Raw genomic sequence first — 122,313 nt, 5'->3', positions numbered from 1 at the left:
GAGCTTCTAATCCAGACTGGGGTGACTTCCCAAAAGAGTGAGACATTGTAGTGAGACAAAAAGACACAGGAGCTGGACAGGTAAAGCGGGAAGGCCCTGGGGACTTCGGTAGCAGGAAGAGAGGGCAAGAAGGTTTTAAGTTCAAAAAAGTTCTAAGTTCATTAGAAGTGGCTGTGAGTATCCCGCTAGGTTTTCCTGCCCATTCCTACTGTGATGATCTGTCTCTCCAGCAGCCCCCCTGACCCCAGCCTGGAAGGTTCCCAAGGGCAGGGGACTAGTATAGCTTTGTTTTCTGTGGTTTGGGCTTCCTGCTGTGCCCCAGTGCTTAGATCACTGTGGACATTCAAAAATAAATATTGATGCGTAACCAAATCAGCGCATCTTGTGCGACCCAAACCCTCACACACCTGCCCACAGAACTCTCACCAGCACCCTGCCACACAGAGCGGGAAATTCTACCATTAAACATCACTCCTGGGAATTAAGAAATTCTCTTATGGGGAGCTAAGAAAACAGTAATACTCTCAAGTTACAAATGCTTGGGGCTTTACAGTTTATCAAGAGCTTTCCTTCATATCCTGTGAGTTATAGTTAAGGCAAGGGAAGCTTAGAGAGGGGAAGTAACTCAGAGTCATACCTCCAGGATTTGAACCCAGGTCTCTGGACTCCGGGTAGAGGCCTGCGGTGTTTCTTTCTGCAGAGTGAATGTGTGTGCATCTGACCAGCACCAGGCTCTGGGAGGCGGGCCGGATAGGCAGGGAGAGAAAGGGAGAGACAGAGGCTCGGTAGCTGGCACTCACTAAGCTGCCCAGCCAGCCTCGTGCTGAGCTATCTATCCTGCTTCACACCCTCCTAGCAATCTCCCAGGGTAGCCCCCGACCAGGAACAGCACGGTCACAACCACCAGAGGGAGGCAGGAGGACAGGAGAGTACATGCAATGAGCTCAACCAGGGAGAGCTGGGAGCCGAGGGCCTGCCAGGCCGCGCCTTCAGTCTTCTGTGGTCCAGCCCCTCCAGGGGAGGAGAAAGGGGCCGGGCCACCCGTGAGAGGCCTAGGCCTGCAGCTAGAGGCCAGGCCAGGCCGACTGTGCAGACACAGGACAGAGGTGAGTCAGGTGAACCGGGCCATGGGGCCCGGGAGGGACTGGGAGGCTCCTGAGGACTGCACCCTCCCCGCAACTTCTACTGACTCTGAGAGCTGCTTTCTACCATTCGACCCCTATTTCCTAGACGCTACCTGTGAGCCGGGCCCTGTGCTAAGTGTGAGAGCCACAGCACGAATGTGACAAAGATCCTGGCCCTCTTGGAGTTTACCTTTAAGTAGGTAGAGACAGCAATAAACAAAAACATAGCAAAGGAGCAAATTATGTTACGATAAGTGAAAAGAGAAAAGGTAGAGCAGAGTGAGGGAGACTGGGAATGCTGGGGGAAGGGGCTCGGGATTTTAAACAGGGTGGTCAGGTGGGCCTCACTGAGAAGGTGGCACTGATGAAGGACTTGCAGAGGTAGTGAGGGAGCCATGGGCACATCGGGGAAGGAGTGTTCCAGGCAGAGCACACAGCCCTGGCCTCTAGAGGCTGGAGGGTGAGGGGCGAGGCCTGGGTGTTGGAGTACAGCAAGGACGCAGCGGCAGTTAGAGCGCAGGAGGAAGACACAGGGAGAGAGGAGACAGGCTAGAAGGCCCTGCAGGGATCCAGGGGGCAGCTGACGGGGGCGCTCCTTGAATGTGCCAGGCCCTTTGTCAGCATCCCACAGCCCTGTTGCCCACTTAGGGGTGTCGGTTTGTAAGCCTGTGGATGAATTCCATGTGCTATTGTACGTGTGGCTGCGTGACCTTACAAAGTCTCCTCTCTTCCCGAGGCTCCTGTCCTCTCTATAAAATACTTGTAACGACAGCAGTGTATCTGCAGGGTTGTGGTAGAGAAGAACAGGAATCAAAATAGTGGCCACCTGCAGGCTCTTGGGACCCCACAAAAGCAGAGCTGGCCTCCCCAGGCACTCACTGCCTTGGGACAGGGACATTCGAGTGAATGAGGAATTGCTCCTATTGTCCACTCTAATAGCACCCAGTGGGGGCACCGAAGGGCTGCTCGGTTCTCCCAGGGGGCACTGCCATCGGGAAGGTTTCTTAGAGGAGGTGGCCCTGGAGGCTGGGGCTCACTAGGAACACCAGGGGAAACAGCGGGGGCAAAGGGCAGGAGGAGAGGGAGAGGAGGCCTGGGTAGGCGGAGTGGGTGGATACGGGGCAAGGGGCGAGAGGTGGTGAGATGGCAGAGGGCATGGACTCCATACAACAAACAGCCGGCCCCAAGGACCAGACTCCCAGCAGGGTACGAGGTAAACAACGTGACTGCAGTTTAGGAGCTCACCCTGGCAGCCAGAAGAGCAGAGGAGAGGCACTGAGGCCAGGTGAGCGACGAAGGTGGCCGAGGTGGTAGCCAAGGGAATGGATGGAACAAAAGCATCTGAGAGACTCGAGAAGTAGAAAGGACTATACCTGCTGGTCGCCGGGCTGTGGGGAAACAGGGGCTCTGAGAGGCTGAGGGTTTGCTGTGAAGGACACAGGGCCCACCGTGGCTGTGGAGGACACACAGGGGTCCCGGAGGAACATGGCACAGGCAAGGGCAAGCTTCCTCCCCTCAGCTCCGCAGTACCCCTCAAGGCTCACGGAAATGGGCCAAACGAGCCTGGGACTTAGCCCCCTAGGTGCGGCTGTAGCATGGACAGAGCATGTGTTCTGTGGTCGGACCCGGTCCAACTCCTGGCCAGCAGTAGCTGTGCAGCTAGAGGCCATGCACTTAACCTCTCTAACATGAATTTCTTCGTACGTGACCTTCATTGGCTTTATGTGAGAATTTCCCCCAGGCAATCAGACCCTGTCCAAATCTTGGCTAGAACGCACTGAACTACTGTTTACTGAGCAGTTACTGCATACAGTCCTGGACAGTGCCTGGTACACAGCCAAGGGCCACAGGGGAGAGTGCGGGGGTGGAGTGGCACACGAGCATTTAAGGGAGGTTGCTTTCCTCCAAAGCAGGCCTCAGCTGACACTCAGCCCTGGGCAGTTCCCCCTGCACACAGGTTCGTAGCACAGCCCAAGGCTCAGAGCACCCAGGCCACAAGTCTCTCTTCTCAGACACCAGGCAGACCCGGGCTAGGATGGGCAGTCCAGTGCACCGAGTGTCAATGGGGGACACCTGGAGCAGGCAAGTGCACCCTGACATAGAAAGCGAGAGGCACATGCAGTCCTTCTGCGTGGAAGAGCTCACCAACATCCTTGATGGAGGGGCCCAGAACACTGCACTCCGGAGGAAAGTCGGTAAGAGAAGGCTGGGGAATGGAGCATCTGCTTCGTGCCCATATGCTTTTCTTGGAAGAAGAGTCCCTCAATAGCAGTCCCACCTTCAAATAACAAACTCTGCTCTCAAAATTCCACTATTAGAGATTCATTCCTTTGGACTATGAAGGCATCTTTAACATGTCAATATTTCCTGAGCCCCTCTGAGGGATAGAAGAGTCCTAGGCAGCAGAAGACCTGGATAGAGTCCTTATTCTTCCACTGCATAGCTTTGTAACCTTGGGCATGTCACTTTGCCACCTCTGGACCTCATTCATTGCATCTGTAAAATGACAGCAATGTCTGACTTCCTTTCCACATCCATGAGGCAAGTGGATGGGAAGATTTGAAGGTACCAGGAACCTCACCCAGGACTCTAAGCCCTCTCTCTGTTCTCTGTCCCTGACAGAAAGCATCATTCACAGTGACCCAGAGCTTAGCCTGAAGGATAATTATTTCATGACCCAGAATGAACGTTACGAAGCCGCCATTAAGAAGAAATTCCACATCCAGATGTTAGCACAGCGCCTGGGCTGGTCTGAAGACAGTCGTGAATTATATTACGCTAACAGGTGCTCACACCCAGGGCAACCCCACCAGAGAGGAATTCACCTGGGACCCCCCAGAAAACCCAGCCCATGAGCTATTTTCCCCAACAAAGGTACTGCCTGTTGGGAAAGAAGGATATCAGGTGTCCCTTCCCTCCTGCACCCTGCCAGCCTGAGGGTACTGGGGCCCTTGTCTCCAATGGGCTGTTCAACCACTGCGTCTCTCCCCTGCAGAAGCCTTTCTGGAGATCTGGGCTTAGCGTTACAATTCGTCTTCCAGAAAGCGCTCAGGAGCCTGGGCTCAGAGGAGCAGATTGCCAAGTGGGACCCACTCTGCAACAAGTTACAGATCCTTGCGACATACGCCCAGACAGAACTGGGGCACGGTGAGCCAGGGCTGCTGGGTGCTGTGTACAGGTGTGCACTGCACAGTTCCAGAGGGCCCATTCACATCTCACTAGTCATAGATTTATATATTTAATATGAAGATGTTACAGCAGGTGGCAGTTAAAGGTCTTGAGGAGGGGGTGATTTTTTCTAATTTACACGAACATACTGTATGATCTAGTGGTGAGGCAAGGTGTTCCTTCTGGAAATGTCAGCCACCATTCCCTATCATGGGCTGGCCATGTGTCCCCCAAAGAGCCCACCGGTGAAAGGAGAGAAATGCCTGTTGAGTACAGCTGGGAGCTACCCGACTCCATACTGCACTGATGCCTGGGGGCTCCAGGCCAACCTAGACACTGCGCCCCCGGTGAGATTCCAACCATGGCCCAATGTCTAACTCCCCTCCTTGATGCCCAGGGACATATCTTCAGGGCCTGGAGACTGAAGCCACCTACGATGCAGCCACCCAGGAGTTTGTGGTGCACAGCCCCACGCTGACTGCCATCAAATGGTGGCCTGGGGACCGTGAGTATAGTATCTCTTCATCCCCCCACCCCCCGCCATCTGCCCCCAAGGAGAACAAAGCTGGACCGCAGAACAGCACTGACTTTGATGTGCAACAGACCTCAGGTTGATTCCCTGTTCTAGGCTGGTGACCCTGGGCAAGTGAATACGTCTCCCTGAGCCCCAGGTTCTTACGTAGTAAAACAGGTGGGATATGAAGAATTTCATCAGTGAGTGGCTGAGAGGCCGCCAAGGGAACTTTGAAATAGCTGAGGAAACTGACCCAAACTTTGGGGGCTGACGGTCAAGGTCTCTCTCACATGCACACTTCCCCCACGCCCTCCACACACAGCACTCGCCACAGCCCCTGTTCCTCTCATCTCCCAAGTTAATGATTAAGCTTGCCACCAGCCAGCACACAGGGTACAGTCAATGCAAAAAACGTCCCTCCCTTCCCCTGCTCCAGACACTCAGAAGGGCTCAGGCCCATCCCCAGCGCCAATCAAGCCACCGGTGCCACACCACCCCCTGTGGCCACCAGGTGCAGGCCGCACCCACCATGCTTCCCAGTCTCAGTGATTTGCCAAGCCCCAAGGAGCAGGGTTCCACCAGGGCCCTCTTCCTCTGATTTGAGAATACATCTCTGAGGATACATCTGTGGCACTTGGCGACACATTAGGTGAACACTTATATGGGAAAAAAAAAAATACAAGTGTGAGGAGTCCAACTAAAGCAGAAAGAGAGAGAGGGAGAGGTGAGAGACAAGCAGAGAGGGAGAAAGACTGAGAGAAGGAGAGAGAAGTGGACAGACAGGCCAGAGAAATAAGAGAGCGATGCTCGGGGCGGGGAGGTGGGGCGTGGTGATCAATGACCACTGACAAAACTGCAGAAAAAAAGAAACCAGCCTTTGAAATCAGGCAGGGTTCAAACCCGGGCTCTGCCCCGTTCAGGCCAGTGACCTTGAGCACATCACTCCGTTCTCTGAGCCTCAGTTGCCTTTTCTGGAAAATGGGACTTCAGCTTACCTGCCCTGCAAAGACCGCAAAGCACCAGCACAGGGGTGGTACCACCTGGATTTTGGTAAATGCTAGCTATCTGTATTCATATTACTACGCTGATGGCAGAGAGAGTCATTAAGAAGTTTTTGAGGACAGAAAAAAAGCAAGCTTGTTCATTTCACAGTGCCCTTTGCAAGTCGCTGCTAGATTTGTTTGGCTCTTTGGGGGTGGTTCCCCCTCTTTGTGAACAGGGACTTTTTGAGGTCTCAAAGGTGCCCATCTGCTAGGGTGGGCAGCAATGCACACATCTCCCTATGACTTGGGACCCATGTTCTGACCACAGATCCTGACATACGTACCCCAGCAGCTATGATATAAAAATCCTGTCTCCTTGATTCCAAAGGAAATGACTCAAGAGCACACACTTCAGTCAGAAGACTGCAGTAAGGCCAAGTTTTAAAAGATGCATAGCTTTTCCAGATTGCTCCATTTGGGGTGATTTCATTAAAATCCATTGCCTCTGTCAAGCTTTGCCTTTGGAAGAAAGAGCGGCCAGAGGGCATAGAGGGCTTTCGTCCCCTCAAGATCTCCATCAGCCTCCTTGAGCCTTCCCTAGCCCATGGGGATCCTGCCTGTGTATCGTAGGGTGGTTCCTATACAAACCTGACGTTTAGACAGAACCCCCTGTATCTCCAGCCACCAACCCAATGCATTCCAGAGCCAGACACTCACATTAAAGCTCTCTGGATGGTTCCAGTCATTTCCAAGGACGAGTAAAGGCCTTATGAATCAAGGGGTATCCTGACCAAGCACCCCTTGGCTGCCCTGGATGCTACCACCTCCACTGCCTGGCCCCAACAAGCCAGTCCAGTCCTCAAGCTTCTGAGCAGGCTGTTCCCTCTGCCTTGCATACCCTGTCCTGTGCGGCTCCCCTAGAAAACACCCTTTGTCCTCCTCGTGCATCCTCCCCTGACCCACACCCTCCAAGGTAGTTCAAACAAAGCCCCATTCCAGCCTCACAGAGTGTCCTGCCCTTCCCATACCACCACACTGGTCCTCACAGACTAGGCCCACACCCAGGGCCCTGATGGGGAAGGTTAGCCTGCCTGCTCTGTTCATCAGGGATCACGCTGGGCTTCTCACCTCTCTACCCTCAGTGGGACGGTCGGCCACCCATGCCCTGGTCCAGGCCCAGCTGATCTGCTCAGGAGCCCAGCAGGGCATGCATGCCTTTATTGTGCCCATCCGGAGTCTCGAGGACCACAGCCCACTGCCAGGTAAGCTCATGCTGCTTCCTCCAGGACCCCTGCCAGGAGACCCCACCAGGCCTCCCTGTCCTGGGGGCCCCAGAGGTCCATGGGAGAAACTGGGGCATGTCTCCCTTGGGCAGGGAGGGGTCCAGTTGTACAGGCCTGGCGCTAACTGGCTTGATGACTATGAGCAAGGTTCAGCACCTGACCTCAGCTTGGTCACCTGCAAACAGGTATGATAACCCCAATGTCACAGGCTGCTGACAGGCTCAGATGAGCTGGAATGTGGGTGTTGGTACCTAACACACAAGCACTCAACTGATGGACGTTCCTACCTCTGCCTCCTCCTAGGAATCACCGTCGGAGACATTGGGCCCAAGATGGACTTTGACCACTCGGATAATGGCTTCCTGCAACTGGACCATGTGCGCATCCCCAGGGAGAACATGCTGAGCCGCTTCGCACAGGTGGGGTCCCGGGGAGGCTGCAAGCCTGCACTGCCTGGAGAGGGGACAGAGGCACCCTGTAGACTGCTGCTGCCTCCGGGCCCTTCTCTATAGAGCTGAGTTTGGGGCACCCCTCCCAGAGAGGCTCTGGTGTCCCACAGACCTGAGTAAAAGCCCAGCTTAGGAGCTTTGTGATTTGGGGCCAGTCACTTGGCCTCTCTGAACCTCAGAGTTCTCATGGGTAAATGCTCACCTCATGGGGTGGCAGCGCAATCATGGGGTAGGGTGGCAAGGCAATCTGAGGAAAAGAGGAACGGCCTGAGGATGATGTGCATATCTACCTACAGCGCAGCCTGGACACAGCCAAGTGCTGGAGGAAGTTCTGGAGGTCTCCATTTTGCCAGGCATTTCCACGGGAGTGTGGGGAGCTGTGGATTGTGGGGAGGTCTGGGGTGTCACAGGAGAGGAGCAGTGAACCAAGGCACTTGGGCAGTGGCTATTTAGCAACAAGCACAGGAGCGTTTCAGTTTTAAGAATCAGCGTGGCCACACCAGCACATTCTGGCTGGCGGCTGGCTGTGTCTATCCCGGGTGAGCAGTTTGAGGACCGTGGTGCTTTCAGGGCATGGAGGACCACAGTTCTGGGTGTGGGGAAGGCTGGGGAGCCCTGGCTCAGACCCACTGCCTGTCCTTGGTCTACCAGGTCTTGCCAGATGGTACCTACATCAAGCTCGGAACAGCAAAGAGCAACTACCTCAGCATGGTGGTGGTGCGGGTGGACATGCTGTCAAACGAGGTCATACCACTGCTGCAGAAGGCCTGTGTCATTGCCATCCGCTACTCGGTCATACGCCACCAATCCCGGCTCCGGCCCAGGCAAGCGGCGCCCAGATGAGCCACCGCAGCCCGGGCTACCTCGATCCCACAGTGCCTACCCCCTGACACCAACCCTCCGCCAGAGTGGGGTGCTGGGAGCACATGTTACCCCCCCCTTGCCCACACATTCGCCTGGACCTGGCCCATCTGGTCTGTGGGGTCTCTATCTGGCTCTCTCTAATCCAGGCTGACCAGCTGGCCCAACCTATGTCTGTCAGTGTCTGGCCCCATCAGGCTCTGTGTGATCTTGTGTCTCTGGCCCTGTACCACCAGATCTGACTCAGTCTGTCCAACAAACTCGGACTGTTTCAATCCAGTTGGGTATGGCTGTGACTGGCTGAGTGTATCTGGATCGGCTGGGCACCAAGCTGTGGGTGAATGTGGCTCCCGAGATTGTTCTGTCAGGTGTGAGTGACTGTGTCTGGAAAAACCCGGCTGTCACGTCAGACTATGTGGCTGCAGTTGATTCTGTCTGGTTGTGACTGCCAACATCTGACCATGGTACGTCCACGTCTGCACCCATTTTGTTGTATGTGGTTCTGTCTGGCTAATAGGTCTACTCCATGGCACCAAAGGGCTCACTGTACCCTCTGCTTTGATGTGAGTATGTGTACGCACGCATGTGCGCGCGCACACACACACACACACAAGGTTATCAGATTCAGCAAATAAAAATACAGGACTGCCAGTTACATTTCAATTTTAGGTAAACAAATAATTTTTTAGGGTAAATATGTCCCAAATGGGCACATACCCAGGATGCAGCAAACTGGAGCCTGGGCATATGGGGCCGCAGCATGAGCACCGGGAGAGAGGGCGGGGCTGGACACAGCATAGCTGACCGAACTCATGGAGCAGAGACAAGCTTTAACCTGGCAGTTCTCGCCCCAACTATAGTAAGCGCCCCTTGGCAAGTCCTTTGCCCTCTCTGGGCCTATCTTCTCACTTGTAAAGGAAAGAGTGAGGTTACCAGGACTGGAACTTGAGGATGTCTGGCTCAAGAGGCCGGTGGTGTTCCACACCATGGGCTCAAGGATCCAGAGTTCTCTAACGCAAAACGGGCTGAGGGTCAAACACCAGGCAGACCCGGTGCCACCCTCAGCTCCGCCACTTCCGGGAGCTTAGATTAGCCACCCCACCTCTTTGTCCCTCAGCTTCCTCGTCAACTAAATGGGCGTGACAAAAACGCTCTTCCAGGGTGGTGTTAGGGCTGAAACGCAGTGAAGCATGCCAGGCCCTCAGCCCAGGGTCCTTTACTGGCAAACCCAAATCACCCTCAGCCAGCCTGGCTTCAGAATCCCGGGCTGAGGGAGTCTTCTCTGGGGGACAGGGGAGCTGGGAAGGAGGTATTGCCAATGATATCCTGTCGGAGCCCAGTCTTCTGGGTTGCATAAGACTGGGATGGTTATAATAGTACATGTCCAGGTGAGGGGCTGCTGGCCCAGAGAAGAGACACCAGGTTTCTCCCCATCAGCCACGGGAGGCGTCTCACATTCACATCAATCCACTAATAGTTACCGAAGGCCCCTAATGCTGAACAGAGTCTCTAGCCCTGAGAACACAGCAACGGACAAGGCGGGTGCAATCCCTACCTCGGAATTCCATCCAACCCAAGTTCACATCCTCAGAGTTATCAATTAGGTTCCACATATTTCCCAGCACACAGCACATGCACCTGGACAGTGAAAGGTCAAGGTTCAAATAATCAAGGCTTCAGGGCCACAACCCCTCACCCAAAATCCTTGAGGCCAGATCTGTTGGAATTCAGAACTTTCCAGATTTTTAGCAGGTTAATACGGTGCGTATACTGTAAACCTCCACAAGGGGCAGCACCCATAAGCGGACATGTTAATATTTCTACAGTGAAATGTGTGGATATTCATGTTAGATGGAATTTTAAGATTATTACTAGCGTCACGTCAGTCTACGTCAAATTTTGCGGTGAGCTATAAAAAACTGTCCATTTTTAAGGCTTTTATGGCATTGGGGATATGGGAAGATGGATGTGGCAGGTAGCAAATCTTCTGCTTTTCTTCCCCTCAGTGACCCAGAGGCAAAAGTCCTGGACTACCAGACGCAGCAGCAGAAACTCTTTCCTCCGCTGGCCAAGGCCTATGCATTCCACTTCGTGGCAAAGAGCCTCTTGGAATTCTTCCATCGCTCCTACAGTTCCATTCTGGACAGAGACTTCAGACTCCTGCCTGAGGTTATACCTGCTTTCTCTGGGGGGCAGGAGCTGGGACCATGGCTGAAATGGTCCTCCCACTGGGAAGCAGCCCCAATCCTGCCCCCATGGGCTCTTTCCACTTTCTCCCTCTGCAGACTTCCAACATCCCAGGTGAACTGTACCCTGACGTATAAATCCACCTACATCTGGCCCCCAGGAAGCTCCAAACATGTTAGAGGAAATGATCACAGATAGTGTATAGGACACAGGTGCACAATCCCTGGTGTGTTCTTTTGTTTTTATAAATTTATTTATTTATTTATTTTTGGCTGTGTTGGGTCTTCGTTGCTGCGCGCAGGCTTTCTCTAGTTGCGGCGAGCGGGGGCTACTCTTCCTTGCGGTGTGCGGGATTCTCATTGCAGTGGCTTCTCTATTTTTTTTTTTTGAATTTTATTTTATTTTTTTTTAATACAGCAGGTTCTTATTAGTTATCTATTTGATACATATTAGTGTATACATGTCAATCCCAATCTCCCAATTCATCACACCACCCCCAACCCCGCTTTCCCCCCTTGGCATTTGTTCTCTACATCTGTGTCTCTATTTCTGCCTTGTAAATGGGTGCATCTGTACCATTTTTCTAGATTCCACGTATATGCGTTCATATACGATATTTGTTTTTCTCTTTCTGACTTACTTCACTCCATATGACAGTCTCTAGGTCCATTCACATCCCTACAAATGACCCAATTTCGTTCCTTTTTATGGCTGAGTAATATTCCATTGTATATATGTACCACATCTTCTTTACCCATTCGTCTGACAATGGGCATTTATGTTGGTTCCATGTCCTGGCTATTGTAAATAGTGCTGCAATGAACATTAGAATGCATTTGTCTTTTTGAACTGTGGTTTTCTCTGGGTATGCCCAGTAGTGGGATTGCTGGGTCATATGGTAATTCTATTTTTAGTTTTTTAAGGAACCTCCATACTATTCTCCATAGTGGCTGTATCAATTTACATTCCTACCAACAGTGCAGGAGGGTTCCCTTTTCTCCACACCCTCTCCAGCATTTGTTGTTTGTAGATTTTCTGATGATGCCCATTCTAACTGGTGTGAGGTGATGCCTCATTGTAGTTTTGATTTGCATTTCTCTAATAATTAGTGATGTTGAGCAGTTTTTCATGTGCCTCTTGGCCATCTGCATGTCTTCTTTGGTGAAATGACTATTTAGGTCTTCTGCTCATTTTTTGATTGGGTTGTTTGCTTTTTTAATATTGAGCTGCATGAGCTGTTTATATATTTTGGAGATTAATCCTTTGTTGATTCATGTGCAAATATTTTCTCCCATTCTGAGGGTTGTCTTTTCATCTTGTTTATAGTTTCCTTTGCTGTGCAAAAGCTTTGAAGTTTCATTAGGTCCCATTTGTTTATTTTTGTTTATATTTCCATTACTCTAGGAGGTGGGTCAAAAAAGATCTTGCTGTGATTTAGGTCAAGAGTGTTCTGCCTATGTTTTCCTCTAAGAGTTTTATAATGTCTGGCCTTACATTTAGGTCTTTAATCCATTTTGAGTTTATTTTTGTATATGGTGTTAAGGAGTGCTCTAATTTCATTCTTTTACATGTAGCTGTCCAGTTTTCCCAGCACCACTTATTGAAGACACTGTCTTTTCTCCATTGTATATCCTTGCCTCCTTTTTCATAGATTAGCTGACCACAGGGGTGTGGTTTTATCACTGGCCTTTCTATCCTGTTCCATTGATCTATATTTCTGTTTTTGTGCCAGTACTGTATTGTCTTGATTACTGTAGCTCTGTTGTATAGTATGAAGTCAGGGAGTCTGATTCCTCCAGCTCCGTTTTTTTCCCTCAAGATTGCTTTGGCTATTCGGGGTCTTTTGTGTCTTCATACAAATTTGAAGATTTTTTGTTCTAGTTCTGTAAAAAATGCCACTGATAATTTGATAGGGATTGCACTGAATCTGTAGATTGCTTTGGGTAGTACAGTCATTTTCACAATATTGATTCTTCCAAACCAAGAACATGGTATATCTCTCCATCTGTTTGTATCATCTTTGATTTCTTTCCTCAGTGTCTTATACTTTTCTGAGTACAGGTCTTTTACCTCCTTAAGTAGGTTTATTCCTAGGTATTTTATTCTTTCTGTTACAATGGTGAATGGGATTGTTTCCTTAATTTCTCTTGCTGATCCTTCATTGTTTAGTGTATAGGAATGCAAAAGATTTCTGTGCATTAATTTTGTATCCTGCAACTTTACCAAATTCATTGATTAGGTCTAGTAGTTTTCTGGTGGCATCTTTAGGATTCTCTATGTATAGTGTCATGTCATATGCAAACAGTGATCCAGTTTTACTTCTTCTTTTCCAATTTGGATTCCGTTTATTTCTTCTTCTCTGACTGCTGTGGCTAGGACTTCCAAAACCATGTTGAATAATAGTGGTGAGAGTGGACATTCTTGTCTTGTTCCTGATCTTAAAGGAAATGCTTTCAGTTTTTCACCACTGAGAATGATTCCTGCTGTGGGTTTGTCATATATGGTCTTTATTATGTGGAGGTAGGTTCCCTCTCTGCCCACTTTCTGGAGAGTTTTTATCATAAATTGGTGCTGAATTTTGTCAAAAGCTTCTTCTGCATCTATTGAGATGATCATACAGTTGTTATTCTTCAATTTGTTAATATGGTGTATCACATTGATTGATTTGCGTATATTGAAGAATCCTTGCATCCCTGGGATAAATCCCACTTGATCACGATGTATGATCTTTTTAATGTGTTGTTGGATTCTGTTTGCTAGTATTTTGTTGAGGATTTTTGCATCTATATTCATCAGTGATATTGGTCTCTAATTTTCTTTTTTTGTAGAATCTTTGTCTGGTTTTGGTATCAGGGTGATGGGGGACTCATAGAATGAGTTTGGGAGTGTTCCTTCCTCTGCAATTTTTTGGAAGAGTTTGAGAAAGATGGGTGTTAGCTCTTCTCTAAATGTTTGATAGAATTCACCTATGAAGCCATCTGGTCCTGGACTTTTGCTTGTTGGAAGATTTTTAATCACAGTTTCAATTGCATTACTTGTGATTGGTCTGTTATTTTCTATTTCTTCCTGGTTCAGTCTTAGAAGGTTATACCTTCTAGGAATTTGTCCATTTCTTCCAGGTTGTCCAAAATAGAGTTGCTTGTAGTAGTCTCTTTTGATGTGCTGCGGTGTCTGTTGTAAGTTCTCCTTCTTCATTTCTAATTTTACTGATTTGAGTCCTCTCCCTCTTTTTCTTGATGAGTCTGGCTAAAGGTTTATCAATTTTATCTTCTCAAAGAACCAGCTTTTAGTTTTATTGGTCTTTGCTATTGTTTTCCTTGTTTCTATTTCATTTATTTCTGCTCTTATCTTTATGTTTCTTTCCTTCTACTAATTTTGGGTTTTCTTTGTTCTTCTTTCTCCAGTTCCTTTAGGTGTAAGGTTAGATTGTTTATTTGAGATTTTTCTGGTTTATTGAGGTAGGATTGTATTGCTATAAACTTCCCTCTTAGAACTGCTTTTGCTGCATCCCATAGGTTTTGGATCATCGTGCTTTTGTTGTCATTTGTCTCTAGGTATTTTTTGATTTCCTCTGATTTCTTCAGTGATCTCTTGGTTATTTAGTAATGTATTGTTTAGCTTCCACGTGTTTGTGTTTTTTACGGGGTTTTTTCCCTGTAATTTATTTCTAATCTCGTAGTGCTGTGGTCAGAAAAGATGCTTGATATGATTTCAATTTTCTTAAACTTACCAAGGCTTGATGTGTGGCCCAAGATGTGATCTATCCTGGAGAATGTTCCGTGTACACTTGAGAAGAAAGTGTAATCTGTTGTTTTTGGATGAAATGTCCTGTAAATATCAATTAAATTTATCTGGTGTATTGTGTCATTTAAAGCTTGTGTTTCCTTATGAATTTTCTGTTTGGATGATCTGTCCATTGGTGTAAGTGAGGTGTTAAAGTCCCCCACTATGATTGTGTTACTGTCGATTTCCTCTTTTATAGCTGTTAGCAGTTGCCTTATGTATTGAGGTGCTCCTATGTTGGGTGCATATATATTTATAATTGTTATATCTCCCTCTTGGATTGATCCCTTGATCATTATGTAGTGTCCTTCCTTGTCTCTTGTAACATTCTTTATTTTAAAGTCTATTTTATCTGAAATGAGTATTGCTACTCCAGCTTTCTTTTGATTTCCATTTGCATGGAATACCTTTTTCCATTCTCTCACTTTCAGTCTGTATGTGTCCCTAGGTCTGAAGTCGGTCTCTTGTAGACAGCATATATATGTATACGAGTCTTGTTTTTGTATCTATTCAGCAAGCTTATGCCTTTTGTTTGGAACATTTAATCCATTTACATTTAAGGTAATTATCGATACGTATGTTCCTATTACCATTTTCTTAATTGTTTTGGGCTTGTTTTTGTAGGTCCTTTTCTTCTTTTGTGTTTTCCACTTAGAGACGTTCCTTTAGCATTTGTTGTAGAGCTGGTTTGGTGGTGCTGAATTCTCTTAGCTTTTGCTTGTCTGTAAAGCTTTTCTCTATCAAATCTGAATGAGATCCTTGCCTGGTAGAGTAGCCTTGGTTGTACATTTTTCCCTTTCATCACTTTAAGTATATCGTGTCACTCCCTTCTGGCTTGTAGAGTTTCTGCTGAGAAATCAGCTTTTAACCTTACGGGAGTTCCCTTGTATGTTGTCATTTTTCCCTTGTTGCTTTTAATAATTTTTCTTTGTCTTTAATTTTTGTAAATTTGATTACTGTCTGTCTTGGCGTGTTTCTCCTTGGGTTTATCCTGCCTGGGACTCTGCACTTCCTGGACTTGGGTGGCTATTTCCTTTCCCATGTTTGGGAAGTTTTCGACTATAATCTCTTCAAATATTTTCTCTGGTCCTTTCTCTCTCTCTTCTCCTTCTGGGACCCCTAAAATACGAATGTGGTGTGTTTAATGTTGTCCCAGAGGTCTCTTAGGCTGTCTTCATTTCTTTTCATTCTTTCTTCTTTTTTCTGTTCTGCGGCAGTGAATTCTACCATTCTGTCTTCCAGGTCACTTATCTGTTCTTCTGCCTCAGTTATTCTGCTATTGATTCCTTCTAGTGTAGTTTTCATTTCAGTTATTGAATTGTTCATCTGTGTTTGTTTGTTCTTTAATTATTCTAGGTCTTTGTTAAACATTTCTTGCATCTTCTCAATCTCTGCCTCCATTCTTTTTCTGAGGTCCTGGATCATCTTCACTATCATTATTCTGAATTCTTTTTCTGGAAGGTTGCCTGTCTCCACTTCATTTAGTTGTTTTTCTAGGGTTTTATCTTGTTCCTTCATCTGGTACATAGTCCTCTATCTTTCTCTGAATGTGGTTTTCGTTCCACAGGCTGCAGGACTGTAGTTCTTCTTGCTTCTGCTGTCTGCCCTCTGGTGGATGAGGCTATCTAAGAGGCTTATGCAAGCTTCTTGATGGGAGGGACTGGTGGTGGTAGAGCTGGGTGTTGCTCTGGTGGGCAGAGCTCAGTAAAACTTTAATCTGCTTGTCTGCTGATGGGTGGGGCTGAGTTCACTCCCTGTTGGGTGCTTGGCCTGAGATGATCCAGCACTGGAGGCTACAGGCTCTTTGGTGGGGCTAATGGCGGACTCCGGGAGGGTTCATGCCAAAGAGTACTTCCCAGATCTTCTGCTTCCGGTGTCCTTGTCCCCGCAGTGAGCCAAGCCACCCCCCCGCCTCTGCAGGAGACCCTCCAACACTAGCAGGTAGGTCTGGTTCAGTCTCCTATGGGGTCATTGCTCCTTCCCCTGGGTCCTGATGTGCACACTACTTTGTGTGTGCCCTCCAAGAGTGGAGGCTCTGTTTCCCCCAGTCCTGTTGAAGTCCTGCAAATCAAATCCCACTAGCCTTCAAAGTCTGATTCTCTGGGAATTCCTCCTCCCAGGTCCTTTGCCAGACCCCCAGGTTGGGAAGCCTGACGTGGGGCTCAGAACCTTCACTCCAGTGGGTGGACTTCCGTGGTATAAGTATTCTCCAGCTTGTGACTCACCCACCCAGCGGTTATGGGATTTGATTTTATTGTGATTGCGCCCCTTCTATCGTCTCATTGCAGCTTCTCCTTTGTCTTTGGATGTGGGGTATCTTGAACTTTTTTGGTGAATTCCAGTGTCTTCCTGTCGATGACTGTTCAGCAATTAGTTGTGATTCCAGTGCTCCCGCAAGAAGAAGTGAGCTCATGTCCTCCTATTTCACCACCTTGAACCAATCTCTCTTCTCTTGTTGCGGAGCAGGGGCTCTAGGCACGGGTTTCAGTAGTTGTGGTAAGCAGGCTCAGTAGTTGTGGCTCGCGGGCTCTAGAGCACAGGCTCAGTAGCTGTGGCACACAGGTTTAGCTGCTCTGCGGCATGTGGGATCTTCCCAGACCAGGGATCGAACCCGTGTCCCCTGCACTGGCAGGCAGATTCTTAACCACTGCGCCACCAGGGAAGTCCCCCCTGGTGTGTCTCTGAAACCTGGAAAGCTCTGAAAACCAAAAGTCATTTAGAACTCATTTGGTGGCACAGTTTGACCTGAATTAAGCTGATTTATCCCACTGAGTGTGAATACATTTTGCAGCTGAAAATATTAATACATTGGATCACTAGGGTCTCCCTGGACTCCTCTAGGGGTATTATATATAATCTACCTTAAATGCGCTGCTTTACCTTTCTAAAATTCAAAACATATCTGATTCCAAAACGCATCTGGACCCAAGATTCTCAGATAAAGGACAGTGGACTTACATACAGATTTGGTCTGTCCAGGCTCTCTGCTTTGTAAGCATTGCTTCAGCAATCCTTCCAACTGTACCGCAGGCACCATTTGTATACCCATTTTACAGATGAGGAAAGTGAAGCACAGAGAGGTTAAGGGACATGACCCTTCCTCCCAAGGACTTGAAAGTGTGAAAGATGGGTAAGGGCTTTCAAGAACCAAAAACTCAAACCAGGTTGGCTGCCTGGCAGCCCCTCCTACAACCCAGAGCAGTGGGCTGATGGTGGAACTGCATCCTCACAGACAAGCCCTCCAAAACCTCTCCCTGCCAGCAAAATCCACAGCTCCTGGATAATGGTGAGACCAATCCTAGAAGCACTCTCTTCCCAAGATCCTGGAGACACTGGTCTAGACAGTTTTCCTTCGTTCTTATTGCCCCTACAGCGACACTGCCTCTTTTTATGACCTTGGGTGAGTCACGTAACCCGAGTCTCAGTCTTCTCATTCATAAAGCTGTGAGCTGAGGAAACAGTTCTTATCTCACAGAGCTGTTCTCAGCATAGAGTGGGCGCTCCATGAGTGGTAAGCATGGCTGTAACTGAACGGTCCCTTAGGCCACCTGACCCCCTTCCTGTTTTTGCAGCTTCACGCACTGAGTGCAGGTATGAAGGCCTTGGTGTCGGACTTCTGCGTCCAGGGGGCTGAGCTGTGCCGCAGGGCCTGTGGTGGACATGGCTACTCGAAGCTGAGCGGCCTGCCCTCCCTGGTCACCAGAGTGACAGCCTCCTGCACCTACGAGGGTGAGAACACGGTGCTCTACCTGCAGACAGCCAGGTAAGGCCCACGTCTCTGTCCAACCCTCAGGGACCCCACCAAGCTTCTGCCTGGGTTGAAGCACCATCTGATGCCCACAGAGGGAGCAGACTTTGGGGACCACCATCTGCAGACTGTCCAACTCCCACATTATGTCTCCAATCCATCCACTTCTCCCCAGACTCATGCAGCTCCCAGCCAGGCTGCCACACCCTCCACCGGGACAACATCAATCTCCTCACTGGTCGGCTGCTTCCACCCTGCCCCACTTCCGCCCTTCCTCCACAGGCAGCCAGGGGGATTTTTTTTAAGCCTAAAGAAGATCACATCTTTCCCTTGCTTGAAATTCTTCAATGGCTTCCCACCGCTCACAGGAAAATGCCACAGTCCACACTGTGGCCTGCAAGGACCTTAAGACATGGTCCCTGCCTCCCCTCCATCCTCTCACAACCTTCTCCTCTGCTCACTTTGCCAGCCACACGTTTCTTCTTCGGGGCCTGCACACTCACTTCCCTCCCCCTAATCCTCTCCACCGCCAGGCTCCTCCTCATCTTCAGGTCTCAGCTAAAATGACACTTCCTTCAGATGCCCCCCCCCCCCACTGCGTCTCTTTTTGTGTGACGGGCCTTGAGGGCAGGGAGTCTGCCAGCCTTGTTCACTGTAGCATCTCCAGGTTCAGCACAGGGTCTGCACCAGGAGGCTCCAACCTGAAAGGCAGGGAGGAATGGCTGATTCCCCCTCCCCGCAACAGGCGGTTTCTTTCTCTCTCTCTTATGTCTGTGGGTCTTGTGGCTGACCAGGCCTTTCACGTAGGCCTGGTAGACAGGCCAAATACTTCTCCAGGCAGGGAGAAAGGACCTGCTGGCAAATTGGCTATGTAACATTTCTTTAAAAAATTTTAAACATACAACATTTGTTTTTTCTTTTCAAATTACAAAAGGAATACAAAATCATGTATTAGATACTCTATGCCCCGCACTGTGCCAAGTGCTCTGCAAATATTATCTCATTCAGTTTTCCCAAACCCCCTCTCAGGTGACCCCATCCTCATCTAGAGATGGAGGCACTGAGGCTGAGGGAAGTGAAGCGTGGAGCTGCAGAGGAATCCAGGGTTGTCTGACCCAGAGCCGCTAACCATTGGATTAGCACAAGGAAGAAGCTATGAGTCACCTGTAGTTCTCCTATACATGCTTGCAATCTTGCATCTATCCTTTTATGAGCTAAGAAAATTTAATTTCCACCATCACTGTACAATTCATCATAAATCCCCGAATCATAAGATCTTAACCAAGAGAAAAGATTGTTTGTTCAGGTATCAAAAGAATTTATGTTCATGGTCTGAGAATGTCTGCGGTCTACAGCTCCAGCTCCATTTCACTGTGAAAGAAGCTACAGCCTCGGGATGCATTTCGGCTTTTGAGTGAAGAGTAGCTATCAGCAGGGACCTGGGAAAGAAAGTGGGTGGCCCTGGTTCTCCCACGGGGAGCATAAGAGTGCATGACGCTGGGAGAGGGGTGCTGGGCTGTCCCTCAGGGCTCCCCACCCTCTCACCTGCTGGTACCCCTGCCCCCTAGGTTTCTGGTGAAGAGCTACCTGCAGGCTCAGGAGTCATCACAGAGGTCTCTCCCTCAGTCTGTTGCATACCTGACTGCACCTGACCTGGCCAAGTGCCCAGCCCAAAATGTAGCCGACTTCCTCCACCCAGAGCTTTACACCACGGCCTGGGCACACGTGGCAGCCAGGTAAGCCAAGCTCAGAAATCAACCATCCCACCTGGGGGCAGGCTCCTTCCCACTAAGGCCTTTGGGACTGGCTGGGTGGACATTCTAGGATACTCTTCCAAAAACCACCCCCTTCCCCAACCTCCTCAAGTCCTCTCAGCTCCTGCCACCAGGGGCAGAAAGGAGAATTCACCTGTCAGCCATGGACCACTATCACTTCCCCATCCTGGTCAAGATAGTAGGAAGACATCACCTCTCTAGCCAGTGCAAGGAATTTTTAAAATCTTTAGGGTCTCACTGTGGTTTGCATTACAAAGAATGTACCCATATGTAAATACTACATATGTATTGGTACGTAAATACTAATAAATAAAGCAATACAGTCATCCATCTGTATCTGCAGGGGATTGGTTCCAGGACCCCTGCGGATACCAAACTCCCAGGATGCACAAGTCCCTTCTATAAAATGGGATATTTGCAGATTTGCAATATTATGTGTAGGTATTTGCATATGCACATCCTCCCATTTACTTTAAATCATCTCTAGATTACTTATAATACCCAATAAAATGTAAATATTATGTAAATAGGTGTAAATACAATGCAAATGATATGTAAATAGTTGCCAGCGTGCAGCAAATTCTATTTTTGCTTTTTGGAACTTTCTAGAATGTTTTTTTCCAAATATTTGATTCTTGGTTGAATCTGAAGATGTGGAAACTGTGGATACAGAGGGACAACTGTGCTCACATATTCGAAATATCCCACAATCTAAAAATAATTTTCAAAAATGTGACTATAACAAGGGATAGTATATGTTTATTTCCAGGGTCTAGTAGGCTCCAGGTAACACAGACAAGACCAAGGACTCCTCCATTCTGTCATCCAGCAAATATCGTCGGACACTTACTGTATGTCAGGAATGTCCAAACATGCCAGGGGGCTGGGAATAAAGACACCATCATGGAAAAGGTGGAGAGATTTAGCTACCTAGAAAGGAAAACTTCTGAGCCCCTCCCCAACTAAAACACCATAAAATCCTGGAAAAAATAGTTTCATTATATAATATGAGGTCTTATATCCCAACCTGTGGTCTCAGGGATGGTTAATAGTCATTTCAAGATCACAAGCAACTTGGGACATTCATTTATGTTTTACCACAAATATTTAGTACCTATAATCTGCCAGGCACTGTTCCAGTCACTAGGGATCTATCAGTAAACCAGTCCGACAAAAAGCCCAGGCCTCGGGCTTCCCTGGTAGCACAGTGGTTAAGAATCTGCCTGCCAATGCAGGGGATATGGGTTCGAGCCCTGGTCCGAAAGATCCCACATGCCACAGAGCAACTAAGCCCGTGCGCCACAACTACTGAGCCTGCACTCTAGAGCCCACAAGCCATAACTACTGAGCCTGCATGTTGCAACTACTGAAGCCCGTGAGCCTAGAGCCTGTGCTCCACAAGAGAAGGCCCCGCAATGAGAAGCCCACACACCGCAACGAAGAGTAGCCCCTGCTCGCCGCAACTAGAGAAAGCCCACACGCAGCAACGAAGACCCAATGTAGGGGAAAAAAAAAAAAAAGCCCAGGTCTCACAGAACTAACATTTCAGTTGGAGCAGTGGGGCAGGCAAAATAAGGCTGCTCAGGGTAATTAAAATGCCATCAAAGTTGGTCTTCTATATCCCCAGATGCAGAACCTGTGAATAAGGAGGGTGACCATACTACACTTTTATACCAGGACTTGAGTATCTCGACTTTGGTATCTGTGGTGGTCCTGGAACCAATCCCCCCAGAGATACCAAGGGACGGCTGTATATTGCTTTTTGCTTAGAACTCAATGTGACATGTGCTTATCTATCCCATGACAAAGCAAAATAAGTATTGCTTAATAAACAGTTTGTTTTGCATACAAATTCCAAGGGTCATGAGTGGATGGGCAGGGAATAGAAAATAAAAGAATAAAGGTTAACTAAATGGCAAATTACCAATTTCGTGGTTTGGAGAACAAGGATTGGTTTTCTTTTCTCCTCTTTTTTTTTTAAGGTCCCTTTGGTAGAACTTAGAGCAGACTGGGTGACTGACAGGCTTCACCAGCCTTCAGAGGAAAACCACTCTCCTTGCTCAGCCATAGGAAGTCAGTCAGTTGAATGGCCTGAAAACACTGGTATCAGGATGGAGTCTGCATTAGAAAGAAGGGGTGGTGCCTGGCCCAGGGCCCTGAGGCTTTACAGCCAGGAGGTTAAGAACAGCTCCACTCCTTATTAGCTACGTGACCCTGGACCAGTTAATTAGCCTCTCTAGCACTCAGTGTTCCCCACTGCAAATTGGGAATGCCTACTCTTAAAAGGGTTAAAGAGATAATGTATATCAAGTATTTAGGTTTGTAACACAAACAAATGGTCAATAAATTGGTATTATTTCTACTTCTGTGGGACCCCAGGCAGCCTGGGACCAAATGCCACCCATCTCTTCCCCACTTGTTCAAAAACAGAACCTTTTTTCTTTGGCCTTTAGGCTCATAAAGGACTCAGTGCATCATTTACAGACTCTCATGCAATCTGGGGCTGACAGGCACGAGGCATGGAACCAGACCACTGTCATACATCTCCAGGCCGCCAAGGTGAGCTGCCCATCAGCTAAAGCTGAAAGAGATCTGTTTTGTTTCCCCAGCAGGTTGTCCTGCTGAGAAAATCAGAACTCTGCCATTATTCCCCAGCCCTGCTCAGTGGCTGCCTTCATTTGACTTTCGAGGCTTTAGTCCAGGGTATTTTAATTAAAGGACTTAACTCCAAAGCAATCTTACTGGCAGCTCTTAGGGAAAAAGTGTAATGAGGCAGTGTTATTGGATTTGCTTCAGGTTGTTCAATATTTCCTCCCAGATAGAAAAGCAGGTCAAGTCTCTCCTCAGCCCCACAGGCAATCCTTAGATGTCTGATTCCATTTCCACTACGTTTTGTGTTTGCGCATAATTCACAGTCAGTCAGCAAATATTTAAGCACCCACTCAACATCAGCCATCAGGCTGGGTACTGGGGGCTCAACAGTGTCCACAGACGGCTGCGATCAGGAAAGCACTGTCACGGGGAAATACAGGCTGCCACAAGATCCCAGAACAGGTGCAAGTCTACCCACCTTGAGGAGTCAGAAAGGCTTCTCAGAAGCGGCGTATAGGCCAGGACTGCAAGGATGAGCTGAAATTAACCAGGCAAGGGGTGGAGGCTGTGGCTTTGGACAGGAAGGTGTCCCAGCAAAGGGATGAGGAGGTGTAGAAGGAGGAGGCAAGAAAAGGCATGGTGCTTGGGAGGAGATGTACATCCTTCCAAGGAGAACCTAAAGGAAGAAGACAAACCAGGACAGGAAGGAGGATAGGGGAGGAGGAAAGATAGGCAAGGCCTGGCACCTTCTGCTCCACTGTGAGAAGTCTGGCTTCTGTTTCTCATTGCAGTGGGAAGCCTCTGCAGGGTCTGTATCAGAGGAGCGAAGCGATCAGTTTCATTCTAGAAGGATCATACAGGCTTCAGGGGGTGGAATGGACTGGAGGCTAAAGGCCAGGACGGAGCAGGCAGCAGCAGTCTGGGCAAGCGCTGAGGGTGATCCAGACCATGAATCTGCCAGAGGGCACGGAGAGAAGCGGGTAGATGCAGAGATATTAAGGGTGTAGGAGAAAGGGACGGGCTTCAGAGAGCAATGCAGTGGGAAGGAGGTAGGAATGACTGCTGAGCTCTAGCTAAGGCAGCTGGGACTCTGGCCCTACCTACAGGTGGAAAACCAAGGTGTTCCCTTCAATCCTCAGGCAGCAGGCCCCAAAAATAGCAGGCTAGAACAGCGGAGCCCAGAAGCGTTTTGCAGCCTCCCTCATGGGGCGGGCGGGGCAGGGCTGGTCAGGCAGGCTGGGCATGAGCGCCACCTGGTGACCTGCCACCTCCATCACATCGGCCGGCGCCGGTATTGACTCTGCCACCCTCCATTCCGCTCCGGCCGTCACAGAGGCACCCCCTTGCTGTGTCAAATGTCCGGTCAACATAGAAGAGGGTAAGCAAATGCTGTGCTCTCACCAGACACCTAAAAAGGAGCCACACCTGCCCATTATTCGCCTGCTTTCCAAACCCATGGCCGGCCATGCACCAGACACTGCTTGCCAGGGTTACCTCATATTAAATGACCCTGAGAGGGAAAGTAAGCATAGCCTCAGTTTTAAGGATGAGCGGCTTCCTGGGAAGGCGGTGCCCAAGCCGAGTCTCTAAAGTCATAATGCGCAGGGAAATCTGCGCTTTCTGGTCTTTGGGCTCTGGGAGGACATCTACTCTACAGAAACCTCAAGTACCCAACTGGGTCTCATCTGGAAACCACAAATGTGTAGGTAGAGTGACGGCAACACGAGGGGGGTTGGGGAACAGTGGCAGAGGGGTGGAGGAGGAGGATCGGACCCTGGCCTAAGTTCTGGTCCCAGCCCATTATAATCTCGCCTCAGTCTCTGGTGGCTTTGGCAACACAGCACAGCGGTTAACAGTACAAACTTAACCGAGAGGCAGACTACCCTGGTTTGGATCTCACTGCTACCACTCACCAGCCAGTGCTTGGGCAGGCAAGGAACTTAATCTCTCGATGCCTCAGAGGCCTCATCTGCAAAATGGAGCTACTGATAGTACCTAACTTGTAGGATTATTGTGAAGATTAAATGAGTTAATACCTGTACAACTTGAAGAGCCACCTAGGCTATAAACGCTACACATCCCACCCCCACCCCTAAATTAGGCAGGAAGCAAGACTGAAACAGACACACACACACACACTAATAAATAAAGTTCATTGTGTTCAGAGCATGGTGCCAAGGTTTGGCTCAGCCTTTCCCCAAAGGAAGAGGCCACCTTCCTCTCTCTGGTCCTCCTCCTGCTTTGTGAGGCAGAGGCCCTTGGGCAGCTCTTCATCACTCCACTCTTAAACCCAGGTCCCTGAGAATTTAAGGATGTGGCTCTCAGATTAGAAAAGGGAAACAGGGCCTAAGTGAAAAAAGTGAGGCTCTCCAGCTGTGCCAAACTGGGTCCAGTTTGAACACCAAGGGCTGTCTGACCCAGCAGGGGCAGCAGAGCACATCTTCTCCTTTTCCATATTCAAATGCTGCAAACCCAGCATGGCTGTGAGCACCCCAGGTCCAGGTGGCAAAGTGGTATTGTTAGCACCCACGTGAGGCCTCCCTGGGAAAGGCAGATCCACTCCAAGTGAGAAACCTCATCATGTCACTGGCCTGTTGAAGACTCTGGTGGCCCCCTGACCCCCACAGAATAAAATCCCAACCACGTCATTCACAGCCCTTCATCGACCTGGGTCCCAATTGCCCATCCACCCTGACTTTCACAGTTCCCTGTCATCACCTCACCTTACCCTTAAATTGCTGCAGCCTCCTGAAAGTATAGCCCTGTGCCCGTGCAGTTCTCCCCTGCCTAAGAATGACTATTACCCTCATTCCTTGTCCCTCGGGTAAATTCCTTTGATCCCTCGAGACACTCTAAGCCTTGCTACTTCAAGTCACTACCAGCAGTATGGGCATTACTGGGGAGCTATTCCAAAATCTGCATTTTGACAAAATCCCCAGGTAATCTGTACACACATAAAAATTTGAGAAGACCTAATATATATGCTCTCCTTTTCTCTCTCCTCCCATAGAACTCGTATATCCTACCAGATAAAAATAATGTGCATTTGTCTTAGGGAGAAGGGTTTAATAACCAGTAAGGCAGGAGTACCCACCAATCAGAAAGGACTTCAGACCTAAGGGAAAAGCGTCCTGCTGGGTCGGGCGGCGTTAAACCTTTAGTTGCTGGGCTGTGTGGAGGAGGAGCATCCCTGGGAAGAAGCCTGGCAGAGGGGGTTCTTGCCAGTTGAAGGCAGTGGTCACTTACCAACCAGCATCAAAGTATTACTTTAACCACCGACAAAGCCGGACTGTTGTATATGGGCTAAACAGCTTACCTCAAGGAGTTTACAGTCTAGCTAGGATAAATTTTATGTACATCTTGAACCTCTGTTCTCTCACTTCAAGGCACACACATACACACACACACACACACACACACACACACACACACAACCACTGCCTTGAACACAGCAGACAATAAGTAGCTGTTTTCTTGAGAAAAGCAGTGCTGTCCTCCACTGTCCCCAGGTCAGCCTCCAATACTGCTGTATTCTCTCTCTCTGCTTTCAAACCTACTTGACTGGCCCAAGGAAAATGAGGAAACTAAGGACCAAGTTCCAGAGCCCACCAGCCGCCAGCACACGCACACACACACACGTGCACACACACGCGTGCACACACCCCTGTCAAAAAGGCTCAGACGCGGTGAGCTAGTAGAAAGGCAGCGCTTGTCAGCCTGCTGGGAAACACATGGCCACAGCAAGCTTATTCCAGTAGTTTTGCCAAGCTTCCAGGATGACTTGTCGAGGCAGAAATCAGAGGCTAACGCATCTCTGTGTCTTTGTAGGCACACCTCTACTATGTCACTGTGAAGATTTTTACAGAAGCTCTGGAGAAACTGGAAAATCAACCAGCAATTCAGCAGGTGCTCAAACGCCTCTGTGATCTCTATGCTTTACATGGCATCATGACTAACACGGGCGACTTTCTCCATGATGGCTTCCTATCCGGCGCCCAAACAGATGTGGCGAGAAAAGCCTACCTGGACCTTCTCCTCCTCATCCGGTGAGTGGCTGCCCTTCGCCCTAAGCCCTTTGTTCACTTCAAACTCCAAAACCTTCAACTCTAAAACCTTGTTAAATGGGGGTCTGGCAAAAGCAGCACTAGCCCTGGACAGGTTTACATCCTAGCATCATTACACCAACGTAAAGCATTATGAATTAATGAAAGGAAAAAATGGGGGAAAAATCACAACTAAAAATGTTTAAGAATAAATTATCTAGCTACCTCAATCGAACTCTTCAACATTGTCCAGAAATGACAGAATCTACAGAATATGAATAAAAGCATACTACATATTAATAATATTAATGAGCCTTGGTCTTAGCTAATACTTAAGGAACACTTATGCGTGGCAGGCACTATGCCAAAAGCTTTTATATACATCATCTCATTTAACCCTGACAGGGTTCTGAAGTGGATACTATTACGCTCTCCATTTTACAGGGGAGGAAATTCAGGCTTAGGGCCCAAGGTCACACAGTGAGCCAGAGGAGGGTCTGGGTACAATCGAGGACCTGTCTGCCTCCAGAGCATGTGCTCTTAAACTGTATGTTAAAGTGAAGGTTGGGCTATTGTTTATTTCAAACGTATCCTTATCTTTGTTGAATATGCTTAGTTGACTAAGCTCACTTTAATACTCCCTCAGCTTCAAGACGACATTTTTAAAATCTAGTAATTCACATGCTGATTTGTAACACAATAATATAGTTTTTATATGCAGCATAAGGCGGTGCAGTTTAGGGTCATGACATACTAATGCAATACTTTCATCCTGTCACTTACATAGAATCTAAATGATCACTTTAAAAACATATAAAAACCAAAGCCCCAACATGACCAGGGCACTGGAAGAAACAGAAATTAATACTAATTAGTAACCATTGTCCATAAGATGGAAAATGAGCTAACTTGATAACGCCACCTTTTCTGAAAAAACAGGATGCCTGTTGTGTATGTTGGGGGCTGGATGTGGTATGACACATGTGTATATGACTTTTCCCCTAGAACCTCCAATAGTTCACATTATCAACAAGACTAAGAACAAAAAGAAAGGGGAATTCACTGGCGGTCCAGTGGTTAAGACTCTGCGCTTCCACTGCAGGGGGCATGGGTTCGATCCCTGGTCAGGGAAATGAGATCCCGCATCCCACGCGGCCCAGCCAATAAACAAAGATTTGAATTTTTTTTTATAAAATAAGATATTCATGAAGGAGGTTTTAAAAAAAAACTAGACCAGGTTCTTTTTCTTTCTAACAATATGCAACATGTTACATATGACTCCAAATAAGCACCTAACAGATATTTGGTGGTCAGTAAATGTCTGTTCAATTAAATCTTCAAAAATTATCAAAAACTACCTTTGATATAATTATTCCCTGGGTATTAAACTTTCCCTAATATAGAGAATCCAGTGGTGGAAACCATTAATAGCATGATTGAGTACTGCACAGTTCAAGCCCAAGCGTATCTAACTTTCTGAAACGCTTGGCATTTAAAAGCACATGAAGACAATAATGTTCTAGCCCTGATTGCCAGTGATAATGAAACACAAACGATCACCTTAATACCTATAAGCATGATTTTTTTAATCTCCAACAGCACGCTAAGTGCTTCCCTTGGCCCCAGAGGCTTACAATTCAAGACAAGAAAGACAGCACTGACACAAATAGACAACGTATGCATGCATCAAACCCACAAACTGATTTACTCACATTATGGTTCCTAAGTAACCTTCCGACTACTGCAGGGTAATTAGGTATGTAACAGACTCCATGCTTTTAACAGTTCTGTGTTCCATGCCTCGATTATTCAGTATCGCCCTCAGATTTCTGAGATGACAAATGAAGGATGGCACACTATTCTAAGTGACACTAAGAACCAGCTCTCTGTGTTATGGTAATTAACTGACCAAAACAGTTTTTAGTTGTTTAAATGGTCATAAAATCTCAGGTGGGAGACTTCCAGGCAAAGATGGCAGACTGAACATATGCATTTATTTTTGTTCCCTCCTGAAACCCTACTAAAACGTCAGTAAATTAATTTAAAAAGGCATAAACCCATAAAAATTTAAATTTTAAAAGGCATTAACCCACAAAAGAAAGAGAACAGCAGAGGAAACATGAAATTTGGAGAGTAGATGGAAAAACAGTGACTTAGCAGACCTGAATAAACTGAATCATAAACCAGCAGTAGGAAAAGCCAAGAAGCAAACAAGTGCCACCAAAGAACCTCAAGAACTACAGCACCAGGGACCTCTGGCAATGGGGGTGAAGGTAAACGTGACAGGATGGGTTGGAAGTCTATTTCAGAAGGAGTTGAATCCCCAGTTCCCCTTCTGTCTGAGTAGTTTTAAGGCTTTCCCTGACCGCACCCTGGCAGGAGGGTAAACAGAGGGTCTACAGACTAGGGGACGTCAGGCATAGCTGAGGATGAAGAACATCAGGCTACCCTACAGAAAACAGGGCCTTGAATAAATGTTTATAGGCCAATGCTGACAGTCCTCTCCCCCAGCCCTCTTTTCCCACTGGTTCCCAGCAAATTGGCAGCCAGGCTCGTGTCCTGCAGGAAAATGATAACATGATCCTCCTCTAGAGAATCTGACCAGCCCAAAGGAGAGAGAAGTAAAGACACTGACACCAAGGTCCCCCAATGGTATACCCAGTTCACCCCACAGGGAACCCCACACTGACAAGCACACCCAGACTTCTAATCAGCTAGTTAATGCCCCACTCTTAGCTATGATCAGACACTCAGGGATCACCAGACACCTGAGGAAAGCCCTTGACATAAAAGACAGAGACCAAGCAAGAACAAGGCAACTCGAGGGTCACAAATGAAACTTCACAGAGAAGAGAACTTTTTTGAAAGATCAGTAATATCCTCAAAGAGTTAAGAGGAGCTATGGCAACCACAAAACAAGAATGCCATTTCCTAAAAAGTAATATTCAGAGAACCAAAAAAAAAAAAGGGCTCTATGAAATTAATGATAGTGAAAATGAAAAGCTCAATTGAAGGACTGGAAGACAAAGCTGCAGAAATCTCGCAGAAAGAAAGCAAAAAGGCAAGAGACAAAAATAGGAGAGAAGCTAAAAATAGTAAGAGGACTGATCCTAACTGTCCATCATCTAAAGAACAGGTCTAGAAAGAGAAGACAAAGAAAGGAGAAGGGAGCAAATCATTAACAAAATAATTCAAGAAAATACTCCTCAAATGAAGGATATGAGTTTCAGATTGAAAAGGCGACAGACTGGAGGAGAGGAAACAAAACACACATACACAAAATAAGTCAAACATATAGTGTGCAAAGTGGTAATAAACGCTACGAAGAAAAAGATAGCAGGGAAGGGGAATGAGGAATGCTGGGGGTGGGGGTGGAGGGCTGTAGTTTCAAATAGGTTAGAGAAGGCCTCTCGGGGAGAGTGATGTCTGAGGAAAGATCTGGAGGTGGGGAGGTGAGAGGAGCCATGTGGTTGGCTGGCAGAAGTGCATTCCAGGCAAAGGAGAAGTACAAATGCTGGAAGCCAGAGAGTGCCTGGCATGTCCATCCAGCAAACAGAGAAGAGGCCGCAGCAGCTGGAGTGGCATGACTGAGGTGGAGAATGAGAACAGAGGTCAGAGAACTAGGGGTGTACTGGGAACGACAATGGGGTGGGTGTAGGTCACTGCAAAGACGTAAGACTTTGACTTTCACTTTGTGTGAGAACAAGGAAGGTTCTGAGCGTAGGACAGACACAATCTGAGGAGATCTGAGGTGTGTTTCTAAAGGGTCACTCCAGCTGCCATATTAAGAACTGACTCGGGAGGGGGACAAGAGTGAAAAGCAGGGAGTCCAGTCAGGAGGCTGCTGCAATAATCCAGGGGAGAGATGCTGCTGCATTGGACCAGGGTGATAGCACTGGAGGTGGTGGGAAGTGGTAGAAGTCTGGATATATTTTGAAGGTAGAACAAGATTTGCTGACAGATTAGATATGGAATGTAAGAGACAGAGAGGAGTTCAGGTTTTGGGCCAGGACAGAGTCGCCATTTACTATAAACGGGGAAGACTACAGGAGAGCCAGGTTTGGGCAGGATGGATAGAAGGTTTAGAAGGTCAGGAGTTTGGTTTGGAATACATCAAGTTTGAAGAGCCTGCTAGAAATCAAGTAAGATGTTAGTAGGCAGGAGAGACGGGAGAGAGAAATTTCGAAGTCACTGGCATATGGTTGGTATTTAAAGCCATGAGAAGGATGGTATCACAAGGGGTGAGTGTATGAAGAGAAGAGGCCCAAGTACAGAGTCTTGGGACCCTCCAAAGATGATGATGAGGTGACCTCGACAAGAGCTGCTTCAGTGGAATGGTGGGAGTGAAGACCTGAACAGATCTAGTTGAGAAGAGGGGGAGAAGAACTAGAAAGAGCAAGCATCAACAAGCAGAAGTCTTTCAAGTTTTGTCACAAAGCGGAGCCAAGATATGGGTCAGACGATGGAGAGGGAAATAGAGTCAAATGATTGTTTTTATTTTATTTCATTTTTTTGCAGTACACGGGCCTCTCACCATTACGGCCTCTCCCACTGCGGAGCACAGGCTCCAGACGCGCAGGCTCAGTGGCCATGGCTCACGGGCCCAGCCGCTCCGCAGCATGTGGGATCCTCCCAAACCGGGGCACGAACCCGTGTCCCCTGCATCGGCAGGCGGACTCTCAACCACTGCGCCACCAGGGAAGCCCCAAATGATTGTTTTTAGGTGGGAGAAATGACAGCTTGTTTGTAAACTGATGAAAATGATCTGGGAGAGAGGGGAATTTTGACGTTATAGGGGAAAGGCAGGAGGACTTCTGGAACATTGCTCTCTACTAGGCAGGAGGGGAAGGCATCTAGTGGACGAGGAGGGACTGGTCTGAGCTGGGAACCTGGACAGTTTACCTGTACTATGAGAGAAAACCCCATATGTTTAAATGCATGGGTGGGAACTTGTGGAACTCTTCTTACCACTTCTATTTTACCAGTGAAATAGGACTCAAAGTCATCTAGGTTGAGAGAGATGGGGGGGTGAGTAGTGTAGATCTGAAGATCAAAGAGAAGGTGGGAGATAATCATCTAAGAGAATGAAGGAGTAAATGAATTAGAATGTGATATGACTGCCGGGTAGCAATAAGGGCCCACCTGAGTCCTTATTAAAACAGTCAGTATTGGTTTTTCCAGCCATATATTGTTACAAAGGTATGGGGCAAAGTCGGTGGAAAACTGGAAATAACGAGGAATGGGGTTTTGCTAAACAAGTATGACAAAGCAAGAAAAATTGATGAATATTGTTTGGAGGGAGTGAATATAATAGACCATGGAATTTCAGACAGATGAGGGAAGTGACACCATGTAGATGAGGGACTTTAAATAGGCAGTAGGTGAATCATGAACAGCCCTGTAGGAAAATCATTTCATAATAATGATTAAAGGCCATCCAGAAAGGATTAAATAAGTACAGTATCTCAGTCACCTCAAATACTCTGTGAAACGAGGGTTAAGGAAGAGTGCAAACAATCACATATTTTATTTTATATCCTCTGCTAAAAAAGGAAGGGAAGCATGTGAACAATTATTTTAATATTTCATTCCATAGGTTAAAATAATTTTGTCGCTTGAGAGGGAAAATAAGAATCATAGAAGTCAGAATAGTAGAGGGAGTAAGCTAGAAAGAGAGGTGACAGTGACAAGAACATGGCTGAGACTATAGTGAGATGCTGATGTGGATGACAAGGCCTGGTGCGTGATCTTGGCAGACAGTGACAGAGCGAGGCTGTAGAACACGATCAATGGGGAGAAGATTCAAGAAACTGAGAAATCAAGTTTTAGAGGAACTTCCACATAGACAGTGAAATCACTAAGAATTATGACAGAAGTGCTGGAGAGCGACCCCTAGAACAGGAGAGATGTGGTGGGAACGTGGCTCCGCCGTGAACAGAATACATAAACTCATACTAACATACAGGATACATACAGTCATAACAGGGTAAGCACTGAATATCAGTCTGGCCAAAACTGTAATTATATTGGGAGGCAGGAAGGCCGTGGGGAGGAAGCAGAGGTTGGGGGATGGGGAGGGGGGATGACCGGTACTGCTGAGGAGAGTGGTGCTAAAATAAATCCGTATCTTCTGTAATAGTCAACAGATAATATCTAGCACCAATGAACATGAAGTAGCAATACAAACAAGACATTTAGAGTCATTCGGGTAAATTCCCAAAATATCAGCTAAAAGACTAAAACTGATTGCTTCTGGGGTAGGGGGGAAGAAATGGAGGGGAGAGGCAGGGATATGCTGATTTTCAATAACAAGCCTTGAAGAACTATTTGACTCTTTATGCTGTGCTTATATAACTGATCAAAAATTAAAACTTAAAGAAAAAAAAAGCCGAGTTGTTCGAAAAGTGGATAATGATGCAACTTCTAATTAGGTGTTGCTATTCACCATCCCAGATTAATCAGATTCGTAAAAGCAATCTAAAATACAACTCTTTTGTTTTTTTCTCTCAGAAGGGATGCTGTCTTGTTAACTGATGCTTTTGACTTCACCGATCAGTGTTTAAATTCAGCACTTGGTTGTTATGACGGAAATGTCTATGAACGTCTGTTCCAGTGGGCTCAGAGGTCACCAACCAATACTCAGGTAGTTGAATAGAACACATTATAAATTATGCAAGAGAGCCGAGAGCAAGCAGTGAATATATCTCCATGTTTTCCCATTTTAATTGATTCCCATTAGGTTAGAAATTGCTTGGCATAGCATGTCTATTTAAAATATTTTGAGAATACATAAAAGAAACCAGGAGCAGGGATGTGGCCTGGTAGGAACTCTGAGTCTGAACTGTAATAAGCAAAATGCATTGCTCAGAATTTGGTAAAGGGAATTTGGAGAAAGGCCCAAGCTCTAAATCACGGCTTGACATACACAAGGGCATACACACATAGTGGCAAAGTGGCTTTTAAGTAACAGAAATAAAAAGATAAATCACTGCACTGATTTAACCATCTTAATTTCAGCCTTTTAACTCTTAGTTTCGTGTTGATACAGTAGGTATTCAGGGGTGATAGGAAGCTTGGGGGTGGTGGTCTCTCTCTCAGCCCTCACTGCCTGCTAGAGATGCCTCCTCCCCCTTCTCTACAAGGAAGAAAATCCCAGGGACAAAGAAGCCTGCTGCGCTGCCATCAGTACCCCAGGAAAGCCAAATAAATGACAATCACAAGGGTTATGGCAAAAAGATCCCCAGCTGTCCCAGGAGAGAACACGAGAACTCATTAACAGAAGAAAGGGGAGGACTCATAAAATCCTAACAGTCTACAGCCAGCATTCCAGACTCTCTGCTATGAGCCTCATTGGGAAACATTATGAATATCAACGCCTACATTAACTGGAGTAGAGAAATAAACCCTGTATTTACAATTTGGGGAACCAACATTTACTAGCAGATTTGATACAGATGATCAAAACAAAGACACTCTATAGCTATACAACAGGTTATTTTAAGTTCTATAATGCAGATATGTAATTCAGATGATGAAGTCTAGTTTTTTACCTCTTTCCTCTTCAAATTTCGGAAAAGGTGTCTTAACACCTCATCAAATTGGCACCTCTCAGGCTTTCATTCACACTTAGCATGGTGTTAGACTTGCTCTTAAAATTCTGCATCCTGTCATACCTCATAGCTTAATTTAACATGGTTATCTAAAGTTGCAACACAACGTTACCCCCAAGATGACTGTCAGCCAGACGGCCAATCCCTGTCTCCAGGAAGGCATCATTTTAACTCAACAAGGAAAGATAAAGAACTTACCTAAAGAAGATACAATACATTTACTGCTTAGTACCGTTAAGCTACCTCTAGTGTGCTACTTTTTCTAATGATTAGATCTCTCTACTTTCTAACATTTAAATCCTGGCATAGAACTACAGCAATCCTGTCACTCCAGATTAGCCCCTGTGGTCTAAAGAAACACACATGCCCTTTGGTACTCGAGAGAAAAACCTACCCTGCCTTAACACCTGTCAGGAAACACTGACATATCTAGCTCAAACCTGCTTTACTAGCAACACAAGGAAACATGCCAGTTCTCCTGATTCCTCGTATTCACCAAAGAACACAGGGGCTTCCTTGTCTTTTACTTGTTTCTACTCTTCATCTTGAAAGAATTTAATCTGGACACTATATGAGGGCAGGCTTGTCTAGATGAGGGGCATGACTGACCCACAACATCAGCAGACTTGGTAAGATGGTGATGCATGCCATCCCATTCACTCTTCCCTATCTCCGGCCACGTGACTGTGAACAAGGATGGAGTTTTCATCTTCCCAACTTCAGGGTCTATCACAGAGTAGATACTTTGCATTTACGGAGTAAATGAACATGGTTCTGTGACCTACGCAGCAGAACAAGGACCCTGCTGCATACCCAATACTGCAAACTTTTGCGATCCTAGCTTACATTACCTTGCACAAAAGGTGACAGGTACAGCAACGTGACTCTTTCATGCACAGCGATTTTAAGAATGTGAGATTATAAGTGACCTTGAAGAATGTTTCCAGTTAGTTAAAACGACACTTGGTTGACAACTAATATATGCCTCCCTAATCTTACATTTCTGGCTCCTCTAGGCACCACCAAAATAGCCCTTTTAAAGTGTAGTTTCTAATCTGCTGTAGGTAATTTTGAAACTGCAGTTAGAGACATTTTTCCTCATTTGCACTAGCAGAAAAAGGCACACTACAGGTATTTCAGATAAATTAAAACAAAAGCTACTTTGAAACATGCCTTGTAGACACAAAAGTACACACAGGAATTTATTTCACTGACATTTCTACCAAAAGAAAAGTGCTATGATGTGTTGAATGTCTTAGAATTATAAGAGTCTCTCCTGTCTGGGGCAGGTTAGGTGCTGAGCTTTATCCCCAGACAGGATGATGCACTCCCATGGTTTACTCTCGCTATGGTGTTCTGCCTTTTGGCTTTTTTCCTGATTTGGATGCTATTTCAAGACAGTTTCTCCGAAATGAACTGCAAAAGACTGTTCCTGTTCCCCACGTGAACTCCTATCTAAGTGATTCCCTATAGATGCAAGCAGTGAAAGAACCACTTGGGATAATTTCAAAATAAGAATCCTATTTCCCCCCAATTATTCTATTGCAGAAAATTATTCAAGTAGTTGCCAGATGCGTTAAACACACCTACTGATCCATGCATTCATTCAATCATTCAACAAATAGTTACTGAGCATATGATGTATGCCAGAAACTATTCTAGGTACTGAGGACACAGGAGAACAAAAGAGTCACAGACCCTGTCGTCAAAGAGCTTACAGCTTTAACTGAGACAGGCAAAAAAGTAAACAAGTAAATATTATAAAAGATGAGGGTAGATCTGTGAAGAAAAGAAATCAAGACATCACCTTAGAGAATAATGGGGATACCCAATTCTGACATAGAATATTGCTTACCTGATTTCACCTTCTGGTTCCTTGCTTTGTGGTTAACATGTTCAATTTCAAAGAGCCTCAAAGAGTCAAGCCTTTCATTTGTATTAAATCCCAAAAGCAAATGATAGCTGTGTTTTTTTAATTGGCCACCTGCATCCACAATTTAAAATCTGCATGAGAAAAGGAAGGATGCCCTTTGGAAAAAATGTTTCCCCATATGTTCACACAAAATGAATTTTAAAAATAAATTAAAAAATGAAGAATCGTATGTAATGTTACTTTTTTGAAACTAAAAACTTAATTTGAAAGTAAAAGTCATTAATCCTGGCAGAAATAGTCTGTCTTAACAATGCACTTTTTTCTACAAACAGGGGAACCCTGCCTATGAGAAATATATAAGACCACTATTACAAGGCTGGAGATCCAGGCTATGAAATAATCAACAGCATTCAAGAGGCACCACCACGTGGTAATGGTACTATGGCATATGCATCATTAAAATCTACAACTACATATGTATGTATTTTTTAAAAAGAATCATTATCTTCCAGAGACACAGACTGAAGCAGATGAAATATCTGTGATTTATTTCAAAATAATCCATGGGAAGAAAAAGGGGGAGTGAATCATTGTTGAAGCTATTCAATGGGTACGTGGGTGTTTACATTATTCTACTTCCGAATATATTTGAAATTTCCCACAATAAAAAAACAGTAGCACTATCCATTTGCAGCTTCTATTTTGTTAAATGCCAGGATTTGCTTTAGATCTAGCAAAAGCCAATAGACTCATTAGTTATCACTTGTGTCCTTACAGCACACATTTATTTATCCCAGGGCTTAAAAGAACACACACACACACACACACACACACACGCACACAAACAATCCTCTTCTAAAAGTGCCTATACTTGGTATAATCTAAATAAAATGTAGATCACCACACACCAATCAGAATGGCTGTCATTAAAAAGGTAATAAATAACAAGTACTGGCAAGGATATGGAGAAAAGGAAACACTTGTGCACTGCTGCAGGGAAAGTAAGTTGTTGCCGCCTCTATGGAAAACAGTATGGAGGTTCCTCAAAAAATTAAAAATAGAACTATGATACAATCCAGCAATTCCACTTCTGGGTACTTACCCAAAGAAAACAAAAACACTAATTTGAAAAGATACATGTACCCCTACGTTCACTGCAGCACTATTTACAACAGCCAAGATCCGGAAGCAACCTAAGTGTCCAACAATACATGCATGGCTAAAGAAACTGTGGTGTACATAAACAAAGGAATATTACTCAGCCATAAAAAAAAATGAGATTGTGCCATTTGCAACAACATGAATGGACATAAGACGGTACTGGCTAAGTGAAATAAATCAAACACAGAAAGACAAACACCATATGATTTCACCTACATGTGGAATCTAAAAAACAAAACAAATGAGCAAACAAAACAGAACAGAAACAGACTCATAGATACAGTGGTGGTTGGCGGAGGTGGGGATGGGATGTAGGTGAAAGGGATTAAAAGGTACAAACTTTCAGTTATAAAATAAGCAAGCCACGGGATGTAATGTACAGCATAGGGAGTATAGTCAATAATAGTGTGATAACTTTGTATGGTGACAGATGGTTACCAGACTTATAGTGATCAATTCGTAATGTATATAAATGTCGAATCACTATGTTGTACACCTGAAACCAATATAATATTGTACGTCAACTATACTTCAATTAAAAAAATGAAAAGGAAAAAAATAGAGCCTTAGGAATACAACTAACATAAATGTTTAAAAAATCAACTCTTCCAAAGTAAAAATGATTTAAAGTTTCATAAAAGACATAATTGTCTCAAACTACCCAAATATAACCAACCTACATTTTTCACATCATTTTCAACTGCCCAAGTATATAAAACACCCAAAATTGAATACCATCAAACAAATTAAATTGCAAAAAATCTCAGCGGGCTACTTTTCCTAATTTACTCATATAAATAATCATTTAATTGTTAATAATTTATAAATCTGAGAAAATTTACCAAAAGCAAACTTATCTCCAGTAATCTGGACAAGGAAGAGACCTCATAGATATTTTACTCTTAAAACCTTGGAACAACTATTCATTCCCATTTCCATACCTGTTTTCAACCCAAATAATTCCATCTTTCATTCACCTCAGCTAACTCAACAACACATAGCTGGCTGGGCTGTTCCTTTTCTTGTCTCTTTTTTAGGTAACCACTAATCAGTTTGAAGGAGGAGACCATTTTCTAAAAAGATAACCTCATATTTAGTACATTTACTGAAACCACAGCAACCTACCAATAACATTAAGGGATTTTAGTTTGAAGATGGTAAAAGTGGGGTAGTTACAGGTTTCTGGATATTGGCCATTTGTCAAATCTTAAGTTTTCAGAGAGACGTGGGCAGAAATGGATGTAAGTAAATGTTCTCATCCTTCTTTGAAAGAGAATTTCAGAATCTTCTCAGAGGAGAAAAGGAGTGAGCTTCCCCGGGTCACACAGCCTCAGGACTCTACTCCTCCCTTAGACAACAGGGAAGAAATTTCTGAACTTTCTTTTAAAAGGTGTTCTAGCAAACTAGGAAGTTTCACTGTAGTTAACATAATCCTTCCAGTGAGTAACTTCCAAGAAATAGAATCAAATGAACTTATGCAAAATCAAATGAAATTATGCAAAATAAGACTACAGTAAAATTTTTAAAAGTACATGATATTTCCAACTGTTCTAGATCCTTCATTCACTGCAGTTTTCTTCTCCTCAGAAATTTAACCTTAATAACAAAATACATTTGTGGGTCACCATAATATATGAGAATAAAATGGCTAAAGAGTTGGTTTGTCCCTGTGCTCGATACAAAGCTAGAATAAGGGTCATAGAGCAATGACAACTGGTGGCTTACTGAAGAAAAATCTATAATCTTCAAAATAAGTCCTAGTTGAAAAAAATTTGTCAAACTGTACGTTCACTGTCCAGATATACACTCTTTTAGACAAAACTAATACTTCCATCAATTCCCTGCTTCAACAGCATAGAATTCTATAAACCACATCCTAAAGTTCCACTGAGACCTCCTGAATCAAATACGAATGTGCTATAGGCAGCATTTACTGGGACATAAAACAATGCATATTTTAGACAAAGAATACGATTTTCCCCCTTAACTGACAATAATCAATAAATACAAACCTAATTTTCATATTTCATTTATTTATTTATTTATTTATTCTGGTAGACAGTACACTTGGGAATTATACTGCACCAGGCATAAGAAGTAAGATTTCTACCACAGGGACATTTTGTATTCAGAAGCCAATATAAATATTTCTAGTCAGACATTTCCATGGCTACAGATATTTGGTTGCTTGATTTATATGCATAGAAAGAAACAGTTGTCATAACTGTAAAAAGCAGTACTTAACAAGTACTTTTAAATGATTGGAACAGTTTTCCTTTAATATTATAATACTGCTTATTGGTCTGAAAACTAGGTCACCCTACATGATGTTTTGATTTTTCCCAAAGGCATCATGAGTACTCTGTTTATTCTTTCATTCCTGCATTTTTAGCCTTCTAGTTGAGTTAGGGACTACTTAATCAGAAATCATTTTAGCACTGTAATAAAAAAAAGCTCTGTTAAGGGTAGATTATATACCATAACGATTTTCAGACTTCTTTTTATAAAAAAGGTATCTGGAGGCTCTGAACAGGCACATGCATACTCAGGGTGAAGGGAACAAAACATAGAGGAGTCTGCTGAAGCACAAAACTTCCTTCCTTCTGGTCCCCAGTGCCTTCAAATAAATACAAATATTAAAAAAAAAAAAATCTCACACTGTGATTTAAAAAAAAAAAAAAAATCAGCCTCTTCGATCTCCTGGAGAGTCCACTTCCAGGAACTTCTCCCAGTGCTGGAGGTCAGTCATCTGTCTTCCGGGCCAGCCTGCAGAAAGTCCAGTTGTGCTCCACTGTGTTCTCGTTGGCCCGCTCACTCATGTGATGCACTCGGGTGTTTCGGATTGTGAAACCTTGTTTTGTAATGTATTCCATCAGGTGGACTCGGAGAGAAACTTCCTGGTGATAATCACAGGGTCCAAAAGTAAAGGAAACCTGGCAATCTCTGGTGTCCATCATATGCTTATTCCACTTTGTAAAATAGTTTGATATACCTTCTAGTAAGGAATGGACCTTGGTGGTGATGGTTAATTGGGTTATGATGACAGCTACTGGATTGGAGTACTTAGAAAGCTTCCGAGTACTAGATAACTCCACAACTTCTTCAAAAGTATCCATAGGATACAAAGGCTTGGGGTCATTGAGACACTGAATCAAGGGCTCAATCTGATAAAAATCTGCTTCTTTCCGAAGCAGATCAAATTCCTTAAAATCCAGGGGTAAGGTCAACTCTGAAGTTCTCAAGAAGTTGAGGACATATCGGAAAAGAGGTCCATCTCGATCAATGAAGTAATTGCCTTGAGGGTCTCGAGCTGTGGGGAAGTCCCCCCCAAACATAGCTCCAAGCATGGAATCCGGGTAACGCGTCAGTGTGGTGAGAGACGTTGTGTACAAGTGTCCACCTACATTTAACGTGACTGGGTCAGTCATCTGAAAGTTTTTAAAAAATGATCAGTCATCTGAAATGTTTTTAAATCCTAACTTTGACAGATTAAGAAAATTAGTGGTAACAAGCAAAGCAAAAGATTCAGGCTACAACACATCTAGCAATCCACTGATGCAAAATATAGCTTTATTTTCAGTGAGAAACCCACCCGGATGAAGGGATCTAACATTTGCTTTCAATAGAGAAAAGGGATACGTCCAATTCTTCAAAGGCTTACACTAAAAAAGGAGGACATGGCTTCCAAAGCCACTTTATTTCAGGCCCAGTATCTAGAGAGAAGTTTTCAGGTCAGAGTATATTATGGGAGGAGAGAGGCCAAATATACTCATTTAAGTTTTTTTCAGAGTAAAAAAAAAAAAAAAAACTTTCATTTTTCTTAACTCAATTTAACATAAAATAGAATAAAAATGATTTGATAACACAAAACATCTACTTTCAATATTTCTTTTGTCTTTTCCCCCTCAAAAGGAGGGGGGAAATCATGAAATTTATTTTAAAAATAAAAATTTGTGTAGACCTAATCTTCCTAACTTTTTCATGGAAATACCAGTATCAAATACTAAGTTAAAATACACAGTTTGGTCAACACAATCTCATATACCCAAAGGCTAATAGCGGCTTTCAAATTTCATAATCTGATAGTATATTCACTTTTGTAACATTAATGTTGCAATCTGGCCTTTAATTTTGAAAAGCAAGCTTCTCTAAATAATACATACCTTTGGTTTTTAAAATCATATTTAAGAAATAAAATAAGACAGATAAAGACAGGTACTATACAAATAAAATATTTCTTACCAAAGGAAAAGGAAAATAGGAAGACACATGCACATGCGAGAAAAAGTGCTAGTGGGAGAAGTGGCACCTTCTCAACCGATAACCTTCCCAACCACAAGAAAATGTCCTCTCTACCCATTACCTACTAGACATTTAACAGTCACTACTCTATGATGGAAGAGTTTTAAGGGCAACATACTTTAAAGACCAAAAACAAAAATGATTATCAAAAGTTACATAGAGAGTCCATGTTGAGCTTGCTTACCTAAAAACACCAAACAAAGTTAAAACACCAAAAAATACATCTAAACTAATGGAGGTGGGGGCGGTTTGCACCACTGATAATTTTCATTCTTATGAGATGTATTATACCTAAAAATACATAAGAGGCGGGGAAAGACACACAAAAATAATTTGCCAGCCTTCAAAATGCATCTGCAAAAGCCTCTCACCATATAGCCCCAGTCTCCATTATCCATCTGCTCCAGTGCTGCGTCTCGGGGAGCCCAGGTTCCAGGGAAACTTGGGGAAGAGAAAAAGACATGTGACAGTGCATGAAACTATGAAAACAGAAGAGAAAAGTTTTCTCACCCAACAGAGCAGGCCAAACACCAGAAAACTACTCATCTTTGCTCAACTAAAACCTGCTACAAGGCAAAGATCTGGGGAGGAAAGGATTCCTCTAAGGCCTTCTATGGGTCCCCAAGAGACTGGCAAATCTTTACAGAGAAAGAGTTATCCTATACTTAGAGAAGGTAGAGAGCCTAGTGAGTAAACCAGTCATTCAAACTCTACCTACCTTCTCCGAAAATTCAATTTTTAGAATTCCTACAGGAGAACACTATGATTACCTCTACAACCTTATCCTGGTACAAACCTGTGATGATCCTTATCAAAAAGGTTAAGAGAAAGAGAGAAAGGGAAAACTTTTTCATCAGCATTTCAGCTATATAAACTAAACACCATAGCAAAAGCATTAAAAACTATAAACCTCCAAGACACCGGTTTCTCTTTCCAGGAGAAGTATGTCAGAATGGTAGCTCTTTTGTAAAATAGAAAAACGAATTATACTTTTAATAATGATACATTTCATTTTGTACAATAATCAAAACAAACAGAAAACAGTTAAATGCCAAACCATTAAAGCACAATTGGGGGCAAAAAGAACCTTACACATCTGAGAGTCAGTCCCCTGGCACTTATGGAGAGCCAGCCTGAAGACACTGATAAACACCCAGATACTAAAGATGCCAGTTTGAATTTATTTTTATCTACAATTCAAAAGCACTTAAACAGTTTCCCAGTTACTGAACTGCTTTAGTCAGTTCTCCCTCACACACATCATTCCCCAAATCACCCGGCAAAGCAAACTCCAGAGCAAATTTCAAAAGCTTTGGCAAAAGACAGTAAGAAACATGGAGTTATCGGTATTTATCCAGGAAAAGCGCTGTTTTGGTTGTGTTTTTTTTTTTTCTTAACGTGGTCTTTGCACAGATTCACTTTTCCCACTTTTAGAGGAATCTGGCACACTAATTCCCAGAACAGGCCCTAGCTACAGAAGATCACAAAGGCTCTTTCTCAAAAGGTCACTCAGGCATGTAGAGAACATTTGCATAGCACAGCAGGGGCTGAAATCAGAGCCTGAAGCATCTATTTCTCTACCTTGCAAATTCTTCAAAGCAAACAAGCTAAAATGTGGACCAGACAACGTGGGGTCAGTTTTTATTCTCCACACTCAGCAGTTGGATATAGATAGGTCTCCACATGCTATAGGGTGAGAAATGGAACAAATTCAGGGCTGTTGTGACAACCTTTCATTCCTCTGACTTGCTTCATAAACAGTATTTGAAGTAACAGAACCAAGAAACACGTTTTACCAATTTGTATTACGAGCACCTGATTCAGTTACTGATCCAACAGACAGATCAGTAGATCAGCAACTGAGCGATTTAAAAGGCCAGTCATCCCAAAGTTCTGGTAAGATGCCCATCTTTGGCATTTTCCCATCACCTGAAGTATTCATTACTGACAGCCTCAAAAATAATTCAGTCAACCGACATTTACTGCAGGGTAGAGCGAGGAAAGGTATGGTCCTTGCCCTCGTGGAGCTTTCAATCTATGAAGAAAGGCAACAAGCAGCAACTGAAGGACAGAATAAAATTCAAAAGTACTATGTAAGGGCTTCCCTGGTGGTGCAGTGGTTAAGAATCCACCTGCCAATGCACGGGACACGGGTTCGAGACCTAGTCCGGGAAGATCCCACATGCCTCAGAGCAGCTAAGCCCGTGCGCCACAACTACTGAGCCTGTGCTCTAGAGCCTGTGCTCCGCGACAAGAGAAGCCACCGCAATGAGAAGCCCGCGCACCGCCACGAAGAGTAGCCCCTGCTTGCCTCAACTAGAGAAAGTGCGCGTGCAGCAACGAAGACCCAACACAGCCAAAAATGAAAACAAACAAACAAACAAAAAGTACTATATAATAGATGGACTGGCAGAGACCTGAGCAAAGGAAGACCAAGAACCATTCCAAATGTGAAAATGGAGGACTTCCGGGAAGAGCTTGCTCAGTGGAACTCTGCAGGCATATTAGCACAACCTGAAAAGGGGTTCTTGAATAAAGAAACAATTTAAGTAATGGGCAGGGCCGGGGAGGGGGGGAGTGTCCCCCCCAACATTCCTGATACAGTAGCAGAGCGTGAATAACTATCCCCCTTTTAGAGATGCAAAAGAGAGAACCGGCAGATTAAGAGGCTTGCTCAAGTCCCCACAGCTAGAAAGTAACTGAACAAGAGCTTGCGTTTCCTAGTCCAGATCTTTCCATAAAACCCCTCATTGGATAGAAACTGAAAGAACAGAATACAAGAAATGAGAAATCGAAAGGATTAACTTAAAACACCCCTACAGCCATCTATTAACCCTATCCACCTAGTAGGGATTTATTATTTAACAGTAACTCAAAGTGAGCAATCACAATGGGTTTGTAAAAATTCCCTTGAAGCAAAATAGCAAGAACCTACTCACTAGTGTAATTGAAGGCTGCTATACTCTGTCTTTTCTCTTTTTTTAAACTTATTTATTTTATTTTTGTCTGCATTGGGTCTTCATTGCTGTGCGTGGGCTTTCTCTCTAGTTGCGGCGAATGGGGGCTACTCTTCGTTGTGGTGCGCGGGCTTCTCGTTGCAGTGCCTTCTCCTGTTGCGGAGCACGGGCTCTAGGCACGCGGGCTTCAGTAGCTGTGGCACGCGGGCTCAGTAGTTGTGGCTTGCGGGCTCTTGAGCTCAGGCTCAGTAGTTGTGGTACACGGGCTTAACTGTTCCGCATTATGTGGGATCTTCCCGGACCACAGCTCGAACCCATGTTCCCTGCATTGGCAGGCGGAGTCTTAACCACTGCGCCACCAGGGAAGCCTTGTCCCTCTGTCTTAAGTGAAGTAAAGAACTCCACTCCATGAATATCCAAACGGTAAGAAATGGGAGACCAAAGACAAGTAAAAAAACAGCCATCATCAAAGTTACAGCTGTTATGCAAGGACTGTCCACTATTAATCCTTTTTTTTTCTTTTTTACTGCTAAATCAAAACAAGGAAACTTTTTGAGCAAACACACACACACACACAAAATTAGATGATGCCCCTGAACCTGTTCCACAGCAAAAGCCAAGGTTCTGTTCCAGTACAAAGATGTAATAGAACCTCAAACTTAATAATTCAGGAAAGCAATTATGGGAATCTATATAAGCCCATGTTTCTTAAAAAGTACCCAAAAGCCTCCCTTCATTTGTATGTAAGATACATCAAAATAAAATGAAGTTACTATTAGTCACTTCCAATAACAACTACTAAACTATCCCTCCAAATCAAAACATTCACTAAAGAGCTCTAAGGGGGAAAAATAGTATTGATTAGTTTAAATTTTATCTCTGCACCTTACTTCTAAACATCCTCTGTGAAGATGCTCAGATACATCAAGAAACAAACCAAAAAAAAGGCAAAGAGATTCCTGGTCAACCAAGAGCTGGATAATCGACCTCTGACTGATGACTGTTAGGACCGTCTCAGAGACAATGCAGATGAATGAAAGCAAAAGAATTTCCGGAATAGCTTCAATTTCCAAGTCATCTTCCAGAGCTGCTAACAGTTAGAAAATGATTCATTTGCTTTTCATCTTCTCTCCCTTCTGGCACTCTCCAGTGGAGGGCTTAATGAGAAATTAAAGGACCACAAGACAGGCAGCAGAAGGAAGATCTTGAAATGGGCATCAAATGGGCCTGTTTTACTTGATGAAGACAAAGAAAAATCCAACATTTCAGAAAACTGTCCAGGAATGGAGATTATGAAGGTAACAATGAAAAAAAATTTCCTTTAAAGTGACTTTCCTTTCTAACGATCATTTTAAACAACAGTGAATGCAGCCAAGCACAAACAATTGTAAAGTTCAAAGAAAGACTTCTGACCCTATAAAATCAGTTCACCTGAAAAGAGCTGACCTTTGGCGCAAATAAAATACATGTGGAAACAACTAGCTGACCGTTCCCAACGAATGTAAAGTAGTACTGAAAATTATGACTAATGTACAAATTCTGACAGTGTAATGTTAGCAGATAATTATGTTAAGGAAAACACACACTCAAGAATTTATAAAAGTCTTAAAAGAAATCGCTAAGAATTTTCCATAGTAGCAAATGTGAAAACTACACAATTCAACAAGTTAATGACTTAAAGAGTAGCATAAGAACACCTGAAAGTCATTCTCCTCACCACTGCAGAACTCAATTACAGGATTCATGGTTATGATGAACTAATTTAACACAAATATTCTGGGTTTATCATTTCTGCTACAGACTAAGAATTCTCCGGGCTAAAAGTCCTGCTCCTACATAATAACCTATAACTGCAATACACACCTCCAAACTTGAATAAATAATAAAAATGTATAACTACTGCCTTCCCAAAGTTTCCAGGTAGCTCTTTTAAAACACCTTCCTACTGAAATCTTTGTGTCTGGCATTCAGAAAAGAAGACTCAATAAATTCCATCTATACATACCCTCTGAGTTACCTTTGCGCTGAATTTCTCTGTTCTTGAAATGTGGGAGTTTGAAAGTGAAATACTTTTTATAGTAACTAGTTCAGTGACATCTAAAGGAGTCTTTTGGGTTAACATTCACATACAAGGTGGCATAGGTAGCCAGGCGCACAAGGGGAATGTGATTATGGTGTTAGGTTATCCCAACCATAACCACTGCAGAAATGGATTGTTTTGTCCGAAAACTAATCCTTTTGTGGTCTAGGAGAAGGGCGCTCTACGTTGAAAAGTGACTTTAATACTAAAGAGCTGCCACAGTCACAAAACCATAAAATTCCTCTTACCCTCAGTTTCTGTAAAATAAAACGGAATAACAGCACCTTCCCAAAAGTAATGATACCACTTGGGCACAACACAAAGGCAACAACTGGCCTACAGGGTAAAAGATCCGGACTAGAATTCTGAAGTCACAGGCAGGCCAGCGCAGAAGAAAGAGAACTGGTCACCGGTGAGGATCTGTATCCCAAGTCGACTCCATTACTAATTATGAGACTCTGAGTAAATCACTCTTTATGCCCAGCTGCTTCTTGCAGAAAAGAAAATGAGATCATGAATCAAAAACCATTGGTAGGACTTCCCTGGTGGCGCAGTGGTTAAGAATCCACCTGCCAGTGCAGGGGACACGGGTTCAAGACCTGGTCCGGGAAGATCCCACATGCTGCAGAGAACTAAGCCCGTGCGCCGCAACTACTGAGCCTGTGCTCTAGAGCCCGTGGGCCACAACTACTGAAGCCCGTGCGCCTAGAGCCTGTGCTCCACAACAAGAGAAGCCACCGCAATGAGAAGCCTGCGCACCACAAGGAAGAGCAGCCCCCACTTGCCACAACTAGAGAAAGCCTGCGCACAGCAACGAAGACCAACGCAGCCAAAATAAATAAATTTATTTTTAAAAAAAAACCACTGGTAAACTGACAAGTACCAAACAAATGTGAAAATACTAGTGGCAGTAGCATAAATAAAATTTCTGTGGTAAATTGAGAAACTTGAGAGTGTGAACACAAGTAATTTAGAGCATGGGCATGGAGACAGGGCATACATAAAGAGAAGGCCTCTTAATCTGCTTCCAGTCTCCCCGACACCATCCTCCTTTCCCCCGAGCTCCAGAAGGGAGACCTACGGTAAAGGGAAGCATCTGGCTTCCACAGAGACCACCAGACAGCTGAGCTCTTCATCACAGAAGGAACTTCTCTAAAGCATGACTCAGGATTATCTCCAAGGTAAAACCAAATCCAAATAAATACGTGTATTCCATTTTAAACAGACTCCAAATATCAAAATCCAAGAAACACTGAGGGATTCATAGAACGCTAGAATTCCTTTATGCAGTAATGCTTTAAAATATGATTTATGAAAATTCAAATCCCACAAACCATAGAAATGGCATCTATGGCGGTCCCTGACCATCAATCCTTAATATCTATGGTGTTAAACAAAATGAAGTATTAGTATGGCCTGATAGTTCTCAGCCAAGGGCAAGTTCTCTCAGCCTGCCAACCATGCAGGTAAAAAGATTTTCCTTTTCCTAGCTACACATCTGTTCATTTGAAAACATCTCAATCTTGGGCTCAGTCCTGTGCTAAATGCTGGCCCCTCCCTTCTTTCCTATCTTGGGATCACTCATGTACCTAGGCATTTGTGACAGCAAGAAAATGAACATGCCAAGGGGAAAGAGTAAGGGACACTTAGGCTACCCCAAACATTCTTAGCCAAACCAGGTCACCTCGGGTCTCTTGACCACTCAAACCTCTTCTATCACAAAGCCCTAAAATTGGAATTATCAACTTGTTCTAGAACTGGTATACTTGCAGAAACATGATAACTTCAGCAGAATATCCAAACAGGATCTGTTTCATTTCTCGAGTCCCACTCCCCAGACACAGCCTCCACCACTGACAGCCCGGCAGGTGCTTCAGGGGCTCCCCCTTTCCACGGCCATTTATCACCTCTGACATCCAGCATTAAAAATGCCCTGACACACACAAATCTGAGCATAAAGAACTCAGCTGCAGTCAATCTCTTTGGGGCGGAAAATCTCCTAAGGCTGGGCTCAGAAGCCCTGCCATAGGCTTTAAATTAAGGCAAACGGTGGCCAATAAGCACCACCCCAAACAAATCATTTTCGAGCAAACCTCGAGGTGCTCCCACTCGGGAAGGGCTGCGCTGTTGCCCGCAGGCGGAGTCCCCCGCCCCGATCCGGCCCCGGCGTGGGACGGGAGACTCTCGGGGCCGGGAGGGTGGCACGCACCCGAGCCTGGAACCCGGGTCCGCCGAACCCGCACGTCCCCGCACGTCCCCCCACACCCGGGCGGGGCCCGGAACCTCCGCCCAAGGCCGGCCCCCGGCCGCAGCCAGCCCGCCGCGAGCTCGTGCCAGCCCCGGAGCGCGCCGCCCGGGCTCCCCACGGTCCCTTCAGTGCGGCCCCGCCGCCGCCCGGATTCCCCTCAACCCCGCTCCCCGGGCTGCTCCGCGCGGGTTTCTGCTAGTGCCCGGCCCTCCCGAGCCGGGCCCCCAAGCCGTGGGCCCGCCCCTACTACTCACTGCGCTGCAGCAGCGGTGGTGGCCGGGCCGGGAGACGCCGGCGGCCGGAGAACGAGAACGCGTGGACGAGTGAGCCCGCGCCCGGCGGCGGCGGCAGTGGCGGCGGCGGCGGCGGCGGCAGAAGGGACGACTGAGCCCGCGCCCGGAGTTGCGGCTCCTGCCGCCCGGCGCGGGCGGCGCCTTACCAGCCGAGACGCGGCGCCACGAGCGCAGACGCCCCCTAACGGCGGCGTGGGATGGTGGCCGGAGGGCCGAGCGGCCAGAACAACTCAATCAGGCGTAGCCTGGGCGCCTAGGTCAGACCGACTCCGCAGCAGCCCCGAAGCCCCGCCCCGACGCCCCAATCGAGACCCTGAGGCTCCGCCCAGATTCCCCCGCGCTCCGCCCAGAATCCGCCCGACGTCCCGCCTCCGCCTGTAGGTTGGGATCAGCCCAGACCCCGTCAGTTTTCGCTAAGTTCTCAGGCCTAGGGTCCCCACAGTTGTTTCTCTTGTCATTTCACGAACTCTCATGGGGCCCCGAGAACTCCCATGTTCCAGGCCTGGAGAGTAAAGCGGCCACCAAGAGGGCGGGGCATCCTGAAAGGAGAAAACAGAAAAGACCCAAGGAAACAGCCAGTAGCCAAAATAATGACAAGTTATAATTATAAATGTTGGGAGGTACATGAATCAGTTGGAGAATAAGGGGAGGGGACCTCTGTTTCAGATACAGTGGCTATGGAAGATCTGGACTCTGGGACTGTGGCCAGAGCACCTCCCGGCCTTTCCTTCTGTGGGATAGGTAGTAAGGTCACCTCTCCAGCCTTGTCAGCGGAGTAGTGAAAGGCAGCCAGGTGGAGAGAAGGGCAGAGTGACTTCAGCAGAGGAAACGACTAGTGCAAAGGCTCTGAGGCCTGAAGGAGCCGGCCCTAGATGAAGCTGGCGCCGCTACCGCCACGAAGGAAGCCAAGGCTGCAAAGAGTGGGGAATTACCTAAAGTCTCAGAGCTAATTGGTCTCCAAGCATAGCGTCTTTCCAAATCCCATTCACTTCCTGCTAACCAGATCTCCATCCCTTTCCAGGTGGGACCAGGTATGTGATGTTGGTTTTTGCCATTTCCCCTTCAGCAGGATAACCACTTGCCTTGGAAACTCACCTGCGCTTCATGGCTGCGATTGCGTGAGCTGCCTCTGGGGTTTAACTTTTATCTGCAGGATCATCACAGTCATATCTGCTACTTGGTTTTTCTCTGAAAACTCAACAGGTTAAATAAATGACATATGCTTCACCAACATAACTGAGTGCTACATTATCATATTCAAAAAGACTAGGTGAGGATACAGGGAAATGTGTGTGAAAATAAGCAGTGCACAAAATGGTATACATGGTATAATCCTAATTTTATTTTAAAAAATGTAAATATACACAGGCAAAAATTTTGAAGGAAATACACGAAATCATTGATCCTGGTTCTAGGGAGTAGGATGGGAATATTAGTGACTTAACTACTTCCAAATGTTCTTCTGAATTTTCTATATTTTCTAGAATGCATGGATGCTGAATTTATAATCAGAAAAATACGAGTTTTATATTTTACAGAAGAAAGGTAATGCTGAAATTACCCAACACAGATCTCCAGGATTTGGTGCCACTGAAAATCCAAAATTGCCCCTGGCTTACTGGTGTCCTTGGAGGGGTCATTTCTCCTCTCGGGGCTTCTATTTCCTCAACTAAAAACTGAGAGGAATTAATTTTGTCAGTGGTTTTCTCAGAACAATTCCTACACATCTCAAAGTTTTTAATACTATTGTAAATTATATTTTCAAATTTGTATTTTATAAGCTACTGATGGCTATTGAAATGTAGTTCGTATTATATAATAATCTTATATCCAGCAAACTTTTTTAGTTCTAATTTAGTTCTAGGAAGTTTACAGGCTTTCTTGAATTTTCTACGTAAGTAGTTATAGAGTCTGTAAGTAATAACATTTGGTATCTTCCTGTCCAGTCTTTATTTCCTTTTCCTTATTTTACTGCACTGACTAAAATCTCCAGCACAATGTTGAGTAACAATGATGATAGTGACATTTCTATCTTGTTCTTGACTGCTTCTAATATGGCACCATTAAATATGGTGTTTGTTGTAGATTTTTGGTAGATACCCTGTATCAACGTAAGGATGTACTATTCTGCTTTATTATGAATGGGTGTTGAATTTTATCAAATGTGAGATTTTCCCCCCAATGTAATTAATTACACCATGGATTTTACTATATTAAACTCTCCATGCATTCCTTGATGATGTGCTTTTTTTTCCAATATAGTGCTGGATTTCATTTGCTAATAATTTAGAGTTTTTGTGTCCGCATCTATGAATGAGATATGCCTACTATTTTCCTATCTTATTCTCTCTTTGTCTGATTTTGCTATCAAAGTTACATGAGCCTCATAAAATAAGTTAAGGGGGGACTTCCCTGGTGATCCAGTAGTTAAGAATCCGCCTTCCAATGCAGGGGACGTGGGGTTCAATCCCTGGTTGGGGAACTAAGATCCCACATGCTGCAGGGCAGCTAAGCCCATGCACAACTACTGAGCCCGAGTGCTCTAGAGCCCGCGTGCCACAATGAAAGATCCACATACTGCAACAAAGATCCTGCGTGCCGCAACAAAGACCCGAGGCAGCCAAATAAATAAATAAATAATTTTAAAAAAATAAATTAAGGAATCAGTGTCTACTCACTAAAGCAGCTTCTATAAGATTGGGGTTTTTTGGGCTTCCCTGGTGGCGCAGTGGTTGAGAGTCCGCCTGCCAATGCAGGGGACACGGGTTCGTGCCCCGGTCCGGGAAGATCCCACATACTGTGGAGCAGCTGGGCCCGTGAGCAATGGCCGCTGAGCCTGCGCGTCCGGAGCCTGTGCTCCGCAACGGGAGAGACCACAACAGTGAGAGGCCCGCATACCGCAAAAAAAAAAAAAAAAAAAAAAAAGATGGGGGTTTCTCTGTGGTTTGGATTTTCTATAGGATTCTCCTGTAAACCATCTTGGTTTGGGGCTTAGGGGTGGAAAGTGTTTACCCTTATATACCGACCCACAGCTTTCAATCTGACCTTAGGGCCCGGTTCTCCACCTGCATAGCTCTTGTAGGGCCACCAGAAAACTCCTTGTTGCTGAATCGAAAAGACACTCCTCAGAGCTCCTCTCAGGCCTCCCTGCAGTGATGTCACTGACCACACTCTCCTAGGGACAACCTCTTCCCCGAGCCCTGTTCTAGTTTTCCTCCTTCCTCTTAGACTCATAGAGATGCTCCTCCTCTTGCTTTACCCACTCCTTAAGCCCAGGTTTCTGGCCAAGGCCATACTCTCTTCTCCATCTACTCCTCCCTGTGGACTGGCTCAGCCACCTCTGTGGATTCCATTCTTGTCTCTAAGCCCAAAGATTCCCAAAAGATTCCCAAATCCATAACTCCAGACCTACAGATGCTGCATTTCCTAAAGCCCCTACTATGTGCCAGGCACTATGCTGAGTGCTTTTATCCTCTGGATCAGTCCTCTATTGCTGCATCATAAGTTGTCCCAAAATTTAGGGGCTTAAAACAACAAACCTTTCTTTTTTGGCTGCACCACGCAGCTTGCGGGATCTTAGTTCCCCGACAAGGGATTGAACCCAGTCCCAGGCAGTGGAAGTGCCAAGTCCTAACCACTGGACCGCCAGGGAATTCCCAACAAACGTTTCTTTTTGTTGTTTTTTGTTATTTGTTTTTTTTTTTTTGGCTGCACGCGGGCTTTCTCTAGTTGTGGCGAGCAGAGGCTACTCTTTGTTAAGGTGCTCGGGCTTCTCATTGTGGTGGCTTCTCGTTGTGAAGCACGGGCTCTAGGTACACGGGCTTCAGTAGTTGTGGCACACAGGCTTAGTTGCTCCGTAACATGTGGGATCTTCCCGGACCAGGGATCGAACCCGTGTCCCCTGCATTGGCAGGCAGATTCTTAACCACTGCGCCACCAGGGAAGTCCACCAACAAACGTTCTTTTTTTTTTTTTGCGGTACGCGGGCCTCTCACTGTTGTGGCCTCTCCCGTTGCGGAGCACAGGCTCCGGACGCGCAGGCTCAGCGGCCATGGCTCACAGGCCCAGCCGCTCCGTGGCATGTGGGATCTTCCCGGACCGGGGCACGAACCCGTGTCCCCTGCACCGGCAGGCGGACTCTCAACCACTGCACCACCAGGGAAGCCCAAAAAACGTTTCTTATCTCAGTTTCTGAAGGTCAAGACTCTGTAAGCAGATTAGGTAGGGAGCGGATCTTGCAGTCTAGATGTCAGCTGGGGCTGCAGTCAGCTGAAGGCTTGGCTGGGGCAGGAACATTTGCTTCAAGCTCACTCATGTAGTTTTTCGCAGAATGCAGTAGCTCCTCTTCACATGAGCCTCTCCTGACGACCTGGTAGCTGGCGTCCCCCAAAGCAAGTAACCTAACAGAGAAGCCACAATGTCTTTTACAACCCAGCCTTGAAAGTGACATACCCATAGTCTCTTGGTCTCACAGACCAACCCTATTGCAGTGTGGGAGGGTACCACACAAGGACCTGAATACCAGGAGGCGGGGTCACTAGGGGTGACCTTGGAGGCTTCCCACCACACCCTCACAACTATGAAGACGACCCACATCATCCCATGAATACAGGTGAGAAAACGAAGGCAAGGAGAGGTGAAGTCGGTGATCAAGGCCACACAGCCAAGTCTGAGAAGAGAGATTTGAACACAGCTCTCCTTGTCTCCCCTCGGGTTTCTCCTCGTTCACAGTCTGTCCCCCGTGGTCCACCACCATCTTCCTCACCTTCGACATGTGCAAACCTGAACCCTCTCGCCTCACCACCCCCAAGCCTCCCAAGTCCCCAGCTCAGCTCAGCAAGTGGTGCCACCATCCTCCCATCTGTCCAAACCAGAAGCTTTGAGTCATGCCTGCTACTCCCACCCCCTCACATCCCGGTGCCAGATCACCCAGCCCTGCCAAGTCTTCCTCCTCAGTGCAGCCTGGATCCATCTCTCCTTCCCTCTCTCTCCATCTCCACCACCATCGCGCTGGGCCAAGCCACCAAACTGTCCATCCTGGGCATCTGCAGTAGCCCCCTCCTGGCCTCCCTCATTCTCTCTGCTGCCACACTACCCATCCGTCCTCTTCTCTCCACCGTGAGTCACCTTAAAGAACACAAAGCTGGTTGTGTCACCCTCCCTGCTTTAAACTCCTTCAGTGGCTCCCACTGCCTTCAGGATCTGGGCCCTGCCCACTTGTCCAGCCCCCTCCTCTGCACCTCTTCTCTCTTTCAGGACCCCAGCCCCTCTGCCACATTTTGGCATCCGGGACCCGCTGCACATTTTTTCACTTCAGGGCCTCCGTTATGCTGTTCCCTTAGCCTAAAACACGCTTCCCCCAGCCCGGGGCAAGCCTGTCTCCTCGTCCTTCACCATGTTGTCAGAGAGGCCCTTCTGACCTTCCCTGACCTCCCAGCCAGGCTGATGTCCCCCAGCTATAACTTCCACAGTGCCTGTCCTTCCCTCCTCGCCTCACTGCTGCTCAGCTGAACCATGGGCTCCCTGAGAGCAGAAGCTGTGTCTGTCTGGCCCACAACAGCACCCTAGATCTTCACAACGTGCCTGGCACCTAGCACATCCTCAACAACCAGGTGACAGTTCAGTGCCTTCTCTCTGCCCCCTCCCTTTCCCCTTGGACTCCATGCTGCAGCCACTGGACAATGTTCAGTTCCTTAAGTGAAGCATGGTCACCACCAGGTCTTTGCACATGCTGTTCCCTCCACAGGATGCCCTTTCCTCCTGTCCCTCTGTTTACTCAGCTAACTCCTGTATATTCATCAGGAACTAGGATTGCCAGGTTTAGCAAATGAAAACACAGGATGCTCAGTTAAATCTGAATTTCAGATAAACAACAAATAATTGTTTAAGTATAAGTATGTCACAAATATTGCATTAAATACAAGCCGTCCTGTATTTTATCTGGCAACTCTAGCACAAACCAGCACCAATTCCCCCCTCCTTTGGGAGACCTCCCTGGCCTCAACCCCTCCCCATCCCTGGGCTCCCAAACCACCCCCCCTGCTCGCCCCCACTGAGCATAAACACTCACTCCATTTATGACTGTCCATTACCAGCTGGAATGTGACCTTGTTGACAGAGAAGGCTGTGTCTCAGTCTTCACTCAGGGTGTCCTGCTTCACCTGGGACAACCCTGGCCATAACCCTGGGCAGTATGGTTTACTGAGTAGAGAAATGAAAGAGCACCAAAGAGAAAACAGTAAACAAGATAGGAAAAGGAACCAGCAAATGAAACTCGGCCCCCAAAGCAGCATGAATCTCTTGGATGATTACCCACAGCGGGGAGCACCCCTTCCCACCCCACCTCACCTCTGTCACTTAGAGCCCCTCACGCCTCTATCAAAGTCCAAGCAGGTCACCTGGGGGCTAAACCTACACTCAGCCACCTGTGGTCATTCAATTACCTCCCACCACCCCTCCCAAGATGGACACGGATGGTTCCAAGGGACCCCAAGAGGAAAGGGACCTGAAAGCAGCTAATTGCATGGATTATCTGGACCCAAGACTTTGCTGAACTCCTCCCAACTACCCTCCTGGGGTATTCTGAATAGCCAAGTGAATGGCCAGTGGAGAAACCCACTCAACTCAGCCTTTCTTGGTGGTGGGTCCTGTCTCTTTTGTGTGTGTGTCTCTCCCTTTCTCCCCCTCAGTCGCCTTTGGTCATTGTGCCACTGGTTTCACCAGCTGAGGTTCTCTTGGGGCTGGTAAAAGGCTTTCCTTAGCCTTTTACCCACTGGCTGCTGACTGGGAAATACGCTTCTAAACAGTCTCCCCGCTCCACCCCTGGGGACCAGCTCCAGTCCATCTGCACACTTGCCCCAGCCTCTAGGCCAACCGCTGGCGTAAGTGGCCCTTGCTGTCCGCGAGGTTTCCAATGCCTTCCCCATTTCCAGCCATGGAGGTGCTTTGGTAAATTTGATGAGAGCATTTTTCCACTTTATAAGGTTTCTAATTACCTATTATTACTGATTTTCTCTTTAATCAGCTTCCAAAACTCTGCTGGGAGCTACAGAACCAGGGGAAGGAATCTGGTTCTCACCAGTGGTGAGAGGCCCTGTGGTCGTCCTTGGATGTCACCATCCTCTTCACCATTATGACTCTGTAATTAAAGGGATCAGAAGATCTGGCTTCTGTCTTTAGTCCTGTGTGTCTCTTAGTGTGTCATATCTGCGAAGTTCACAGGCCTTGAGAGTCCATAAATGCCAAAAGGGAATAAAGTGCCTGACGATAGCACAGCCAGCTGGCACACAGGAGGCAAGACAACTCCAGATTCTGAGTTCTTATTCTCCCTGACAGCTCAGTGCTCTAAATGCTTGTCAATAACACATTTCAGGCCTTTGTTGTCCTCCTGCCCCATTCCTAATCCAAACCACTTCCTCCGCATGGGTTTGCTAGTTTAGCAAGAGACTTATTCACTTGAAAAGCACAGCTTCTGTCCCCTCTGTCCTGTCCCTCTCAGGCTGAGTCTCTTCTTCCTAATACATCCAAGTCTTCTCTTTCCACACGTCTTCTGCCTGGATGCCCTCTCCCTCCCACAACGCATTGAGGGAGCACCTGTGTACACCACCCCCCCCACCCAAATGCATCACTTTTATAAGGAGTCCTGTGGGACCCTGCCTAAAATACAGCTGTATTCCCTTTAGAAAGCCCCTATGTTTTACACAAGGTGCAAATAACAATATTTGTAAAGCTTCCATAGTGCAAAGCCCCTGTTAATATCCCAGGGGCTTCTGAAATAAAAGGTCTGATTAAAAGGCAGGAACACTATTTTAAACCTACTGAAATGTCCTCAGGTTTCATGATGATGGTGGAGGTTCAGCACCTCAATGGCTAATAGTGGATCCATTGTTATCCTGGCAAAAAACAAGAGCACCGTGTAGAGAAGTAACTATAGTAACAGTGTAAAGAGCCATGTTTTGGGATTCAGAATTCTACACGTGCCACTTATTTCCTGTTACTGACGTCAGGTCCCAGACAGAGCAAAGCACACTGGGTGGGACTCCAGCTGGCTCTCTGGCTCTGTCACTCACCAGCAATGTGGGCCTGGACCCCTCTGCCTCAGTTTCCTCTACTATAAAGTAGAATAAAACAACTCTGTGGCAGGGTTGTTGTGAAAATGAAGTGAGGCAATTAAAGTATGAAAAACTCTGATAATGCAGGGCCTGGCATAAAGTCGGCACACAATAAATTGGTAACTCTTATTATAATAACTAATTGCTATACTGCTGATTTGAAGAGATAAATATAGAATTGAAACTCTGGCAGGCAGTTGCAGAACTGGGCTGAGAGATGGGGTTACTTTTTGAGACTGATGATTTGATTGTTCCACCAAGGTCTCTTAAAACATCTATTTATTTTGGTTGCAAGTTGAATATTGTCCATGTTGATAATTGCAATGAATAATTGCTTCCGCTGACATTCTTATAGCACTTGTGTGAGTAGCTAAATGTATCTTTTTATAATCCTTTCTGTATTAAGACACACAAAACCTGAACACCTAACGTCATGAAACTAAATTGGCAGGGCAATGTGATTATACAAAATAATAAACAGGAAAGTAATAACTTTTTATTACTTGGAAAGAAATGGTGTCCCTACCTTGGCTGATTTTTTCTTCTTTTTAGTAAATTTTGTTACTGGGATATAACATTCATATAGAAATGTGCATAAAGCATAAATGAATGGTTTGATTAGTTTTTCACAAAGTGAACATACCTTGTAACCAACACCCAGATCAAGAAACAGAACATCACCAGGACTCCAGAAGCCCCGTCTTGCCCCCTCCTTGTTGATTATTTCTTTTCTTTCTTCTTTTTCTCCTCCTCCTCCTTCTTCTTTGAGATACAATTTACAAAAGATTCAATGTATCCATTTTAAATACAGAGTTTGATGAATTCTTCTAAATTCATACAGTGTGCAACCATCACCACCATCCAGTTTTAGAATGTTTCTGTCACTCCAGAAAGTTCCCTGGTGCCTGTTCAAGGTCAATCCCCACTTCCATCCCTAGCTCCAGGGAACTCCAACAACAACTACTGTTGTTCCCTCTGTCTCTAGAGTTTTGCCTTTACTAAAATGTTCATATAAAAGCATACACGGGACTTCCCTGGTGGCGCAGTGGTTGAGAGTCTGCCTGCCGATGCAGGGGACACGGGTTCGTGCCCCGGTCCGGGAAGGTCCCGCGTGCCGTGGAGTGGCTGCGCCCGTGAGCCATGGCCGCTGAGCCTGCGCGTCCGGAGCCTGTGCTCCACAACGGGAGAGGCCACAACGGTGAGAGGCCCAAGTATTGCAAAAAAGAAAAGAATAAATAAATAAAAAATAAAAAACATGCACAGGGAAGGAATGGAAGCTGTCAGTCCTTTAAAAAAAAAAAAAAAGAAAAAAAAGCTGGGGATTCCCTGGTGGCGCAGTGGTTGAGAGTCCGTCTACCGATGCCGGGGACGCTGGTTCGTGTCCCGGTCCGGGAGGATCCCACATGCCGCGGAGCAGCTGGGCCTGTGAACCATGGCCGCCGAGCCTGCGCGTCCCGAGCCTGTGCTCCGCAACGGGAGAGGCCACAACGGTGAGAGGCCGGCGTACCGCAAAAAAAAAAAAAAAAAAAGCATACAATAGTAGTCTTTTGTGTCTGACTGGCTTTTTATCATAAATTATGTAGATATGAACATAGTAAGATTAGAGATTCCCAAGTGTGTCACATAAAATAAGCTTAGGTGTCACATAGGCAATTATTTGATATCTTAATTGTGTATTTTTTCTAAGATACATGAAAATAACTAGCACATAAAGCCCCCGATGTCACAGATACTGCTGCGTAGATCTAGAATAGGTTTTAAAATGAATCAATTTAAAGAAACATGTTAGTAACAACATAGTGCATAGGTAATGTGAAAATTCTAAGGGTGTATGCAGCAAATGTTGAAGCCAGTTAAACGGTGACCTAGATTGAAAAAGAGAAATCATTTCTCTGAGCCCTGAAAATCTCTGCATATCAATCAATATGCAGCCTTTTAAAAATAATGTTCAGAATTTTAAGGCTATTCAGGTGTTTTATTGACCATTTCTACACTTTTTTATTGAGTGCCTTCTACATGTCAGGTGCTAGATAAATGTTCATTTAGAGATTCTAGTCATACTGATTTTGCATCTATATCATGGATATCTTTCACGGGACTTCAATGATTTAATTGCAGTGACACCCAGGAGTGTGTGGTTATGCACACAAAGCAACTGGCACGAAGGTTCTGGGCTGACATGAAGAACCAGAATTCAGGGAAGGGAGAGAAGGTGTGTTTGAAAGATGAGGGATTTGGCTCAAGGGAGGGGGAATTTGGACAAGCGGAGAAGAGAGGAGGATGGTTCTAGCAAAAGAAGAAGCAGAACAGAAAAAAGCACTTTCCAGACTCAATGAGTTGACTCTACTGGCTCGTGCAGAGTTGAAAAAGGTGAAGAGTTGGCGACAAGACTAGAAGGGCTGATCCAAATGTTGACCACTCACAAACAACTATGAGCTGGACACCATGGAAACCAACCAGAGAAGCAGAAAGAATGTCAGTCTTTTGTGGAAGATATAGAGGATGGATGGATGGATGGACGGACAGACGGATGGATGGATGGATGGACGGACGGATGGATGGATGACAGAAGGCAGGAAGGGATGGTTGCTCAGATGGATGGTCATCTGCCACATATATATATCCCACATCCATCCCTGTGGTGTTAAGCCCTAACATTAAAGTTCAATATTATGTGCTGCCTCGACATCTGATAAAATTGGGAGGACCTTAAGCGGCCTAACTGCAAGTCCCCCTCCCCACTATGCTGCACCCATAAGGTCCCCTAGCCATATAACCCTTCTTGTCGAAGGGACCAGGCACAGTTCTTGCTTATCCCTGAGAAGTGGGCTTCAGTTCCTGCCAGCCCACGGAATTATTCCAACAAGCCAGTCACATCCTCCTGCAGCAGCTAAGGGGCACCTCGCCTCTTGTGACTACAGATACTGTGCTCCCGAGTGTACCTCCCACGTGGCCCTGCATGGTGTGTGGTGTCCTCCTCCCCAAGGCTGAGTATAGGTGACTAATAAACTGCTGTCAGTCTCATCTGCCCAGTGTCAAGTGTTTGGTCACCCCCATAACCCTACAGTGGGAATCCCTCCTCACTAACAGGGTGAAGAGGAGGTGATCAAAACAATCCTCCCCATATCCCTTTGCTAATGGAACCTGGATTTCATTCAAGGAGCTATCCTCCCCAACGTGACTTAGGAAATGCTCACCTCATCCCTAGCTCAGAGATAAATCCTAACTGGTTTAATTCCATCTTAGTCGTCTCATTAGAAGACTCATTAGTTTAATTCTCATTAGTCGTCTCTAGCATGCGACTCAGTTCTGCCCACTGAAATGTAAGGGTATATCTGATGGGACGTTTCTGGGAAAGGTTTTCTGGCTCTGAAGAAGAGGACACTGGAATAAAAGCCCCCTTGTTCTACCTCTGGATACTGCTGTGTCTAAGTATGATGCCTCTACCTGCTGCTCTAGTTACCTGTGACCACGAGTAGGTACAGCCTACTCTAGAGGAGGCTGAGAGACAGCAGGGAAACCTGGGTCCTTACCAACACCAGTAAGTCACTGAATCAACCATCACACTGTTGGGTAACATATTTTCTTCTTATTTATGCCAGTTTCGGTCAGCATTTTCTCTTCCTTGCAACTGAAAACATCCTATTGAAACGTCACCTTTAAGCTGTATTGGTAAACATGAATTCCTAAATCCATCCATCCATGGCATTCTTTACTTAGTTTGCAGAAGGACCTTAAGTTTAATGTTTAAATTGATAGATTCAATTAATAGAGGTAAGAACTAGAAATTGAGTGCCTACTATGTATACTCACAATATCCCTGAAGTAGGTTTTATTATTGCTCCTGTTTTATGGAAATTTTGTGGAAACTCAGAGAGGTATATGATGAGCCCAGGTCACCCAAATAGCAAGTGTCCGAGCCAGGATTTAAAGGCCAGTTCTGGGAATGCCCTGGTGGTCCAGTGGTTGAGGCTCCACGCTCTCAATGCAGGGGGCACAGGTTCAATCTCTGGTAGGGGAACTAAGATCCCACATGCCTCACAGCCAAAAACAAACAAATAAATAAATAAAGGCCAGTTCTTACTGTCTTGCCAAAACCCTGCAGGGCATCCCATCCTGAGTGAGTCTGGCTGGGAGCTAGAAAGCCCAAATGAAGGAGGAAAGTCTCAGTAGGCCAAAAAAAAAAAAATTTTTTTTAAAACAGACCTAGAAGGGTATTTCTTATTTTTTAGGGAAGACAGTACCACCAGCAACCTCTCGCTTTTTCTGTCACTTCTAAACCAGAAACAAAAGTATTTGAAAATGCAAAGTTTTGCATTTGAGATGTACAATCAGTCAGTCAACCAGCTATGGCAAGAAGAATTCAGAGTTGCTTGTTCTCAGGAGATTGGGGTAGATACAAGGTCCATAGATTCCAGCAAGGAATAGAAATGAAGGTAAACTGTAGTCACCTCTACAGGCCTATCACCTGGAGGAGAGCACACCTTTGGTCTGGGCTTAGGCACGAACAAGGAAGCAAATGAAGGAGGGGGGGAACAAATAAACACACCTAGCAGAAAAACCGCCATTAGGGGGCTTCCCCGGTGGCTCAGTGGTTAAGAATCCGCCTGCCAATGCAGGGGACACGGGTTCGAGCCCTGGTCTGGGAAGATGCCGCGGAGCAACTAAGCCCGTGCGCCACAACTACTGAGCCTGCGCTCTAGAGCCCACGTGCCACAACTACTGAAGCCCACGCGCCTAGAGCCCGTGCTCCGCAACAAGTGAAGCCACTGCGATGAGAAGCCCGCACACTGCAACGAAGAGTAGCCCCTGCTCACCGCAACTAGAGAAAGCCTGCGCACAGTAACAAAGACCCAACGCAGCCAAAAATAACCAAAAATAAAAATAAATAAATTTATAAGAAAAAAAAAGAAAGAAAACCGCCATTATTCACAGGCTTTCACACCCAATTCTTATCAAATCCAGAGATTTGGGTTTGCAGCTAGGGTTTAGCAATTAAAACTATGTTGCAACACCTTTCGGTTTAAAGTGGAGAAAGCATAAGGCCTGTGAATTTGTAGACTTGACACCACAGCCTTCCGTGCAAACATCTGACTCACTCCGCCCCTCCAGGGGGGAAGAAGCCAGCTCAGGTTTCACTATTAGCCCCCAAACCCCGCTGTGAATGTCGGTTTTTTCCCAGAAGTAAACTGAACAACCAAATCTCTTTAAATCAGTGCTGACAGACTAAACCCAAGTTTATGAAGCTGCAGGCCACAGAGGAGGCCCTCTGTTCCAGGGCTGCACCATGAGGGGTGAGCAGCCCTGATTCAAATGAACCAGAGCCTAGATTTCACTGTTTTCATCACTTTAACATTTACATTCTGAGAGCCTGGGGAAATGGATCTTTGAGACACAGCACATTAACCTTTGCTATAGCAAAGTCTTGCCTGTCTTCAAACGCTTCACAAAAAATGGTACTCCTTATCTCCATTCTAGCCTCTAGTCTGCTGGAAAGGTCACAGCATGGGAGGAGTTCTGACAGCAGTGAAATCTCAGGAAATCGTAGAGCTTACAGGGACTGCAGCGACCATCTAATTCCACCCTGACATTTTATGCATGAGTAAACTCAGGCTGCGGAGAGCTTAGGGAACTTTTGCAAAGTCACATTACTGGATGGTTGATGAACAATGACTGGAGTCCGTGTTACCTGAGTCTGTCTATTCATTTACCATAATGAACATCTGCTGGTTACTATTTGGAGACCTCTGTGGTTATGTGGGTCATAGAAGGGAACAGGGCCCCAACTTACCCTATGGAAGTCAGAGAGGCCCCATATCCCTCTCCCCACTTCCTGGAAGCAGGGGTGTAACCTAGACTCATCCAATAGGACACTCCCATCCAGCCCTATCATAATAGCCAACCTGCCCGTGGCCGCCATGTTGGTTCTACCCTAGGAACAGACTACTCTGACCAGAGCCACAAGTCCTAATGATAAATTACCTAGTGACCAGTTTGTTCATTGACCAATTTGCATAATGAACAGTTTGCCTAAAATTCAGACAAATACTCTTTTGAGTATTTTTGCATTCATTCAGCTGCCATCTTCTTTTTTTTCTTTTGGCCACCTTTTTTGGCATTTTTACAAATTAAAAAAATTAATTTCCTCTAAGGGTTTTTTCCCCTGCTAAATTTTGTATTTCTGATTAAGTATTTATGAACTATGTTGCCTTTTACAAACAATGAAATTGTTCCTTATTGTTGTGGGAGTCTTTCTATAATATATGGACCTTTGAACACATTGTTAGGGACTTTTTTGCAAGTTTGCATAAAGACTTTTTTTCAAAGCTGTTACAGCAAGAGACACTTTCTGAATCTGATATTCAAGATATTAAATTCAGGGGACTTCCCTCGTGGTCCAGTGGGTAAGAATCTGCACTCCCATGCAGTGGGCCTGGGTTCAATCCCTGGTCAGGGAACTAGACCCCACATACATGCTGCAACTACGAGTTCACATGCCACAACTAAGAGTCCACATGCCACAACTAAACATGCTGCAACGAAGATCCCATGTACCACAACTAAGACCCAGAGCAGCCTAAATAAATAATATATATATTTTTAAAGATATTAAATTCAGAATAAACCTAAGTGTTAAGCACAAAATGGAATGATTTTGGTCAGCAATTTATCTGACTTTAGCAATGGGATAAACTAGCACACTCTTAACAATTAATGGCAATTAATGGCTGACTACAATGAGTGAGACTATACTAGACCAGATGTGTAATACTGGGTTCACATTCCATTCAAGTCCACAAACAAGTATTGAGTTTAACTACAATAATGAAATAACTAACATTTCTCAAGGGCCAACTACATGCCAAAGGCTGGGCTGAGCACTGTAGTTATGGTCTCTTCTTTTAGTTGCACTCCCAGAGGGCAAGGCCTCCTCTTTGTTCACCACTGTATCCTCAGCTGGCCCATAATAGACACCCTATAACTACCTGCAGAACAACCGAACGGCCCTGTTAGCAGGTACTGTTGCTATCAATAACCTCAACTGTACAGGTGAGGAAATTCAGGCTCAGGAGTTATTACATGTCCAAGGACATCAGGAAGGGCAGCATGACCTGGAGCCTGCATTTCTGACATGGGGAAGTGTGTGACCTCATGCCTGTACCCTAACAACTAAAGCCTGGAGGGTGGGAGTCAAGGTCGACAGACATATTCAAAACGGTTTTAATGCTATTTAGTGCTGGGGATCTCGGGGGCAGGGTGTGTAAGTACAGAGGTCCCTGGGAGGGGATGGTTCTGAAATGACTCTAAAATCTCTAAATGACTATTCTTGGCGGTAGAACATTCCAGAATGAGACCAAGCTTCAGAGGATGCCTTGGGACAGAATACAAGCAGGGGTCATAGGTCAGGGGTACACCCAGGTGACCTGTACAATGTGTTGCAGCTTTCCAACCAAAGGTTAGCTTGATGGTGAGGGAAGAATTATTCTGAAAACCTGGGACGATAAACATGGGACCTAGTGGGCCAGCAAAGAGATTAGTCCTGACCTCTCTTTTTTCCTCCATCTAATGTATATTAAATTTACTTTCTCTAGAAATTCAAAATAGCTCAGATTCTCATGTGCCTTTGGCCTCGTGCCGTTGTGGTAACACTAGTCAATAGCATTTTGTATGAAAAGAAAACTGTGGTTGGGAATGTAAAATGGTACAGCACTCTGGAAAATAATTTGGCAGCTTCTAAAAAACTAAGCATACACTTATCCTACAACCCACTGATCGCAATCCTGGGCATTTATCCCAGTGAAATGAAAACTTATGTTCACACAAAAACCTGTACATGATTGTTCATAGTAGCTTAATTTGCAATAGCCCCAAACTGGAAACAACCAAAATGTCATACAATTTTGGTTGTTTGAATGATTAAACAAATTGTAGTACATCCAGATCATGGAATAATATTCAGCAATAAAAAGGAACAAGGCTACTGATACAGGCAACAACTTGGATGGATTTCAAGGGCTTTATGCTAAGTGGAAAAAAAAAATCTCACACTGCATTATTCCATTGACATAATATTCTCAAAATAACAAAACTTTAGAGATGAAAAACTGATTAGTGGTTGCCAGGGGTAGGGATGGTGCAGGGAAGGGTGGGTGTAACTGACACAGGGTAACAAGAGGGAGATCCTTGTGGTGATGAAACAGTTGTGTATCTTGACTGCAGTGGTGGTTACTCCATTCTACACTGGTGACATAATAGCATACACACACATTGTACCAATATCAGTTTCCTGGTTTTGGTATTGTACTATAGTTCTTTGAGCTGCAACCATGGGGGAAACGAGATGAAGGGCACAGGGACCTCTCTGTACTATCTTTCCAACTTCCTGTGAATATATAATTGTTTTAAAATAGAAAGTTTAGGGCCTCCATGGTGGCGCAGTGGTTAAGAATCCGCCTGCCAATGCAGGGGACACAGGTTCAAGCCCTGGTCTGGGAAGATCCCACATGCCACAGAGCAACTAAGGCCGTGCGCCACAACTACTGAGCCTGAGCTCTAGAGCCCGCAAGCCACAACTGCTGAGCCCACGTGCTGCAACTACTGAAGCCCACACGCCTAGAGCCCGCACTCCACAAGAGAAGCCACCGCAATGAGAAGCCCGCGCACCGCAACGATCTCCGCAACTAGACAAAGCCCGTGCGCCACAACAAAGACCCAACAGAGCCAAAAAAAAAATTTTTTTAATAAATTAATCAAGTAATTAATTTAAAAATAGAAAGTTTAAAAAAAGAAAAGAAAATCATGGTTGAAAGCATCATCTGATTTCTCAAATTTCCCTTCATAACCATTCTGAAGATATTCTAGTAAAGAAGAAAAATGGATATGCCTCTTGTATATGGAAAGCACCTTTATTTCTTTTACAGATTCATAATATTCCATTTCATGGATGTCCCACATAAGTTTTTTAATCCAGACCCTGAATATGTAGGTTATTTCCTTTTTTTGCTATCATAAACAGTTATTATAGTTACCATGAATCATCTTATACATAAATCTATTTCACCCATTGCTTTTTTTTTTTATAAATTTACTTATTGATTGATTGATTGATGGCTGCATTGGGTCTTCCCTGCTGTGCACAGGCTTTCTCTAGTTGTGGCGAGCAGGAGCTACTCTTCGTTGTGGTGCGTGGGCTTCTCATTGCGGTGACTTCTCTTGTTGTGGAGCACGGGCTCTAGGCACGGGCTCAGTAGTTGTGGCTTGCAGGCTCTAGAGTGCAGGCTCAGTAGTTGTGGCGCACGGGCTTAGCTGCTCCACGGTATGTGGGATCTTCCTGGACCAGGGATTGAACCCGTGTCCCCTGCATTGACAGGCGGATTCTTAACCACTGTGCCACCAGGGAAGTCCCTCACCCATTGTTTTTATGACTATGTTTACAGTACAAATTCCTTTAAGTGGCAAAACTGGTCTTCTGAACAGCTATGCTATATTGCTATATTTATGCTGTATTTTAAGCAACACATAAATTTTTTTCAAAGAGCCTAATTTCTGAAAATACATACTTATAGACACATTCTTTATTTATTTTTTATTGAGATATAGTTGATGTACAATGTGTTAGTTTCTGGTGTACAGCAAAGTGATTCAGTTATACATACATATTCTTTTTCATATTCTTTTCCATTGTGGTTTATTACAGAGTATTGAATATAGTTCCCTGTGCCATACAGTAGGACCTTGTTGTTTATCTATTTTATACATTAGCAGTTTGTATCTGCTAATCCCAAACTCCTAATTTATCCCTCCCAACCCCCTGTCCCCTGTGGTAACCATACGTTTGTTTTCTATGTCTGTGAATCTGTTTCTGTTTCATGAATAAATTCGTTTGTGTCATATTTTAAATTCCACACGTAAGTGGTATCATATGGTATTTGTCTTTCTCTTTCTTACTTCACTTAGTATGATAATCTCTAGGTCCATCCATGTTGCTGCAAATGGCATTATTTCATTCTTTTTTATGACTGAGTAGTATTCCATTGTGTGTGTGTGTGTGTGTGTGTGTGTGTGTGTGTATGTGTGTGTGTATGATATATATATATATATATACCACATCTTCTTTATCCATTCATCTGTTGATGGACCTTTAGGTTGATTCCATGTCTTGGCTATTGTAAATAGTGCTGCTGTGAACATTGGAGTGCATGTATCTTTTTAAATTATAGTTTTCTCCGGATATATGCCCAGGAGTGGAATTGCTGAATCATATGTTGACTCTATTTTTAGTTTTTTACTGTTTTTCATAGTAGCTGCACCAACTTACATTCCCACCAACAGTGTAGGAAGTTTCCCTTTTCTCCACTCCAGCATTTGTTATTTATAGACTTTTTGATAATGGCCATTCTGACCAGTGTGAGGTGATAACTCATTGCAGTTTAGATTTACATTTCTCTAATAATTAGCGATGCTGAGCATCTTTTCATGTGCCTATTGGCCACCTGTATGTCTTCTTCGGAGAAATGTCTATTTAGGTCTTCTGCCCATTCTTTGATTGGATTGTTTGTGATTTTTTGTTATTGAGTTATATGAGCTGTTTGTATATGTTGGAAATTAAGCCTCTGTCAGTCACATTGTTTGCAAATATTTTCTCCCAGTCCATAGGCTGTCTTTTCATTTTATTTATGGTTTCCTTTGCTGTGCAAAAGCTTGTAAGTTTGATTTGGTCCCATTTGTTTATTTTTGCTTTTATTTCTTTTGCCTTGGGAGACTGACCTAAGAAAACATTGGTATGATTTATGTCAGAGAATGTTTTGCCTATGTTCTCTTCTAGGAATTTTATGGTGTCATGTCTTACATTTAAGTCTTTAAGCCATTTTGAGTTTATTTTTGTGTATGGTGTAACGGTGTGTTCTAACTTCACTAATTTACATGCAGCTGTCCAGCTTTCCAAACACCACCTGCAGAAGAGACTGTCTTTTCTCCATTGTATATTCTTGCCTCCTTTGTCAAAGATTAATTGACTGTAGGTGTGTGGGTTTATTTCTGGCCTCTCTATTCTGTTTCATTGATCTATATATCTGTTTTTGTGCCAATACCATGCTGTTTTGATTACTGTAGCTTTGTAATATTGTCTGAAGTCTGGGAGGGTTATGCCTCCAGCGTTGTTCTTTTTCCTCAGTATTGCTTTGGTAATTCTGGTTCTTTTATGGTTCCATGCAAATTTTAGGATTATTTGTTCTATTTCTGTGAAAAATGTTATGGGTAATTTGATAGGGATCACATTAAATCTGTAGATTTCTTTGGGTAGTATGGTCATCTTAACAATATTAATTCTTCCAATCCAAGAGCATAGAATATCTTTCCATTTCTTTGAATCATCTTCAATTTCCTTTATCAATGTTTTATAGTTCTCAGCATATAAGTCTCTCATCTCCTTGTCAGGTTTATTCCTAAGTATTTTACTTTTTTGGATGTGATTTTATTTTATTTTTAAAATTTATTTATTTTATTTATTTATTTTGGGCTGTGTCTTCACTGCTGCACGCGGGTTTTTTCTAGTTGCGGCGAGGGGGGCTACTCTTCATTGCAGTGCATGGCTTCTTACTGTGGTGGCTTCTCTTGTTGTGAAGCATGGGCTCTAGGCACATGGGCTTCAGTAGTTGCAGCATGCTGCCTCAGTAGTTGTGGCTCGTGGGCTCTAGAGCACAGGCTCAGTAGTTGTGGTGCACAGGCTTAGTTGCTCTGCGGCATGTGGGATCTTCCCGGACCAGGGATTGAACCCGTGTCCCCTGCACCGGCAGGCAGATTCTCAACCACTGCGCCACCAGGGAAGCCCCTGGATACGATTTTAAAAGGGATTGTTTTTTTACTTTCCCTTTCTGATATTTCATTGTTAGCATAAAGAAATACAACAGAATTCTGTATGTTAATCTTGTTTCCTGCTACCTTGCTGAATCCATTTATCAGTTCTAGCAGTTTGTGTGTGGAGTATAGACACATTCTTAATGGCAAAAATTTATAGTCTACTTCAAGTTACTGTACATAGTCAATACTAATAAAACATTTCTACTTCATTAATTTAAGCTAGTCATTTATCTATTTGTGTTGATTTAAAATTTTTAAGTTGCAGTAAAAGCATTCCTAACAGGGAAGTTTATAGCAATACAATCCTACCTCAAGAAACAAGAAAAATCTCAAATAAACAACCTAAACTTACACCTAAAGCAATTAGAGAAAGAACAACAACAATAAAAAACACCCAGGCACAAAAACAGAAATATAGATCAATGGTACAGGATAGAATGCCCAGAGATAAACCCATGCACATATGGGCACCTAATTCATTACAAAGGAGGCAAGAACATACAATGGAGAAAAGACAGCCTCTTTAATAAGTGTTGCTGGGAAAACTGGACAGCTACGTGTAAAAGAATGAAATTAGAACACTTCCTAACACCATACACAAAAAATAAACTCAAAATGGATTAAAGACCTAAATATAAGACCAGGCACTAAAAAACTCTTAGAGAAAAACATAGGAGAAACACTCTTTGACATAAACCACAGCAAGATCTTTTTTGACCCACCACCTAGAGTAATGGAAATAAAAACAAAAATAAACAAATGGGACTTAATTAAACTTAAAAGCTTTTGCACAGCAAAGGAAACCATAAACAAGACAAAAAGATAACCCTCAGAATGGGAGAAAATATTTGCAAATGAAACAACAGACAAAGGATTAATCTCCAAAATATACAGTTAATGGAGCTCAATATCAAAAAAACAAACAACCCAATCCAAAAATGGGCAGAAGATGTAAACAGACATTTCACCAAGGAAGACATACAGATTGCCAACAAACACATGAAAAGATGCTCAACATCACTAATTATTAGAGAAATGAAAATCAAAACTACAAAGAGGTATCACCTCACGCCAGTCAGAATGGCCATTATCAAAAAACCTAGAAACAATAAATTCTGGAAAGGGTGTGGTGAAAAGGGAACCCGGGGCTTCCCTGGTGGCAGATGGCAGAGTGGTTAAGAATCCACCTGCCAATGCAGAGGACATGGGTTCGAGCCCTTGTCTGGGAAGATCCCACATGCCACGCAGCAACTAAGCCCATGCACCGCAACTACTGAGCCTGTGCTCTAGAGTCTGCGTGCCACAACTACTGAGCCTCTGTGCCACAACTACTGAAGCCCATGCACCTAGAGCCCATGCTTCGCAACAAGAGAAAGCACCGCAATGAGAAGCCCACACACTGCAAGGAATAGTAGCCCCCACTTGATGCAACTAAAGAAAGCCCGCGCACAGCAATGAAGACCCAACACACCAAAAATGAATAAATAAATAAATAGAAAGAAGAGGAAACCTTCCTGCACTGCTGGTAGGAATGTAAATTGATATAACCACTACGGAAAACAGTATAGAGGTTCCTTTAGAAACTAAAAATAGAACTACCATATGACCCAGAAAGCCCACTACTGGGCATATACCCTGAGAAAACCATAATTCAAAAAGAGACATGTACCACAATGTTCACTGCAGCACTATTTACAATAAATAGGACATGGAACCAACCTAAATGTTCATCAACAGATGAATGGATAAAGAAGATGTGGCACATATATACAATGGAATATTACTCAGCCATAAAAAGAAATGAAAATGAGTTATTTGTAGTGAGGTGGATGTACCTAGAGTCTGTCATACAGAGTGAAGTAAGTCAGAAAGAGAAAAACAAATACCGTATGTTAACGCATATATGGAATCTAAAAAACCAAAACAGAAAAAATGGTACTGATGAACCCAGTTGCAGGGCAGGAATAAAGATGTAGACATAGAGAATGGACTTGAGGACACGGGGTGGGAGGAGGAAGATGGGGCGAAGTGAGAGTAGCATCAACATATATACACTACTGAATGTAAAACAGTTAGCTAGTGGGAAGCAGCAGCATAGCACAGGGAGATCAGCTCAGTGCTTTGTGACCAGCTAGAGGGGTGGGACAGGGAAGATGGGAGGGAGGCTCAAGAGGGAGAGGATATGGGGATATATGTAGACATATGGCTGATTTACTTTGGTGTACAACAGAAGCTAACACAGTATTCTGAAGCAATTATACTCCAATAAAGGTCTATTAAAAAAAAGTTAACAGGGCTTCCCTGGTGGCGCAGTGGTTGAGAATCTGCCTGCTAATGCTGGGGAAACGGGTTCGAGCCCTGGTCTGGGAAGATCCCACATGCCGTGGAACAACAAGGCCCGTGAGCTACAACTACTGAGCCTGCGTGTCTGGAGCTCACACTCCGCAACAAGAGAGGCCGCGACAGTGAGAGGCCTGTGCACCATGATGAAGAGTGGCCCCCGCTCACCGCAACTAGAGAAAGCCCATGCACAGAAAAGAAGACCCAACACAGCCAAAAATAAATAAATAAATAAAAATTTTTAAAAAATTGGATCATATATTCACCTTGAAAAAAAAAGTTAGCAGAAGGAAAGAAATCATAAAGATCGGATAGGAAATAAATGAAAAAGAAATGAAGGAAACAATAGCAAAGATCAATAAAAATAAAAGCTGGTTCTTTGAGAAGATAAACAAAATTGATAAACCATTAACCAGACTCATCAGGAAAAAAAGGGAAAAGACTCAAATCAACAGAATTAGAAATAAAAAAAGAGAAGCAACAACTGACACCACAGAAGTACAAAGGATCATGAGAGATTACTACAAGCAACTGTATGCAAATAAAATGGACAACCTGGAAGAAATGGACAAATTCTTAGAAAAGCACTACTTTCCAAGACTGAACCAGGAAGAAATAGAAAACATGAACAGACAAATCACAAGCAATTAGATTGAAACTGTGATTAAATCTTCCAACAAACAAAAGCCGAGGGCCAGATGGCTTCACAGGTGAATTCTATAAAACATTTAGAGAAGAGCTAACACCTATGCTTCTCAAACTCTTCCAAAATATAGCAGAGGGAGGAACACTTCCAAACTCATCCTATGAAGCCCTGATACCAAAACCAGACAAAGATGTCATTAAAAATAAAGAAAATTACAGGCCAATATCACTGATGAACATAGATGCAAAAATCCTCAACAAAATACTAGCAAACAGGGACTTCTCTGGTGGCACAGTGGTTAAGAATCCGCCTGCCAATGCAGGGGACACGGGTTTGAGACCTGGTCCGGGAAGATCCCACGTGCCGCGAAGCAACTAAGCCCATGTGCCACAACTACTGAGCCTGTGCTCTAGAGCCCACGAGCCACAACTACTGAGGCTGTGTGCCACAACTACTGAAGCCCACGCGCCTAGAGCCCATGTTCCACAACAAGAGAAGCCACCGCAATGAGCAGCCAGCGCACCACAACAAAGAGTAGCCCCTGCTCGCCACAACTAGAGAAAACCTGCGCACAACAACGAAGACCCAACGCAGCCAAAAATAAATTAATTAATGAATTAATTAAAAAACAATACTAGCAAACAGAATCCAACAGCACATTAAAAGGATCATACACCATGATCAAGTGGGGTTTATCCCAGGAATGTAAGGATTCTTCAATATACGCAAATCAATCAATGTGATACACCATATTAACTAACTTAAGAATAAAAACCATATGATAACAGATGTAGAAAAAGCTTTTGACAAAATTCAACACCCATTTATGATAAATACTCTCCAGAAAGTGGGCATAGAGGGAACCTACCTCAACATAACAAAAGCCATATATGACAGACTCACAGGTAACATCATTCTTGCCTCCTTTGTCTAAGATAAGGTGACCTTATCTTAGACAAAGGAGAAATCTCTTGCATTCCTATACAGTAACAACAAAAAGTCAGAAAGAGAAGTTGAGGACACACTCCCCTTTACCAATGCAACAAAAAGAATAAAATACCTAGGAATAAACCTGCCTAAGGAGGCAAAAGACCTGTATGCAGAAAACTATAAGACACTGATGAAAGAAATCAAAGACAATACAAACAGATGGAAAGATATATCATGTTCTTGGACTGGAAGAATCAACATTGTGAAAATGACTCTACTACCCAAAGCAATCTACAGATCCAATGCAATCCCTATCAAACTACCAATGGCATTTTTCACAGAACTGGAACAAAAAATTTCACAATTTGTATGGAAACACAAAAGACCCCGAATAGCCAAAGCAATCTTGAGAAAGAAAAAAGGAGCTGGAGGAATCAGGCTCCCTGACTTCAGACTATATTACAAAGCTACAGTAATATACAGACTATATTACAAAGACAGTATGGTACTGGCACAAAAACAGAAACATAGATCAATGGAACAGGATAGAAAACCCAGAGATAAACCCACACACATATGATCACCTTATCTTAGACAAAGGAGGCAAGAATATGCAATGGAGAAAAGATATCCTCTTCAATAAGGGGTTCTGGGAAAACTGGACAGCTACATGTAAAAGAATGAACTTAGAACACTCCCTAACACCATACACAAAAATAAACTCAAAATGGATTAAAGACCTAAATGTAAGGCCAGACACTATCAAACTCTTAGAGGAAAACATAGGCAGAACACTCTATGACATAAATCACAGCAAGATTGTTTCTGACCCACCTCCTAGAGTAATGGAAATAAAAAAATAAACAAATGGGACCTAATGAAACTTAAAAGCTTCTGCACAGCAAAGGAAACTATAAACAAGACGAAAAGACAACCCTCAGAATGGGAGAAAATATTTGCAAACAAAGCAACTGACAAAGGATTAATCTCCAAATTATACAAACTGCTCATGGAGCTCAAAATCAAAAAAACAAACAACCCAATCCAAAAATGGGCAGAAGACCTAAACAGACATTTCTCCAAAGTAGATATATAGATTGCCAACAAACACATGAAAGGATGCTCAACATCACTAATCATTAGAGAAATGCAAATCAAAACCACAATGAGGTATCACCTCACAACAGTCAGAACGGCCATCATCAAAAAATCTACAAACAATACATTCTGGAGAGGGCGTGGAGAAAAGGGAACTCTCCTGCACTGTTGGTAGGAATGTAAATTGATACAGCCATTATGGAGAACAGCATGGAGGTTCCTTAAAAAACTAAAAATAGAACTACCATATGACCCAGCAATCCCACTGCTGGGCATATACCTTGAGAAAACCATAATTCAAAAAGTCATGGGCTTCCCTGGTGGCACAGTGGTTGAGAGTCTGCCTACCGATGTAGGGGACACAGGTTCATGCCCTGGTCCAGGAGGATCCCACATGCCTCGGAGCGGCTGGGCCCATGGGCCATGGCCACTGGGCCTGTGTGTCCAGAGCCTGTGCTCCGCAATGGGAGAGGCCACAACAGTGAGAGGCCCGCGTACTGCAAAAAAAAAAAAAAAAAAGTCATGTACCACAATGTTCATTGCAGCACTATTTACAATAGCCAGGACATAGAAGCAACCAAAATGTCCATCGATGGATGAATGGATAAAAAAGATGTGGCACATATATACAATGGAATATTACTCAGCCATAAAAAGGAACAAAATTGAGTTATTTGTAGTGAGGTGGACGGACCTAGAGTCTATCATACAGAGTGAAGAACAAATACCAGATGCTAATGCACATATATGAAATCTTAAAAAAACGGTACTGATGAACCTAGTGGCAGGGCAGGAATTAAGACACAGACGTAGAGAATGGACTTGAGGCTCATAGGTGAAGCTGGGATGAAGTGAGAGAGTAGCACTGACACATATACACCACCAAATGTAAAACAGATAGCTAGTGGGAAGCTGCTGCATAGCACGGGGAGATCAGCTCGATGCTTTGTGACGACCTAGAGGGGAGGGATAAGGAGGGTGGGAGGGAGGCTCAAGAGGGAGGGGATATGGGAATATATGTATTCATACGACTGATTCACTCTGTTATACAGAACAAACTAACACAACATTGTAAAGCAATTATATTCCAATAAAGATATTTAAAAAAATAAAAATAAATAAAAATTTTAAGTTATATACTCACTATTATCATACAGTTCATTTTTTCACAGATCCTGAGATAATGTGGTGAAAACTTGTCTCCCTAAATTATGTAACAACCAGCCATAGAATAAGACTGGTATTATTAATTCACAGACACCTTCCAACCCCAGTGTTATAAAGAAGTTCTAATGTATTAAACAAAATGGCTTTCCTTTGGTCAAAAATGAATTTTCTAAGTCTAGTCAAGTAATCAACATCAAAATGTCTGGGATGCTATGAAGTGTTTCTTGTGCCCGGAAATGGGGGGTTTTATTTATCCTTTAAAAGTTCACAGTACAGCATGTGGGTGAAGATTTCTGAGCAACCTTTCCCTTTGCTACTGCAAAGCCAAACTGTGGGCTCAGCATCTGAGCTTTCCTTCCCACAAAAAATGTGGCTAAGGTCAGAGAACAAAAGTATTTATACTTTTGGAGGCCCGCCTGTTCGTGAGTCACGTGGCAGCGGCCCTGATACTGTCCTTTCTGCACCTTCTGCCACTTGCTGCTTCCAGTCGAGTGGAGGAGGGCACCCTCTAGGGGTGAGACTGGGGAACAGAATAGTCTCCAACCCCTGGAAAAGGGACTGTGGGAATTCACCTGGATGGCCTTTCCTAGGCAGCTACGCTTCTAAAGCTTCCAAAAACTGAAGTCTATCAATGCAGTGCCAGATGTAACCTAAGGCACTGATATGTGTGCATTCAAGTTTGTGCGAACACACTCATAAAATCTGAGTATCTCTGGAAGGAGAAGCAGGAAACTAGTAAGAGTGCTTGCCTCCTGGGAGAGAAATTCATAAGAGAGATGGGGATAGGGGGGAGACTCACTTTCCCTCCCCTCATATTTATGATGAGAAACTTTCAAACATACAGAAAAGTTTAAAGAATAGTGCAATGAATTCCCACATGCTCACCACTGAGATTCTACAACTGTTACCATTTACCATATTTGCTTTATCTCTATATTAATTTGCCTGAATTATTCAATTAGAGACTCACAGTAAAATCTTTGTCCTTTGAATTTTGTACACAGTATATCATCTATGCAAAAAAATAAATTTCTTAATAATAATAACCACCTCTGAGAGGTGTTGTGAGGGAGGATTACATTAAATAAGATATATGTAAATACCTGGCACAGTGCCAAGCACAGAGTACCTGCTCAATAAATAAATGCTAACTATAGTCATTCTCACATTTCTCTTCATTTGCTTTCAGTTCCCATAGTCAACTCATCACCTTTGATCACCCCAAGGCAGGCAACACAGGCATGACAGGGCTGTTACGGAGCAGAGGAAAGGGCTCTAAAAAGCTCAGTGACTCCAGGGCTTCCCTGATGGCGCAGTGGTTGAGAGTCCGCCTGCTGATGCAAGGGACACGGGTTCGTGCCCCGGTCTGGGAGGATCCCACATGCCGCGGAGCGGCTGTGCCCGTGGGCCATGGCCGCTGAGCCTGCGCGTCCAGAGCCTGTGCTCCACAACGGGAGAGGCCGCAACAGTGAGAGGCCCGCGTACCGCAAAAAAAACAAAAAAAATACAAAAAAGCTCAGTGACTCCAAATTGGCCAGGCAGCAAGGGCCCCCAGACGGGCCGAGCACCTAGGCCTTTTCCCAATTCAGCCCTCTTCCCACTTTTCCAAACTTCTCTCAACTCCTCAAAGGCTCCTGGCAGGTCCAGAGCAGGAGGGTCATAGTACCCTGTAGGGTGTATGACCACCCTGTTAAAAGCAGGCCAGGGAGCAGGGAGGAGGCCTAAAGTGGCCATGACAGTAAACCCTTCTGGGCTGCTCCAAGAAAATTGCTTCATGCCTACAAATATCCACCTTTTCCCACAGACTGTCTTGTAATGAGTTTCACTAGTTTCTGATATCAAAAAATAAAATAAATACAAAATATAATTTAGGGCTTCCCTGGTGGCGCAGTGGTTGAGAGTCCGCCTGCCGATGCAGGGACATGGGTTTGTGCCCTGGTCCGGGAAGATCCCACATGCCGCAGAGTGGCTGGGCCCGTGAGCCATGGCCGCTGAGCCTGCGCGTCCAGAGCCTGTGCTCCACGACGGGAGAGGCCACAACAGTGAGAGGCCCGTGTACCGCACACACACACACACACACACACACACACAAATATATATATATATATAATTATATATATATATAATTTAGTATGTGGTAAAAACCAAAAAGACATGCTACCTAGATCTCTAAATATATGTGTCATATAACATATGTAATTCATAATACACATATATACAATACACATATATTAACATAATATATGTTAACATGTAATATACATGTTATCAGATAACATAAATATAAAATACAATTCAGTATGTGGTAAAAACCAAGTAGTGAGAGATTCTATGCTAGCTAGGCCTCTTTTTTTCTCTACACACACTTATATGCAACATACATTACATTACATGTTATTTACATTATATATGTACATTATATTACTTTTTTTTTTTTTTTAGAGACCTAGTTAGCATCTCTGACTATGTGGGTTTTACCACATACTGAACTATATTTGGTCAGACTAATCCGTTTCCTCACCAGGGGAAACCAGGTATAGATAAACCAGTGAGTCACCATTCGCTCTGCTGGCCATGACCAATATCTCTCTGGGGCCTCACACCTTCCTGCCAGCTGCCCACGAACCCAGAGACTTCCTCCAGTCCTTGTGGAGAGAGAACCGGGGAAGGTACCTGCCCCTCAGTCCTATGAGGTAGGCACTACTATTATCCTCATTGCAATAAACTGAATGTTTTGTCCCCCACAAAAGTCATACGTTGAAACCTAATGCCCAATGTGATGGTATTTGGAGATGAAATCTTTGGGAGGTGATTAGGTCATGAGGGCAAAGCCTTCATGAATGGTATCAGTACCCTTATAAAAAAAGACCCTGGAGAGTTCCCTCAGATACACTTCTGCTATCTGAGGACATTAAGACAGACATCTATGAACCAGGAAGCAGGCTGGTTGACACCAAATCTGCTGACACCTTGATCTTGGACTGTCCAGTCTCCAGAACTTTGAGAAATAAATGTATGTTGTTTATAAGTTACCTAGTCTATGGTATTTTGTTACAGTGGCCCCAAAAGACTCAAGACACCCATTTAACCAAAGAGAGATGAGGTACAGATGCCACGAGTAATGAGCTCAAGGTCACAAAGCTAGTAAGTGGCAGTGCTGGGATGCCAGTTTCTGTCAGTGGACCTTTAATACAGATTTCAATGTAGAAACGTGCACACATGAACTATATCAGCAAAAGTGTGGGGGAAAAGGCACTTTTAGATATTCCTTGTTGGAAAGTAAATTTGGAAATCAATATGACAATACTGAACACAATTTAAAACGCACATAGTTACTTTGACCTTGAAATTCTTCCTCTAGAAATTACTCACAGATGCCTTTACATGAGTGTGCAAAAACATATGGACAAGACATTCCATTGGGGGCTTCCCTGGTGGCGCAATGGTTGAGAGTCCGCCTGCTGATGCAGGGGACACGGGTTCTTGCCCCAGCCGGGAAGATCCCACATGCCGCGGAGCGGCTGGGCCCGTGAGCCATGGCCGCTGGGCCTGCGCGTCCAGAGCCTGTGCTCCACAACGGGTGAGGCCACAACAGTGAGAGGCCCGTGTACCGCAAAAAAAAAAAAAAAAAAAAAAAAAAGACATTCCATTGCACCATGATTATAACAGTAAAGACCAGAAGACTAGGACATGGTGTCATAGGGCATCAGTTAAACAAACACTCTGGAACACTATACACCTGTGAAGATGAATGAGGGAAATCTACTTGCACTGATATGCAGAGCCCTCCAAGGTATATTTCTAATGAAAAAACAGCACAGGGCAGTACATGTGTCTTAAAAGCTAACATTTAAGCCAATGTACAGGGTGATGATTCCAGGAAAGATGGAGTAACACACTCTGCTCTATCTATCACACTAACTGCAACTACAAGCCCTTTCAGAATCCATGGAGCAGTGACCTAAGGATTTGAAAAGCAAATAGTAGCAGGTGAATCAGGGAAAGAGACCAGAATCCAAAGGTCCACAAAACTGGTGAGAAGTTCAGGTTTTTTCCCTTCAGTATTGCCCAGCCTGGATTCAAGTGCACCTGCTCAAAACTCAGAAGTGTTCATCAGGTGCAGACAGAAAGAATTCCAAGAGAAGCCGTCTCTTTCTGATCTGAGGAGTGTGTGTGTGTGTGTGTTTGGGGGTTGGGAAGTGGGGAATCAGGGGAATATTCCATTTGGTTTTTGTTATTCTTTTTCTTTTTTCCGTTTTCCTGCCCCAGTCTGCAGGCAATACCTTAGTGTTGATGGCAGTAGTGGGTGGTCAGATGCTTAAAACTCTAATGGAGGGGAAATTTGTCTCTAACCAGAGGAGCTGTGATTCCAAGAGCATGGAGAGAATACCATTGCTTTGTTTATCTCCCTGTCCTCCCATGGTCCCAGACGCAGACACAGCAGTAAGAAGTGCACAACAGAGCAGGGAAACTAAAGTCACACTGTTAGGGGCTGAATGGTCCCCCTCAAGTTCATATATTGAAGTCATAACCCCCAGTATCACAGAATGTGACTGCATTCGGAGATGGTCTTTAATGCGGTAATGAGGGTAAAATGAAGTCATTAGGGTAGGGCCTAATCTAATATGACTGGTGTCATTATAAGAAGAGGGTTTTAGGACACAGACATGTACATGCACAGAGGAGAGACCATGTGAGGACACAGCAAGAAAGCAAGGAGAGAGGCTTCAGAGGAAATCAACCTTGCAGGAAACTTCATCGTGGAATTTCAGCCTTCAGAACCGTGAGAAAATAAATTTCTGTTGTTTAAGTCACCCAGTCTGTGGTATTTTGTTATGGCAGCCCCAGCAAACTAACACACCTATCTTTCTGGCTAGGGGACGAGGAAGGGAGGGTCTAGGGCATCAAAAGGTATTGAGAACATCATAGAGATGAGGGAGATCTAGAGAGACATCCCAGAAAGCTATGTATGACCTCCTGGGCTCACCCTGGAGCTTACATGTACAGATCTGACCCTAAACAGCATATCACAAGCCTTGCCATCTGAGCTACAAGGTAGCACACTACCAAGGTCCCCGACTGACCACTGGGTAGCACACACGTGGGACTGATCCAAAGGGCACTGCAAATGCTTTAAAAACTGAGCTGACTTTGGAACCACAGCCCACAGCAGGCAGGCTGAAACTTGCAACCTGAACCGAACCTTCTGGATTACCTACAAAAATGTAAAATATCAACATTCTCTAGCCAGACTGACGAAGAAATAAAGACAAAAGACACAGGTTACTGGGGCTTCCCTGGTGGTGCAGTGGTTAAGAATCTGCCTGCCAATGCAGGAGACACAGGTTCGAGCCCTGGCCCAGGAAGATCCCACATGTCATGGAGTAACTAAGCCTGTGTGCCACAACTACTGAACCTGTGCTGTAGAGCTCATGTACCACAACTACTGAGCCCACATGCCGCAACCACTGAAGCCCGCGTGCCTAGAGCCCACGCTCTGCAACAAGAGAAGCCACTGCAATGAGAAGCCCGCACACCACAACGAAGAGTAGCCCCCACTTGCCGCAACCAGAGAAAGCCCGCACACAGCAACAAAGACCCAACACAGCCAAAAATAAAAATTAAAAATTGATAAAATTTTTTAAAAAGACACAGGTTACTAATTTCAGGAATGAAAAAGGGGATATGACTACAGACCCCACAGACTTTAAAAGTGAATTTTGTGAACAAATCAACATATATAAATTTGGCAACTTAGATGATATGGACTTATTCCTTGAAAAATAAAAACAACTGAAATTTACCCAAGAATAAAAAGATAACCTGAATAATCCTATATTCATTAAAGAAATAGAATTTGTAGTTAAAAGCTCCATAAAGGGACTTCTCTGGTGGTGCAATGGTTAAGAATCCACCTGCCAATGCAGGGGACAGGGGTTTGATCCCTGGTCTGGGAAGATCCCATGTGCCGCGGAGCAACTAAGCCCGTGTGCCACAACCACTGAGCCTGCGCTCTAGAGCCCATGAGCCACAACTACTGAGCCCACATGCCACAACTACTGAAGCTCACGCGCCTAGAGCCCATGCTCTGCGACAAGAGAAGCTACTGCAATGAGAAGCTCACACAGTGTAACAAAGAGTAGCCCCCGCTCACCACAACTAGAGAAAGCCCATGAGCAGCAACAGAGACCCAACGCAGCCAAAAATAAATAAATAAATAAATATTTTTTTAATTAAAAAAATATATAAATAAAAGCTCCATAAAAAAGGTACTTCCAAAAAAAAAAAAAAAAAGGTACTTCCCTGGTGGTCCAGTGGTTAAGAATCCGCCTTCCAATGCAGGGGACGTGGGTTCAATCCCTAGTCAGAGAGCTAAGATGCCACATGCAGCAGGGCAACTACTGAGCCCACGCATCACTACTAGAGAGCCTGTGTATTGCAACTACAGAGCCCACGCACTGCAACTAGAGAGAAGCCTGCGTGCCGCAACAAAAGATCCTGTGTGCTGCAACTAAGACCTGAAGCAGCCATAAATAAATAAATATATATTTTTAAATTGTTGAATGATTAAATTGTAAAAAAAAAAAACTTATATAAAAAAACTCCATAAAAAAGAAATCTCAGGATGTTTTCAAATATAAATTCTACCAAACATTTAAAGAAGAAATAAAACCAATTCTACACAACCTCTTTCAGAAAACAGAAGAGGAGGGAACACTTCCCAACTCATTTTGAGGCCACCATTACCCTGATACCAAAATCAGACAACAGAAGAAAACTATAAACCAATTATCTTTCATAAACATAGAAATCTCCTCAACAAAAATTAGCAAATCAAAATCCAGCAATATAGATGTGTGTGCGTATGTGTATATGTATGTACATATATCCCACCGTGACCAAGCAGGGTGTATACCAGAAATGCAATATTGGTTCAATATTTAAAAATCAATCAATGTAGGGACTTCCCTAGTGGTCCAGTGGGTAAGACTCCACACTCCCAATGCAGGGGGCCCAGGTTCGATCCCTGGTCAGGGAACTTGATCCCGCATGCATGCCACAACTAGGAAGCCTGCATGCCACGAGTAAAGATACTGCGTGCCACAACAAAGATCCCGCGTGCCACAACTAAGACCCGACGCAGCCAAACTAAAAATAAAATAAATAATAAATAAATATTTTTTAAAAATCAATCAATGTAATCCACAATGTTAACAAACTAAAGAAGAAAAATCAAATGATCATATAAATTGATGCATAAAAGGCATGTGACAAAATTCAATGGCCATTCAGGATAAAAGAACTCAGTAAATTAGAAACAAAGGGAACTTCCTTCGCCTGAATAAGGATCTCTACAAAAAAATTAAAACGAACATCACACTTACTGGTAAAAGATTGAATGCTTTTCCTCTAAGATCGGGAACAAGGCGAAGATGTTCCTTCTCACCACTCCTATTCAACATGGGTACTAGAAGGCCAGCAAAAAAGGCAAGAAAAAGAAACAAAAGACATAAATATTAGAAAGATAGAAATAAAATTGTCTCTTTCGCAGACAACATAATTGTCCAAGCAGACAATCCCACGGAATCTACAAAAAAAATCTTCTAGAAATAACAAATGAGTTTAGCAAGGTTGCAGAACATTATGTCAACACCTGAAAATCAACTGCATTTCTGTAAACTAGCAGTAAACTACCAGAAACCAAAATTTTTAAAACATAACATTTACAATAGCCTAAAAAGGACAGAAAATCTTAGGCATAAATCCAATAAACTATGTGCAAGATCTGTATGCTGAAAACTACAAAAGTCTGATGAAAAAAATCAAAGAAGACTGAAGTAAATGGGATACCAGTTCTTTCCAAAATGTTCTATAGATTCAACACTATTCCAATCAAAATTCTATCAAGATTTTTTTTTTGTAGCTGCAGTTAAGCTGATTGTAAAACAACTTTGAAAAGGAAATGCTGGAAGACTCACTTGATTTAAAAAATTACTGTACAGCTGCAGTAATTAAGACAGTGTAATACTGAAAAAGGGATAAACACAGAGATCAATGAAACAGAACAGAGTCCAAAACCAGAAACCACTCAAAACAACCAACTGATTTTTGCACAAAGGTGCAAAGGTAATTCAATGGATGAAAGATGGTCTTTTTACCAAACAGTGTTTAAACAACTGGACATCCATATGTAAAAAAACTCTGGACCTGGGCTTCCCTGGTGGCGCAGTGGTTGAGAGTCCGCCTGCCGATGCAAGGGACACGGGTTCGTGCCCCGGTCCGGGAAGATCCCACATGCCGTGGAGCGGCTGGGCCCATAAGCCATGGCCACTGAGCCTGCGCGTCCGGAGCCTGTGCTCCGCAACAGGAGAGGCCACAACAGTGAGAGGCCCGCGTACTGCAAAAAAAAAAAAAAGCCCTCTGGACCTAAACCTCACACCTTATACAAAAATTAACTCAAAATGGACCATAGAGCTAAACATAAAACTATAAAACTGTAGAAGAAAACATTAAAGAAAAGCTTTACAACCTGGTGTGAGGCAGAGTTCTTAGACATGACACCAAAACATGAACCATAAAAGAAAATTTTGGTAAATTGAATTTCATCAAAATTTAAACCTTTTCTCTGAAAGACAGTGTTGAAAGAATGAAGAGATATGTCACAGACTGGGAGAAAATACAGTGGGCCCTCAGTATCCGCAGATTCCACACCTGCAGATTCAACCAACAGAGGACAGTGTCAGAGGTCCTACTGTTAGAAATTGATAAGAGGCTGGACAAGGAATTCGGGCAAGACTGTACTGGGGCTCGGGCTGCAGCACAAGGGAGTGAGAACAAGTCAGAGCTACCCTTGCTCACTCCCCGAGGCGGGTGGCGAGCTGCTTCCTTAAATGGGGTGAGGCTAGAGGCGGGCAGGCTTCGATGCTCTGCCCACCCCCTGGGTAGTGCTGTGTGCAGGGACCATCAGGGTACCCTGCTTTTGCTCTGGGCAGTTGGGTTTTGGCCTTTTTGCATCTTGTTGTTCACACTTTGCCCCAACTGCACATGCATGCGGTTATTTTTAGTCCCTTATACTTTCTTTGTATTTTATTGCCGAAGGAGATGTTTGTCCAGGTGCAAGCACTCCAGTAGGGGGTCCCAGATCCCAGGTCCTAGCCTGTCTCACTACCATAAGGGACTTGAGCAGTCACAAATTTAGGTAACCTCAGGATGGGAGAGGTTCTGGAAACAATCCCCTCACAGATACCAAGGGATGACTGTATTTGCAAATCGCATATTCAACATAGGGCTTATATCCAGAATATACACATACACACACACACACACACACACACACACACACACACATATATAAAACTCAACCTTAAGAAAACAAACAACCCAAGAAAAAATGGGCAAAGACTTAAACAGACATTTTACCAAAGATGATATACAAATGGCCAATAAGAAAACAAAGAGATATTCAACATCTTTAGCCATTAGGGAAATGAAAATCAAAACCATGATGAGATATCACTGCATACCCATTAGAAAGGCAAAAAACAAAAACAAATTATAACATCAAGAGTTGGTGAGGATGTGGAACAACTGGGACTCTCATACACTGTTGTTGAGAATAGAAAATGGTACTCCAGAAAACAGTTTGACAGTCTCTTAAAAGTTAAATATACACTTGCATATGACCCAGCAATCCCAAAATCGCATGGTAGAGAAATGAGAATGTATGTTCATACAAAATTCTGCACAAAAATTTTATATTAACTCTATTCATCATCACCAAAAACTGGAAACAACTAAAATGTCCTTTAACAGGTAAACAGATGAACAAACTGTGGTGCGTGCATAAAACAGAATAATACTCGCAATAAAAAAGAAGGGACTATCCATACATGTGACAACACAGATGAATCCCAAAGGCATTGTGTTGAGTGAAAGAAGCCAGTCTCAAAAAGTTATATGCTGTGTGATTGCATTTATATAACATTCTGGAAAAGGCAATAGTGTGGCAACAGAGACACAGATTAGGTGGTGTCAGGCATTAGGGATGGAGGGTGTGGTGTCACAAGGACGGACAGAGGGAGTTTTGGGGGTCAAAGAGCCATTGTGTATGCTGATTGTGGCTGTCATTACCCAAATCTATACCAGCTTAGAAACACACACACACACACACACACACACACACTTAATTTAACCATATGCTCATTAAAACAATATTTTTAAAAACCTAACATTTGTGTAAAGAAAGAGCTTATACCTAAATAGCCCTTCTCTGTAAACAGACAGAAGAAATAAGAATGGTGGCTGCTGCGGCACGGGGCAGAGGCAGTGTAACTGAGGTTCAGGAGCAGGAAGGACGATTACTTCGTACCTTTCTGAACTACTTGAATTTTTTTTCCTGCAATGGGATGAATTTCCTATTCAAAACATTTTTGAAATTTAAACTAAAATATAAAACAAAGTGTATATGGATATATTGGAATAAAACATGCAAACATTATAAAAGATATTTTGCTCAGAAATGGGATAGAGAGTCTCCTTTTGGGAAAATGAAAAAATTCTGGAGATGGATGGTGGTGGTAATTGAACAGCAGTGTGAAAGTATTTAACACAACTGAACCGTACACTTGAAAATGGTTAAGGGACTTCCCTGGTGGCACAGTGGTTAAGAATCCACCTGCCAGTGCAGGGGACACGGGTTTGAGCCCTGGTCTGGGAAGATCCCACATGCCACAGAGCAACTAAGCCCGCGAGCCACAACTACTGAGCCTATGCGCCTAGAGCCTGTGCTCCACAACAAGAGAAGCCACCGCAATGAGAAGCCCACGCACCTCAACAAAGAGTAGCCCCCACTCGCCTCAACTAGAGAAAGCCCGTGCGCAGCAACGAAGACCCAATGCAGCTCAAAATAAATAAAATAAAATAAATTTTTTTAAATGGTTAAAATGGTAAATTTTATGTTATTCATATTTTATCACTATATAAAACAATCTAATTAGAATATGAGCAAAAGTCTTGAACAGACACCTCACCAAAGATGGATGTCGAGTAAGTATGTAGAAAGGTGTTCAACATCATTAAATATTAGGGAAATGCAAATCAAAATCACGAGGGATACCACTATACATCTATTAGAATGTCTGAAATAAAAATTATTGACAATATCAGGTGCTGGCAACGACCCCAGAGCAACTGGATGTCTCCTACATTGCTGGAGGGACCCTAAAGTGGTACAGCCACTCTGGAAGAACAGTATGGCAATTTCTTAAAAGTTAAACATACACTTAACATACAATCATACTGCTGGATACCTAAAGAAATGAAAATTTATGTTCACAAAAAAACCTGTAAACCAATGTTCACAGCAGCTGTACTGGAAATAGCTAAAACTGAATACAACCCAGAAGTCCTTCAGTGGATGAATGGATAAACTGATATAGCCATACAGCTGTTAAGCAATAAAAAAGAATGAAATGTTGATACATGCAACTACTTGCACTGATCTTGGGGCATTAGGCTGAGTGACGATAGTCAATCGCAAAGAGTTACATATTGCACGATTCCATGAAATAACAAATTATAGTGTTTGAGAAGAGATTAGTGGTTACCAGGAGTTAGGGGTTGGAGAAGGTGTATCTATGAGGTAACACGAGGGAGTTTCTCTGTAGTGATGGAAAAATTCTGTATTCTGATTGTGCTGGTGGTTACATGAATTTGTACGTATGATAAAATTCCGTAGTACTACACACACACACACACACACACACAAATGCATATAAAAATTGGTGAAAGCTGAATAAAGTGTCTACCTGAGTTAATAGTATTGTACTAATGTTAATTCTGGGTTTTGACAACGTACTATGGTCATATAAAATATTACCATTGGGCAAAGCTGGATGGAAGGTATATGAAAACTCTTGCATACTCTTTGTATTTTTGTTCTTCTTAAGAGAGTCTTAAGATCTCTCAAGAGAAAAATTTATGAGAAAAAAAAGAGGAGTAAATTATTAATACTTAACATGGATGAATCAATCTCAGTAACATTTTGCTGAGCCAGACACAAGAGCACACGGTGTATAACTCCAATTGTTTCAAGTTCTAAAACAGGCCAACAGAAATATGACTATGGAAACCAGATCTGTGTTTGCCTGTGAGGTGATGTGTGGGGAATTACTTAAGAGGAGACATGAGCGAACTTTCTGGGGTGGTGGAAATATGCATTTTACTGTGTTTAAGTTACACCTAAAAAGACAGAAGAGCAAGAAGTCCTCTTTAATAAACCTTGCTTGCAATGACCAAAATACAAACAAACAAAAAAAACCCACACACACAAAAAATTGGTCAAGCCTGTGGAGATCGAAAACTTTGGATAAAGGACTTTCTGATGACTGACAACCCAAAGAGACTGGAGGACAAATGTTCCTGGAACTTTGGGAAGATTTAATTCCAAGAGAAAAGTGGCCTAGTTGGCCAACTTACACTTTCCAATCCCTTTCTGTAAAATCCAGCGAGCACATAAATGTAGAGTGGCTTTAAAAAGATAATGGATTTAAAATTCAGCACTTCCAGTACTTCTCTGGTGGCGCAGTGGTTAAGAATCTGCCTGCCAATGCAGGGGACACGGGTTCAAGCCCTGGTCCGAGAAGATCCCACATGCCGCAGAACAACTAAGCCCGTGCACCACAACTACTGAGCCTGCGCTCTAGAGCCCGTGAGCCACAACTACTGAGCCCGCGTGCCACAACTACTGAAGCCTGCATGCCACAACTACTGAAGCCCGCACACCTAGAGCCCGTGCTCTGTAACAAGAGAAGCCACTGCAATGAGGAGCCTGTGCACCGCAACGAACTCGCTGCAACTAGAGAAAGCACACACGCAGCAAAAAAGACCCAACACATCAAAAAAATAATAAGTTTATTAAAAAACTAAGGATAAAATAAAATTCAGCACTTCCATCTTCTGTGCTTTTTACTCCGAAACATAAAATTATGCCTAGCTTTTCCAAACTGGCCATTTATAAAATTTAAAAGGAAAGCACATATACAGATGAAGATACTCAATGTGTCTGAAATGCCCACAGTCATTATTTTAAAAGGAAATTCTCACCTGAGGCCAGCTGAGTCCTCTGGAGTTGCCACGGTCTTCCTGACTAAACTGGCCAGACTAGCTGCATGGACTCAGGGTTCCTGGCTTTTTGGGATCTCTGTGTAAATATAGCCCAAGAATCCTGTCCTTTGTCTAGATCAAAGGACAGAATTCTGGCTTCTCTTTGGGTCACTGTTCCCTTACCTTGATGTCTCCTTTTGCTTTGTAATTTTAATGCTGAAATCTTTTTTTTTGGCCATGCTACATGGCTTGTGGGATCTTAGCTCTCCAACCACGGGTTAAACCCGTGCCCCTGAAGTGGAGTGTGGAGCCCTAACCACTGGACTGCCAGGGAATTCCCAATCCTGAAATCTTTTAGTGCTGGATGGTGGGACAGATGGGAGTGGTGGGAGAACTGACTCACATTTTCATTCTGAGTAGAACCCAGGAATCCGTTAGGGCTGACATCTCAAATTCAGGGATTTCCCAGGGATGCCGTGGCTGTCTGGAAAGTGCTGGGGTCTCCTGCCAAGGACTTGTCAAGTAGAGAATGTTGCTCACCATCGTGCTCTACAAGTATTGAGTCATTAGCCAGTGCAGTCTCTGACCATCAACGTACCCTGAAAGGTGTTCAGGACAGAGACTGACAATGAGGTACTCTATGCTCTGAGGAAACTGGCTAAACAGGCCTTCAAATAAATAGTTTCAAGAGAAAAATTTATGAACCCAATTTCTTGCATCTTACTGTACTTAGAAAAGCACTAAAAATCATTAACTAAAACATCTACTCATGACTAGCAGTAACCTTCTACCAAGATGTGTGCTTGACTGCATACCTGTCTCCAAAATCATGTATGTGCTGACCTCCCCTCTTACCTGTTTGGAGCAGTTCCTCAGCCCCATCTGGGAGGCAGTCTCCTGGGCTATAGTCCTCAGTACATCCCCAAATAAAACGAAACTCACAGCTCTCACATTGTGAGCTTTTATTTCAGTCCACAGACTGAAGGGACTAGATGACGGTGCCAGATGAGGGAGACAGAAGCTCTTGACTTCATACCTTAGAGACTATCTCTCCATTTTAAAGACGACGAAGCAGACGCCCAGAGACTAAAGGCCATCTCTATGCAGCTGCGCGCAAATTTATTTCTCTAGCGCTACCTAGCCTCTACCTCCAAGCTTCTATATTCAACCTGGGTATGATCCAGTCACCTAAATACAGCTTATTCAGAATGGATTCTTACCTCCCACCTGCTCTCGGGCTCCCCACCTGCACCCATCCAACAACAAAAAACCCCAAAATCTTCCTCTACTCTTCCCCTTTCCTCACGGCAATCCTATTGATTCCAGTCCAAAATAGATCTCAAACCTGTCCCCTCCTCTTCCTGCTGAAACTGCCCTCTAGTCCAGCTCTCCCTCTGCCAAAGACTCCCTGGGGTCTCCCTGCTCATCCCCCTCTTTTCATTCTCACTCAGCAACCAGACGCACTCCTGTGACCTAGCCGCTGCCCTGCTGCACTGGCTTCCCAGAGCCCTTACAGTAAACCCAGATTCTGAGGTTGCAGACCAGCAGCCCGCAGCCCTCAGAGAAATTTTTGGAATGTCCTGGGGAAGAGTGAGGACTGAGGGAGTCCCCAGAGGTCCCACTTAACCCCCCCCACCCCCTCCCCACCTCCCAGCCCCACCCCAGTCGAAATGAGACCAAGGAGAGGAGGCTTCCAGAGGCTTCCCTAGTAGGGTGTTTGGCCCCATAAGTGTCTCTCTAAATGTGGGTTTTTGTAACTCCCTCCCAGGTGGGACCCCAACTTCCACTTTAGGAAGCAGTGCAAAAAGACTACCCTTCAGAGTCAGACAATCCTAAAGCCAAATCCTGGCTCATTTAACCAATCCCAGCTTCAGTCTACCCATCTGAGAAATGGAGCCCATAATAATAACACTAATTACCTGAGAGGGTTCTTGTGAAAATTAAATAACACAACGCCTGGCACACATGAAAGCTCTTGTTCACATTCTAAAGAACCAACAGAGAGGAGGACCTTCAAGATGGTGGAGGAGTAAGACGTGGAGATCACTTTCCTCCCCACAGATACATCAAAAATACATCTACATGTGGGGGTTCCCAGGTGGCGCAGTGGTTGAGAACCTGCCTGCCAATGCAGGGAACACGGGTTCGAGCCCTGGTCTGGGAAGATCCCACATGCCGCGGAGCAACTGGGCCCGTGAGCCACAACTACTGAGCCTGCGCGTCTGGAGCCTGTGCTCCGCAACTAGAGAGGCCGAGACAGCGAAAGGCCCGCACACCGCGATGAAGAGTGGCCCCCGCTCGCCGCAACTAAAGAAAGCCCTCGCACAGAAACGACGACCCAACACTGCCAAAAATAAATAAATAAATTAAAAAAAAAATACATCTACATGGGGAACAACTCCTACAAAACACCTACTGAACAGTGGCAGAAAACCGCAGACTTTCCAAAAGGCAAGAAACTCCCCACATACCTGGCCGTGTGGCTGACAGGGTCTTGGTGCTCCAGCCGGCTGTCAGGCCTGAGCCTCTGAGTGGGGAGAGCTGAGTTCAGGACATTGGACCACCAGACACCACCCGGACACACGTAATATCAATAGGTGAGAACTCTCCCAGAGATCTCCATCTCAACGCTAAGACCCAGCTCCACTCAATGACCAGCAAGCTCCACTGCTGCACACCCCATGCCAAACAACAAGCAAGACAGGAACACAACCCCACCCATAGGCAGAGAGGCTGCCTAAAATCATAATAAGTCCACAGACACCCCAAAACACACCACTGGACATGGTCCTGCCCACCAGAAAGACAACATCCAGCCTCACACACCAGAACACAGGCACCAGTCCCCTCCACCAAGAAGCCTACACAACCCACTGAACCAACCTTACCCACTGGGGGCAGACATCAAAAACATAGGGGACTAAGAACATACAGCCTGCGAAAAGGAGACCCCAAACACAGTAAGTTAAGCAAAATGAGAAGACAGAGAAATACACAGCAGACGAAGGAGCAAAGTAAAAACCCACCAGACCAAACAAATGAAGAGGAAATAGGCAGTCTAACTGAAAAAATAATTCAGAGTAATGATAGTAAAGACGATCCAAAATCTCGGAAATAGAATGGAGAAAATATAAGAAACATTTAACAAGGACTCAGAAGAACTAAAGAGCAAACAAACAGTGATGGACAACACAATAAATGAAATTAAAAATTCTCTAGAAGGAATCAGTAGCAGAATAACTGAGGCAGAAGAACGGATAAGTGACCTGGAAGATAAAATAGAGGAAATAACTACCGCAGAGCAGAATAAAGAAAAAAGAATGAAAAGAATTGAGGACAGTCTCAGAGGCCTCTGGGACAACATTAAATGCACCAACATTCAAATTGTAGGGGTCCCAGAAGAAGAAGAGAAAAAGAAAGGGACTGAGAAAATATTTGAAGAGATGATAGTTGAAAACTTCCCTAATACGGGAAAGGAAATAGTCAATCAAGTCCAGGAAGTGCAGAGAGTCCCATACAGGATAAATCCAAGGAGAAACACGCTAAGACATATTAATCAAACTATCAAAAATTAAATTCAAAGAAAAAATATTTAAAAGCAGCAAGGGAAAAGCAACAAATAACATACAAGGAAATCCCCATAAGGTTAACAGCTGATCTTTCAGCAGAAACTCTGCAAGCCAGAAGGGAGTGGCAGGACATATTTAAAGTGATGAGAGGGAAAAACCTACAACCAAGATTACTATCCCTAGCAAGGATCTCATTCAGATTTGACATAGAAATTAAAACCTGTACAGACAAACAAAAGCTAAGAGAGTTCAGCACCACCAAACCAGCTTTACAACAAATGCTAACGGAACTTCTCTAGGCAGGAAACAGAAGAGAAGGAAAAGACCTACAATAACAAACCCAAAACAATTAAGAAAATAGTAATAGGAACATACATAGCGATAATTACCTTAAGTGTAAATGGATTAAATGCTCCAACCAAAAGACATAGACTGGCTGAATGGATACAAAAACAAGACCCATATATATGCTGTCTACAAGAGACCCACTTTAGACCTAGGGATACATACAGCCTGCAAGTGAGGGGATGGAAAAAGATATTCCATGCAAATGGAAATCAAAATAACACTGGACTAGCAATTCTCATATCAGACAAAACAGGCTTTAAAATAAAGACTATTACAAGAGACAAAGAAGGACACTACATAATGATCAAGGGATCAATCCAAGAAGAAGATATAACAATTGTAAATATTTATGCACCCAACATAGAAGCACCTCAATACATAAGGCAAATACTAACAGCCATAAAAGGGGAAATCGACAGTAACATAATCATAGTAGGGGACTTTAACACCCCACTTTCACCAATGGACAGATCATCCACAATGAAAATCAATAAGGAAACACAAGCTTTAAATGACACATTAAACAAGATGAACTTAATTGATATTTATAGGACATTCCATCCAAAAGCAACAGAATATACTTTCTTCTCAAGTGCTCAGGGAACATTCTCCAGGATAGATCATATCTTGGGTCGCAAATCAAGCCTTGGTAAATTTAAGAAAATTGAAATTGTATCAAGTATCTTTTCTGACCACAATGCTACGAGACTAGATATCAATTACTGGAAAAAAAACATGTAAAAAATAAAAACACATGGAGGCTAAACAATACACTACTAAATAACCAAGAGATCACTGAAGAAATCAAAGAGGAAATCAAAAAATACGTAGAAATGAAATTGAGCTATTTGTAATGAGGTGGATAGACCTAGAGTCTGTCATACAGAGTGAAGTAAGTCAGAAAGAGAGAGACAAATACCGTATGCTAACACATATATATGGAATTTAAGAAAAAAAATGTCATGAAGAACCTAGGGGTAAGACAGGAATAAAGACACAGACTTACTAGAGAATGGACTTGAGGATATGGGGAGGGGGAAGGGTAAGCTGTGACAAAGCGAGAGAGAGGCATGGACATATATACACTACCAAACGTAAGGCAGATAACTAGTGGGAAGCAGCCGCATAGCACAGGGAGATCAGCTCGGTGCTTTGTGATCGCCTGGAGGGGTAGGATAGGGAGAGTGGGAGGGAGGGAGATGCAAGAGGGAAGAGATATGGGAACATATGTATATATATAACTGATTCATTTTGTTGTAAAGCAGAAACTAACACACCATTGTAAAGCAATTATACTCCAATAAAGATGTTTTAAAAAAAATACCTAGAAACAAATGACAATGAAAACATGACAACCCAAAACCTATGGGATGCAGCAAAAGCAGTTCTAAGAGGGAAGTTTATAGCAATACAATCCTACCTCAAGAAACTGGAAAAATCTCAAATAAACAACCTAACCTTACACTTAAAGCAATTAGAGAAAGAAGAACAAAAACACAATAAAAAACAAAGTTAGCAGAAGGAAAGAAATCATAAAGATCAGATCAGAAATAAATGAAAAAGAAATGAAGGAAACAATAGCAAAGATCAATAAAACTAAAGGCTGGTTCTTTGAGAAGATAAACAAAATTGATAACCCATTAGCCAGACTCATCAAGAGAAAAAGGGAGAAGACTCAAATCAATAGAATTAGAAATGAAAAAGGAGAAGTAACAACTGACACTTCAGAAATACAAAGGATCGTGAGAGATTACTACAAGCAACTCTATGCCAGGACAACCTGGAAGAAATGGACAAATTCTTAGAAAAGCACAACCTTCTGAGACTGAACCAGGAAGAAATAGAAAATATAAACAGACCAATCACAAGCACTGAAATTGAAACTGTGATTAAAAATCTTCCAACAAACGAAAGTCCAGGACCAGATGGCTTCACAGGTGAATTCTACCAAACATTTAGAGAAGAGCTAACACCTATGCTTCTCAAACTCTTCCAAATATAGCAGATGGAGGAACACTCCCAAACTCATTCTACGAGACCACCATCACCCTGATACCAAAACCAAATAAAGATGTCACAAAAAAAGAAAACTATAGGTCAACATCACTGATGAACATAGATGCAAAAATCCTCAACAAAATGCTAGCAAACAGAATCCAACAGCACATAAAAGGATCATATACCATGATCAAGTAGGGTTTACCTCAGGAATGCAAGGATTCTTCAATATATGCAAATCAATCAATGTGATACACCATATTAACTAATTGAAGAATAAAAACTATATGATAATCTCAATAGATGCAGAAAAAGCTTTCGACAAAATGCAACACCCACTTATGTTAAAAACCCTCCAGAAAGTAGGCATAGAGGGAACTTATCTCAACATAATAAAGGCCATATATGACAAACCCACAGCCAACATCATTCTCAATAGCGAAGAACTGAAACCATTTCCACTAAGATCAGGAACAAGACAAGGTTGCCCAATCTCACCACTATTATTCAACATAGTTTTGGAAGTATTAGCCACAGCAATCAGAGAAGAAAAAGAAATAAAAGGAATGCAAATTGGAAAAGAAGAAGTAAAGCTGTCACTGTTTGCAGATGACATGATACTATACATAGAGAATCCTAAAGATGCTACCAGAAAACTACTAGAGCTAATCAATGAATATGGTAAAGTAGCAGGATACAAAATTAAGGCACAGAAATCTCTTGCATTCCTATACACTAATGATGAAAAATCTGAAAGAGAAGTTAAGGAAACACTCCCCTTTACCTTGCAACAAAAAGAATAAATACCTAGATACCTAGGAATAAACCTACCTAAGGAGACAAAAGACCTGTATGCAGAAAACCAAAAGACACTGATGAAAGAAATTAAAGATGATACACGCAGATGGAGAGATATACTATGTTCTTGGATTGGAAGAAACAACATTGTGAAAATGACTATGCTACCCAAAGCAATCTACAGATTCAGTGCAATCCCTATCAAACTACCAATGGCATTTTTCATAGAACTAGACAAAAAATTTCACAATTTGTATGGATACACAAAAGACCCCAAGTAGCCAAAGCAATCTTGAGAAAGAAAAACGGAGCTGGAGAAATCAGGCTCCCTTGACTCCAGACTACACTACAAAGCTACATTAATCAAGACAGTATGGTACTGGCACAAAAACAGAAACATAGATCAATGGAACAGGATAGAAAACTCAAGAGATAAACCCATGCACATGTGGTCACCTTATCTTTGCTAAAGGAGGCAAGAACATGCAATGGAGAAAAGATAGCCTCTTCAATAAGTGGTGCTGGGAAAACTGGACAGCTACATGTAAAAGAATGAAATTAGAACACTCCCTAACACCTTACACAAAAATAAACTCAAAATGGATTAAAGACCTAAATGTAAGGCCAGACACTATCAAACTCTTAGAGGAAAACATAGACAGAACACTCTATGACATAAATCACAGCAAGATCCTTTTTGACCCACCTCCTAAAGAAATGGAAATAAAAACAGAAATAAATAAATGGTACCTAATGAAACTTAAAAGCTTTTTCACAGCAAAAGGAACCATAAACAAGATGAAAAGACAGCCCTCAGAATGCGAGAAAATATTTGCAAACAATGCAACTCACAAAGGATTAATCTCCAAAATATACAAGCAGCTCATGCAGCTCAATATCAAAAACACAAACAACCCAATCCAAAAATGGGCAGAAGACCTAAATAGACATTTCTCCAAAGAAGATACACAGATTACCAACAAACACATGAAAGGATGCTCAACATCACTAATCATTAGAGAAATGCAAATCAAAACTACAATGAGGTATCACCTCACACCAGTCAGAATGGCCATCATCAAAAAATCTACAAACAGGGCTTCCCTGGTGGCGCAGTGGTTGAGAGTCTGCCTGCCGATGCAGGGGACACAGGTTCGTGCCCCAGTCCGGGAAGATCCCACATGCCACGGAGTGGCTAGGCCCGTGAGCCATGGCCGCTGAGCCTGCGCGTCCAGAGCCTGTGCTCCGCAACGGGAGAGGCCACAACAGTGAGAGGTCCGCGTATTGCAAAAAAAAAAAAAAAAAAAGAAGAAGAAATCTACAAACAATACATGCTGGAGAGGGTGTAGAGAAAACGGAACCCTCTTGAACTGTTGGTGGGAATGTAAATTGATACGGCCACTATGGAGAACAGTATGGAGGTTCCTTATACCATACGACCCAGCAATCCCACTACTGGGCATATATCCTGAGAAAACCATAATTCAAAAAGAGTCACGTACCACAATGTTCACTGCAGCACTATTTACAGTAGCCAGGACATGTTAGCAACCTAAGTGTCCATAAACAGATGAATGGATAAAGAAGATGTGGCACATATATACAATGGAATATTACTCAGCCATAAAAAGAAACGAAATTGAGTTATTTGTAGTGAGGTGGATGGACCCTGAGTCTGTCATTCAGAGTGAAGTAATTCAGAAAGAGAAAAACAAATACCATATGGTAACACATATATATGGAATCTAAAAAAAAAAATGGTTTTGATGAACCTAGGGGCAGGACAGGAATAAAGACGCTGACGTAGAGAATGGACTTGAGGAGACGGGGAGGGGGAAGGGTAAACTGGGACGAAATGAGAGAGTGGCATGGACATACATACACTACCAAATGTAAACTAGATAGCTAGTGGGAAGCAGCTGCAGAGCACAGGGAGATCAGCTCGGTGTCTTGTGTCCACCTACAGGGGTGGGATAGGGAGGGTGGGAGGGAGACGCAAGAGGGAGGGGCTATGGGGATTACGTATACGTATAGCTGCTTCACTTTGTTATACAGCAGAAACTAACACACCATTGTAAAGCAATTATACTCCAATAAAGATGTTTAAAAAAAAAAGAGCGAACAGGCAGTGCTTCCAAGAGAAACTAGGCTCGCCTGTAAGACTGTAAATCCCCAGTCACCAAACGGTGTATAAGGGCTACTCCGTACCAAAGAATTTCAGCGCCTGCAGAAGCGTGGCCTAATTCTGAAGGTCCCTCGGCCTCGAGTTATGATTCTTAGAGTCTGAGTTTTGGTCCCTGCGATCCACGTATCAACACGCAGGGACGTGCGCCCGGCGTGCAACCGGCGCGCCAGGAGCCGGCAGCTCTCAATAACTTTGATCCCAGGCTGCCTCAGGCTGAGTGGCTAGACATCCGACACGCCTCCTCGGCCCCACCCCTCGGCCCCCGACGCCCTGGGGGGCGGGACACGCAGACGCCGTGCCCTGCCATTGGCCCGCGACGGCAGGGGAAATGGGGCCTGACTAGTCCGCGTCCCTGCTGTGTTGTCAGTCGGCGGCGGCTAGAGGACACGGTCAAGATGGCGGTGGTGGCTGGCTTGACGCGGAGACCCCTTGAGCAGGTCGGCAGCGGCTCTCGGGCCCATGACCCTGCGCGATCCCTGCCCAGTCTGCGTCCCCTCTGAGCGTCCTCTCTCTCTCTATCTCTCTCTCTCTCTCCCCGCCAGGTCTCCGGGCTGCTGAGGAGGCGCTTCCACCGGACCGCGCCGGCTGCTCTGCAGGTAACTGGCCTGGAAGCTAGCCGGGCCGGCGAGGCCCCTCGTCCCGGCGCGGAGGCTGGGGCCGCATGTCACCCACGCGAGCCTCAGGGGAATCAGATGTCCGATCTGAGGGAACTAGACTTGACGCTTCTTCCCTCATCCTCCCCCTTAAAATTTTTTACTGTGGTAAAATATACATAAGAAAATTTACCCTTTTAAACTGTATATGCAGTGGGACTAAGTACATTCACCACGTTGTCCATTCACCACCAGAACTTTATCATCATCCCAAACAGAAACTGTACCCATTGAACAATAACTCTCCATCCCATTAGCCGCTGGTAACCTGTATTGTACGTTCTGTGCCTATTAATTTATCTACTCTAGGGACCTCCCATAAATGGAATCATACAGCATTTGTCCTTTTATGTCTGGCTTATTTCACTTAGCATGTTTTCAAGGTTCATCCATGTTGTAGCATGTGTCAGAATTTCATTCCTTTTTAAGGCTGAATGATATTCCGTTGTAGGCATATACCACATTTTGCTGATCCATTCATCTTTGGTGGACATTTGGGTTGCTTCCACCTGTTGGATTTGTGAATAATGCTGCTGTGAACATCAGTGTGCGATTATCTGGGTCCCTGCTTTTCAGTTCTTTTGGGTCTATATCTAGAAGTGGGATTGTTGGATTATATGGTAATTCTGTGTTCAACGTTTTGAGGAATTGCCCACTCTTCCCCTTTTTGTTACCGGAGGACTCTACCAACCTGTGTAGTAAAATAACTCCTACATCCTGAAGGCAAAGTGTTTGGCAGTGCCTGGCACCTAGTGAGCGCTCAATATGTAGTATTATTTAGGCTTCCTTGACTGTTCGCTGCCCCACAGTATACCAGATGTGGAAATAAAATTACCTAGTACACTTTTCTACTTAGGAAGCCACCTATGAGCTGGTATGGCCAGCAAGCAGATTTCTTAAGCTTAGGTGCACATCAATAAAGTGTTCAGGATACTTCTCATTTACACATCCAATCAAAGACTGGCTATGAGTGATAGAAATGTTACTTTTTGAACTTTTGAAGAGAAGCCTGTTCTAGTGATAGTTTTTACATTGTGTGCTGTGGGCAGCCTAGGTCAAGAGAGAGAATCTCAATAGTCTCCTAAGTAATGCTGTAGCTTATTGACTGCTTTCCCGTACCTGTGACAGGTGACAGTTCGTGAGGCTATAAATCAAGGTATGGATGAGGAGCTGGAAAGAGATGAGAAGGTATTTCTACTTGGGGAAGAAGTTGCCCAATATGATGGGGCATATAAGGTAACCAAGATACATGAAAGCTATACAGAACTGAGGTGGCCATTTGCCCCCAGTACAATTAAAGGTAATGGGGTCATTGCTTAATTGTAGGTTAGTCGAGGCCTGTGGAAGAAATATGGAGATAAGAGGATCATAGACACTCCCATATCTGAGGTAAGCCTTCCATCCGGAAGCAGACCTTTGAGGGGCATGTCTATTAAAGTGTACTGTTCTAATTTTTGTGGATTTTTACTTATGTTTGCGTTTTACGTTCTAGATGGGTTTTGCTGGAATTGCTGTAGGTGCAGCTATGGTATGTAGTCCTCTTTATGAATCTTATCCAAAGAGATTACTTTCAACATGACCGTTTAAAAACATTGCTTGAATGTTGGGGGAGCGAAGTGATGGTGTGCTACTCTAAATTGCTCTTTCTCGTCTTTTTAACATCTGTGTTTTTGATTTGACAGGCTGGGTTGCGGCCCATTTGTGAATTTATGACCTTCAACTTCTCTATGCAAGCCATCGACCAGGTTATAAACTCAGCTGCCAAGACCTACTACATGTCAGGGGGCTTTCAGCCTGTGCCCATAGTCTTCAGGGGGCCCAATGGCGCCTCAGCAGGCGTAGCTGCCCAGCACTCACAGTGCTTTGCTGCCTGGTATGGGCACTGCCCAGGCTTAAAGGTGGTCAGCCCCTGGAGTTCAGAGGATGCAAAAGGACTTATTAAATCAGCCATTCGGGATAACAATCCAGGTCAGTAGCATGACGTGTTGTGGGTCTCTTTTGAACATTAAAGAACAAAAATGAAATATCTGCATGGAAGGAACCATTGAAGACTTCTAGTTAGGCTTAGATGTATCATATAAAATGTTAGTGATTTACAGATATAGTAAAGATAGGAAAAAATGTGGTGTTCTTCTTATTTCTGACTATAACGGGGCCAATTAGATACCGGAGAAATTTGCTGCATACCTACAACACCGGTTTAACCCCATAGATAAAATCAGGATTGCCCAGACTACAGATGTCTCTACTTAAACCATCCTCAAGGCTACTGGACACGATAGGTATGAGGCTTCCTAATCAGCACAGTGAAACTTTTCACAATATGAATGATAGTGTTGCATATACTTTTTTGGGGGGGGGGGTTCACAGGCCTCTCACTGTTGTGGCCTCTCCCGTGGCGGAGCACAGGCTCCAGACGCGCAGGCTCAGCGGCCACGGCTCACGGGCCCAGCCGCTACGCGGCATGTGGGATCTTCCCGGACCGGGGCACGAACCCGTGTCCGCTGCATCGGCAGGCGGACTCTCAACCACTGCGCCACCAGGGAAGCCCGCATATACATTTTTAGTCATGTAGTTACTTTGGTTTAAATATTTATATTTTGCAGTGGTGGTGCTGGAGAATGAATTGATGTATGGAGTTCCTTTTGAACTTCCCCCAGAGGCTCAGTCAAAAGATTTTCTGATTCCTATTGGAAAAGCTAAAATAGAAAGGCAAGGTAAGAGAAATTAGTATACATGTAAACATTATTTGTAATCCGTGCCCTCTATTTATGTTGGTCAAATTCAGTCTAGAAGTCACTGCCCTTTACTTTGACTAGGAAATTATAGGATGAGTTCAAGTTTAAAATGTGTCATGCCCTGATTGCGCATATATTTGTTCTTTTCTAAATCTTGGTCCAGTAGATTTGTATTTCGTTTCTAGAAAGGCTGCCACATTCCTCATCTCGCTGGAATGTAGCTGAGTTTAAGATTCTAAAATGAAGAAGAACCATAGCTGGCTGCAGAGCAGGACAGTGTCTTTGGTTTCAACCTGACCTCTTATCTGTGACCACTTTGTTTCAGGGACACATGTAACCATAGTTTCCCATTCAAGACCTGTGAGCCACTGCTTAGAAGCTGCAACGGTGCTATCTAAAGAGGGAATTGAATGTGAGGTGAGTGGACATTCACTTGTTCTTAAAGAATCAGGGGACTTCCCTGGTGGTGCAGTGGTTAAGAATCCACCTGCCAACGCAGGGGACGCAGGTTCGAGCCCTGGTTCGGGAAGATCCCACATGCCGCGGAGAACTAAGCCCGTGCGCCACAACTGCTGAGCCTGTGCTCTGGAGCCCGCGAGCCACAGCTACTGAGCCCATGTGCCACAACTACTGAAGCCCGTGCACCTAGAGCCCGTGCTCCACAACAAGAGAAGCCACCGCAGTGAGAAGCCTGTGTACCACAACGAAGTGTAGCCCCTGCTTGTTGCAACTAGAGAAAGCCCACACGGAGCAATAAAGACCCAACGCAGCCAAAAATAAATAAATAGGGCTTCCCTGGTGGCGCAGTGGTTGAGAGTCCGCCTGCCGATGCAGGGGACACAGGTTCGTGCCCCGGTCCGGGAAGATCCCACATGCCGCGGAGCGGCTGGGCCCATGAGCCATGGCCGCTGTGCCTGCGCGTCCCGAGCCTGTGCTCTGCAACGGGAGAGGCCACAACAGTGAGAGGCCCGCATACCACACACACACAAAAAAATAATAAAATAAATAAATAAAATAAATTTATTAAAAAAAAAAAGAATCAGAAAGGTCCCTTGAAGTTTAAGACCCAGAAAGAGGCGTTTGAGTTCTGTAACAGGTTAATTAGGTATAAAATCTTGCTTTGTCACTTAGTTCTGCCTCTGCTTAAAGCTGGGAGCCTACTTGCTTTTCAAATACCTAGCCTTCTCCCACCTAGGGTCTGGATCTTTTTAGTATGTGTTTTGTCAAGTTAAGATCCAACCTTGGAGCTGGAGTTTGGGAGAAGAGAAAACTTAGAAGTCATCGAGTCTAACACTTTCATAACCAGGAGGTACCACTTCCTAGTTGACACTTGGGCATGTTACGTACTCGAAATCTCTGCCATCAGCTGTAAAATGAGGATAATACATTTACTGTCCCGTCAGGGTGGTTGTAGAATTATACTTAGTGTAGTGCCTGGTACAGGGTAAGCGGTCACATGTTAGTTATTATTTCGATAAGGAGGAAGTTAAGGCCAAGGGAGGATAAGTGAATTCTGTAAGTGAACAAAGCTGCTTGTAGTAGAGAGAAAGATTTTTGTTTTAATTACAGTTTCCCTTTTGACAGTTTGTTCATGAATGGGCAGATTATGTTTCCCTAGACCCAAAGATTAAAAGGAAACAAGAAAGGAAGTGGCATTTTGGGGATAAGACTATATTTGTGAGGAAGTGGCTCTGTAAAGCTATTTATTATCTGTTTAGGTGATAAATATGCGAACCATCAGACCAATGGACATTGAAACAATAGAAGCCAGTGTCATGAAGACCAATCACCTTGTAACTGTGGAAGGAGGCTGGCCACAGTTTGGAGTAGGAGCTGAAATCTGTGCCAGGATCATGGAAGGTATTTCAGAGAAACTGATTCCAGAATAGTTAAACTGTAATAAACACTGTGTTACAGGACAAAACAATCAAAAGCTAGGGGTGGTCAGATGACTTGAATTTTCAACTTGTCAGCTTGGTATTTTTCCTTTGGGTAAATGTTTAAGAAAGCAAGGCCAGAAACAATTCTCTGTAATTAGCATTCCTTTCAGATTTCATATTTCCTTCTTCAGATTTTCCTTCTCTGGGCAGCCATACCTGCTATGCTGAGGTGGTGGTGCTCAGCTGGTTTTTCATGTGTCTCTAATTTGCGCCTCCTTCCCTCTTAGGCCCCGCGTTCAATTTTCTGGATGCTCCTGTAGTTCGTGTCACCGGTGCCGATGTCCCTATGCCTTATGCAAAGGTTCTAGAAGACAACTCTGTACCTCAGGTTAAAGACATCATATTTGCAATAAAGAAAACACTAAATATGTAGCTTGGACTTGAATTTCAAGTCATTGGGATTTCCTTAAAATACTTAATGACATTTCATCTGGATTGTCCTATAAGACCTTTTGATTTGTAAAGCTATGTCTAAAGCAACAACACACGTTTTTGTACTGGGAAGAAGTTTAAATATGTCTGTGGAGAAACTCTCCACTCTCCTGCCTAGGGTCCACGCTTTTTTTATCTGTTACAATAGCCATGTTCTTTGAATAAGATTAATGTAAAATTTTACCCTCTCATTAGAAGGACAAGGTATAAATGTGGCAAGAGTCCTGATGAAAGATACCTCCAAAAAAACATAACTTATATGTAAAAATAAAAGCATATAATCTACATTTACTGTTAGACTGTTTTGATAAGGAATAAAGGAATTCCTAACTATGACTAAATGTATTTTTGTATTCTTGAGATAATAAATGTGGGATAGAAGTCTTAAAATTCTGTTAAGAAATTACTGCCATCAGGAACTAATCAGTAATCATTAATTTCCTAGACTGCATTACTTACTTAAAACAGGAACTTGCCCCCCGACTCTTCAAATGCCTAATTCTAGTAGGTTCTCTTCAAAGTTAAACCAAAATCTGTGTCAGGTATTTTTCCCACTGCCAACAAACACACACTCTGCCATACACTGCCCTCTTCAGAAGTTGAGATGGAAAAGATAGATTTAAATTAGTTATAGAAGCATACAAGTGGTACCTAATTAAAACAGGAAGACAGGATTGTTAGCTCTTATTAAGAGGGAAAATACGACACAAAAGAAAATAAGAGATAGAATAGGTAGGGAGGAAACTTTAGAAATACTGTGTGAATCTTTTCTTTATATTTACCAAAGTTACTACAAAAAGTTCCCATTTAAAATATCTAGCCAAGCTACAAATAACACATTTTCTAGACATGGTTTATTTTAATAAAAAATACAGCTGAACATTTATCACAGATTACATGAAACTATACACAATGACATTCTCTCTGCATAGTAACCAACACTGATGTGTGTAACTTGAATTTTTAGATGGATTATGTATAATCCTTTAAAGTGCAATTTATTTAAGGGTTTAAGCAAATCATAGGATAAAGGATCTTTCTAATAAATGAGCAACATTAAAAAGATGATATATTTGGATAAATCTTTGGAAAATCAGAACTGATTCTGCCAGATGTACTTGTGTTGTAATAATAACCCACCCCCACAAACGCCAAACTTGACTTAATTTCTGAGGATTAAGAAGATCCCCTAATTGGCAAGAGCTTTTTCTGATGTCAACATTTTTCTGTCCGTTCGATACATACTAAAAGGAACTAAGAGTCTAGAGTAGTTCCTTTAGCAGCCCTGAGTTCTATAACCACAATGGAGTTCCTGTTTGGACTTAACAGACTGTTACGAACTTTCCCCGTTCTACTTGAAGGGAAAATGAAGAACTCAGTTGCTTCTCTGACTCTCAGCGACATAACTATGCTTTGGGCTACAGTGTTAATGTCTAGGATGAAATTAAGGTAGCAAAAATGGGAGTTATCTAAGAAATAACCAGAAAATGCTTTAGAATAGAGAAATGAACTCTGAGAGGAACATTTCTAGGAGCTGTCTGATGGTATAGGAGGGATTGTGACACGAAGGCCATCCACCGCTGTGACTGTATATTGTCATTGTTTTTTGTCCACTTCCTTCTGTTGGTGGAAATAATTGATTCCAATATGCTGCTGCCACCAAAAGATGACCATTAGAGGAAGAGCAAGACTCCTTTACAAGAGTAACAAAGGAGCAAACTACTTCTTAAGGCAGCAATGCCAGCCTGACTTTATTCTACTTGAAGACTATTTCCCTCTTGAAAAGCCTCTTACATGAGCATCTGCGAAGTCGTATGTGACTGTACTGGCTCAGCAATTATTCATCCAGATAGAGGGTACTTTAGGGGTTGGAGGTGGAAGGAAAAACAAAACAAATTTTCCCTCCAAGTGTAAACACAAAGCTTTAGCCGATCTTAGGAGCACTATGATCACAGGTTTCGGCTTTCCTCAAAGTTCCTTTTTGGAAATTCTGGATGGAGCTGAGTAAGGCCCCTCGGCTCACGCCATTCACAGCCTGGGGCGGAAGCTGTGTGGGCGCCTCTGTGCTCGCAGGAGGCAAGGGAGCTGCTGGTGGCGGAGGCGCAGGTGGAGGAGGTGGGGGTAACGCGGACATCCCTGTGGAGGAAAGGGCACAGTCAGTATCTCCACACACCCTGTATCCGTGCTACTGCTCAGTCCTGGGCAGAAAGGGCTTCGGTGAGACTGCAAATGTTTTCCCTCAAACGGGCCAACACACCTTGTACTGTGTGATTTTTTTTAAATACTTGAACAAGAAACGTAGAAGCATTAAAGGGGAATTAATTAAAAGTTGCCATTTCTCCCAAGTAATAGTCATGTGAGAAAAGACTGAACAATATCACAGATTACATGAAACTATACATAGCGACATTCTCAGCATAGATGAGGCTCTACTTCCACTTCCAAACTTTAATCATGGTCCCAAAAGAAAAGTTCCATTAGCTACTTTTTCCAGGTTCCAGGCAGCTCCACCTATTCCTGAGCTAGCAATTAAAGATAGACATCTGTATGCATAGAGCTGGGCTACTGGAATATCAATTACTAGTAAGGGATGAACGGTTCTTTAGCTGCTGCAACACACACAATATTTGAAGAACGGAATATCAATTACTAGTAAGGGATGAACGGTTCTTTAGCTGCTCCAAGACACACAATATTTGAAGGACGTGATTTAACATAAAATGACAAATCACTTAGGATTCTCGGCAAGTAACCATTGTCTGCTGGGTTATGGGCTCCCCAGGGGCATCCGTCTTGAATAATCATTTCCTATTAGGTTGCATGAAAAAAACATAAAATGCTAATGTTAGCAATGCACAGCAAGGCGCAGAGGGCTTTCTCTCTCCAGCAATGGTATTCTCAGGGAGGAATCTTCCTCAAGCACCCATGTTTCCACTGTGGCCCAAACCAGGGACAGGATGGAAATGCCCTAACCCTACATCTTTGCTGAAGTGTCAGGGGAGACTGGAATGCCGAGCTGTACCCTGCTGGGCAAGGAGAAGGTAACTGGACAGGTATCTGAAACCTCCCTTAGCTTTCAGAAACACAAACATTGGGCGCTCGAATTTTATAGTTTTGAATCAATGAATGAATTGTCCTCTTGGGACAAAATAAACACTAGGTACAGAAAAAACCCTGCTGGGACTTCCCTGGCTGTCCAGTGGTTAAGACTCCGTGCTTCCAGTGCAGGGGGGCGTGGGTTTGATCCCTGGTCTGGGGAACTAAGATCCTGCATGCCGCAACTAAGAACCCATGTGCCATGTGGCATGGCCACAAAAAAAAAAAAAAAAAAAGCCCTGCTTTAAAGAACTTGCCTGTGTCACAGTTGTCCCATTTCCTGTGACCCTTGCAGCTCCCCGTGACTCCACATCTCTTTCTAGTCTTACCCTCTACCCTACCCCAGTGCTACCACAGAAGACATTCTGCTAGATGGCTCCCCTACCACCTCCCTCAAACTGCTACTGAGCTGTGGTGATACTAGGTAAACATACCAACTGCTACTTGAGTTTATACGGATGAGTGGTCAGGATCATCCATAAAATACTTCAGTAAGTGCAACCTTTTTACCAACTGTGATAGGCAATGGTTAAAGCATTGTATTTCATAGAAAACCACTTACCTTCCTTTACATCTTTACCCAAACCTAAGGCAGCTGAAATTAAAGAATCACACAGATGCACACACTCATGCTCTGCAATCTTGGAATTCTCAAATAATAATATAGCAATACAAATAAACATTAAATACAGACAAATGAACAAAATGTAATTTTCACTGGTTCTGTACAATAACAACTAATGAATGAAGTTCTATTATGTTCTATGCCAAGGTGGATTATGGGGAAATGTTCCTGGCTTTACGTTACAGGGTTACAGAGATAAAAAGGACTTCAAACCTGAAATGACTGTTGAGATGAAAAGAGCAGGGAGAGTAAGTGTGTGACATAAGCATTCCTCTGAAGGGGGTTCTTGGAAAGTGACCCGTAAAATACCAGGAGGAGGGGAGATGGCCTCTGAAGCCTCTTGGAACTCAACTGCAGAGCCCGGAGGACTGAGTGGGCGCCAGTGCCCTCCCAGCTGCCCCCTCCCCTTCCCAGCACTCTCACCCAATGGCCAGAAAAGGGCAGCGGAATCTGGACTTGACATGTACGGCCCAACACGTACCCAAATGAGTGCCAGCATGTCTGCCTCCCAGCTTTGTGCTTTGACCCTGGCAGAAGAGTCAGTGAGGGTTATAGACAAGAAGACAGGCCTGCAGTAGCACTCTGTTCCACTAAAGGCATGGAATTGGCCATCCAGAGACTGCAAGTCTTCTAGCCCAGGATTCTCGGAGGCTAGAGATGGGCCTCAGGAACTGGACTTGGGTACAGGCTGCTATCTTGGCACAGAACTAAACTGCTTGGCCCTCGTGAGGAATCATCCCTTGACTTTGGTCTCATTACTAGGCACTCTAAATTAAAAGTGCAAATTCACTACCACAGAGTTTGGAAATTGGGGCGTGGTATTCCGTAAATGGATCTTCATCTTACAAGTAAAGGCTGAAACTGTCTGAATGAATCGCTTTGAATATGTAGGCAGCATAAATAAATACACTGTCCAAAGTGCCACAGGGTAGGCTGTGCCTATAATACGATGCTGAGGGCTGTGAGAAAGGAGACTATGTCCATCCAAGAGGAAAGAGCAGGTCACCTGTGGTCCCCTCACAGAGGGCCCAACCAGTCGTAAAGGGCACGATGTCCCACGAGGTCCACCTTTCCTCATTGGGCCTGCAACAACTAGGGCAGATCCTGATATGTATGATTAGGGCCAGGAGCAGCTCAGAACGCTCTGGAAGGGGAGAGGAGGTCCAGGTCTGAAGGTCAACACTGGAGGAGGCAAGAACATAGACGCAGGGACTCACAGTCTCTAATTACAGCCTCCATCGATTTTTTTTTTTTTAAGTTTTTCCTTTTTGCCTCTTCCGTGGTCCACAAAATTCCTTTAAAGGTTCACTGAAGCTTAAGCTACAACACATTGGTAATGATGTGGGAGGGGGGAATGTTAACAAGGGGCCAAATTCGGACTTGGCTCTTTGGCCTGGAGCAAACCTGGGAACAACTGCCTAATGCCTGGGCCCCCCACTCCCCAAATATGAGGGGGCGCCCCCCCAGAGGCCTCCTATCACCCTCATCCCCAGGCCGCAGACAAAACCAGATTCCGTGTCAGGCTGATTGCCAAATGAATTCACCCAGCTTTGAAAAACATTGGCCTGAAACACCCCAGGATGACGGATGCTCTGAAACAGCTTACCTCCAGTATCACCAGGTCAGCCCTGATCTCTCCAATCTTACCTTCTCTTAGACAAAAACCCCAAGAGCCAACTACTCCACCCTCCCCAGAACCTCAGGTGGGAGCCTGGAAATCCAGCAGAGGCCCTGGAACAGGCCACAGACTGTTGCAGCAAGAGCACAGGTTAGATCTGGGTAGGAATGTCTTGCCAGAAACATCGTCCCTAGCCCCGTCAAAAGGACGTTTGAGCGTCCCCTTGCCTTGGACCAACTCTGACAGTGGGCAGTCTACTCGTGTCTGTGGCCTGGGCTCCTTTGTGGTCTCCACACACATCAGGGGAGGCCTCATGGCCGCGAGACCAACACCACACCTACCAGCTACCCTCGAGAGGGAGTGGAGGGCGGGGACCCCTGGAAGCAGGCAAGCCCCAGCTCTCTGGAACCGCCTTGGCCTCTTACCTCAGAAAGACGTGGAGGCTGTACTCATGTCCCAACTCAAGTATTGTTAAGGATGCTTAAAAAAGAACTGTTTTTCCCTATTGTCAGTTATACAAGCTGTAAGTTGCTTCCCTGTGACCAAGAATGCAACTGCCCAGCGCCTTTTCCCCTTTGTCAGAGGAACAAGGAACCGACACATTTGCAGCAACAGGACTGTGAGGTGCTGGTTTCCAAAATTAAAAGATACCAAAATGCCATGCAGTTGATTTACAGGTTTTAGAGCTCTATTTTAAAACTAAAATCAGAGTGAAAATGAAGATTTTGAAGGTCATGATGAAAATGAAATGAATGTAAATGAAGTCACTTGGGTGCTTTTTAAAGATGCTGTATTTCATTTAAATATTCAGATAAGGAAATCGTCTCGAATCTGCTTTCCCATTTGTTCATCACTTCAGTGAGCTAGACACACTGGGTCCCATTTCACATACAGAAACAGAGCATCTTTAAAGTTAGAAAAATCAGTATAGTTTACTTTACCGAAAATTCACGTTCAAAATGGTGCATGCTCTACTGAAAACAGCAAAGAGAGAGAGGGAGGGGGGGACACAAGTCATTATTCAGATTTTAGTGTCATTTAATCAAATAGTAAGAGACAGCAAAATATTAGTCTGAATCACACGCTGATTATTCTTACTGCCGAACTAGGATATACTTAAGTTAACCACAAGAAGCACTGGTTTGTAAACATGACTGTGACCCTTTTAGAACATGGCAAACACACTAACAGAGTAACTAATGAGTCACTTTCCTCTTCATTCTTTTTTTTTTCTTTCGTTCTCCTGAGATATTTTTAGTTATTTACAAGCACAGCACTCACTTAAGAAGACCCATCACGGTTTTACCTCCCCTGAAAAGCGGAATGGGTACTGGGAGCGTACCTAGTGTACTAAATGAGGACAGTTTATCAAGAGGGGAGAAAAATTAGAACTCATCACTTCCCCAAGCAAGTCTGTGGTCTAAAATAGAGATCTGTCTTTTTAAATTTGGGAAGAGCAAGAGCACAGGGACGTCTAAGGTGGGGCCCCTGGGCAGGAGCATGGGGCCTCTCCCCTGAAGGCAGCGGGCTCCAGAGGCTGAATAGGGCGGCGAGCAGCATTAGCTGACCTAAGGCTAGAAAACCATTCAAGAAAAAAAGGGTGGGAATTCCCTGGCGGTCCAGTGGTTAGGACTCAGCACTTTCACTGCCGGGCCAGTTTGGGGAACTAGGATCTCACAAGGCCCAAGGCGCAGCCCGAAAAAAAAAGGCAAACATTTCTTCCTATCTTCTTTTTAACTGACTGGATTCCAGGTTAATTGTGAAAGATAACCCTTTCCCTGACGGTGAATCCCAGCGTTCCAAACCAATGTGCCCCACTGCCCAGAGGAGAATCCCTTCAGCGAGGCCCACGTGGGGCAGGGCAGGCTGACCACTGCCGATCTCGGGGGGCTCTGGGAGGATGCTGGGGACACTGCCTGCCCCACCCCCAGCAGCTGAGTACCCTGGAGAGGAGCTCACACACTTGGGCTTGGAAGCGGGGAGGAAGGCTGTGAGCCGGCAGGACAGCAGAACCAACACTGTTCGGAGAAGCACTACAGGGCAGACCTGTGTATCCTAGAAACTGCTTTGTGTTTGTGTAGTTTTGAGAAAACGAGGCAGTTCTTAGGGCCAGAGCCATCGATTTTGAGCCTAGAATGGGTTTCAGATTTTGACCTGGCTAGATAAATTCCGGAAGCTCCAACATTCTAAATGAATTCATCTCTTCTCGTGCCTTACTTATTCCTTTTCTTTGTAATTTTTTCTTTTTTTTACTGAAGTATAGTTAACATACAATATTATATACAATATTATATAATATTATATAAGTTACAGGTGTACAATATAGTGATTCACAATTTTTAAAGGTTATAATCCATTTATAGTTATTATAAAATATTGGCTATATTCCCTGTGTTGTACAATATGTCCTGGTAGCTTATTTTATGCATCATAGTTTGCGCCTTATTTATTCTTAACCCTCCTTCCTGTTATTCAAGTTCTCAGTCACTCTGTGCCCACAAGGCCCTGTTTTCCCTCCTCCAGTCTCCAGATATGAAACTTCCCTCTCTCTCCAGTCATGCTCACAGACCGGGTTTCTACAGACTGCCAGCTCTCTCTTCAAAAGTATTGCTGAAAATGATAAACTTCAAGCAAGAAGGGCTAGAATTCTCTTGCAAGGCATTCACAGCTTATACTTGACAGTACTTTACTGCTTATAAAGCCCTGTTGTGTACATTATCTACCTCATAAAGACCAGATATTCTCTTAAAAGACAGCTTCAAAGTATGGAAATTACTTGTCCAAGGCCATCTGGAAAGTGGTGGAGCTACGACCCAAGCCCGGGGTTTCTAACTGTTCTTTTGGAGCTCTTTTCACGCCAGCCAAGCAGAGCGTTTAGCAGCACAGGCCCTGTAGTGCACCTGAGAAAGCGGGCGCTCAGGAGAAATCAAGTAGATGAGCAAAGACAGAACCAAGTTTAAATCTTGGCTCTAGTATCCCCCACTTGTGTGACCTTGGTCAAAGTCCTTTAACGCCACTAGTGCCTCAATTTATTTGTCTGTAAAATGGAGCTATAAGTATAATCCCTGCTCATTGGATAGGGAGGTATTCATGAGGATTAAATAAAACAGTAACTATAAATCACTTAGAACAGTGCCTAGCACAGAATAAGCACTCAAAAGATGTTAAACACAATTATTAATAACAACAGTAATAATCTGGGTCTTCTGCTTACTAAGTTTTCCCCAAATACTCTTCTGCAAATCTTTTGTTTAAACACACACAATGGCAAGGCAACAGGTTTGTCTCCTCCCAAAGGGAGGGTAGGAGCAAATATCTGTGTGTCAATTAGGACCATCTAAACCACTCAGCTCCATGAATACAGAGTGTAAACACTAGTTGGTGACACTGACCGTGACATAAGTCAAGATAAAGTATTTTAAAGTTCTTGAAAGAACGATCTTCTAGAGGCAGGAAACAGAAACCTTAGCAAAAAAAGAAAGTGCTAGGAATGTTCTCACTGAAAAAAAAAAAAAAGAGTTGTAGAGAATCCCACCCTACCTGATGGAATCGCCAGCAGACTTAAGGAAATATTTCTCCCATCAATTTGGTAAGGATTTCAAGAAGAGGCCCACAGCAGGGAAGTACAGTAAGAAACAGGAGAGGCCCCAGTCCTTACACAAATGCTGGAAAGGGCTCATGAGAGTAACACCCCTTCGCTTAGAAACATCTGTCACTTCTGCCCCGTCCTGAAAGCAACTGAGCTGAAAACCACCCTCAGCTACCACGAATGTGCTTAAAATTGATGCTTTCAGGAAGAAAGGCAATGGTGTCAAACTGAACTTGCCTCAGTTGATCTATTGCTGAACAAACTGCCAAAGGGCGGGGTCCAGAGTGGGTTTACAGGATGCTTGATTAGAACTGTGAGATAGTCTCCTCTGACTCCCATGCTTTTTGCCTTCTACAGAGGACATAACCCAAACCCAGACACGGAAAGTGACTCACTCAAGGTCTCTCAGTAACTAACAGTGTCCTGAGGGCTTACTGTGTATCAGGCGCTGTTCTAACTCCATGGGCATGGAACCCTCTGGATCCTCGTAATAAACCCACTAGGCAGGCACTGTTATTATCCTCCTTTACAAATGGGAAACTGATGCCGAAAGCTCAGCCTCTCCCTACACCACTGCCAAATCAAATCTCGGGGACAGAGTTTTGGGTGAAGTAGAAAAGGATAGCTTTATTACTTTGCCAGGCAAACGGGGACACAGCAGGCTCCTGCCTGGAGAAACTATGTGTCCCCACCCCAGAGGACCTGATGAAGGGTTTGATAACAACAGGTCCAAGGGTGGAGTCTCTGACAAGACCAGGGCGTGTGCCGGACTTGCACTTCCTTAATCTCAACTCAGGTGGTTTCCTGGCTGCTCCTCCCGTGATTAGCAACTCTTCCAATCTGCCCTTTGGAACTCAGGGAAGGTCATGGAACCTGGAGTCTTGCCTACAAGAAACAGGACAAAAGGGCCTCCGTGCGCGGGAGTCCCACAGGGCCTCACTTGGTTTCAAAACCTGAAGCCCAGGGAGGTCAAGTATCTCCTCCAAGGTCCCAGAACTAGCGAGTGGTGATCCTCAAGTTTAGGTTCCACAGCCCAAGGTGTAGTTTCCAAGGGCGCCCAGATCGAGTTGTGTTTGAGATGCTACCTTTAGCAGGAATTCCTTTTCTAAACTAGCCCTTGAAAATGAAGAATTTTCCTTCATTTCTTGAGAAAACTGCATTTTATCATAAAGCTGGAAGACACTATGCTTGACTTAGTTCCCAGATAAACCATAAATGTGGCCTAGAAGTAAAGACATAAATTGGAGTAAATGTGTTTCCAGCAATAAGACAGGCAGTGTGCAGAGAGGCGGCAACATAGATGAGCCCAATGAGAAGCCTGGCCTCCTGTCCTGGAAGGAAAAGGACCAGTCTAAGCAGGGGCTTCTGAGCCAGAAGTTGCCACCCGTAGGCTGACAGCCTTGCCCTCACCCAGCAGAGACCCTGAAGGCAGACCAAGTCCAAGCAAATCCACCCATAAGGATTTACTGAGCATCTCCCATGGGTACGGTAGCATGAGACTATCACCTGTTTGTAGCTCCCTGATGCCTTGTACAGAACAGAAGCGCAAGATGTCACTTTGTTGGTGGACTAGTTTTTTCAGGTGGAGATTCTCTATTTAAGAAGGGGAACTACTGGGAGAAAAAAATTACCATGGGTGGACCCCAAGGAAAGCACTTGCTTGAATTGTATCTATCATTTTGGAGCTCCTGAGAGGTGCTGGCAATGTGAGGTCACCTCGGCTGGGGCCTTGTCTGCCTGCTCATCTCTGTGACCCAGTGCTTAGCACAGTGCTGGGCACACAGCAGCTCTCAATAAATGCACCTCCAGTAGATGAATAAATAAACTCACCATGGGTGGCTCGCTTAGGGCCTGAAATGCTAGGTTGATAGGCAAATACTAGCTATTATTTTTATGAGACGTGTTACAATAAATAACCAGCAGAGGTCAGAGTACAGTCTCTGGGGCTGAATCAATAATTTCATCAATAAAACATTAAAGGACATAAAGGAAAAGAGGGAGCCAATAATTGCTGGGAACCTCCCATTACTGCCAGGCATCGTGCTTGTGGCCTCACATATGTTTCCCTCTGAATCTTTACAACTCCCCTTCAGGATAGGGAACTATCCACCCAATTGCTCCATCTCGCCTCAGATGAAGTTTTTTCCAACTTTGAGTCTAATTACAAAAGATTCCTCTTTTTCTTCTTGTTCTAAAAGTTACCTCATCTCATGCAAACCTGCTACTGTATGAGAATCCTCCCACTGAGAACTCAGGTCAATTAGAGGATTCATCAAAAATAATCCATATAGACTGAATTCTCCAAGGCGTTTAAAAATGAGCACTGGCAGGTAACTTCCCACGTCCAATGCACACAGCAAAGTGCTCTGAGCTACCGGATAGACACCTCATTTGTTAAAGGAGGCTTCGTAGATTCTCACTATTAATTCTCTCCAGTTTCCTTAATATGTCTAAGTGGTGTGAAATTAATATCCTATCTTCTAGAAAACGCCTCAGCATGATCTGGGCAGTGGCTCCCCCGAAATTTCTGATCAGCCTATACAGGTCACCTCTACAAAAGACAGAGAAGTCTATTTTCTATATTGATCAATATTTGGAAGCTTTCTTGTAAAATCTGCTGACAAAGTCAGACAGGAAATAGAATATTATCCCCCATCAGCCAGGTACTTTGCTATTAAAATAGGCCCTGGGCCCAGAACACTCGACAGCAAACTACCAGTAACCAGGCTCGGGCAGCAAAGAGAGACACCCACCAGGCAGACGCGAGGCCTTCAAACCAGTCTCCTTACATTTGACTGTTGTTTGGGGGGGTTTTTTTTGGAAGGTCAGTTAGAAGCATTTGAGAGCTGTCGGGTAATGCTCTTGGTAGCTCCTGGGCACCACTTCAAGCCTTAACGAATATGGTGTCATCAATTCATAAATCAACCCCAGCCCATGACTCTCCCTCCAGACAGCTGCAGCAGCTCTTCCAAGCACAGCCAGCCGACAAGCTCTGAGTGGCAGAACCGACTTCTCTGACATCCAGAACATCTGGTTCAGTTAAGAAGTGAAAGGAGATACTGGTGCCCCAGTGCGTTTTTATGAGGCTTGCAAAATGGTTAGGAGAGAGCTATTAGTTCAAAAAAGAAAGAAGAAAGATAGCATTATGAGGCCACTCCACAGAATTAGAGATAATTTTTATAAGTATTCCCTGAAATAAACTCTTTTTACATTTTTCAAACAAAACTCCCAGTATCTATCTGATTTAAGTCACAAACGCAAAACAAAGGTTAGCTAGCCACAGAAAAATATTCAGGTGATGAAATGCAGAGCAGAATAAAGCACAAATAGTTATCAGGAAATCAGAAGCTCGGTGAGTAGTTCACTCCCATACCCAGGCATTTCACCAGCTGTGCTCTGTGACAAAGCCGACACTGTGGCTGGTCTCCCTGAGGAGAAAGCCCTGGCAGGACCGGGCCCCTGGGCAGCAGCGCGATTGTTTTGTTCAGCTGAGCGCGTACCCAGACAGGCTGTGATCTGAGGAGGCTGCGTGAGGCTTTTCAGTAGAGAGAGCGAGCTGGAGGTGGGGGCAGTGAGCAGCCCTGAAGCCGACCATCCCGCTCCCCGTGAAATCCGACTTTAGAGACCTGGACCCTCGTCTCTCCCAAGTGACACTGCTAATCTGCACTCCCACTGGTTTCTCTGGAGGAAGCTGGTCCCCTCTGACCCCTGAAGTGTTTGGGCCAAGGTGAGAAGAGAAAGCCCCACCCTTCTCCCTGGCTGGTGCAGAAGGGGAGGAAGGCAGCTTTCTCTTCCTCCTCACTAACCTGCTGTGGAGGGTGGAGTCGGCGATGACGGGGATGTGAGAGGTGAGCTGGCCCCAGATCCTGCTAAGAGAAAACACAGAGAGACCCTCATGGGGACCAAAGGAAGACATCTGGGGCTTGGCCGGAGCCGGCACCCACCACTGTCTGAGAATCTGCACTTGGCTGAGTGTGTGAGCCTTGTGGGAAAAAGCGAGGTTGGGCAGAGAATTCAGGGACGGGACCCCTGACCACAGGCGTCCAACCCGCTTCCTTCCCCAGGCCTCGTTGCCTCCCACTGCTCCCCACAGCCTGCTTGGTTTGCAACCAACTTTGTGCAATCCAATGGCTTATGCAACTGGCTGCAGTTTCTCTTCCTGACCCAAGCCCTGCCCTTGGGTAATGAAAGACAAATGACAGTGCCACAGCAGTAGAGGTGACAGAGAAGGGCAGGACAACCTGGGGAGGCCTCTCCAAAAGAAGCGAGAGTTCCCCACCACATCCACCCAGGAATACTCTCTGGAGAAGTTCCATTTTACCAGCAGGCATATTCAATTGATTAGGATCAGCCTACTCAGTGTGTGGATTTCCCAGGCCTTTTCTTACCTGAAATTCAGTAAATACCGTGATTTACATCAAAATAATGTGCATATTCCCATACGTTGCATGCTTTTTCTGGACCTAGTAACCTTTTTATATTTCAGATATTGCCAAATTCCCAGTATCTCCTCCATTGCTCAGAAATCCCCAGAATACGTCCTCCTGGCTTGACATGGAAGTAGCCCAATGAGCAGATGGAAGCTCCCACATGAGCCCCCTCCCTCACATGGCAGTCCTATCAAGGGGTTACCAAACCTCCTGGAGGGCTGAGGCCATGCCCCTGAGAAGCCACTAGCTGTCCTGGGGCAGCCTCCCACCACCTCCCGCACACCCACAGGACGTGGGGGGCACAGCACGGACACTGAGCACAAGGAGAAATGTCCTAACGAAGCCACACCTCCCTCCAGCTGAATACCCTTCCACCATCTGCAATATCCTCTCGCCTCCCTATAAAAGGGAGAGGCGTTTCACTGAAAAAGATGGTGAAATTCAACCCATCCTGATATCATACTGCTTGTAGTGCTAACACAGATTTTAAGGGGGAGAAGGCTTGAATTTGTGATTCCAGTGGGGTCTGGAGATGATCTATACATTTCCATCAACTGCTACTTTGCTTTCCTAAACTCCCTGAGGTGGTGTCTGGGAGTCCTTGGCGTCCCATCCAGCTGCATCTGGCAAAGAGCCTTTCAGGCAGGCAGGGCCTCAGGAAGGTGGAGTACACCAAGTCAGGCTTTCTCTGCTTTATAAAGAAGTAGATGGGGCTTCCCTGGTGGCGCAGTGGTTGAGAGTCCGCCTGCCGATGCAGGGGACGCAGGTTCGTGCACCGGTCCGGGAGGATCCCACATGCCGCGGAGCGGCTGGGCCCGTGAGCTATGGCCGCTGGGCCTGCGCGTCTGGAGCCTGTGCTCCCCAACGGGAGAGGCCACAATGGTGAGAGGCCCGCAAACCACACACACACAAAAAAGATGCTGGACAGAGTGCCTGCCAGGGTGACAGGCTAGTTGGAGACATGAGTCTCAGCCTAGTGATGACAATGACTGGCCTATGTCCATCCCATCAACCATGGAGAAAACAGACCTCCAACTCTGAAATTACCAGCCGGCCACAACAGCCTCCAGCCCCTTCTTTTCTCCTAGCCTCCATCCCCAAGGAGCCTGCCTTGGTCCTCACAGGGACCTTCAGGGCCTGGAGCCTCCCCTCCTTCTCTTCCCTCCTAGCTCTTCCCTCCAGGGCCCGTCTCTGGCTTGGCTCTCCAAGCAGTGGTGCGGGCACGATTCCCACCCTCCCTCTGGAGTCTATGATCTTCTTCCATCCCAACTCTTCCAATTTCAGCTCTAACCACACTGCCTGCATTCTCTGGCTATGGCTAGACCAGCCTTCAGGTCTTGCGAACCCCTCACTTCTTCTTCTCTTGCCCCTGGCAGATGTCTTCCTCACTGACTTCCCTGAGAAGACCTGAGAAGGCATGAGCTGTGAACACCCTCAATTTCCTCCCTTCCTTCCACTTTTAAACACCTCTAACTCTTCACCTACCCCTCCTGGCTCCTGACACCAGGAAGGGATGGATGGGTTTCCTCCAAGGCTGAGACTGACAGCTGGGCTCTTGATGCTAACCTTTTGACCCTCAGCCCCCTCACTCCCCCCAACAATCACTCTCTCTTTTGCATCTTCAACTTCTCCATCTCTACTTGGTCCTTATCTTGCCTGGAAGTATATGCAGCTATCCCTCAACCTAAAAAAACCCTCCCCTTCCTTTGGCCCTCCAGGGCTAAACCAAAGCTGCCCCTGTTAGGATGAAACCTTCCCTTCTTTATGTGGAACTCTACTTCACAGACCATAAGGCAGAAGAACTAGAAGGTCCCAAGGGATCACTTGATCTGATTTCCAAAGATGGGGACATTAAGGCCCAAAGCCAGCAGGGCTGGGCAAGGGGCATCCAGGAGTGACAGCAAGGATGGCTAACTCATGACACTGCACTCTGTGCCATCTTGGCCCTCCTGGAATGTGGCTTTTTGCGATCCCCACACACTACAGAGGCCTCTCCTTGATGCAGGAGGGCATATCCTTCTGCCACGTGGGTACCAAGCAGAGGGCGGGATTTAGGGCCATTTCAGTTCCTATAGGCTCTGCTGATAAACAGGAGGCCTTGCATTGTAAGTTGGGTGGGTTTTTCTTCCGGGGCTGATGCTGCCATCAGTGAGGAGGCTGGTTACCCAGTAAGCTCTGAGGTGCCTTCTAGCACTTGAGTCCTGTAAGCCTCCGAATGCTGTGGCAATCCTTCCCTGGGGACAGAGTTCTTTTGTTCTCTGCACTGGTCACCACACTGCCCAGGAGAACCCAAGAACCCTTGACTCCTGGTCCTAACCTTTGGGACCTGGACCCCACTACAACCTATAACCAGTTACCTGAATTATTGGCCTGGCCCCACTACAACCTATAACCAGTTACCTGAATTATTGGAGTTGCTGTATTTTGCTGAATGCTCTTCACTATTTTCAACAGCAGATCGTTTTGACTTCTTTAAAAATAAAAAATAGAGGGGGAAAAGCAAAGAATAAACATACCAGAATAAAAACATTTTCCAGGCATAGTTAGACTAGCTACACACAAAGTCATATTTGGCCTCATAACTGAACACAGTGAAGAAGCCACAAGCCAAAACTAAAGGGAGAAATAAAACCAAGAATGCTGAGTTCACTCTCTCAGGCCAGTCATTCCCCGCAATTACATTAAGGCCATAATCAGCCCAGCAAGCCAGGAAGCTCTATGGTCCATTTCTCTGCTGATATTATATGGCTTTTCTTTCAGAAGCTGCAAACCAGTCATCTGGAAATGGTTTTAGCTTTCATGGAGATAAAGCACAGAATCTGTCATTAACTAAATGGGCGCCATTAACCTAGAACTTTCTTCACATCTAGTCAGGAATTCGCAAGAAAGAATTCAGAGAGACACCGGACTTACCTTTCGAGCTAAGATCTTCCTCTTTTTTCTTTCTTCTTCGGATCCATGGTGAGACTGAGCTCTCGTCAGTCTTCGATGCTGGTGGATCTTTAAGAGACCACAATTCACCACAAATGTAAGCATATCCTACACTAATGAAAATCTCTTAACATGTTTTGCCAAATCAAATCACTTGGATGAAAAATCTTTCCTTGCTCAGCCTGTCTGCCTCCAAGCTTGGGTCTGCATGTCTGGGAGAAGAGTGTGCCAGCAGATGAAGACCTTTCTCTCTCTCCGAGTTCCTTCCTGCCTTTCTCTCTCTTACGGAAAATGAGTGTGGTCCCCAGCACCTTTAGAGCATGGAGCATGTGTGCCCCACCACCACCCAGTCTGTCCTGATCATAAAGGAGGACTGCTCTTTGTGGACATGTTTGTTTCCCCCACAGGCTGAGCTCCTTGAGGGTAGGACTGCGAAGTACTCGGCTGTCTCACAGCATTGAATGTGGAGCCTGGTCCAGAGCAAGTATGCAAGAACTGTTTGTGGAACGAACACTCAGTTACAAGTAAATCACTGTGATCACCACAGCAGAGGATGGGGACACTAAAAGATCAAAAGGCAATGAGGAACTATTAGCAATTTACCTGTTTCTGTTCTTCAATTAGCCTCTTTTCTATACATTCTTTGGCAATTCTCAATGCCTCTTTTAACTTTGTGGGGATCTGAAAGAAGAGAAAGTACATAATCTATTGAGTAAAATAGCTGGAGAGTCTCTCAAGTCCCAGTGTGAATAAAAAACAGTTGCTAGTCAAGGAAGAGGACACCTGGAATGAAATCAGTTACAAGCTGTCCACTTGACTCCTATCCTGGCCACTTCTGGTATCCCCAAACACACTCACCTCATTAGCATGTTTTAGCAATAAATATATAAAACTAACACATAAATAAGCATGATGTATGTTTCAAGTATTTCAAGTTATTCTCAAGGAACCCCAAATTACCAAAACAATCCTGAAAAAGAAGATGGAAACTGGAGGCCTCACGCTCCCTGATTTCAAAATGTGTTACAAAGCTACAGAAAACAGTGTGATACTGGCAATAAAGACAGACACACAGACCAATGGAACAAACAGAGAGCCCAGAAATTAACCCTCATGCCAAAAGCACACAGTGGGAAAAGGACAGTTTCTTCAATAAATGGTGCTGGTAGAACTGGATATCTACATGCAAAAGAATGAAGCTGCACCCCTACCTTACACTGTATGCAAAAATTAACTCAAAATTGGATTAAAGACCTAAACCTAAGACCTAAAAACATAAAACTCTTAGAAGAAAACATAGGGAGAAAGCTTTGTGGTAATGGATTTGGCAATAATTTCTTGGACAGGACACCAAAAGCACAGGCAACAAAAGCCAAAATAGACAAATGCGACTGCATCAAGCTTAAATCAAGCTTAAAACTTCTGAACATCAAAGGAAACAATCAACAGAGTGAAGAGGCAACCTACGGAATAGGAGAAAATAAATGGAAATCATACATCTGTTAAGGGGTTAATATCCAGAATATATAAAGAACTCCTACAACTCAAAAACAAAAACATAAGTAATCAATTAAAAAATGGACTTGTCACCAAAAATTGATTATGCCACAATAAACCTGAAAAAATAAATAAATAAAGAGCAGAAAATCAAAGGAAAAAATGGCAAAGGACCTAAACAGACACTTCTCCAATGAAGATACACAAATGGCCAACAAACATATGGAAAGATGATCAATAACTCCAATCATGAGAGAAATGCAAACCAAAACCACAATGAGATATAACCTCACATATTAGGATGGTAACTATCAAAAAAACAGAAAATAACAAATGTTGGTGAGGATGGAAAAAATTGTCCACTAATGGTGGGAATGTAAAATGGCACAGCAGCTATGGAAAACAGTATAGAAGTTCCTCAAAAAAATCTAAAAATAGAATTACCATATGATCCAGCAATCCTACTTCTGGGTATATATCCAAAAGAACTGAAAGCAGGATATCAAAGCATGCCCCATGTTCATTGAAGCATTATTCACAATAGCCAAGGGATGGAAGAAACCCACATGTCCATCGATAGATGAATGGATAAATAAAATGTGGTATATACACACATGGGAATATTATTCAGTCTTAAAAAGGAAAGAAATACTGTCACATGCTTATAACATGGATGAACCTTGAGGACATTACACTGGGTGAGATAAGCCTGTCACAAAAGGACAAATCCTGTATGATTCCACTTATATGAGATATCTAAAAGGTAAAATGTGTTTGCCAAAGGGCTGGGGGTGGAAAAATTGGGAGTTGTACTTAAGGTGGTTCTTGAGTTTCAGTTTGCAAGATGAAAAAGTTCCAGAGATCTGTTACACGACAATGTGAATACACTTCACACCACTGAGCTGTACACTTAAAAATGGCTAAGAGGATACATTTTACATGATGTTTTTATCATAACTAAAAACAAAAATATATATAAAGCTTATTGAAACACACACAAATTCAAGTAATTATAATATTCTATAACTTCAGAGGGATTTTCTCTGTGAAAGACTTATTTCCTCCCTCCCTCCCTCCCTTCCTTTCTTTCTTAAGACCTGTTTTCTGAATTTCACAAGATTAAGTTTTTTCCTACTGGAAGATGCTATTAACAAAAGCTTAGTGTGGTTCTCAGCTTGTCATTTCTTATTAGTTTTTCAAACCATGAGGAGTTCAGGCCTAGAAAACAGACACCCAGACCACGTTCAACTTTTTGTCTCTACTATTCTTCTAAAAATTTAAGTTTAGGGAACTTCACTGGTGGTCCAGTGGTTAATCTGCCTTCCAGTACAGAGGATGCAGGTTCGATCCCTGGTCGGGGAACTACCACCCCACATGCTGCGGGGCAACTACTGAGCCCGCGTGCCTCAACTAGAGAGCCTGCGTGCCACAAACTACAGAGCCCATGCGCTCTGGAACCTGTGTGCCACAACTAGAGAGAAGCCTGCACGCCACAACGAAGAGCCTGCGCGCCACAACTAAGATCCAACGCAGGCAAAGCCAAATAAATAAATAAAATGAATATTAAAAAAATTTTT

General features: G+C 44.3%; 4 protein-coding genes across 18 annotated transcripts in view; 2 read left to right on the top strand and 2 right to left on the bottom strand.

The window, feature by feature from the left end:
• Window positions 1-1,059: 1,059 nt before the first annotated feature.
• Window positions 1,060-36,676, top strand: ACOX2 (acyl-CoA oxidase 2). Of its 3 annotated transcripts, none has more exons than XM_029242233.1 (15): window positions 1,060-1,106; window positions 3,137-3,319; window positions 3,747-3,909; window positions 4,120-4,271; window positions 4,690-4,797; window positions 6,932-7,051; window positions 7,376-7,491; window positions 8,173-8,345; window positions 10,389-10,551; window positions 17,925-18,115; window positions 19,669-19,836; window positions 22,329-22,434; window positions 26,296-26,513; window positions 33,021-33,153; window positions 36,326-36,676. In XM_029242233.1, the coding sequence occupies exons 2-15, from the start codon at window positions 3,160-3,162 to the stop codon at window positions 36,386-36,388; spliced, it is 2,034 nt and encodes a 677-aa protein (XP_029098066.1). In that variant the 5' UTR covers window positions 1,060-1,106; window positions 3,137-3,159; the 3' UTR covers window positions 36,389-36,676. The 3 variants fall into 3 exon arrangements, with proteins under 3 accessions (XP_029098066.1, XP_029098063.1, XP_029098067.1); XM_029242230.1 differs by lacking the exon at window positions 1,060-1,106 and adding an exon at window positions 1,113-2,409; XM_029242234.1 differs by lacking the exon at window positions 1,060-1,106 and adding an exon at window positions 1,115-1,320.
• A 2,494-nt stretch (window positions 36,677-39,170) lies between these two features.
• KCTD6 (potassium channel tetramerization domain containing 6) lies at window positions 39,171-49,083 on the bottom strand. 5 transcript variants are annotated; one of them, XM_029244468.1, is made up of 3 exons: window positions 48,996-49,083; window positions 41,828-41,897; window positions 39,171-40,582 (listed from the first exon to the last, which is right to left on the bottom strand). In XM_029244468.1, exons 2-3 carry the CDS (start codon window positions 41,852-41,854, stop codon window positions 39,896-39,898), a joined length of 714 nt encoding a protein of 237 aa, XP_029100301.1. In that variant the 5' UTR covers window positions 41,855-41,897; window positions 48,996-49,083; the 3' UTR covers window positions 39,171-39,895. The 5 variants fall into 5 exon arrangements, with proteins under 5 accessions (XP_029100301.1, XP_029100302.1, XP_029100303.1 ...); XM_029244469.1 differs by lacking the exon at window positions 48,996-49,083 and adding an exon at window positions 46,419-47,078 and having other exon boundaries at window positions 39,184-40,582; XM_029244470.1 differs by lacking the exon at window positions 48,996-49,083 and adding an exon at window positions 44,396-44,543 and having other exon boundaries at window positions 39,184-40,582.
• A 48,414-nt stretch (window positions 49,084-97,497) lies between these two features.
• PDHB (pyruvate dehydrogenase E1 beta subunit) lies at window positions 97,498-103,291 on the top strand. The gene is made up of 10 exons (XM_029244305.1): window positions 97,498-97,624; window positions 97,730-97,783; window positions 98,969-99,076; window positions 99,167-99,229; window positions 99,333-99,368; window positions 99,523-99,808; window positions 100,447-100,557; window positions 100,904-100,995; window positions 102,297-102,438; window positions 102,746-103,291. The coding sequence occupies exons 1-10, from the start codon at window positions 97,583-97,585 to the stop codon at window positions 102,889-102,891; spliced, it is 1,080 nt and encodes a 359-aa protein (XP_029100138.1). The 5' UTR covers window positions 97,498-97,582; the 3' UTR covers window positions 102,892-103,291.
• A 388-nt stretch (window positions 103,292-103,679) lies between these two features.
• PXK (PX domain containing serine/threonine kinase like) overlaps window positions 103,680-122,313 on the bottom strand; it is a 75,245-nt gene continuing 56,611 nt past the window's right edge. For 2 of the 9 annotated variants that reach the window (XM_029244426.1, XM_029244433.1), the window contains 5 exons: window positions 119,843-119,920; window positions 119,222-119,308; window positions 118,709-118,778; window positions 115,685-115,747; window positions 103,680-105,086 (listed from right to left, as the gene is read on the bottom strand). In XM_029244426.1, the coding sequence (XP_029100259.1) occupies window positions 104,875-105,086; window positions 115,685-115,747; window positions 118,709-118,778; window positions 119,222-119,308; window positions 119,843-119,920 (510 nt within the window). In that variant the 3' untranslated portion in view covers window positions 103,680-104,874. Of the gene's footprint in view, window positions 105,087-106,604; window positions 109,264-115,684; window positions 115,748-118,708; window positions 118,779-119,221; window positions 119,309-119,842; window positions 119,921-122,313 lie in introns of those variants that run through there. The other 7 variants (XM_029244434.1, XM_029244435.1, XM_029244427.1 and 4 more) reach the window with 7 other exon arrangements.

This window comes from Monodon monoceros, unplaced genomic scaffold (genome assembly GCF_005190385.1).
Source record: "Monodon monoceros isolate NGI ecotype Baffin Bay Population unplaced genomic scaffold, NGI_Narwhal_1 Super_Scaffold_3, whole genome shotgun sequence".
Lineage (NCBI taxonomy): Eukaryota > Metazoa > Chordata > Mammalia > Artiodactyla > Monodontidae > Monodon > Monodon monoceros.
Note: the sequence above shows the minus strand (reverse complement) of the source record. Positions and strands in the feature narration are given on the sequence as shown.

Coding starts and splice junctions, on each gene's coding strand:
- ACOX2 (XM_029242230.1), top strand. CDS start 2,268: ATGGCAGAGGGCATGGACTCCATACAACAAACAGCCGGCCCCAAGGAC. Junction 8,346..10,388: donor CAATCCCGGCTCCGGCCCAG/GCAAGCGGCGCC, acceptor TCTTCCCCTCAG/TGACCCAGAGGCAAAAGTCC. Junction 18,116..19,668: donor CTCTACCTGCAGACAGCCAG/GTAAGGCCCACG, acceptor CCTGCCCCCTAG/GTTTCTGGTGAAGAGCTACC.
- KCTD6 (XM_029244467.1), bottom strand. CDS start 43,899: ATGGTTCTTGGTCTTCCTTTGCTCAG. Junction 41,898..43,873: donor CTTGGTCTTCCTTTGCTCAG/GTCTCTGCCAGT, acceptor CTCTTCCCCAAG/TTTCCCTGGAACCTGGGCTC. Junction 40,583..41,827: donor ATGGAGACTGGGGCTATATG/GTGAGAGGCTTT, acceptor AAAAACTTTCAG/ATGACTGACCCAGTCACGTT.
- PDHB (XM_029244305.1), top strand. CDS start 97,583: ATGGCGGTGGTGGCTGGCTTGACGCGGAGACCCCTTGAGCAG. Junction 97,784..98,968: donor CCGCGCCGGCTGCTCTGCAG/GTAACTGGCCTG, acceptor TACCTGTGACAG/GTGACAGTTCGTGAGGCTAT. Junction 100,558..100,903: donor AGCTAAAATAGAAAGGCAAG/GTAAGAGAAATT, acceptor ACTTTGTTTCAG/GGACACATGTAACCATAGTT.